The sequence below is a fragment of the Hydra vulgaris genome, chromosome 01 (genome assembly GCF_038396675.1).
Source record: "Hydra vulgaris chromosome 01, alternate assembly HydraT2T_AEP".
In the NCBI taxonomy this organism is placed as follows: domain Eukaryota; kingdom Metazoa; phylum Cnidaria; class Hydrozoa; order Anthoathecata; family Hydridae; genus Hydra; species Hydra vulgaris.
In genome coordinates, this window is record NC_088920.1 from 66,432,501 (window position 1) to 66,555,000 (window position 122,500).

The 122,500-nt window shown below is 27.6% G+C and overlaps 5 protein-coding genes and 1 long non-coding RNA gene across 9 annotated transcripts in view; 4 read left to right on the forward strand and 2 right to left on the reverse strand.

Annotated features, from left to right (window-relative positions):
* LOC105846765 (antistasin-like) overlaps positions 1-3,652 on the forward strand; it is a 6,453-nt gene extending 2,801 nt beyond the window's left edge. Inside the window, exons 2-7 of the mRNA XM_065788973.1 lie at positions 210-356; positions 444-533; positions 604-693; positions 778-921; positions 3,017-3,086; positions 3,460-3,652. Coding sequence (XP_065645045.1) covers positions 210-356; positions 444-533; positions 604-693; positions 778-921; positions 3,017-3,086; positions 3,460-3,514 — 596 coding nt within the window. The 3' untranslated portion in view covers positions 3,515-3,652. The remainder of the gene's footprint in view (positions 1-209; positions 357-443; positions 534-603; positions 694-777; positions 922-3,016; positions 3,087-3,459) is intronic.
* A 13,041-nt stretch (positions 3,653-16,693) lies between these two features.
* On the reverse strand, positions 16,694-20,072 carry LOC100212352 (antistasin-like). Its single transcript, XM_065788974.1, has 7 exons — positions 19,918-20,072; positions 19,488-19,643; positions 19,312-19,407; positions 19,149-19,238; positions 18,920-19,063; positions 16,962-17,031; positions 16,694-16,809 (listed from the first exon to the last, which is right to left on the reverse strand). Exons 1-7 carry the CDS (start codon positions 20,030-20,032, stop codon positions 16,755-16,757), a joined length of 726 nt encoding a protein of 241 aa, XP_065645046.1. The 5' UTR covers positions 20,033-20,072; the 3' UTR covers positions 16,694-16,754.
* Positions 20,073-60,013: 39,941 nt separating this feature from the next.
* On the forward strand, positions 60,014-85,411 carry LOC101239530 (zinc finger protein 184). Of its 3 annotated transcripts, none has more exons than XM_065788976.1 (4): positions 60,014-60,277; positions 82,050-82,161; positions 82,510-83,295; positions 84,190-85,411. In XM_065788976.1, exons 2-4 carry the CDS (start codon positions 82,050-82,052, stop codon positions 84,735-84,737), a joined length of 1,446 nt encoding a protein of 481 aa, XP_065645048.1. In that variant the 5' UTR covers positions 60,014-60,277; the 3' UTR covers positions 84,738-85,411. The 3 variants fall into 3 exon arrangements, with proteins under 3 accessions (XP_065645048.1, XP_065645047.1, XP_065645049.1); XM_065788975.1 differs by having other exon boundaries at positions 60,266-60,424; XM_065788977.1 differs by having other exon boundaries at positions 60,273-60,424; positions 82,029-82,161.
* A 9,600-nt stretch (positions 85,412-95,011) lies between these two features.
* LOC136074648 (general transcription factor II-I repeat domain-containing protein 2-like) lies at positions 95,012-96,862 on the reverse strand. The gene is made up of 5 exons (XM_065786987.1): positions 96,749-96,862; positions 96,267-96,668; positions 96,062-96,212; positions 95,520-95,951; positions 95,012-95,448 (listed from the first exon to the last, which is right to left on the reverse strand). Exons 1-5 carry the CDS (start codon positions 96,860-96,862, stop codon positions 95,012-95,014), a joined length of 1,536 nt encoding a protein of 511 aa, XP_065643059.1.
* Positions 96,863-99,068: 2,206 nt separating this feature from the next.
* Positions 99,069-101,385, forward strand: LOC136074948 (uncharacterized). Its single transcript, XR_010635586.1, has 3 exons — positions 99,069-99,195; positions 100,464-101,060; positions 101,181-101,385. It is a non-coding gene; the product is annotated as an uncharacterized LOC136074948 (long non-coding RNA).
* A 6,072-nt stretch (positions 101,386-107,457) lies between these two features.
* The window catches only part of LOC101236232 (hemicentin-1), a 91,876-nt gene continuing 76,833 nt past the window's right edge, over positions 107,458-122,500 (forward strand). The window contains exons 1-3 of one of the 2 annotated variants that reach the window (XM_065788978.1): positions 107,458-107,610; positions 108,051-108,236; positions 116,550-116,702. In XM_065788978.1, coding sequence (XP_065645050.1) covers positions 107,565-107,610; positions 108,051-108,236; positions 116,550-116,702 — 385 coding nt within the window. In that variant the 5' untranslated portion in view covers positions 107,458-107,564. The remainder of the gene's footprint in view (positions 107,611-108,050; positions 108,237-116,549; positions 116,703-122,500) is intronic. The other variant, XM_065788979.1, reaches the window with a different exon arrangement.

Genomic DNA, 122,500 nt, shown 5'->3' on the forward strand with positions numbered 1-122,500 from the left:
GATTAAAGTTTAAGTAAATAATGTATATTTCATATATCAGTTTAAGTAAATAATGTTTATTTAATATAATATTATGGTATTTAATATAATAACGCTTAACTATAACAATGAGGTCTGTTATAAAGGCAAACTTGTGGAAAAGAATAGACGTATATAAATGTAAATTGGGGATTTTTATAAACATAAAATTTTTTATGTTTTATTATAAGCTGGAACAGTCAAAGACTTTTGTGGTTGTTGTGATATTTGCGCTCAGGCCTCTGGTGAAGAATGTGGAGGAATATTGTTAAATACTAAAAAATGCGGCGACCAATTAGAATGTGTCAAAAAGAATAATACTGACTTAATGGGAATATGTATGAATCGTTTTATGTTTTTTTTTTGAAATGTTTTTTTATAAAAATGTATAATAAAACAGAATGAATAACAATTTTTTTATTAAGGTCGACCCAAATGCGGACCAATTTGTAAAAGGTTTTGCCCATATGGGTTTTTACTTGACGGAAATGGATGTCCAACTTGTCTTTGTAATAGTAAGAAATCTTTTTTTATTTTTATTAAAAAAAAAATAAGAAAAATTGTGAAAAATATTTTTCTCTAAAGGTCAACCAATATGTGGACCAGTATGCAAGATTTACTGTAAAAACGGAAACGTTCTTGATGGAGCAGGATGTCCGACTTGCAGTTGCTACAGTAAAAAAAAAAGAATTTTTTTAATATATGAGCAAATAAGTTTAAGTAGAAAACTTTTATATTTATGCAAAAAATTTTATTTAGAAATACCAAAATGTGTTGCTTTACAATATTCTGTTAAAGATACAACTTTTAAGCCAACATGTCCAAAGAGTATATGTCCATTAATTAAATGTGCTTATGGGGTGGTACTCGATCAATATGGCTGCGGGACATGCAAATGTCGAAGTAAGTAATTTTGAAAAAATAACTGATAATTTAGTTTTTTTAGATCATAGTTACTGAAGCTATAAACTTTTTTTACTCTATATTATTTTATATAAATGCAAGGTTAAATTGAGAATAAGTTTTAATAAAGAAGAAAACTTATTTATAAAGTTATATTGAAAAACGCAAGAAGAGTTTTATATAAAACTTTATATTTAAAAAAAACTATTCCATTAAATCTCGGTCATTCTTTCCTTTTTTTCCTTTTTATTAGTAACTTAATTTTCATTGTTATCCTAAAGCTTTGATTTTTCTAAATAACAAAGTTTTATTGGTAACTTGAACAACAACAACATCAACAACAACAACAACAACATTAACAACGTTTGTTATTGTTGTTATTTTTGTTATTTGATATATTTAGTAGACTAGATCACAAACATGTATACTAGATGAGTGTTTTATACTTTAATGTATAAAATAAGAAAATGTTTTAGTTTTATAAGAAAAAAAAAAAATTATGAAATGTTCCAGCCCATTTTATCAACAAATTTCTTTACGTTCATTGAGCGTTTCGTTACTCTTAGAAAAATCTTAAATTCACCTTCTTTTAAATAAAAGTACAAAGTACAGTATTATTTTATTTCTTGTTAACAAAAAGCTAACGCTTTTAGGCATAAACTTAAGTATTACTCATAAAGGAATAAACTTCAAAGTTTAAACTTTATGAGTATTAAGACTCAACCAAATTATCAAACTTACTCGCACTTGCATAAATATTTTTTAAAACATTTTGTTGCTATACTACTGTAGATAAAGTTAGTACTCTACTGTAGGTACAGTTTTTACACTACAGTTGATACAGTTGCTGCACTACTGAAGATACAGTCACAAAACAACTATAGATACATTTACTGCACTACTCTAGATACAGTCACTACACTATTGTAGATGCAGTTACTGCAATACTGTAAATACAATTACTACACTACTATAGATAGAGATACTACGCTACTGTAGATAAAGATGCTACACTACTCTAGATAGTCTCTACACTTCTGTAGAAACAGTTACTACACTACTTTAGATACAGTTGCTGCAATGCTGTAGATACCGTTACTACACTACAGTACAGTTACTACACTAGATACAACAATAGTTATAAAAAAATAGATTAAGACTAACAAAACAAAATTTAAAAAAAAAGGTTGTTTATTACAAACAAACCATATTTTAACGTTTACTAAAGCTTATAATAATATAAAAATAAATTACATAAAAGCCAATCTGAAGCAGTGTATTACATTGATTTAAAATACCACTGTATTTATAGTATATTATAGTATATGTATATAGTATATTACCATTTAAACACATATACCTTTTAATATTACCCTAATTATAGTTAATAAAATAGATAAGCAATTATATGGAAGCCAAACTTACGCATTGTATTATATAAGTTCAAAATCCCCCTGTATAGATGGTATATTAACATTTAAACACATACATCTTTTGATAATACCCTTTTTATAGAACAAATTATTTATTCTAAAAGGATGATACAACTATGTAAACTGTCAAAGTAATACTATACCAACAATATTTTTTCTGCGTTTCAAAATCAATGACAAAAAACGCATCAACGAGCATTAATAATAATAATGGTATTAATTTTGGAATTGATAAATACATAAAGCATTTGTATTTCCAGTTTTAATTTTTTTTCAATTCCAGTTTACAGTTAAACACATATCTTTTAAGTTTATATTTCCCTATTAGTAATACAAAATTAATCTCAATGTTTAATACAACCTTTTAAAATGCCAAAGAACAAATTAATATAATAGCATAATACAACTTACAATATAACTTAAAAAACTAGCAAAATAAAAAAAATCATCTAAAAAACTTCTACCTAACAAAAAATAAAATTTGCACCGTTAGTTACCAATAGTATTTTTTTTTTTTTTTTGCATTTCAAATTCTCTGTATTAGGGAACGCATAAATGAGCATTATTGATAATAATAATAAGTTCGGTAATAATAATTACATGATGCATCTATAATTATTATACTATTTAATTATTATATAATCTGATAATCTATTATTTAGGTGTTCCTCCGTTGTGCAGTATAGATGGATGTTGTAAAGTACCTACGCGTTTTTGCAACAAAAATAACAAGTAAGTTAAAGTTATTATTTATTTATTTACTTATTTTTTACTATTAAAATTATATATATATATATATATATATATATATATATATATATATATATATATATATATATATATATATATATATATATATATATATATATATATATATATATATATATATATATATATATATAATATATATATATATAATATATATATATATGTATGTATGTATATATACCAAAATTTAGAAAAAACGACTTTTAATGGATCTTAAAATTTCATATATATATATATATATATATATATATATATATATATATATATATTATATATATATATGTATAAAAGCTTCTTTAAGCAGCTTTGGACTGATATTTATATATTTTATTTTTAGTTGTTGTATACACGATTCAACATGCTTTTCAAAACCTGGATGGTACAGAAGTTAATTAATATAAGATTTTTCTCACGCAAAACATTTTTGGAAAATGGAATAAATTTGTATCTAAATATTGTTTTTCTGTTATTTAAAAAAGAATAATTTAAAGAGTAAATGTTAAACGATAAAAAAAATCTTAATACCATAATGTTGAATTTTTTTTAACAACGTAAAACAAAAGTTATTGACCTTATTTAACCAAAATGATGAAGTTTTTAGGGTCAAGACTTGAGACTTGAGAATTGAGACTTGAGTCTTGAGACTTGAGTCTTGAGACTTGAGTCTTGAGACTTGAGTCTTGAGTCTTGAGACTTGAGTCTTGAGACTTGAGACTTGAGTCTTGAGGTTTGAGACTTGAAAAAACCAATGATAATTGTTTCAAACTTTAAAAGCCATTAATTTCAGTGGGCATATGAACGTGTTTTGTAAGTCTTTTTTAAAGGTCCCGTAAAAAAATTTTAACCGTTCTGAAACGGTGACTGGACATTTTCCTAAAATATTCCATTTTTTGAACGTTTTTTAAGGGTCCCACCAAAACGTTTTTTTTATTGTTTTTTATTATGTCCAAATAAAATGTTTTGAAGTTTTTAAAAATCATCTTAAGAGCCTTTTTTATGTAAATAACTTATGTTATACAGAAATAATTTATTTAAGTAAATAACTTACGTTATACAGAAAAATCTTTTGCAAATGAAAATTTAGGTGCAACAGCCTAAATCCAAATAAATTTTGAAAAGTTTTATTATTTTCTGTTTATTTATAATATGAGCATACAAAAGCGTAACAGAATATTTGTTATGCTATTTTATTCAAATGATCCTTAACTTATTGACCAAATCGAATGTTGTTGTATATGACACAAATGTTTCTAAAAAGAAAAATATAAAAATCTTTCATTCCAGTGACATACAATGGTAAATCAAAGCATAAATGTACCACCAATATTCCAGAAGAATCAACACAATTAAAGTTAAAAACTTATCCAAAACGATTAACTAAAGCAATATACACTCATTGGTCTGATGACACTCCAGTAACAAAAACAGAAGAGAACCTACAACTACCAATGGAATCAAAGTCTAGTGCGGTCGGTCTATCAGTACACCCTGATATCGATTTCTAGTAGAAAAGGTAGACATCAAAAACCAAACCTGAGACATTTGACTATAATTATGGACAAGTAAATTTTAACCTTGAAGAATTAGCAGATATTGATGCTTTTTCTGTTTTTGAAAAAATGACTCAATTAGATACCATAGTAACTATAGAACACAGTGAGCTATACATGAAGCAAAATGGCGTTCCATTTCAGTCCGATAAAGCGGAAATAAGTGCTTTCTTTGGATTTTGTCTTATTATGGGCTACCATGTTTTACCCTCTAACAAAGATTATTAGTCTAGTCAGACAGATTTTCAGGTCTCATTTCTATCAAGTACAATGCCTCAAACACAATTTGAGACAATTCGTTCTGCATTGCATTTTGTAAAGTCATCCACAGTGTAATCGGGCTTTCAAAGTCCGCCAATTGATCAATCACTAAAATATTTGTTTCCAATCTGCCAGAAATGCAAGCAAGCAGCAGTCAATAGATAAGCACATGACAAAATTTAAAGGTTAAAACATCATGAAACAAATCATAAAGAATAAACCCATTAAGTGGGGATTTAAGTTACCTTCATCAGTTTGATCTTTATACAGTACGCAAAGTAAGCACATAATATGGCTTTGGTGAGAGTGTTGTTGCCGTGTTGTCAAAAATACTCGAACAGTTGTGTTGCCATGTTTTTATAGATAACTTCTTTAACTCGCCAAGGTTACAAGTTCACATGCTACAAAATAAGATTTATCTATGTGGTATTGTTTGTATTGACAGAAAGTATATGTTAAATATCTTTAAAAATATCTAAATAACAGACCAGACAAGGAAATTAAACGAGGAGACATGGGTGCTATGACAGCTAATGGGATTACTTGTGTCAAATGGATGGATAACAGATCAGTAATTCTGTTGTCTAATTTTATGCTATGTTTAAAAAAAGATGTATCTCTTGTTCTTAAAAGTAATTCAGGATGCGCATAAAATAGGTCAGCTTCAAGATCTCTCTTAATAACAACGAAAACACAACACTGTTTGATTAAGAAAGAACAACACAAACGATATGCTCAATGTGCCAAGCATTGTATTAAAAACCGCACTGATAGTTTCTGTGACACATGTGGTGTGAGCCTGTGCTACACAAAAACACATAATTGTTTTGCGGAATATCACAAACTCATGCATTAAATAGAATGATATCTCCTCAATAGAAATTTGAAAATGTTTAGTTTATTTCAAGAAAACTGCTTACTAAGTAGAACAGTTTTGCAAAGCATTTTGTATTTTATTAGTATTTTATTTATTTTTTTATATAATACTTTTACATTATATTAGATTAAAAAAATGAATTGAAACACACCTGTTATATGTGACTGCCATATGGAAAAAATGTGACCCATAGCAAATGTGACTCATAGTTTACTTGAGGACCACAGGGACATATTTGTTCCATCTTATATTACTACTTGTAATGGTGATGGGAAAATGTTTTTTTCTTAAATTTGCTATTCAAACACATTGTAATATTAAAAATTCATTACTTTTACTAAAATTATTTATGTAACCTTTACGGTCCTAAAAAGGTTAACAGAAATTCTATTGCAGGTGAATGTGAGTTTTATATCTTAGGAGCGGACTGTAATATCAGACATATTCAATATCAGAAGAGACTCTTCCTAGCCACCTCAAAAAAGAAACAGATATCGAACTGATAGATGTTAAACTTAACCGTAAAAATAAATGCGATCATTTATAGTAAAGATAAAAAGTGTTGAAAAAAATATAATCCTAAACCTTAATGTTTTGGAAAATAATATAATCGTTAAACCATTCAGAATGCATCGTGATACCTCAAGAAGCAAAACACCTCAACATGATGCCGTTAATGCGCTGCACTTAGTACAGCCCTCTCAAAAAACATTTTCTACATTTGAAGAACAACCTTTCTTTGCTCGACAACAATTTTACTTAAATTAGATACCAAACTTTAATTTAAAAATGCAATAAGAAGGAACCAAAAAAAAATGAAGAAAACAAAGTTATTACAATCTTTTAAAATATTCCTGTTTATACATGACCATAAGTTTTGTGCATACAACTGCCAAAGTTTTAAATCAAACTTAGTTTATATTTCTGAACTGGTCAAGTTATTTGATATTATATTTATATCGGAACATTGGCTTTTAAATGTTGAATTCTTTTTGCTGAACAACATAGCAATGTCAACACATAAAGTATTTTCTCATGCGGCAGAAAAAAAGGATACTGAAGACCATTTAAAGGAAACGCATTTATTGTTTACAAAGGTTTTCTCACGTTTGCTCACATAATTTTTGAAGTTAAAAATGTCCTTGCTATTAAAGGTAAAAAAAAAAGTGCCTAAATCTAATCTTTATTGGTATTTACCTTACATCATGTCGAAACAATGAAAAAATCCCTTACAAAGTGTATGCAACAATTACGTCAATTATAAAAAACCATGAAGATGTAAGTGAATGTGTTTGTTATGGAGATTTTCAGTCGTATTCCAAAAAGATCTACAATTCTGAGAATCGTAATAACAAATCACGTAATAAGTTATCTAAACCTCTCGCTACTTTTATTTTAAGTCAAATAAACTCTCGCTTATCAATCAGAGATCTCGCTTATTAGTCAGAAGCGATAGTCCAACATACACCTATCAGCATAAAACTCTATCTAACTCATCTTATATTGATCACATCGCAGCAATAAAAGAGTTATTCCTTCTCCTTTTAAAATCTTTAAAAGTTATTCCTTCATCTTTTAAAATCTTTAAAAGTTATTCCTTCATCTTTTAAAATATTTAAAAGTTATTCCTTCTTCTTTTAAAATCTTTAAAAGTTATTCCTTCTTCTTTTAAAATCTTTAAAAGTTATTCCTTCTTCTTTTAAAATATTTAAAAGTTATTCCTTCTTATTTTAAAATCTTTAAAAGTTATTCCTTGTTCTTCTATTACTCATTCTAAATTATCAACCGTATTAAATAGCATAACACAAATATACATTTATATCCAAAAATATGCATGGTTAAACAAAAATTTTATTAAAATATATAATCAATATCTATCCTAAGCTTTCAATAACTAAACCATCAATGAAATAAAAATCGAACAAGAGTTAATGCAAACATGCGTACAAATTACCCAAGAAAAGAAAACCGCCTAATCCTATTAAGTACTTAGAAGTCGTATTGGTTATACTTACTAAGTTTTAGACGAGTACTTACATGGAACTTAGTAGTATAAGCAGGTTTTAATTGGAACTTAGTAAGAATACTCAGGTTTCTATATGGCCAATAGCCGTTTTAGCAAGTTTTAATCAGAACTTAGTAGGAATAATAAGCTTTTTACTCGGCACTTGGTTGGATTAGCCGGTTTTGGTGAGAACTTAGTAGGATTTATTAGTATTACATTCAGAAACTGGGTTTTAGTTAATAGTAGAACTTTATATTTCTATTCGGTATTTAATTGAATTATTTGTGTTTTAAAGATTACAAATTATTTTTTCAAGAAATACATGTTAAAGTAAAAGTTTAAAAATTATTTTTTTAAATTTTTACTTCAGCACAGATAACTAAAAAACAAAATCTTCCTAATTTAACAACTATATTAATTATAGTAGTACACCATGTGTAACTAATTTAACTTGTTGCCCTAGCAACAAAGACGTCTAATAAACAATTATAAAAATAACAAATAAAGAAGTGTTATCTCGTATTACAAGAACATTAAAAAAATACAGTAAATGATAGTCAGTTATTTAGTAATTTTGATGGTGCCAATGGAAAAATTTTACCCATATTTTCCCATTTGTCTTCATCTTTTATTTGATCATAACTGTAACTATAATGAAGTTTACAAAAATAATAATGTAAGTCGACAACCTTTATTATCTTACAATAAAAAAGCTTATTCAACTTACCACAATTTTATAATGGTGAAAAGTTTTTCATTATCATTTTTCTATAGCCATTATAGTCGTAGTTTTTCAGAAAAAAATCTCAAAGTTAAAAATATAAGTGTATGAAAATATGAAAAAAATATCTATAAAATATGAACCGTTATAAAAGTCGTGCTGATTTCTCATGAGTGTTCATCCTATTTCCTAGAAAAAAAGTATATGTATATCATAATTATGGGCGTGTGGAATATACCTGACTTCTACAACTGCATTTATGATACTATAGTATCATTAGCAAACAATGCCGCATTTATTATCCCGTTTGTCTTTTATTCAATTCGATTAATTTTTTATTCGACCATTACTGTATTATGTATATGATCGACCATAACTTTTATTTAATTCGATTAATCTTTTATTTGACTATAATTGTAACTATAATGAAATTTACAAAAATAATAATGTGATTCGACAACTTAACAGCCAATATTATTTTACAATAATCTTATTCAACTTACCATAATTTTGGAATGGTGAAAAGCTTTTTACTTTCATTTTTCCATCGCTATTTTTTTTTTTTTTTTTTTTTGTCAATTTCAAAATGTTTTTTTTATTTTCTCTTTCACTTACATTCATCTTTTTTTTCTCTTTAAAAAACTGTTTTAAAAAAACATCTGCCGTTTGCATTCATACTTTTTGCATTTTTTGCAGTCACAAATTTAATTTTACTATCTTTATTATTTTTTATTCGACTTATATGACGTTTTTTGCTGATCAATGTTTAAAATATTAAAATAACTATGGATGAAATATCATAAAAGTAATTAATTAGCCTTTGCACTCAGTTTATATATAAATTTATGTATAAATATATTAAGAAGGAAATAATTTGAATAGCACAACACTTTTGTATCTATTTTAAAATTATCTCACTCACTGTTTTTGTGTTTAAAATCTCTATACTTCTAAAAATAGGTTTTAAGGAAATAGTTCAAAAAATTTTTAATGTGAAAGCAATAAAGAATAATTATTAAACGTAAACGACGACTATATTATTAATAATGAGTAAATTGATTCTAGGTAACATGTATTGATACAAAAAAAAATTGTTTAGTTGAGGAGAGGCGTTGTTATATTCGGAAAATGACTATAATATGGCTAATTAACGAGGGAAAATTTTAATTAAAAAAAGCATTTTTTTGTAAAAATTTTTATAAACTTAACAATTATTATCAAAAAACTTATAAAACTGTGTAGGTTATTTCTACCAGAATTAGCCACAATTTTGGTATTTTAGACATAAAATACGACGGTTCCTAGTGGGCATGCGCCGTCTTAGGGACGTCCATCTGGACGTCCGTGAAACGTCCGATGGGCGTCCCGCGGACGACGCGTGCCCATTGGGTAGAGTGCATCGTTTTTTTTCCTGTTTGTATTAAAATTTAAAAATAACAGGACCTCAGGGTTGAATTTAAGAAAATAACAGACCATCAGACGACAAAACATTGCATGACTTTGACTTAACATTAAAAGAATTTGAAACGGCTTTCTCCTCCTAAAAAAGAATAAATCACTGGGATTTGATGATATACCCAGTAATATACTTATTGCAAATAAAAAAAGTATTAGTAAACCGTTGTTTTATATAGTAAAACTTTCTTTAGATCAAGGGGTATTTCATGATGTACTAAAATTAGCAAAAGTATTTCCAATTTATAAAAATGATGATCATTCTAATGTTTCCAACTACAGGTCTATATCAATGCATTCTGTATTTTCGAAAATATTTGAACCTATAATTTGGAATGGAATCTTTGATCATTTTACTAAAAAAAAATTTTTTTAGTCAAAACAATTTGGATTTCAGAAAAATCATTCAACTGAACACGCTTGTATTGAATTAGTTGATCAAATAAATAATGGCTTTAACGATAACAAATTTAGGGTAACGCGGGACAAAATGAGACAGCGGGGCAATATGAGGCAGTTCGCGTTTATCATGATGCCAACCCTAAAAATTATTATTTGCAAGATTTTTAAATATGCAGTTGTGTTCAAAAACTATTTTGTGTCAAGAAAAATATATTGAGTCACTTTGAAATAAAAAAGTTGAGTATAAGGGGAATCATTTCATCCCTCGGCTTCGCGAAAATTACGAATTTTTAAGTGTTGCTTTAATATTTTTTCCTAGCCTTTTTTGATCTCACTGAGTGGAAAAGCTTTTCATGTTTAAAGTTTTTTTTATTAGAATCTTCAGGCCTTTTTCTATCATTTCCATTCGATGCCAACATGATGCGGGGCAAAACGAGACATTCTGTTTGTATTTTTTTTGCCGATATCTAATATTATATTTATTTAATGTTTTACATTAAAACAACAAACATAGCAAATATTATTATTTACGTGCTGTAGATATAAATTTATTATACTGTATTTACTTACTTTTTATTTTATTAATTGAAATGTTTAGTTGTTATCCAATATAGAATTATGTTTTATATTTTGTTAACTTATATTTAAGCATAATAGTTATTTAATCAAATTGAAGCAAATAATTGCCTGATGTTATATTTACTATGTTTGTATTTTATAATCTTATTGTATTGTATATGTAATTGTAATGTAATAAAGTAAGTAGTATATAAATAACATAGTGAGTAGATTTAAGCATATAGGTTATTGCAGTAAACCATAAATAAAATACAATGAATTTTATGTGTACTATAAATACATAAGTTCAATATATGCATGTATGGTTTTATTAATTCTAGTAGTTGTTCTATATATATATATATATATATATATATATATATATATATATATATATATATATATATATATATATATATATATATATATATATATATATATATATACATTTATATATATCTTTAATATATATATATATAAATATATATATATATATATATATATATATATATATATATATATATATATATATATATATATATATATATATATATATATATATATATATATATATATATATTAAAGATATATATATATAAAAGATCACTTGGTTCATTCAAAAAAAGTATTGCCAGATGATACTGAAAATCAATTAGTTAGCTACGTTAAAGAAATGGATTCAGTTTATTATGGATTGTTGATGAGTGACATTTAACAAATTGTCTTCCAGTATGTAGAAAAGTATAACATAGTTCATCCATTTAATAAATATAATGGTGTTGCAGGAAGAGGTTTTGTAAGTGGATTTTTGAAGAGACATCCAGACCTTTTAATAAGAAAGCCTCGGGGGTTGTCTTTAAATCGTTTTTATGTTTTAAACCGCAGTTCTGAGAACATTTAATTCAAGAATATAGAAATTGTTATAAAAAAATACAAGTGTAAAGCTCATCAAATTTTTAATTGCGATGAATTACAACAGGCATTACCAACTGTACATAAACCTGTTAAAGTTATAACAAAAAAAGAAAACATTGTATTTTTTCTGTAACAAGTGGTGAACGGGGTGTAACAACAACCGTTGTTTGCGCTATGAATGTAACTGGACTATTTGTTCCACCAATGATGATTTTTAAGAGAAAGCGAATGAAATTAGAACTAATCGACTATGCTCCCACTGGAACAATCGGAGGGTGCTCTAAAATTGGATGGATTACAACTGATCTGTCCATGGAGTATATAAAACACTTTACTAAGTCCACTAGAGCTTCTATAGAAAATAAAGTTCTTTTAATTTTAGATGGGCGCAAAACTCATACAAAAAACATTAACTTGTTGGATTTTGCAAAGGAAAATGGAATAGTTATGGAGTTATTATAACCTTACCACCTTATGATTCTCATAAGTTGCAGCCACTTGATTCAAGCTTTTTTAAACTGTTAAAAACTTTTTATAATATAGAATGTGGATCATGGTTGCGTGAGCATCCTGGAAGAAAAATAACAACTGATCAACTTGGAGGTATGTTCTCCAAAGCCTATAATAAGGCTGCCTCTGTAGAATTTGCCTGTTCTGGCTTTCGTACATCTGGAATTTGTCCTTTTTGTCTGGATATAATTCCAGACACTGAGTTTAATGATGACAAAAGATCTAATGTTATCTTACATAAGCCTGAAAAAGTTGAATCACAAGTTAATTTGAGCACCTTATTACCATTGCCCTCAGGATCTTCAGAAAATATTGATTTTAATATAACACCATGCTTTTCTAATATTGTACCAATTCCAAAGATCATTTTACCACCAAAAAAGGGAGAAGAATCACAGATAATAACAACATCACATTACAGAAAATCACTATTTGAATCCTCTGAAAAATCAAAAAAGTGAAAAGAACGCAAAGTAGAAAATAAAAGTGCATTAGGAAAGGGTAAAGAAAAAGTTAAAAGTTCAAGTGTTGAAGACTGGGAATTTTATGTTTGTAATAGTTTTTGGAGTAAGGCTGCAAAAGGAGAGAAGTGGAGTCAATGTTCAAAATGCACAACCTGGGCTCATTTGGGCTTTTGTTCGTTTCAAAATACTGGTCAAGCAATATGTGATTTATGTGACTAGTGACAGTTTGAATATAGCTGTAATATATTATAAAATGTATTTCTTGCTAATCCTCTTAAAGATCTGTTTTGTTTATCTTTATTTATTTAAATTACTAAAGAAAAAATCTGTCTCATTTTGCCCCGCTATGCGTGGCAAAATGAGACAGGATAGGTGCTGTCAATAAATGATCTCTGGTGACCAAACCACTGCAGATTTGCAACTCATATTTTGTAAGCTTCAAGTAAGATGGTAGAAGATTTGAAAAATATCAAGTTATTTTTAATATACAAATAAAAAAGCAAGACTACATAAAGTTTTTAGGAATACTTGTTGACAATAATTTATTTGTTGACAATAATATATTTATTTTTTGCTTCCCCATATTCAATATTTACAATCAAAAGTTATTAAAACCATTGATCTGATGTACCGAGTTCGTCCATATGTAAACACAGTTTGTCTAAAGTTAATATACTTTTCTTTAATTCATTGTTTCATTAACTATGCTAATATTACATGGGCTTGTACACAACCATCAAAACTTAAATAAATACATAGTTTGCAAAAACATGCGTGTAGAATTATTTACGAGAAAAAAAGAGAAGAGCATACTAAACCCTTAATGAGAAATGTAAAAATGATGAATGTATACGAAGTAAATTTTTATCAGCGCCTAACTTTCATGTATGAATATATTAATAACCTAACTCCAGCTAATTTTATTTTTAGGTTTGAGAAAAATGTAAATGAAAAGTATTTCTTAAGAACAAATCGATCAAATTCCTTTAAAGTGCCAAGGAAATTAAATAAATATACAGAATATTCAATAGCATATCGAGGGCCTAAGTTACGGAATCTTTTCAAAAAACTAATGCAAATATGGTAAAATCATTAAACTCGTTTAAGTTTCAAGCAAAAAAACACGTTTTTAATTTTGCGGAATAATTCTAAAACAATTTTGTGAATTTATTCAAATGAATTTTACGTATTATTCTTAGTAGTTACTAATGATGTTCGTGTCTTTTAATGTATTAATTATTAAATCTTTTTGTATATGTTTGTATTTATTACTTTGAATGTCTAAAATTGCAATATAGCTTTTGCAATATATCTTTGTAATTGTAAAAATAAGTTGCTTTCTTATATTTTTATTTTTTTTATATATATTTTTTATTTTATATTTTTTATATTTTTAATGGATTTTTATAACTCTTTTTGGATATTTTATAATTTGAAATATTAATATTTTATTATATTAAGGGGCTCTAAGATTGAGGTGGTATTGCATCATCCATATATTCTTTGAGTTCCTGTCTGTTTTTAAAATACTTTATTTATTTATATTTACCATGTAAAACTCATCTGTAATTTATTTTAACAGCGAAATAATAAAATGAAATAAAATAATAAAAATTATTTTCTGTGTTTAAATAGCATAGCCGTAATTTTAGTCTAGATATTTGCATTTCATCTTTGCATAGACAATGCTCTGTCAATTGTTAGATGAGATCTTATAACTAAGACTAACTCAGCACACAGTTTGTTATAAATATAAACGGAGGTATCGTAAACATTATTTATACTTAAGTTCGCGAGAAGAGATAGACAATCGATATCTGATATTTAAGGCGACAAAGCAGTGAAGTCACCTTTTCTATAGTTTAAGTTAGAGCTTTCGAATCTATTTACTTAATCGGACAAAAGGTTTTAATTTTGTTGAAGAGGTAGATATTTTGAAAGTTTTAAGGATGTCCTACGGTCTTTTGAAGTCTAATAGACAGACGTGCGTCCTCCGTGAATGTTTTGTATACATAGCCCATAGCCATACAAAATTAATAATGTTACAAATAAATATCAGCACAAATTTAACCAGCTTTAGATAGAAAATAGCAAAAAAAAAGGAAAATTAACTCTAACTTATAGGATTAACGTTTTAATTTTAACAGAAGACATTTAAACATTAACTTCTAACAATCTATACGCAACAAAGGGACACATAATTAAAACCTTAATGTAACTTAAACCAGTTTGAAAAAAAGAAAAAAGAACAAAAAGACAATACTTTTAAATATACAGAAACAAGTTAATTAAAGTTCTGTTGCCTTATTTTAAATGCTAAATAATCCTAAAGCGTATTTTTTTAAATAAGCAATAAATATATTTAAAAAATTTATATATATTATATAATTATATATTATAAATATATGTGTATATATATATATATATATATATATATATATATATATATATATATATATATATATATATATATATATATATATATATATATATATATATATATATATATAAATATATATATCAGGGATTATTTTTTTCAAATATTTTCGAAACTCCGGATATTTTTTTCAACTTTTAGTTTATCCGGATATTCAAAACATTTCAATACATTCAAGTTGAGGTATATATTTTGTAATATATTTGTTTTTTAAGCTTTTTCACTCATCACTCATGGAAAAATTATGAAAAGTGTCCAAAAAAAAAAAAAAACTTAGCTTAAAGCGAAATTAAAAAGAAAATAAGGAAAAACAAATTCCAAATTTTTTGCGTACTTTTTATTGAAACAACAATTCAGATTTTAAACTTATATAATATTTTTTCCCTAATAAAAACATTATATTCAAATAAAGAGAAAAAAGAACCAAACCGTATAATATGAACTTTCCATAGCAACAGAGTTGTAGGATGTCATTTTAAGCACGTGACAATCAAAAAAGTAATTGAAAAGTATTTGTGGAAGTTAGTTTCATTAAGACCTTTGAAAATTTGTCAGATCCTCCCCTCAATGTCAATGTGCTTATCTCAACAACAAACGATCATTCTCTTCACTTCATCTGATACTAGTTTACGACAATTTTTAACATTCGGAAATAGATCTAATTGGTTAGTTGAATAAAATTAAGATAAGAAAGAACTATACTGCAATGGCAACCGAATGCCTTACTACATAAGCTTAAAATGATTTCACTGCAGCCAAGGACGGAAGAGACGTATTTTTTTTTTCTTTTTTAAAACCCAACCAACATTCAATCGAAATTTATTGTCATTATTTAAACTATATTTTTATTTGTCAATACATCTTTACCATAATATTGCTAGTAATAAATAAACTTTTGATTTGCTTTGATACTAATACATTTTTTATTGACTCAAGTCTTGACCCTAACAAGTTAATCATTTAGGCTAAATTAGCTCATAAAATAAACATGTTTAATGTTGTTAAAAATTATTGAACATTAAAATATTTACGAGTGTGTGTTAAAGTTTTTTGTCTCACTCAAAATCACTTTTTCGTCAAATGGTCAGCTTCAAAGTTTTTTGCAAAATTATTATCCATTATTTTGTATATCGATGGGCGCATTTGTATAAATAGTTGTTTGAATAACACATCATGGTCTTTATTGACTTTAAAAAGACACAACGTGTATCATATACAATTTAAAAAGGTCTAGTAACGGGATATAAACCTGTTGTAGACTTTTAAAGTGCTGTCAGAACTGGCAGGTAGAAGGAAAACCCATTTGACTTATTTTGCTACGTAAATTTTGCCTAGTGATGAACTTGCATTACAAAAACAAAAAGTTTAACTTTTACTGTTGAAACTTTTTTTTTTTTACATAACAGAAAAACAACATTTGAATACAATTTTATTTCATTTTCCAAAAATGTTTTGCGTTTGAAAAATGTTATACTAATTAACTTCTGTACCATCCAGGTTTTGAAAAGCAAGTTGAGTCGTGTATACAACAGCTAAAAACAAAAATTATAAATTTCATTTCAAAGCTGCCTAAAGAAGCTTTAAAAAAGTATTATATATATATATATATATATATATATATATATATATATATATAATTTTAATAGTAAAAAAATAATAATAATAAATAATAACTTTAACTTACTTGTTAATTTTATTGCAAAAACGCGTAGGTACCTTACAACATCCATCTATGCTGCACAACGGAGGAACACCTAAATAATGGTCTTGAAACAATTAACTGGAATTACATATGTTTAATCAAGTAACCAAGCTTATTATTATTATTACCACTCATGCTCACTCATGCGTTTTCACGGAGAAAATAAAACGCAAAAAAAAAAAAAAAAGAATATATAGGTAGGAGTTTTTTAGATATTTTTTTGCTAGTTTTTTAAGTATAATATTGTATGTTATATTGTGCTGTATATGTTGTTGTAGTTATCTGTTCTTTGGCATATTAAGAAGTTGTATTAAACATTTAAATTAAAAACTTTATAAAACCATTAGTGTAAAATGATATTAAAAGATATATATTTGTTTAAATGTAAACCAAATAGAAAATTAATGAAAACTGGAAATAAAAATGTTTTATCTGTTTATTAATTCCGAAATTAAAATCATTACTCATTGATGCAATTTTTGTCATTGATTTTGAGATATAGAAGAATTGTTGTTGGTTGCAAAATATGCAGAGTTTACATTAAATAGGGATAAATCCTATCAAAAAGAATTTTTTTTAAAAACTTTTTCAAATTTTTCATTTTAAAAATTTCGTGCTTTGATAGTTTACTTAGTTATCCTTTAAGAATAAAAATTTTGTTTTATAAAAAGAGTAATGTTTAAAAATGTGTTTAAATGTTAATATACCATCTATACAGCGGTATTTTAAACGAATATATTACACTGCGTAAGTTTGGCTTCTATATAAATTCTTATCTATTTTATTAACTATAATTAGGGTAATATTAAAAGGTATACGTGTTTAAATGTTAACATACTATATACATACTGTAATATACTATACATACAGTGATATTTTAAATCAATGTAATACACTGCTTAAGGCTTTTATGTAACTTATTTTTTTATTATTATAAGCTTTAGTGTGTTTTTAAATTAGTTTTAAAATTTAAACAAAAGTTTAAATTTTAAAGTTTATTCTTTTTAAGTAATTATAAAGACTTATATTTTTATGCCTTAAAGCGTTTTTTGTTAACAAGAAGTAAAAGTTTACTGTAATTTGTACTTTTTATTCATAATTAGACGAATTTAAGTATTTTATTACACTCTATTAAACCATTTGCATTTTTTTATGTTGTTAAGATGCTCCAAGATGACCTAACAACCACATAACACCCGAAAGGAGCATGTAAACAGTACTTTATGCCTCCCTCTATACCGATGTTATTTATTGGACTGGAGACAATATCAAATCCCAAACCATTCGGATCTAATCCAGAGCTCTAACCGCTTAGCCACAGCTGCTTTGCGTAATACTTAAATAAAAATGTCATTGTTACACTGTATTCCATTGTAATAAAGTGTATTCTAAAAAACATCGTAAGTAAGTTTAAGAAGTAGTCTTAAAATTAATTTAGGCAAACGATGCATTTTAAAAATTTTTAAATATTTACAACAAAAATTTATTCTTATTGCTGTTGTTGTTGTTGTTGTTGTTGTTGTTGCTGTTGTTGCTGTTGTTGTTGTTGTTGTTGTTGTTGTTGTTGTTGTTGTTGTTGTTGTTGTTGTTGTTGTTGTTGTTGTTGTTGTTGTTGTATTTGTTCAAGTTATTGATAAAACTTTGTTATTTAGAAAAATCAAAACTTTAGAATACAAATAAAAATTAAGTTACCAATAAAACAAAAGAAGGATCAACTGAGTTTGAATGGAAAAATTAAAATATAAAGAAAAAGTTTTATATAAAACTCTTTTGGCGTTTTTCAATATACCTTTATAAATAAATTTCATTCTTTATTAAAATTTATTCTCAATTTAACCTTGCATTTATATAAAATTATTTATAGAATAAATAAGTTTATAGTATCTGTAATTAGGATAAAAAAAAATTAAATTAACGTTTTTTTTTTCAAAATTGCTTACTTCGACATTTGCAGGTCCTGCAGCCATTTTGATCAAGTACCACCCCATAAGCACATTTAATTAATGGACATATACTCTTTGGACATGTTGGATTAAATGTTGTATCTTTAACAGAATATTGTAAAGCCACGCATTTTGGTATTTCTAAATTAAATTTGTTGTATAAATATAAAAGTTTTCTACTTAAACTTTTGCTCATATATTTAAAATAATTCAATTTTTTTTTTACTGTAGCAACTGCAAGTCGGACATCCTGCCCCATCAAGAACGTTTCCGTTTATACAGTAAATCTTGCATACTGGCCCACATATCGGTCGACCTTTAGGAAAAAAATGCTTTTAATAACTTTTCTTATATTATCTTAAACAAAAATAATAAAAAAGATTTCTTACTATTACACTGACAAATTTCACATCCATTTTTGTCAATTACAAACCCATATGGGCAATAGATTTTGCACAAATGGGTTTGATCGCATTTTGGTCGACCTTAATAAAAATTCATTATTATTTATTCTTATTTTTCATAAAAAACATTTAAAAAAAATAAAACAATAAACAACTCATACATATTCCCATCAAGTCTGACTTGATGGTATTATTCTTTTTAACACATTCCAATTGGTCACCACATTTTTTAGTATTTTGCAGTAATCCTCCGCATTCTTCACCAGAAGCCTGAGCACACACATCACAACAACCACAATAGTCTTTGACTGTTCCAGCTTATAATAAAACATATAAACTTTAATAATATCCTTTAAACTTTCCTCTTCGACTTTAAGGGTATAATTGGTTCTAACGTTACTTAATTATCTTGGGATTGGTTCTAACGTTACTTAATTATCTTGGGATTGGTTCTAACGTTACTTAATTATCTTGGGATTGGTTCAACTGCTACTACTTATTTTTATAAAATAAACAAGTTTCGTAATGTTACCTAAATTAGAGCCCTGTTTAAAAATTAATAATTTTTAAAAAGGAGATAATTATATTTACCTTTACATCCTTCTGGAGCTTTGCATTTTACAGTGGCACAATTAATGCATGTAAGTGCTGTTGATGTGTAGCAAATAGAAAAAAAGAAAAACGCAGCCAAAATGAAATGTTTCATTTTCTTTTTTATACTCTTCAAAATATAATAAAAACGATTTTAGTAGAATATAACAATTAAAAAACTTAAGTCTACACTAAAATATTATTATGCAGTTAAAACTACATATAAATAATAGCTTTAATATGAATTAAAACATAAATTTATATATATATATATATATATATATATATATATATATATATATATATATATATATATATATATATATATATATATATATATATATATACATATATATATATATATATATATATATATATATATATATACATATATATATATATATTATATATATATATATATATATATATATATATATATACATATATATATATATATATATATATATATATATATATATATATATATATATATAAATATATATATATATATATATATACACACATAACGTGATCTCAAATCTTCAAACAGTTTTTCTTTTGATTTTGAATTTTGGAATGAAGGTTTATTTATGTGAAATAAAAAACAATAAGCATTGTCTTAATAATTTCAATGTCGGATTTCATTAATGATCATTAATTGTTTTTGTTATTGACAGTCTTTGTCAAGGTTAATCCGTTTGAAATGATTCATCCGAGTTATTTTTATCTTTCATTATCTAATATTGGATATATTTCCTTATAAAATCAAAAAAATATTGTACTTTTTTGAATTATTTAACTTCTGTAAATTTTTAAATATGCAGGTTACTAAGACACGGTCCAGGTTAAGTTAGTTATTAGTAACGGCCAACATAAATAACGAGACAATATTAAACTTATCTTTTTGAAACGATGTTTATCTAGCATTAAGAAAGCTTTTTCCCTAAATCTATTTTTTAGGGTATACATATATATATATATATATATATATATATATATATAATATATATATATATATATATATATATATATATATATATATATATATATGTATAATATATAATATATATAAATTTTTTTTACATATTTATTGCTTATTTAAAAGAACACACTTTAAGATTATTTTGTATTTAAAATAAAGCAACAAAACTTTAATTAACTTGTTTCTGTATATTTAAAAATATTGTCTTTTTGTTCCTTTTTCTTTTTTTCAATGTGGTTTAAGTTACATTAAGGTTTTGATTATGTGTCCCTTTGTTGCGTATAGATTGTTAGAAATAATGTTTAAATGTCGTCTGTTAAATTAAAGCGATAACCCTATAAGTTAGAGTTAATTTTCCTTTTTTTTGCTATTTTCTATCTAAAGCTAGTTAAATTTGTCTAGATATTCATTTGTAACATTATTCATTTTGTATGGCTATGGGCTATGTATACAAAACATTCACGGCGGACGCACGTCTGTCTATTAGACTTATTGGGGACCACTACTCTTCGTGGTTTTTATAAGAGATCTGCCAGATATAATTAGGTTAACTTGTAAAATATTTGACAATGACAGTAAACTGCTTGCCCCATTTTGACTTGGTGAAGAACTGAATGACTGTACTATGTTCCAAAATGATATCGACGTTATAACTGAGTGGATAAGAATATGGGTTATGAGACTTAATATCTCCAAATGCAAAATTCTTCAAATCGGTTGCATGAATAATGATGCTAACAATTTGACTGGGATTAATTTGGAATTGAGCTCATCTGAACATGATTTAGGCATCATAATTAGTAACAACCTTAAAAAAAAACAACCAGGTATGCACTGCTATCTATTAGGCCGACAAGATGCTAGGCATGCTCAAATAGACATTTGTTTTTGTTTGTTTTAAAGCAAGACATCTTTTATAAAAAAGAAATCTTTTATTTTCAGAACCGAATTCCTTATAAAATTCTTCACCAAAATAAGGTCCTGTTATTCTTAAATTTTAATAAAAACAGGAAAAAAACGACGCACTATACCCAATGGGCACGCGTCGTCCGCGGGACGTCCATCGGACGTTTCACTGACGTCCAGACGGATGTCCCCAAGACGACGCATGCCCACTGGATACCGTTGTATTTTATGTTTAAAATACCAAAATTGTGGCTAATTCTGGTAGAAATAACCTGCACAGTTTTATAAGTGTTTTGATAATAATTGTTAAGTTTATAAAAATTTTTGCAATAAAAAAATTGCTTATTAGGAAATAGTCATATTATAGTCATTTTCCGAATAAAACAACGCTGCCCTTCTCAACTAAACAATTTTTTTTGTATCAATACATGTTCCAAGAATCAATTTACTCATTATCAATAATATAGTCATTGTCTACGTTTAATAATTATTCTTTATTGCTTTCACATTAAATAATGTTTTGAACTATTTCCTTAAAACCTATTTTTAGAAGTATAGAGATTTTAAACACAAAAACAGTGAGTGAGATAATTTTAAAATAGATACAAAAGTGTTGTGCTATTCAAATTATTTCCTTCTTGATATATTTATACATAAGTTTATATATAAACTGAGTGCAAAGGCTAATTAATTACGTTTATGATATTTCATCTATAGTCATTTTAATATTTTAAACATTGATCAGCAAAACAACGTCATATAAGTCGATTAAAAAATAATAAATATAGTAAAATTAAATTTGCGCATTAGTTAGGTTGAACTATAATGTTTATTGATAATTGATTAATAATACTTGAAAATAATAAAATGAAATTGAATAACTATGAACAAATTATTCATCAACTTATATTTATTATCGTATGCCTATGCATGCTTACAGACAATACATTCTTTAATGTTTTTATTGCTTAAAAAAGTTTGTTACAGAAAATATTCTACAGAATATAAGTATTAGAAAATAGTATTCGTTATACACATAATAAGTTTTTTTACATTGCTAAAAAAAGCAGCAGGAAAAGCATTTTTTTTGATTAACTTTCTATTAAAAAAAGTTAAGTCTAATTTTTTTTAACTTTTTTTGTTTAGTATTTATTTATTTATAGAACTTATTTTAATAAGCCTTTGGTATACATAAATTATATGTATAATATATATCCACAGTATAACAAAATGTTTTGTTCTGAAAATAGAGTATTAGTATTGTAAAACGTGTGTTAAATATTTTAAGATGGCAAGCACAAGAAAAAGCTTCTTCTTTACTTGCCAGTTTTTATATTTTAATACACAAAAATTGTAAGTTTTATGTTAATGGTTTAAATAAATTTAAAACAAAAATCTTGTTTAAATGCTTATTAAAGTGTTGTACCCTGTCATACATAGCTGGCAATTCTTCTGGCTAAATATTGTTACAATTAGTCGCTAGTTAGAAGCTAGAAATCCGCGTGGCAAATTGCACTCTTAATTGTTACGAGTTATCACTAGTTTAAATGACTAACTACTCGCTAGCTTACATGGCTAGTAATCCTCGTGACCAAATCTCTCTCTTTATCGTTCCAAGATGTCTTTAGCTATTCGTTAGCATATCTTGCTAATTACCCTCTAAAAATATATTTTAAAATAAATAAATACTATACCAAAGTAACCATATCTTATTGCTTCTTTTTTTAAAAAAGAAAGAATAAAAGGCGATGAAACACATTATTTTCACTTTGTTTCAGCTTTTCTCAATTTTCTACTCTTTAATCGCATTAAATTGTGTTCCATGTTCTCCTTCTTCTTTCCATGTTCTTCCCAAAAGTTAAACTTTTTCAGTTGGTTGTCAAGGTATTTTAATAGTTTCTATAGTTACTAACTTTAGTTATTCTTTATTAGTGTCTTTTTTTTGTTTTGTTTACCGTAGGGTAAGTATTTAAACTATTCTGTCAATATGTTAAAAACTTATTGTATAGAAGTACCTTAAAGCAAGACGTAGCACGGGTAAGGTGAACCTCCCCGTGCGGCTTTATTCTTGAATTGGCGTCGCTGTTTATTTCATTGGATTATAACTAAATTTGTTTTGCATTACTTTTGTCGCATCTATTTTCTAAAATCTAAAAATTAGGCATGAAATTTTAAGCCTAATTTACTTAATAATTAGTAAAGTCACCAACAAGAAAGTAAGCCTTAGGAATTTGCGTTTTATCAGTATACTGTCATTTTTACTAAGGTTAGCCCTCTTGTCTACTAGAAAAACATCATATAAGAAATTTTCAAACAAAGTTTAATCGATTATGAAGAAAATCCTAATAATAGAAACTAAATTTTCCAAACTCACGCTAGAGTTCTGCGTTTGAAATTATCAGTTTTTAAGGAAAAAATGTACCTATTCTTAATAATTTTCATTGAAAAAAGAAGCAGATTTTTGCAGTGTTCTGTTTTGTGCTCATAGAAAATGTATAAAATACATGGTTCAAGTAAATTTAACAATGCCTTTTCCACAAGATCAAAATAGACGTAATAAAAACTTATTTACAGAAAATTGTTTTTGGTATTTAAGTTCTTATAAACTTATTACTGATTATTTTTATTTTGTAAATTTTTAGGATTTAGGCTGTTGAAATTAAAATACAAACTCAAGCAAATTATAATTCATTTGGTATTAAAATAATGATAATATTCAGCAACTTTTATAATTTTTTAACTTTTAAATTAAATTTAAAATTTATTTATGAAATGCTAAAATAAAATTCATCCACAAAATAAAGTTTCTTCACAAAAATGAAATTGTTACAAGAGCTCCACTAAATAAAATCTCATCTGTTATAAATTTATTTTGAGTAATATATTAGTAGATATTTGAAATTGTCTTCAACTTACCTAAGATATCATTGCATGATAGTTCACTGATAGTTCATATGATAGTTCACTGATACTGATAGTTGAAACTGATAGTTCACTGATAGTTCACATGATAGTTCACTGGCTTCAAAGTCTGCTGCAATGTATGATGATATGCTTTACTAATTTAGCTGACATTATATTAACTGGTGCCACTGCATGTTTAATGTTTCTATGTCTTTAGAAAACAATTTGAACTCGCAAACTAAATTTCTTGAAAGATATTGTTGCAACTTGCAATGGAGCTTCTGCAAAGCGCAAGTTATTCGAAATGCATTAATGGTGACATAAATCGCATAAATAAGAATCACCTAATGATGACATGAATCTGAATGTTGATGTTACTATAAGATCTTAAGTTAATTTTGTTCAGAAAAACAATTCATATCCTTTTTACCTGATTCACTTGATCCACCACGTTTGGTTAAAACGTTTTTTTTTTTTTTTTTAATTTGTTCTAAACTAAAAAATTTTTCTTTTAAATTTGGTCTTTACGATTTTTATTATTTTTATTTTATCTTATTGTTAAAATCAAGATTTAACACAATATTAAAAGAATTGATTATATCAATATATTGTGCAATTTCTTATTTATTTTTGACTGTTCAACTATGCATAATTTTGGAAAAGTTATTGAGCCCAAAAAAGTCTTTTATTATGGATCGTCCGTTAATGACGCAACGCAAAATATATTTAAGAATTAAAAGTAGAAGATTATTTGCTCTTTTACAATTTTCATTCAACTCAAAGTTTTTAAGTTTGAAGTGTTAAATTTGAACTTTTTATTCAACTCAAAGAGCTATTTTAAGTTTGTATCATAAACAAAATGTTTATGATACAAACTTAAAATAGCTCTTTTAAGCTTGTATCATGAACAAAATGTTCATGATACAAACTTAAAATTGCCCTTACAAACTTAAAAACTTTCAAGTTGAAATGTTAGAACTAAAACTAATTGTTCGATAAAAGGAACCAAAAACGTTTCCACTAAGCCAGAAAAAGTTCTTTTTTTCAGAAATGTGATGGGGTACATATTTAAATGCTAAAATATTATTGGAAAAGGAGGTACCAGTCAGATAAACAATGACAAGATTTGAAACATAAAAACTTGTAAAAAAATAATTCTATGTTAACTAAGATTTTTAAAAAGCATGGTGTTTCAGAAAATATTTTAAAAGAAATTGGTGTTTAGGAAAATATTAAAAAATACAGGTTTGAGGCTGTTGTTTTGAACATGAAATTTGTGTTTTGTCTTTAAGGTGCCAATTACCATATAGTTCAAGGCAAATACTAACTTGCTCCTAAACTGCTCCTCTTACAGTTTTTAGAAACAAAAAGAAAGGATTACCCTAAGCAACTTTCCTTCTCTAGCATTAGAAACTGAACTGCAATTCTGTTTAATTTTACATTTGTATTGACAATTTCTGTTATGAATTTTCCATTCCAGCGCAATAGAAGTGTTATCTGGGTCGAAATATGCTTTTTCGTTTTTAAAATGACGGGTAATGCTGTGAGAAACTGGAATACTGCCTAGAAAATGTTCAAGGGTTTGAGCAACTGCAGCAAAAACAAAAGTAGCTTGTCAACTACAAATAACGCAAATGCAAAGTTCAATATTGTTCCTTGCTCATTTCAGAGCTAAATAAGATAGCCTTTTAGAAACAATGAAACGTTCAAACTCAAATTTAGAAGCTGAAGAACTAGAAGAATGTTTTCATAGTAGAGTTGAAGCGGCCACAACTTAGTTTTTTCTTTAATCATATATTTTTGTTTTTATTGTTTTTATACTCGTTTCATTTTTATAGATTTCGGAGCATTTTTCTCATATATTTATTTAAAACCTTTTTTTACGTAAAACTATAATCTTTTTTTTTATTGTTAGATTAAACAAAGAAAATAAGCAAATAATATAATATAATAATATAATAAAAATATAATAAGAAAATAAGCGGCGAATTGTTATTTTGTAAGCACAGCAAAGATAAGCGACACAAGATTCATAAGCGGCTGAAGAAATGATGAAAAGAAACATGAGTGATACAAAAAACAAGAGCGGCTCAAGATTTGATGAAAATAAACATGAGCAACACAAGAAACCTGAGTGACTCAAGAAATGATGAAAAAAAACATGAGCGAAACATGAAACAAGAGCAGCCATTTTTGTTTAATTGCATTAAAGTTTTCGTCAACACAAAAAATTACATCAACCAAAATTATTAACCTGTTTCTGATCAATGGGATCTTTTCTCGCAAAGCAAACACATAAATATATTTTTACATTAAATATATTAAACACATAAATAATTTTCTTCATTTAGGTTTTTTTTTTTTTTTTGGTTTGGTTATTCAAGCAGGTAATCTAATATTGAAACTAAAATTTCTGTTTCCAACAAACTAAAACAACATCAAGTTCTGCGCCAGAAAAAATCATTTTAAGATTATTTGGTGCACTATCAGTCGACACCTTTTTAAGATATAATTAAAAACCTGAAAGTTGCAATGAAGAAACGCAAGATGTAATTTAGAAGATGAAAGTCGTAATCGAGAAACAATCAATAATTTGATCGTTGAATAATAAATAGTCTATTTAAAAAAAAAATATAAAGATTTAAATTGAATTAAACAATGTCATTGAAATTATTGTAATATTCAGTTCAATCAACTTAGGCATCTTTTATATTTAAAATCGTTGCGTAATGCTTTGTAGTATGTTGAGCAGCACATGCACAATCACATTCTATTATTGTATTTTTTGTCGCAGTACCAATTCTTTCCAAATGCTGTATTCGTTGATCCACAAACCCAGCTCCGAATTCAGAAGGAATGTAAATGCAATTTGAACTTTAATTTTAATTTTAGACCAGATTATTTTTACCGTTATTGTTTTTTTTATTGGCGTTCCTAACATATTCAGCTCTTTTTTGTTTGTTTGCATTACTGTTTTTTGTAGAAAGTACCTTGTGGTAATTCGAGGTAATTGGCAGTTGTTGTTGTGCTGACGCTAATATGTCATAATATTTTTGTTTTGATCCTCGGTCAATTTTTTTGGTTTAAAACCACCTCTTCCGATAAAATTTAAATTTCCGCTGTGAACCCAATTGAAAGCTAACTTATATTTGACACCTAAATTTGGCGCTAGAGTCACCCAATTGTCATTTTGCTCATCACATTTAACTCTTCTTCTGTCATTCGGTGAAGATAAAACATAATGTTTTCTATCAACTTGTTCGGTTGTATGCATTTCATGCCGATAACTTGGAAAAGTTTTTTCTGGTTGTTCCAGATGCGGATGTAAACTAATTTGGTTAAATAAATGCTGACACGGATTCAATTTAATAGCAGATTTTCATGCCATTGTTTATTGACAATAACACAACAACCTTTCAATTTAATAATTATTGCTGGTGCATACAAATGCCTAATTTGATATTATCAACTTAGTTAAATTCATGTTCCATAAAACCTTTTATAATGACCTAAAAGCTTACATTGTAAAATCGCAATTACAAATTATGTATTCTCATTTACACATTACGATTTCTCAGTTACAGTTTATGTATTCTTTATTTATTTTTTTTAAATTTATTTCGTTTTTCATATAAAAAATAAAATAACATAACTACAATGAAACTTTTACGTTACACAAAGAATATATATAAAACAGACAGGGGCTCAAAGAAGGTACGGGTGACTAGTGTCACTACGGATGACTAGCACTCGAGTAACCTACAGCTTTTTTTTTGGACGAAGGAAGCCACTTATTGTTAATTATAATAAAACTGATATCGGACCTCTATTATTTAAAAATGGCAAACGTTATCAAAAGTAAAGTTCACAGATAGCTAACACATGATTTTTGCTAGTAATCGCCATTTAGCTCTTTTAAAGGCAATACCCCTTATTTATATATTACTTATTTTCAACCTTTAATCCATAAGCTAAGAGATAGATAAATCTTAAAAAAACGAGTGCGACACCAATAATGGTTTCAGACTATGTCCCAAAAAATTGCAAAAACTTGGTACTTTACCCAATTATTTTTTTCAACGTTTAGAGAAAAACTGTTTAACCTAAACCAATCGTATACTTTCTTTAATTCAATATTCGTTTGGCAAATAATTGATTTATATTGTTATCAGATATAAAAAAAGGGTTTCACCGTCTGCATACATGATAGCAGTTATACTGATGCATTAATAAAATCATTAACATAAATTAAAAAAAAAAAGCATAAACTAGATTCTTGAATACTTCAATCCACCTGAATATAGACTATATTCAGGTGGATTGAATTATTCAAGAATCTAATTCAGAGGCGAAGAAAGAATTTTTTGGTGTTTGAGATAGGTAACTTCCAGACATGGAGCAAACTCCAAACACTTATATGTTTATACTTATGTCAAATAATGAGAGTTTGCAAAAAATTGCGATGATTGGAGGCTGGGAACAAAAAAGCCCCAAACGTGAGAGCAACAAGTTGATAAAGTATTTTTTGTACTATTCTTAACTAGACTTCTATTCATCGATAAATTATAAGTTTCATAGTATTATCTATTAGCGTTTAAAAATTATTACCATATAAAATTTGCAACCCCCTCAAATTGAGGGGGATTAAACTTTATATGGTTATAATTTTTGGACGCTAAAATATTTTAAAATGAAATCTAAAATTTATCAATGAATTTAAGGATGATAAGGAGCACTTCAAAATAACCCCATTAGATAAATTCTGGTTGAAAATGAGTAATTCATATCCATTGTGTTAATCAATTGCACTTACAGCCTTTATTTCCTTTTCAACATCACATTTGTGTGAAGCCGAGTATTCAGCTATGCTATCTCTTAAAACGAAAAAAAGAAATAGACTCGATATCAATCCAGAGATTAGATGTGCTCTATCAAAAACTAAACTGAATTTTCAGATATTAATTGCTGGTAAACATTGCCAGATTTTTTTTTGACTAGCTTTTGCATCATATATTAACTGAAATAAAATACTTTTGTGTCATTGATAGACTGGCATATTTTTGACAGTCTAATTAAAAATACCTTAAACAAAATATTATCTTGATGAATAATAATTCGATTATTAAAATGTGTAATAATTATTTAGGGCAAAAGGGTCCATTTAATAATTATTACAAGGTTAATAATTCGATTATTAACCTTGTAATAATTATTAAAAGCAAAAGGGTCCATGAAGATTTTATGATATATAATTTAGAGAACTAGTAAGAAAAGGTTGGGAACCACTGGTATAAAATATCAATTTAAAAATAAATTAGCATACTAGTTTCTTTCTCTTTTCTACAAATACTATAATGGGCACTGCTCTAAAGAGCTAGCGTCTCTTGTGCCATCTACTAAAATTCATTCTCGTGTTACTCGTCATTCAATTAAGTGTCATCCTTTTTCTGTGACTGTTCCTAAGTGCTCCAAAAACGCTTATTCTTCTAGTTTTTTTCCTCGAACATCAGTTCTTTGGAATTCGCTTCCTTCATCTTGCTTTCCTGATTCGTATAATTTGCAATCTTTTAAATCGTCCGTCAATCGTTATCTTGCTCTACAATCTTCATCTTTTCTCTTACAGTAACTTCCAACTTTAATTAGTGGCTGCTTGCAGCCTTGTTGGAAGCGAAGATGTTTAAAAAAAAAAAAAAAAAAAAAAGTTATTTTGATAAAAAAAATTTTTTTACCGTACAGCTGTTTTGTATTAAATTACATACTCATATTTTTAAATGGACATGTCACATTATTAATTACATTTAACTATGCTATTTATGCAATCAGTGGCGAACCATGACAAGCGAAGGCCCTTAGCGTCTAAGGCCCTAGACCTAAGAGTCTGGAAGTCCTAAGTGAAGGCCCTAAGTCGCATTCTGTTTTAATTTATAAATTTTATTTTTAAAATTTAATACAAATGTTACCAATGTTTAAGAAACTGCATAACATGATCGACCCTTTTTGAAGTCGCTCAATTTCTCGGGCCATTCACTTGCTCGACCTCCCTCGCCCCTTGTCGTCTCTTAGTCCGCTTACATTATAATATACCATATAAATTAAAATTTTTAAAAAAAATTCTAACCATATAAATAGATATTTAAATTTTTACATTATGTGAAGAGTTTTGACAAGTAAATAGTTAGCAAAAGCAATTACTCAGAGATTACTGAAACAGAAGATTAAGGTTTGAGACTTGAAAAAATGGAATTGAAGAAAAAGGGCTTTTGCTTCAATTCCATCTTTCCAAGAAAAGATTAACATAAATAAGACAAAATTTATGCATTGTAAAGTTAAGAAGGAACAAGCAGAACATATTGGGAAGTGGTGGAGTATGTAGAAAGAGAGTTAGAGCTAACTCTATAGTTTCTATAGTACAGTTTTAATGCAATGGTTTCATAAAAGATGTAGATATTAAAGAGATGTTGTCTAAAGATTGTTGGTTTGTACTTTTTGAGAGTATAGAGAAGAAATTAAAATAGAGATTGAAATAAAAAGTGGAGAAAAGATAGAGTGTGTTAGTAAATTTTGTTATCTTGGAGATACAATCGAATCAGCTGGTGGAGCAGACGAAGCATCTAGGGCATGAGTAAGGTCTGCTTGGGCCAAGTTCTGAGAATTATTTCTACTTTTAATAGCAAGAGGTGCTTGATTAATGATTAAAGGAAAATCCTATAGCACATATGTCCAGAGTGTTATCATGAATGACAGTGAAACATAGACAACGAAGGTTGATGATGTCCAGCTTTTAGAAAGAACAGAAAAATGATGACATGCGATATGACTTTAAAAGACAATAAAACCAGTAATGATTTAAGAAAAAGATTAGGCGTTATGAGTATCTGATTGGGTGCGTCAGGGAAGGTTTAGATGGGTTAGACATGTAAAGCGTAAAGATGCAAATGACTAGTTATCAGCATGTAGAGAATTGGAAGTTTCAGAAAAAAAGCTAGTGGTAGAAGCAGAAAAACTTAAAAAGAATGTGTCTTAGATGATTTGAAAAAGCTACATTTAAAAAAAAAAGATGTTCAAAACCGTGTATGTAAGAGAAACGACATTATGAGAAAAGTCCAACCCGTGCAAGCACGGAAACAAAGAAGCTAAAATGATGATGATGGTAGATGATGATGATAGATGATGATGATAGATGTTGATGATGATGATGATGATGATGATGATGATGATGGTGATGATGATGATGATAATGATGATGATGATGATTACTGATTTAGCAAAGGCTGTAATAAGATTAATGATGATGCTACAGCTGCATCTACAGCTATAGATGCTATAGCAACAGTTACTTTAGTTGACAATGGAGTAGTAACTAAGAACAAAAAATCTCAGAATAGCAGAATATAAGGTGTTCTGTTAAAAAAAAAGCGGCCAGTTCATTTGAAACTAAGCATTGTCCATAGGTTTTGCTGCTAAAATTAATTGGTGTGGATGGCAAGAATGACAAAAATGCGTTAGTCTATGCGATTAAATAGATCAACTCAACATAAACATTACATCAATTCTACTTATTAAAGTAGACTTCTTTCTGAAAAATATCTGACTCATGTTGAAGTAGAAAATGGTTCCGTAAACAATATGGTTTCAGCAAACCTAAATGTTCTTACTGAATATGATACTAATGATAATACAAGTTTTAACACTGGTGTTAACAATGGTTTAGTTGTTCAATTAGAAAAGATTTTTAAACGTAGCTTTCATATAGAGGATAAGAAATGTAGTCAACGATGAGAAAGTTGTAAAAGCCCGTGCTCTCGATTAAATTCTTCAAATTATGCTATTCAAGAAAATTACTCGAGATTTCAAACAAAATATCAAAGCTATACCATTGAGCTTCAAAGCCGAAGTTTGAAGCAACTATTTTAGAGAAATCTATCTGGATTTCAAGCCAAAAATTAAATTTGAGGCAGTTATACCCATGAACTTCAAAGTTGAAGTTTGGAATTCGTTGATGTTGATGTTGCTTGATGTTGATGTTGATTATTACAATTTGAGCATCCTATTTCATTTTTTATTACCTCATGTAAGTTACAACAAACTATTCAAACCACTAGAAAAATTTCTCTCATTGATTAACTGAACAACTTGCAATCGTTGGAAAGAACTGTAAAACTTTCAACTGAAGCTTTAAAAAAAGGTTATGGAAGGGTGAAGAGGCGTAACTGCACGCTAGTTAAAAACCAGAGCAGAATGGAAACCAAGAGAAATGCGACCATTGCATACTTTCTTTAAATTAGTGTTATTATCTTTTATGTTACAAATATATATTTAAAATGACAAACATTTCTTTAAAATACAGTGTGTTGTTTCTTTCAATATATGAAAAACAAAAAGTTTTTTGTATTTCAGTAATAAATGTTAAAAATTACATAAACCATAAGCAGAGCGCAAAGGCGTGAGAAAAAAATTCTAGTTTCAATTGAACTAACCAAAATTAAATCAAAATCAGAACTCTGTGAACACTCTCAAATAAATTAATATTCCACGAAAAAAAAAACGGATATAGTTTTTTGAGAAAACAGACAAATAGTTAAAAACTTTGAAGTGATTTCTAGAAATTACCAAGAAAGTCCAAATTAGCTAATTTTTTCGGAACCGTGATTATATATCTTTATCACGTCAATCCCTAAGTGAGCCAATGTGTTCAGAAAAAAAAGTATGTTTAAACAGTGGCTTAATACACTTAAACACACACACATATAGAAACATACTCACATATATATATATCAAAAATTAAGAAGACGCAATTTCATTTGTCGTTTAAAGGAGAAAGTGCTTTTCAAATTTTTTCAAATCGTTATTTTTCAATTGATTCCATAATGGCGGGCCTAGGCTAATAATGGAGAATTTTGAAACTTGTGAATTTACTCTGCTCAATTAATAGTTATGGTTGTTATTTGACCGAAAATTGTATATTTGTGAAAAAGCCAATGTAAAAATATCAGTAAATACTTTTGGCAGAAAGTTATTCTTATATTTATACATAAATATTAAGCTTTGATATATTATATTTATATATAAATATTAAATTTTGATATGTTTAGGACATTCGTGAATTTTATTACAGGGGAAAGGGTTTTCTAATCTCTTTAAATGGTTAACTGCTTTACATGTTAACTATTTAAAGAGATTAGAAAACCCTAATGTGGTTGTAGGCTCTGTAATCTTATTAATTTAGTTTTGTGTGTGTTAGCCTAAATATTATTAGCGTAAAAGAGATGACAATAAACAAGATTGAAGTAAAGCATTTTGCGTGATTTATAATCAAGAAATGCCTTAGATTTACATAATACACTTATAGTGGAAGATATTTTTGCTTCAATAAGACTAATATGTTTTTTCCATGATAGTTCTCATCAAATACTATTCCTAAAAACTTTTTATGATTTACTCGATTTATTTCATTTTTATTGATTGACAGTTTTGACAACTTTAACGGAAGATTTATTGATTGTCTTATTTCATGGAAGAGAGTAAAACTTGTTTTTTCATAATTTAATGATAACTATAAACCATTGGTTAAAGTTTTCTAGCTCAGTGTTCATTGTTCCGAACAATATTTTTACATCGGAGTTGTTGTAGAATAAATTTGTATGTCTGCATACATAATTGACAATATTTTATGAGAAGCTTTTTCATATCATTAATATATATTAAAAATAATAAAGGTCTTAAGATTGATCCATGTGGGACTCCCCAAGCAATATCAAGAACTCCTGACTCCTCCAGGACAACAAACTGTTTTCTGTTAAAATGATTACTTTTAACCCACTTATATATTCGGCCTTTAATGCCGTAATGCTTTAACTTTGAAAGTAAAATTCCGTAATCAACAGTATCGAATGCCTTAGAGAGATCGATAAAAACTCCTAGTACTTGTTACCCTTTATCAAAGAACATGGATATTTTATTGGAAAGTTCAATAATAGCATGTTTAGTAGAACAGTATCTGTGAAATCCATATTGATTTTTGTATAAAAGCGTGTTTAAAGTCATGTAATCATAAATTCTGTTACAAATTACCTTTTCAAATACTTTTGATGGTTTACTTATACTATCCATAACATAGATAGCTGCATTAAATGTAATCTCGTTATATCCACATGACTTGTTACGCTTTAGTTCAAATAGTGCTTTGTTAAATTCGTGTTTTTTTATTTTTTTCATTAGATATGCTAATCGTGGGTTTCTCTCCCAAGTGTTCATCAAACACTTTAGTTGATTGAACAATGTTAGATGCAAAAGAGGCGCCTACATTAACAAAATATTTGTTAAACTCTTAACATATATTTTTTTCACTTGTTATAGTTTTTTTGTTAATAATTACTTTTTTTGGTAAACAAGATTTTTTTTTTCTTCCTGTTACTTCATTTATAATAGACCAAGTTTTTTTGATATCAAGCTTGTTTTTATCTAGTTGGTTAGAATAGTACTAGTAATAGTTGGCTTGTTTCATGTTATTTTGATAAAACTTTTTATATGATTTGTACGCACTTTCGTCATTTTTCTTTTAGAAGTTTTATTTAAAGCTTTTGTTTTCTTTTTGATGATTTTATCAAATTCTTTGTCATCTATGGGTTTTTAAGTTGTTTGTTTTTTATTTCCGTGGTTAATTTTGGGCAGACATTGTCATAAACATTTTGAAAAGTAGTCGAAAAATTGTCAAACGCGTTATTGGGTACAGCAGAGAAGTAGACATTTTCTTATCGCTCTTCGTACAGCTTCTTTTTAAGTTTACATTGGCTTTTAAAACAAAGATTTCTTTTAGTAACAAATATTTTTTTATTGCCGTCGTTAGATGAAACTCCGTGCGCAATATGATAGATAGAAAAAAATTATCCAAGAAACCGGTAACAAAAATACCCGATTCAAAATGATCTAAAAAATACTCATTTGCGATATAATGGTTTTAAGGCTATTATGAAAGTTAATTTGCTTACCGCTCGACGCAAAAAAGCGAGGAGATTAAAAAAAGGCTGACCAGTTTTATTTAGAATTTTAATACAAATTACAATATGTTTACTTTACATAAAGTCTTTTTTGTTTTAAATACAAACTTGTTAAGAATATAGATTGCAACGCCGCCGCCCAAGCTTCCAACACACGGTTGACTTATGAGGTCGGGTGAATAAAAAAAAGCAATTGCTTTTACTCAGTAATTTTTCAACTTTACGTGAATAAAAATTTCAGCAATTTTGCTTAAGTTTTTATTCACCTAAAGCTGAGAAATTACTTAGTAAACTGCTTAACTTTACGTGAATAAAAGTTTGTGCAAAATTGCTGAAGTTTTTATTCACATAAAACTGACCAATAACTGAGTAAAAGTAACTGCTTTTTTTATTCACCCGGCCTATTATTTTATAAGATGATAAATTGTGCAAAGAATTTTCTAACAAAAGGTAATTTTGCATCTTCCTAAGTTTCTGAGATACGTATAACATCAAAAAGATAGTTTATAGAGTAATTAAATTGTTTAAAAGCTTCAAAGTTTTTATTAATTGATCTTATGTTTATACTTAAGATACTAAAATCTTTATTGTTTTTTTCTCTGTTAAACTCGTCAGGTTTGTATTATATTGTATGAGTTGTCGAGGCAACTTATATTTATTTCAGTCAAAAAAAACTATATTCATTTTTTATTAGTTCTCAAAAAGTTTAAAATTGGAGACTCTAAGTTTTCAATAATAATTGTTATATTATTAATTACATATTACTATTTCTTATTTACATGTTGTGTTTCTTAATTACAACTTTCATGTTCTCAGTTATAACTTGAAAAGGTGTAGTCACTCCAAAAAGTTATTTTACGAAGACTATAAGTAACGGCCTGCAAATTTTAAAATGCTATACAGGCTCAGAATAGGCAGAAATATGAGCAATCTTATTCGCTAATTTTAAACCTTATTTTAGTTTAAGTAAGCACAAAGCATCAAATAATTCTCTTTTTGTTAGCATATATCTAATGTCCATTATATTATTATCAGAGTTTAGGTATGATTCAAAGCAATTTTTAGCAAACTTGGGCCTGTGCTAACAAATGCATGGTCAGACGAACAAGCAATTATAGAACCCTTAATAGTTTCACAGTCATTAAAATCAGCATTTTTGGTAAACAAATGACATTCATTTATTTTCATTCTATAATCTCTTTCATTATGCTCCAAGTTTTTTGTATGTCATTTTTGTATTTTAGTAACTAGCAACTATAATAAAACATTTTGAGTGCTTCGCAAGAAAGACAATTTTGATTTTTAAAATTTGTTTTATTTCAAAAGTTTTTTATTTAATGAGCTTTTTATATAAATGCTGCTTTTTTAGAAGATTTTATGGTTCTCGGTGTTATCCCTGAACATTGTAAATTTCTATTTAAATAAACTTAGCTGTTATTGGAAATGCTTTATTTACGTTGAAATTTATAATCAAAGTTATCACATGCAATATTTAAAAATGTAGCAAAGCCATATAGGGGCTAATCAAGTAATACGTGACATTCTTATATAGGGTGGAGGTGTTTGAAAATGTCACCAAATATCACATGGGTTGAGGAGGTGGTTAGCCACAGTGTGACAAGATAAAATTTTTAAAATTTAAATTCTTATCATAGCGGAATAGTAAGCCTTTAGCATAAAAGTACAAACTCAAAAATATATTTGTTTAAAAATAATGTCACATCACAAATAGGGCGGGGAGAGATTGTTTATAATGTTACATATACAAAGAAGAGAGTCTAAAAACAGCAAAAAAGTGTTTCGTATTATTTGAATAGCCCCATATAGCATATACGTGCAATTATTTTTAAAAGTATCTTGAGTATCTATTAGCAAAATAATCAAAATAATTAATAATTGGATTCAAAATGGGACAAATAAGAGTCGGTTGGTTTTTTTAATGAGATATCGATTATTAACAAAATGCTACACATCTATCATTTTAAGTATAAACATTACAAGCACTTATTAAGAAATAATTCGGGCATATTTATTCAAATCCAAATGGGTAATATAAATTGTATTATCCTGGGCTATATAAGATAATTATTCGGCTTCCTATATGATGCAATCAGTGAATGCCCATTGGTTTTATTAAACCCTAACTCTAAACCTGCCGCAAACCTTATTTGTAAACATTACTGGCTAAATAAACTAGCTAAAATATACAGAAAACTAGCATTTGAAAGAACTTTTTTTTCTATTTTTAATATAAAAAGACAAAGAAAAACAACATGAAATTAATATTTTGAGGCATTTTTTGGCCCCCATACTGGTCCTATAGTACCAAAAAAGGTCTGGGTTCACCCCTGATCAGATCATGCAACTTGTCTTGAATTGCTTCAGGAAGTTAAAACAAAATACTTTAGTTTAGCATAAAATTTCACGTTCATAAAATAATGGAAGTGCTAAACTAAAGTGTTTTTTTTTAACTTCTTGTTTTCATCCTTACTTCTCATACCCTAGGGTATAAGAAAACATCATGATAATTGTTAAATTTTCTTTTCAGTGGTCTTGTTTTATCATATAATTGACTTGAATCAAAAACACTTTTATTTGCAATAGGGAATGACAGTTTCATTAAATAAAGAAATTGCTTCAATAAATTCAAGAAATACATTTGATTGGATTCTAATATATTTGAAACTATTTATAAACAAAATTTCTATAGTCAGAAATTTAAGGAACTTTTTGAAAACATAAGCAAAAGTTCAACAACTTTTCCATAATATATTACAAAAAATACATTGTATTTTTCATAATATGTTATGAAAAATATTTCAATTGTATTAATTAATAAAAGTTAAGTTTGAATTAAAACCCACTTGTTTTTTGTAAGTTTTTTTTCAGTGATATTTCAGATTGAGAATTTATGGTACCATATTTGCACGAATAAAAACATGGTTCTTATATTTGATGGATAGAGCAAAGTTAATTCTGTGAATCAGGTACGTGCAGTATAAAAAAGTTTGACTCTTTGACAGAGCAAGTATTTATTAAATCACAACAACAAGTATTGTAGTAGGTTTTCAAGACACCAAATACAGTACAATCTAATAGCTACAACCAGTGGGAACAGTCATTTCAAGAGTTGTGATACTATTTTCAACAGCAACAGGTAGTAATTCTACTGAATTGTGAAAAGCGCTGTCACTCCATTTGGATTAACTGGTGAATTAAGGAACTTTTTATGGAATTTCTGCTCTTTGCAATAACAAACTACAACGATGAGATTTCATATAGAAATACAAAAAAAAAAAAAGATCTACCAAAACAATTTAAACTATTACAGAATATGTTTATTATTTGCAAATAACAATATTATTTACCAAGAAATTAGGCTGTAAAAAACAATGCTCTTTTTTTTAATAATTTAAATTATCCATAGATACTAATAATATCTCCTGATAATTGAAATAATTAAAAATAGCATTATTATTCAAAAAAATCTTAATTTTGTTAATACCTTTGAATAATTGAAATTATCGAAAAACATAGCATCATTATTCAAAGTAAGTTTAATATTTAGGTTATAATACTTTTTCACTTCAATAGCCTGATTACTCAGAGGTAATTTTAGCATTATTGTATTTTGAAATAGTCTTGTTCTCATTTATAAATAAAAAAAATATATATTTGAAAAACTAACGAATTGACAGCGCTACTGCAGTTTCTCCCCCCCCCCCCCCTTTTTTTTTTATTTTATTGCAGAATATGATAGAGAATTTTATGCTGATTAAGAATCGTATAAAAACATAGGTCTGAAAATCAACAAAAAGTGCTCTAATTCGCTGTTGAAGTTTAAAAAATTACACTAAAAAACGCTAATATTCGCCATTTTTTTAAAACGTTTTACATCAAAGTTTACATTTTGAAATCAATCGCTTAGAAAATCTTTTTTTAATTATGCAACCCGGTTTTTATTGTTGTCAAAATTAAATTATATTTAAATTAAATGTTTTTTATAATATATTTTATATATTTTTTATTAATTTTTTAAAAATTAATTTAAGATTTTGCTTTTTAAATGTACATAAATCGACTGACAAATAGGGATTGGCACAACTAAATGCACATATATTGACTGACAAATAGGGATTGGCGCGATTACTAGTACATGATTTGAGACAGGGTTAGGGTTTGGGTCAGAGATAAACCAAAAAATGATGCGCTCAGCATATTTTAACAGTTTTGCTTTACATTTTTGATAGAAACCAGGCTTTTTTAAATTCATCCTTGAAAAGAATATTATTTATAACTGAGTATGAAAAAATGGCGAATATTAGCGTTTTTTAGTATGATTTTTTAAACTTCAACAGCAATTTAGAGCACTTTTTGTTGGTTTTCAGACCTATGTTTTTATACGATTCTTAATCAGCATAAAATTCTCTATCATATTCTGCAATAAAAAAAAGGGGAGAGAAACTGCAGTAGCGCCTGAATTGACTACATATTTTTGTGAATATTGTATATTAGCACAAATATTTTCTCTCACACACAAAGAGAGTGAGAGAGAGTCTCCCTCTCTCTTTATTGCTAGTTATGCATGTTAAAGTATATACTTCATAATATTATTGTATATATTTTTGTATAGTATAGTATAGATAGTATAGTATAGAAACAGCCATAAGTTAATACAGTATGGATACATCATATAGTTTTGAAGTATGACAATAACTAGTTATTAAGTTAACTTATTTAATAAGTTATTGGCATACTACAAAACTATATGATATATCCGTACTATGGTCGCTCTCCTTGTTTTAGCTAGGCTATGAGAGAGTGAACCATCCATTATATAGATTGCGTGTATATTTTTTTAACCTTAAATTTAAGGTGAAAACAAACTTTATAAAACAAGTTTATGTAGTACAACTAAATTTTTGGTAAATATATTGCTATTGTTGTTGTTCTTAAAAAAAAAACTAAATTTATATTATTTAAATAAATAACTAACGTATAGCAGTATAAAATTAAGATCAAATTTTATTTTATTGCCAATAACAAACAATACTGAAATCTTTTATAATAATAAAAACGCCATTTTTAAATATTATTAGATGATTTAAAGTTACGCCAAACTTAAGTCAGAAAATAGCAGACGTAACTTTTCTTGCTTAAAGTTTGCTGAGCACTTTTTAGGAATATGTTGTAAATAACCGTTTTTTAGACTTTTACGCAAAAACTTAGGAATTTCGTAAGTTTTTGTTTACGCTAGGTTTGTGAATACCATTTTGCGTGGCTTTGAACTTATGCAAACTTTACGCAAATTTTGGACTTACGAAAGTGTTGTGAATCCGCATAATAAATATATTTAATTACGTTTTATGAATCAAATACGTATAATTAACTAGGTAATTAAAATACTAATTTTTTATATGATATTGATAAGTCTCAGTTTTAAACTTTTATAAAATAATCAAGACTTTCATAAAATATACTTTTTAGAATGTCATTTAATGAACAAGAATTAAATAAAGAAGATAACTTGAACATACAAATGCAATTGCGTAATCGGGAAACAATGCCTATGTTGAAATCAAAAAAAGACCTTATGTAAATAATGAATGCTAAAACTTAATTATGTAATAAAATGCTTAAAAATAGCTCTCACTTGCTTTCAAATAGAATAATTTTATGTTTAGTCAGTTTCATTTTTTTTTATTTTTGAGGTGCTCTGTAATATGCGCTTTTATTACCTCAATAACAACAAGTAAATTTAAAAAAAATTTAAAGACATTCTTTTCAATGATTTTTCTAAAATGTTTTTCTTTATATATATAAAAAAATAGTCAGGGTGGGAAGGGTATTTGTTGCCCCTTGTGTTGTTGGCCCTGATAATGTTTTAATTTTCAACATCCCAACGTTATTGGGACTATACAACTGCTGAAAGTTTCAAAGCTCTAGCTAATTCGGAGAGCAGTAAAAATTTAGTTGCAAGGTTTTGCAGTAAAAAAGCGGGCACGTACAATGCAACCCTTTCCCGGGTCTTTGTCCCTAGAAACAATTTTAACATAGAAGCTCACCAGGACTATACAAGCGCTGAAAGTTTCAGAGCTGTAGTTAGTCTGAAAGGTAGTGATAAATCAATTGCAAGATTCAGTAAGAAATGACAACGGCCAAACAACACTTAAAGTTCAATTAAACTTTGTAATAGAACCAAATATTTTACTAAGTTTTAATATATGAGAAGATAAATAGTAAACCTCCATTTCTGCTTTGCCAAAGGCAATAAACAACCGATAGTCGGAAGTAAACCAAAGTCGGTATTTGATAAACATAAATATATATAAACACTGGCATAGAGACATGTTGCGGAGGGAGCGTTTTCCTTTCCCTCAAAACTAACTCAAAGTTTCAGTTTTTTCTATTTAAATTTTAGCTGCGTGAGGCCCCCTTAACTTCTGTTTCAGCACCACTCCTCCCCTCCTCCACCCCACCCCCGTCCTCACTTTCTTAACCTTTCTAGGTCACTGTATATATATGTACATATATAAAATTATCTATATATATATATATATATATATATATATATATATATATATATATATATATATATATATATATATATATATATATATATATATATATATATATATATATATATATATATATATATATATATATATATATAGATATATAGATATATATATATAGATATAGATATATAGATATATATATAGATATAGATATGTAAAAGCTATTGAAGAATTGTTTAGCAACATTATTTTATTTAAATAATAAATAATAACATTTTTTTTGTATGACAATTTAATGAATGTTTTCGAGTCTATTCCGTTAGCGCACATTCCGAAACGCTCCTTCCGTTAGGAACTGTTTCGCAAGTATTCTTTCGAAATGATTTGCTTCGTAGGATTCTTTTTGTAAAGGGTTATTACGGAATAATAATTTTTTTTTTCTTCGTATAATGCATTGCGGAAGATGAATTTGCGCTAGTACAACTTCCACAATACCAACTTGAAATACAGAAGAAAAAATGCGAAATTTTCGTAAGTTTTTGTTTACGGCGAACAACCCTAGTGTAGACACAAACGTTGGAACAACGTTAAATAACGCTCTTATTTATGTTGTAATAACTTTAGAAATGGAAAGGATGGATGAAATTAAATTTTCCAACATTAGATTTTACAACCAATGTTAGATTTTACAACCTTAATTAACGTTGTAATTTCGATGTAAAATCAACTTCTTTTTTAGCATTAATCAGCATTCGAACCCCGATCGCACTCTGAACAGTATTTCGTATTTTCCACTAGACTTCACAAACAAGCTGCATAAAGAAATATTTACTAATATATAGTAATATTTTATAAAAAATTAAATATAATAAAATCCACTCTGTTTTGGTAGAAAGTTAAAAAGTTTAATATTCAAAAAAATTTGATACTTCAAGAAGAAATATTTACTTACATATATTTTTTAATCACATAAATATTTACCTTGTCGAATTATAGACAAATCCTCGTAAAAAAAAAGTGGAATGTTCATTAAAGATGATGTAAGTATATCTATTATAACGTTGTTACTCAGATAACAAATAACGTTAGTGTAGCCAACGTTATTAAAACGTTGAAATTTCGATGAAAAATAACGTTAGTGTAACTAGGGTTATTATAAAGTTAATAACTAAATATTAGGTTTTAATTTACTAAATTTGGCATGAGTACTAATATGAGGTCTGTGTTTGAAATTTTTATATTTGGTTGAAATACATACCTAATTTTGCTTAGCATCAATTTTGCTTAGCATAATTTTGTTTAGCAGTATTTGATAGTTGCAGTTGTTGTATGTGTGCTATACAAACAATAATTAGTTTGTGCATTAATATGAGGTTTGCTCTTCTAATGAGGGGGATGTTTTTTATTTACTTGATATGGATACTTAATTATATGGACACCTAATTTGCATAACAATAACCTATTTTGTTAGTTGCAGATTTTTTAAAATTGCTATATTCACTAAATATGGCATGAGTACCAATACGAGGTCGCATTTTATATAAAAGTCATAATTTTTTTATAACTCAGTCGCTATGGTTGTTAAACAACCAGATACTCTCCTTAGTTACACACAGATAGGGGAAGACGTGGCAAGATGGCGGACGTTTTGAATGCCCTGAGTTAATTAAAAACCTTCAGCCATGAAGCAGTATTACTATATCAGTATGATTATGTAATCATAATGATTCATTGCCTGCATAAACTTTTAGTTTGCAAGTAGAAAAATTTGAAATAGAAATTTAAACTAAAAGTTCATAAATTTGTCATCGGGTCACGTGACCGGGGCAAGATGACTTATGCAAATTCTGCCTACTTTTTGTTTTTACTACTAAAGATCTAAATCTTTTCCTAAAATTATTTACCTAAATAACTGATATTTAATAATTATTCAAAATAGGACGGTTGAAAATCCGATAGATATATATTCAAAAATCAAACTAGAGAAAAACGGGGCGAGATAGCAAATGGAACAAGATGTTTTTTCATATAACAACTCAACAAAAAAAACTTTAAAATGGGTGAAAACAAAACTGTATTTACAACATGTATTTTAAAGCGCCAATTAGTTTTTTAAACATTATTAACGCACTTTTATAGGCATAAGTTTACTTTTTGCGCCCAAAAAAAATACCTAGATTTTGGTTATTCATAATGAATGATATTCTTGGACTGAAATTTTTTTTAAAATATTTTTTGCAACATGTGTTTATTTTGTGTTACTTTAGTTAAAGTACTTGGTAATTTTATTTTAAAAACTTAAAAAATTGGAGTGCAACAAAACATTGGCAATTTGAAATACATCAACAATTTATAAAATACACATACATGCATTAAATAAGAAATCACAAGATGAGCACAATCTGATAATCAATCTGATGAGCACCTAAGGTCGAAATAATAAGTTTAACTTTGCAATACAAATACAAGTTTTATTTCAATTATTAATTTATTTATGTTTCTATTTATTTATTCATTAATTCACTTATTAAATACTTAAAAGCGTTAAAAAATATCTGCACAGAGTATGTACAATGTGTTTTGATTTTTATGTAATTTTTTTTTAATTTAATTGAATTTATTAGTAGTAGTAATAGAATTTAATGAAGTTAGTCACTTTTTTAATGAAAAATATTTTCCTGATATTAATAATGTCATTAAAAAACAACTATATATTCACCTTAAAATATAAAACAAGAAAAAAAGGAATGCAACCATTTCTCTAAGATTGGAAAACGGTAATAATGGTGTGGCGATCACTGTCTTTTTCTAAGTTACTTATCTCACTGCGTAGGCGAAGGCGTTGTTAATGTCCTTTTCTACTTTTAATATTCTTTATAATGCTTCTAGGCATCGATTATAATTAAAATTGTATAAATGTAGCTTATAATTAAATAACTTTACTTTCATTTTTAAAGACGTCTCAATAACGACATTTTACAACTGTCATATAAAACATGGCTCAAAAGTGGAGTTGGTATAAGTAGGTGAATTTAAATGTTAAGCTACAAAAATAATACTATATGCGTGCAAACGCGGTGTAAATGAAAGTGGAATGTCGTGGAATTCGTAACTTATCTTTATTTTCAAAGCAAATTTTACAATTTTATAAATATTTTTTCTAAGGTAATTAGAAAAAACATTTATATTTAATGACTTATTAATTATAATTTTGTTTTTTAATTTATACATACCTCGTGGAACGACATCCATATTGAATATATTTGTTTCACGTACACTCAACAAAAATACTTATCTTTAAAGAAAAGATTTTTTAGCTTTAACGGTTTCAAACACAATAGACAAAGGACTGACGCGTTCGACCTGCAATATAGCGCATTAAATGAACAGCTGATCTTCTGCACATCCGGCATTAAGTAGTCCCAAAAGGACTACTTAATGCCAGATGAAGCCAACCTGATAGTCCAAAATAACCGTGTCGTAACTTTTTTGAGATCTGACCCACTGTGCATTCGTTGGATTACTCTGCATGATACAATTAGTGGCAAAACCCCAATTACCAAAAAAACGGGTTCAAAAACATTCTTGACTGATGCAAAAGAACAAGTGCTGGTAAATTAGCACTGGGCAAAAATATTTTATCCTTTGTTGATATCTGGTGAAAGGAATCTTCTTGAAATAAACCGATATTATTTATTTAAATTAGGACGATCAGAAAAAAAATTTGATTAATCAGCAAATAATATCAAAAAATACAATTTTTATAGTTATTTATCTTTTTTTATAATTTTTATATTATATTTTTTATAATTTTTATAGTTTCTAGTTTACACTAGAAATTATAAAAATTAGTAAACACTGGTCTAGTATATATAACTAATCATATATATGTTCAATAGCGTGGCTTAAAAAAATAAATTTTCAAATTGTTTTGCTCCATAAGGCTGCCAATTTTACATATGATTTTATAAGTATCCATTAAAAAAATTGTGAAAATTGGACAATGTTCAGAGGTCCCTACCAAAATTACCCTACCACCTTTTTAGGGAAATTGCTAAAAAATAAAAAAGTCTCTCAATTTTTTACCATCATCAATTTTTATCACAAATAATGTTCACTGAATCACCATGTATTATAACTATTTTTAAAAACTGTAATCACACGAACTAGAGCGGCAAGAAATTTTGTTCGTAAAAAAATATGATTATAATCAAGCCTTCAATAACCACCAATTGGTACTAATGTCCAGTATCTACAAGAAGTTATTTATTGCTATTCATCACCGCTCACATAGTTTGAGCAGAAGCCTTGTTTTAGTCTTGAGTCTTGTTCTTCGTCAGTGCACTGTTGTAGCTTTGAATGACACAGTACTTGGGATACTCGCCAAGCAGCTTTATCAGTTTAAGATCATTTAGTGATGCTTTCTTAGAGAGTGGTGCTTCATACCAGAATCGGGCATAAATGAGGGAAATAAACAGAGAAACTTTAATTGAGATCTGCAACTCGTGTGTTGTAAATTGGATCTAATCTCTAAAAAAGCATATCTTTATAGAGCAGATGGCCTTAGCCATGCATCTTGTTTTTACCATACTTGGAGACATTAAAAAGCGATTATACTGCGTTTCTTCCAAGTGTGTTGAGTCTTTTTATTTGCACATAGTTCTAGACTGTGGGTTAGCATCAAATCTACTAATGATTTATGCAATTGGATAATAGACCTTGGATGTGCAAACCGAATTCCAGATTGAATCAGAGTTTGCACCATTGCCTGGAAATTTGGTACTCTACTGTCATTATTCATTCTATTAAATGAAGCAAAAATTGATTTTTTGCATCCAAAGTGAAGCCGAGATGATTAAGTTTCTCATGAGGAATAATTTGATGGTCGTCTAGGGATATTGTGCAGTTCGTTATTTGTCTTTTTCCGGAGAGTAAAGTTCCGTTTTCACAGCATTAAGCTTTATGTCGTTAAAATTGTTGTACATTTTACACGTTGTAATTAGTTTTTTTAGGCCCGAGAGAGTAGAACTGAGAAGAATGATGTCCTCAGCATGAGCTACAACACCAATCAAGTTTCCATATATAGTAGTACTGACAATGTCATCATTTTTTATAGTTTTGAGTAGCTTTTTAGTGTCATATGTTATATAAATAGGGTAACTGAATCAATTCTTGTCTGACTCCTTGCTTAAGATCAAATGAGACTGATTGGGAACCTAGGTATGAGACAGTTGCACTGCTGTTACGGTATAAAGAAGATATAGTGTTAACTATTTAGAGAGGTAGATTTTTATCAAAGTTTATGAAGTTTGTTAAAAAGAATATCCCAAATGCAGCTGTCAAAATCTTTTTCAGCATCTAGTGAGCATAAATATATAGGCAAATTGTTGCGGTTATAATGCCTAATTGTTTCGTTTACAACAAATTCAGCATGAAAGGTTGAGCTCTTATTATTAAAACCAAATTGAAGTTTGAAGAATGAGTTTCTTTTATTTCCGGGCACATGAGCAGGATAAGGTATTCTAAAAGTTTAGTAATTATTGGAATAATGCTGATACGCTGTAATTGTTTGGATCGGTAAGTGATTTTTTTATAGGATTTAACTAGAGCCATAATAGTTGACTTTGACATTGATGTAGGGGTCCATCGGTGAATAATTAAAAAGTGAAATAATTTTTTTAACCATTATGTTAGTGCGTCACACTGGGCATGTATTTTTAAAATGTTCTGCAGAAATATTGTTATGATCCTTGCATTTATTTAATTTTAGACAAGAAATCTGTTTTAATATTTTCATCAGTAATTAATATCTCCTCAGGATTTTTGCAAAGGTGGAATTTGAAGATTAGTAAATTCATCAGTTGTTCTCTAAGTGTTTAACCCGTTTTTCAAAAATAGTAGCAAACTTTGCGGTGATGGATTCTTTATCTTTTTCATTGTTTATAGTAAAAAGTTTTGAATTTGAATCTTTTTTTATACACCTAAAAGTATTCCAGAAGTTTATTGGGTTAAAGTTTTTAGGTTTTTTAATTTTTATGTATTGTTAATTTAGTATATTGTTTTGGACTGCTTCGACGGCTTTGCGGAAATTCTTCCGAGCAAATAGGTAGCGAATAAAGATAGAAGAAGTAGAGTCTTTTGCAAACCCCACTTCACTCCATTTTTAAAAATGAAATGAAATAATTTTTTTACTTCGAGTTAGTACAGGAGTCCACCAGAATTTTGAATGTATAGATTGTTTCTTTAGTTTAGATGTTCTCTAAAAGCCGATGTTGAACTGTTAGTTATGGTTGTATAGATTTGGGTAAATTTATTTTCAAAATTACCAATAAGGTTAAGATTAATGAAACTAGAATTTAACTGATCATTATATAGATTTATAAATTCATAATTATTCCAGACATATCTAGTTCTCTGTTATATTATTTACATTTTATTGATGATGCTGACCTTCAAGTCCAATTGAAATCAATTCTGGTAAATTATCACTAACACTTTGAAAGAAAGGAGGAATAACAATGCATTTATAAAAGAAAAGAGATTTATATTTTGATATAGCTATTTGATCAATGTAAAAAGAGTTTGGCAATGTGAGATACCAATATATGATTGCAGGACCAAAAACGTTTGTTATGTCGACTAATTCTAATTCATTTGAATCAATAAATTTCGATAAAGCTTTAGACAAATTGTTTTTCTTGGGGCTAGATCTTTCTAGTAGATTGTATGTTCCGTGATATATTCCGTAATATATTCCGTAAGGAAATGATTTGAAATCTCCAAGTAAATTTATCTCACCAATACCCTCATTACTATTCTTAATTCCTTTTAGTATGTCTAATTAACATGTGTATTTTTTCAATAACGACTGATTGTTTTGTGATGAGGTTAGATATATGCCAATTACAATAATATTAGTATCATTTTTTTGTAGTTTTTTTGGAGTTGAATTTTTGGAGTAAAACATTATATTTATATCACTGAATTGTTCTGTGCCAAATATATCCAAGATTTCAGTAAAGAAGCGTTCGCAAAGATTTCGAACCAAGCCTACTGAACTTTGAACAATTGAATCCTTCGGGTAAGAGCATATTTCATCTAAGTTTTTCAATCAATGACGCTTTTGTATTATACCTATAATGCGAGTTGTTTTAACTAATTGAATAAAAGAGCTTTGAATAAAAAATGATCTTTAATATGCCTCCAATACTTTAATTTTAACACGATTGATTACCTGAGGTGTAGTTTATTAAATCATAATGTGAATTTTGTTAATGCTAAAATGCTAAAATCATATGATTTTACGGATAAAATTAAATAAGCATGTTTAAATTCCGAGAAAAACTTCAAATTAAAATTTTTTATGGTTTTTAAAATGTTGTGTTGATTGGTCAACTGGGTATTTACTCTCGAAATTTGATTTATTGAAGCAATTTGTTTTACCTTAATGTTAAGTATACTTATTAACACAAATACAATCAAAGTTAAGATGTTCCTTTTGCCGTAGCCGTACTAACAGTAGCCTGCTTTTAAATGTCTCTATATAATTGGTATTAATCTTTCATTGTCTTAGGGTCTTGGTGGAATTATTTCCTTGCTCTTCCCCTACTTTTCCATAATTTTCAGAAAAGATGGGTATTTATAAAGTTTTATACTCATTTTGCATCAAAGATCACAAAAAATTTCTTCTTATTTTTCTAGAAAGTTAAACCCCAACAACCACAAGCAATAACTAAAATTTTAAGAAATTTACCAGATAGCAAGTTTGCATTCCATCATGATCATGCTGCTTTTTTTTCTCAATTATAATCGATATCTACAAATTTCTCGATTATAATCGATATCCACAAGTTTCTCGATCATAATTGATGTCGACAAATTTGGCAATCCTTAAACTATGTACTTAAAAAAAAAAAAGAACAAAAAACACTTTTATTGCTTTGAAGTTAAAATTTGAATGGTAGAAGAAAATTTTTTTTTTTTTGCAAAGGATAGGTTTTTTACAATATTTAGCATGCGCACTGCATAAGTATCGCAAGCAACCTATTTTATTTTTTTAATCTAGTGTCAACTTCTTATCTGACTGCTCTCCATACAGAAATAACAAAGAAATTTAGTGAAATTTTTCTGCGACTAAGGAGAAAGTTAACTCTTTTTATATCTGTTAAAAAGATTCCAATTTCGACCAGATATTTAATTAAGTAATCAAGTTAAAATCACTTTTATCTTCATGGTAAGTCTGTTGCAAATAGACAAATAAACAAATTCGGTAAAACCCAGAATATTGGGTTTATATATAAATTCATAAGAACGCATTTAAGGAATTGCTATGAACTATTGTCAAAAAGTTTTTAACTTAATTTTTTATTTATTTATTTATATTTCGTTATTTTCACAATAACTATTTACAATATTTTATACAGTTAAGATATAAGTGAAAGTATTGGCAGAGATGAGATATTAGCGGAGCAGATAAAAGTCAAATCTTGCTATTTTTATTTCTTTTTTTTTTCTTTTTTTTTTTAGGTGCCCCAAGAAGTTCTAACGGTCATGTCACAGTGCACCGCGGAAGTGCATTTAACCACAAAGTTCACACCTCCTTTCTTACCGTGACGCGAATATATGTCCAGAGCTCGTTTCGAGCCTGAATCTACTGCTTATGAAGCAAGCGCTCTAACCACTGCGCCACGGCCGCACATATTTTTCGCCATTAATGCCAATTATAAACTAAAAATAATCAATCCAATACACAGTGATCAGGAATAACTTAAAATTAGACCAAAAGTTTTTTTTTTTGAAAATACTTATTCAAAATTTTGTTCACATACGTGTATATGCATAAAAACAGCGCTATCTAGTACTTCAATATGTTTAATATGATGTAATAATTGGTACACAAATAATTCCCATAGGACATTATTAAAGATTGGCATTATTCCCTAAGAACATTGTTAGCGATTGATATGATTCCCTCTGAACAATATTATTAGTTGGTATAATTTCCATGGATTGGTTCACAAATAATTCCATAAGAAAATTTTTTTTTGAAGGAAAAAATTTCTAAATGGAACTATTTGTGCACAAAGAAAATCTAATTTGTGCACGAAGGAATTCTCGTGTCAGCAGTTATAAAAGCCGTAACGGTAAGCTACGATAAAATACGACACGAGAGGAATAACAGTTTTTTAACTAGATTTATACTATATTTTATAAAAATATAGTATAAATCTAGTTAAAAATCTGATTATTTCTAAACAAAAAATGGGTAGAACAGCTCAAAAAAAGATTTTAAAAGGACATAATAAGAAAAAGCAGAAAAATACAGAAAGGTTGAGGTATATTTATCTATTGAAGTACCCACTGAGGGATTTACCTCTGAGATAGCTTCCATCTAATTGTGATATTCTAAGATACCTTCAATTTATCCTTCGCGAGTCACAGGTTTAATACAAACCCACTTCTACTTATGTTGGTTGCAAATTGAAATCGAAATCCAAAGATCTTATTTGCGAAAATAGTTTTTGTACAGATCCTGATAATTCTTGCTTGGTAACTAAAATTAAAATTTTTTTGAATAATGCTGGGTTTGGCAAAAAATTTGTAATTTCTGGGTACAATGTAAAGACTGAAATCATTCAACTTAATTTAAACACAAGAAATTGATTAAATTGTCTTCTCTAAATTGGGACAGCAGTCTTGATAAGCAATCAAAGTAAGAGAAAGATTTTCTCACAGAATCCTATCTTTTGACATCTCGACTAAGAATTTTGAAAAAGATATTCTTGCTGATCGATTGAGAACAGATTATGCCAAGCTGGAAGATATAAAATAAGTTCATTAAATAACACTTTTTTGAGTAGTAAGATTTTCTTTCCGATTTAAAGTAACTTACGTAATATTTACGTTAATCAAATATTTACGTTAAACTCTTTTATGGTTTGATCATGTTCCAAGAAAAACTAAAACAATTATTAATTTATTTATAAATGTCTTAACAGATATAAATATTTTTTAGTTTTTATGAAGACCAGAAGTTGGATAGGAAAGAATATATGGGAACAAAAGTCGATGGAGACTACCGTTGGAGAGTACTGGATGCAAATAGGAGAAAGTACAAGCTGGATAAGTTGAGAGATAAAGAATTAAAGAGACAGAAAAACTTAAGATATCAATGATGTTTTGTTGCCACATGACTCCATGGCAGAAGAGATTCAGCAGCGAAGAACAAAAGTCAAACGAGTCAAAATCTGAAATCAGCGAGGAAGAAGATTTCTTGGATAACTGTCGGAAACGCAGGTATAATATTATTTTAATAACATAGTTGTAATTTTCACAAACTAAAGCTGTTTTATTGAAAAGTATATAACTATAAATAGGTAGAAAAATATTATAAAATGATACCTAGGTACAATTCTGGAGATAGAATAAATCTTGCAGCGAATGTTGAAAAGCTCATTAAATGTACTGATATTTCAGCAACAATGATCAATGTTGGTGTACGACTTAATCTGCCAATTTTAAGTGAATTATTTAAAGCCGGAGCTTTAATAATTCACTTAAAAATTAATGGTATACCGCTTTTTACGGAGCACACTTTATAGAAAAAAATTCAAACATGTAGAACTTGAAAGAGACTTGGAATGGATTTCAATAACGAATCATCTTAAAAACCGACGACTCATTTTTCATTTTGATACCAAACTGCTGGTACAAATTACCACTGGGCTTAACATTATTCAAAAAATTAAGCAACTTGCAATCTCAGTGAGCTCCCCGGATGACAATACCATGAAAGACCATCTTTTAGGTGTTGCTAAATGTCCCTCTTCAAAGGAAGTTGACCAAACAGAATAACCCTTTAGAATACTACGGATATAAAGAGCAGATCATTGGTATATGCTGTGATACAACTGCAATCAATACAGGCGGAGTCAATGGAGTAGTCTAAATTCAGATATTTTGAAATTATCAATGTTGTAGATAATTTGTAGGACACACATATATGAACTACATGTATCTCACTATATGGCTGCTCTTACTGGTGAGAAAACTAAAGATCCAAGAAGAGCACTTTATGTCAAGCTAAAGAACAAGTGACCTGAAATCTGCGAGAAAGTTAATGAAGTGAAAAATTTATGTAAATTGGACTGGCAAAGAGTTGATCTAAAGATTGGCTCTGTTCTTTGCACTGTTGCAGAAAAAGCTAAGACATTTTTGACTAATGCAACTACTGATATGGTGTTTTCAAGGAATGATTATGGTATAGTTTGTATGCTTGCCTCCTTCTTCCTTTTAGCGGAAGTAGAAGATTTTAAGTTCCATCAACCTGGTGCCTACCATGAGGCAAGGTTTTTAGCAGTTGCAATCTAAATCCTGGCTCTTTATATGACCAAAGGTATCAGTAATATCTTGACAAAAAAAAAGTGCTGCAGTTGAAGGATGAACGTTTGTTCATTGCAATTTGCTATGTTCCATGGTTTTTGAAATTTTTTTTAGGATTTCTGACTCCCTACAATGATTTGAAAGCTATCCAGACAACCTATGCATTGAGAAAAGTTAGTGAGAAGATTGGAAATGCTTTGCTTTTCAGCATGGGACGTCATACGTGGTACTTAGCTCCGCAACTCTGTGTTTTGTCCCTTGGGTATAAAGAATTTTCTTCTGAAACGAAGCTAAAAATGCTGGTAGCTCTGATTGAGTTTCAAGAGCAAAATAAATTTCAGCGTTGTGAACTATCAAATGTGCAAATTGGAAAGACCACAGAGCTAGCTTAGCTAATTTCCGAGCAAAGCTACCTTCTTTTCAAACATTTTAAAATATTAGGAGCAAGTATAAAAGAATGGTTCAATAATAGTCTTAATACAGTAGATGTTTTTAACCATCCTCAGTTGCTAGATTATTTTGTATGGATTAAAAGCATATCTGTTGTAAATGATGGTGCAGAAAGAAACATTAAGCTCATTAAAGATTTTATTTCAGCTACTAGGAATGAAGATCATTTCAAAATGTACTTTTTGTAGTCTAGAAAAAAAAATTGATTAAGAGTATGATCAAAAAGGAGCTTGGGAACTGTTCAAATTATTGTTTTTTTTTTGAGAAATGTTTCACCGCAATAAAATCTTAAATTTGCTAATAAATATTAGTTTTTATGCATTTTTTTTGTATTTTCATATTTATAAATATAAATTATCAAGTTAATTAATAGCAAAAACAATTTAAAATGATTTATACGCATCTAATTGCTTTGTTTTCATTTTCTAAAATGTAAAAAAATTGTGTTTTTTATTAATGTTAAGTCATTGTTTTGGGACACCCTACTTCTCAACAACCGCACTAGATGGAGCAGCGTTTCTCAGATGACAAAAAGATTTTTGGATTGCTTAAGAAAAATGCAGTTAAAAAAACACTCTGGGAGCTGACTTGTAGACCGCAAAATAGACACTTTTTATGAAAGATTTTTTTTTTAATATTAAAAGTTTTTTCACTAAGAGAAAAAAAACTTTTTGAAAAAATAATTTTTAAAAACTTTACCAAAAAAATGCTTTGCTCTTGTGTTTTCAAAACACGTTGTTTGACTTAAGAACCACGAATATAACTTAGCATATCTTTTGATGACCTTTTCTTACTCCATTTGACAGGTAGATTTTTGATTAGTCTTTTTATAAGTAAATATTTGTTTTTTTTTTATAATAAGTTAAAATTTATATTATTTACAAGCAAGTTAAAACTAAAAATAGTAAACATTATAAATAGATAAATAAAATTCATCTTTCAAATGATTATTTGCACATGTTGTTTGCAATATGTCTTTAATAAAATATAAAAACTCAACTTACAGAAAATGTAAAACAATTACAAAATAAAGAAAAATAACTTTTTTTTATATTTTTCAATTTTCTTAAAAGTAGAATAGACAATTAACAAATTAAAAGTATAGTAGACAAAATACAAAGACATACTAGCTTGCCATTTTATTATTATTACTATTATTTTATGTTTAATAAAAATTTTATATTTTTATTAAACATAAAAATATAAAATTTTTAAAAATTTAGTGAACTACAATATTAAAATTAAAAAAAAAAAAAAATACAAGAACAATGTTTAATCATTAATTCTATAGTTATATTTTTTATTATAAGACAAAACATTATCAAGACCCCGGTTTTTCTCGACTCTTACCGAGTTTTTTCTCGGATTTTCTCGACTTCATTTTTCTTGAGTCTAAATCAACTGAGTCTGGACTACTTAAAAATAAGTAGAAACTCAATTATGATATTATTAATATAAATGTCTTTTCTTGTTGTAAAAGGTTTACAAAAAATTTACTGATTTTTTAATTTTTACAAACAGTTCAATAACGAAAGTTATAAATGCTATTTTAAATACGAAAAGTTTATATTCTTTTTAAAGTAAATTTAAAAGTAATACAGGCAATTTAGTAGAATTTTTATTCGTCGATATTATTTGAGAATAATTTAAATAGAAAAAATACACTATTTAAGGAGCTTCAAGTTTTGTGCTGTTTGCCGACTATTCATTTACTTTGTTTAAAAACAACCAAAAATTAAAAACATTACAAAAATACAAATTTTAAATAAAAAGTTAATACATGCCAAAGGTACGTTCACCAAGTATGCTTACACTGACTGAAGGTTTTAGTTTAAGCTGGCAGTCTTTTAATAAAAGTAACTTTTTTTGTGGTAATTGCTAGGAAGATTGTATATGCATTTATTTTTAGAAACAGGCGCGTTAGAGTGTATTATATAAGTCAACTGATAATTGTAGGGATTGGCGCTGAGTTCATGCAACGACTATTGGTTTGGTCTAGTAGTCTATAAACTTTAATAAACTTTTATAAACTGTAACCTGGTTTTTATAACACTATTGTGCATATTGTGATAATTTGACAAATCGAAAGTATTTAGAATTTTCTTACAGACTAAAATGGGAAAAACAAAGATATATTCAGAGCATGACGATAACACAAATTGTGTCTTCTTGCCCCTGTCATTTGAAATTTGTCATTTGTATTTATATTTGAAATTGTATTTATAGATTTATACGGCAAAACAGGCAATTAAAAAAAACATATAAATCAGATTATGAAAAACAACAGCCAAAGTAATTCTACTCAATGCCTACATCAAGACTTAAAAACACATTTCAACGTTATCACAGAGTTTGATTTTAAAGTATTTTAAACCACATCCATGCTAGTTTTAACAACTCACCGATTACTTTAGAACAATTACCAACCTTTATCAAAGATTATCATCTTAAAACAAAATAATTCTTCATAACTCCGCTACTTTTCCAAAAAACTTTTGACGAAATCTGGTTTTAATACTAATTTTAACACTAATAGTTGTTTTAAAAATAATCTTAATGTTTTTAGCAGCAAATGAAGCGGCTAAAAGTGTTAACATTAGTATTTAAAACTTTGTCACTATAATAATACCAAATAATACCAAAATAATCCCAAAACAGACACCTTTTTTTAATTGGATTAAACATACTTGTCTTACATTTTCCATTCGATCTCAACCATCGCAAGATTTTCAACACAAAATTACTTACAGTTGTATGCCAAATATTAGAACTGTTATTAATTAATACAACAATTTTTTCGGAACAAAAAATACTGCTAATGTTACTGCCATAAAGAAAACTGCATGTCCTTTAAAAAAAGACAATGTTTTAATAAAAAATATTGATTATAACAATATAGTCATTCTAACATTACCCAGCGATATTTTTAAAGAAAAATCATACGTGAGTATTAGTAAAAACTCCTTTGAGCTCAATAATCAAAAAAACGTTAATCTCTAATTAAATGGTAATTCCATCCACAAAAGACTCAATAAATAACATTTATTTTTGGCTCAAAAAGAAAATATTGGATTATGATGTCATCCTAAAGAGCAAAATGGGTTAATCATGCATACATAGAATGACAGGAGTGGATAAAGATTTTTTTTTTTTTGTATTATAGTTAAATAAATTCAGTCGTACGACAATACTTATGTCGTACGACAATGCTTATGTCGTACGACAATGCTTATGTCGTACGACAATACTTATGTCGAACGACAATACTTATGTCGAACGACAATACTTATGTCGTACGACAATATGTTGCCAAAAATTGCGCTGAAATGAAAATGTCCTAAAATATAGGCATTATCTCTCTAAATGTGGAGGAAAGTGGTTTTTTAAAAATATAAATTTTGATATCTTAAACTAATTAAAATTTATTCACGGATTTAAAATTTCATGGAAAAATAGTATTAATATTTTAAGAAATTATATTCATAAAAAAGTCCTTCCTTTTTTGAGGAGATTTAACATTTCATGCAATAACTTGCAAACGCTTTTTGATGAAACTTTCTCTATGTTTAAAAGTTTTTAAATTGGTACCAAACAATTGTACCATTGATTAGTAAAATGATTTTGAGAAAGCGATTTTACTAACCACTGGTTGTTCAGACCTGATTTTACTAATCACATTGGTTGTTCTGACCTGATAACTAAAGATCTTGTTGCAACGCTTAGTTTTATCTTTATATTGGTTTTGTTTTTGTGTTTCTTTAATAATGGTTTAATGATTGCCAAATGCACTGTGGAAAATCAAGCATAATGTCTGATAATGAATTTTTCCAATTTATAAGATTTTAAAAATATTTTAGTGTGACTAAAGAATAGCGTTGCAGTGAAGAATAGCGTTGCAGTGAAGGCAGCCTTGAAAAACTAGAGAAACGCAGAAATTTCCGGTTTGTCAACTCTTTGTTTATATTCTAATGTCAACTCTTTGTATAACAGTCTCTACAATTTTGCATAACAACAACATTAATTAACAAAAACATTCCAATAACAATAATATAACAATAACATTCCAATAACATTAATTAACAATAACGTTATTCCACTTTTTATACCTTAGTATCAGTGAATTGAAATTGAAATTTTCTACTGATACTTAAAATCACGTAACTAAATTGTGGTGAATAGTTGTGATCATAAATCAGTTGGTAATATTCAAAAACCATTTAAACTGAAACCATAAAAATTCCGTGTCAGATAGTTAGATTTACAAAAATATCGACCTACTAAGTTGTTCTATAAAAAGAACATCAACGAAAAAGTGGAACAAATTTTCAGATAACCAACTGAAGCTTAAATTTTTTTTCAACCGATTATAGTCTTTTTTATTTTCAACCGATTTATGACGTTTTCGTTTTCGACCAATTTTATAGATTTTCATTTTCAGCCTGTTTGAGATAAATTAATTTTTAACCGATTATCTGGTCTGTGTTTTTAACGTTGTTTTTTTTAAATTACGATTATTTTTTTTTAATTAACAACTAATAAGTTTTCCAAACATTCATCAAACCTTATAACTCCACATTCTAAAGTCAGCGCTGTAACCACTGCGCAAAGGATGGTCAAACTTGGCTCGTATTCAAATCAACAACAAAATATACAAAATACATACCGGAAAGACGTCGTTATAAAATTGAAAATACAATAGGTTGAATATTCAGTAGGTTGAAAATTTAGTAGGTCAAAAATACAGTAGGTCAACAATTTAGTAGGTTGGAAAATTAGTAGTACATATTATAACTAGGTGTAAATATTAAAATCGAAAGTTGTCGTTTAAAAATCAAAAACGTCATAATCTACAAAATTTCAAAATTAGGTTGAGTCATATTATAGGCCTCCGAAAATTCTCTTTTAATCATCAATTCAATTACTCAATTCATCATAGACGAATAATCAGGGGCGACTCTAGGAATAAAATGAGGGGAAGGAAGGGAGGAGAAAGTGAATTTTTAAAAACTGTCAGATGCTTTCTAAAAAAAAGGTTACGATGGAGAGTTTAAGATTTTCATTGAGGATATGTCGTATACTGGTGATGGAAAGCCATATAAAAAGTACATACCAAAGTTCGAATACATCAAAAATAATCATCGCTGCGCTTTCGCTCTATTTAAATGATAAATTTAGAAAATCAATTAAGTTTGTTTTAAATTTTTTAAGCAGTTGTTGCCTAGGTACCTTGCAACATTGTTTCGAAAAGTAGTTATGAATTGCAGCATAAATGTTTCTTAAAAAGAGGTTTTTTTAAATAAAACAAATTCAAGTTTAAAACCAATTTTTCTTTCAAGTAATTTTGTTTTTAGTTAACAGAAAAAATGTAAAATAGTATCAAAGTAACAAAAATAGTTTAAAAATTTTAAAAATAACGAAAACATTTTAATAAAAAAAAGAAAATTGAAAATCGACTACTTTAAAATTTCCTAAATAAATTTCGTAGTTTTATCACTTTAATCGGAATAAATTGGAAGTTTTGTGGTTTGTGGTTACAGAAAGTAAATTTTTCAATTTTTTTTATTTTATACAATTAAATGTCAAACTTTCAAAATGCAGGAAACCTAAAGGCTCGGTGTTTTCTTGCTCCTTTTCCGGCCAAGGACTTATACCGTTCACCTTTAGTACTTCGTTATCTCGGATTGGTCATGCAGAAAGTTAATTTTTTAGTATTTATTTTATTATTAAATAATGTTTTTTCTAAACTTCGTTTCAGCTAATAGGTGGCTTATGTAATTAGAACCTCATTCACTAGGTTGTTGTCTGTCATATAATAATATCTTGTGTATAAATAGGATATATAATCCAAACCAACCCTTTCCTAAAGATAAGCATCTGTTAACGACCGTTTTATAGATATCAATGTCCGCAACAAATTGTTTACAAATTTATTAAGATTTATTAAGGGAGATATTCCAAAATCAGCTTTGCTTATCTAGACGCTACATCGTGTTTCTATAGTCTCGACATATAAGGAGTATTTATTTAAAGTTCGAGATACTCTCAACGCTTGTCAAACTTCGTTAAATTAACTTGTTTTTAAATTATTTTAAATGTAAAAGATAAAGTGAAAAAAAAGGGTAATAACGGAAAGTTATTTTTAATGCAGAAGTGATCGTTTGAGAACACCTGCCAATTTTCATTGATACAAATCGCATACCAAAAAAAAAGTTTGTTATTAGGTAATATTTCATTAAAAAAGGGCTTTGTCTTTTAATCGTTATTTTTTAGAAAAAAGAAATGAAAAAAAAAAAGTAATTTAAAAATAAATAGGGAGGAGTGGAATCCACAAAAGTTGTAGTTCACTCATAGACTTTTTTTTACAAGAAGTAAGTTATTTCTTGTTATTAGACATTATAATGTAGTTTTTTTTTAATTTGTTATTGTTTTTAATTAAATTATTATACAAATAAATAGGGTCTTATTTGTTTTTTTATGTTTATCATCTCATATATAGTTTATATAAGTATCTTTGATACATTTTAGTTCAAAATAAAAGATAATCTTTCCATAAATTTGTTTATAAACAAAAATTTGTTTTATATTTATACACTATAAAACTGTGAAGTCATATTTATATGTTTTTACAATTTTATATTGCATGAATATAAAACAGTTATTTTTATTATATATATATATATATATATATATATATATATATATATATATATATATATATATATATATATATATATATATATATATATACACTTATAATGTAAATTTAGATCAGCATTTGCTGACATTTTTTGCTGACATTTAGTTTATTCCTTATGACTTTTTAAAAAATTAAAAAAAAAAAAGGAATAATAAAAGAAAATATTGCTGCCCAAACCCTTTGTCAATGTAGTGGCACTCCTCATATGTTCTACTTATTTTGTCAGTCAATATACAAACTGAAACCCCCATTAGCTGGCAATTTCATTATGACATCAGACTGCTTAACATCCAATTTAAGTTGGATATATATATATATAAATATGATTATTCATAAGAATTATTATTTTTTAGAAAAAAAAGAAATCCTACGATATTTTTTATGGTATTTAAGTGAAAATAAATCAAAGACTGATAATTATAATGACAATACAATTGTCATTATACTTATCAGTCTTTAATTTATTTTCTTTTAAATGCTATCTATGTAGATATTTAGTAAATGTAGAATAGTGTATTTTAGTTATGTCATCCACAAATAAGTTCATATTAATGTATAATCATGTGCAAAAAAAATTAAAGGTCTTTGTTACTATATAAATAAACTCTGTTCCCTCTAGAAGTATAAGTTTTAATCATATTTTGATATTCTATTTGGTATAATCTAATGTTTATTATGTTGGTAAAGATTATTAAATTTTTTTTAAATGCTCTGTGTCATAGATTCATAACAGTTGTTTAAATGCAAATCATGCACGCACACACACACACACACACACACACACACACACACACACACACACACACACACACACACACACAAAATAAGCCCCAAACAGAAGTTTTAAGAAAATAGATTTGTTTATTAGTATTTTGAACAAAAATTCAGAAATGCTAACAAACATTTCAACTTATAATTAATATATATTCAATGAGAAATTGCAATTGTCAAATATTTTTAGCTGGGTTTATTATTTAAAGAATCACTACGTAACTTAAAAATTAATATTACAGTAGCGCAAGAAAAGTAACAAATATATACTGCATTAAAGCAATCTTTAAACATCAATGTGATTTTTGGTGTAACTTTTTTGTGGGTTGTCATAAATTTCTGCTAGACTAAGTTAGCAGTTTTTATTAAAAGTGACCAATGCAAATGATAAAAAAAAAATTGAGGCTTTTTTGCTGTTTTTACACTTAATCTTGTAAAAGATTTATGCTTTTTGGAAATTTATATTTAAGCTTTGAGTTGTAACAACAAAATAGTTTTGCTAGGTAAAAAAAATTTCAGTCAACTGTCGATCAATATTTATGGACACTTTATGTTAAAAGATTAATATAATAATGGTGAAAAAGTTGTTATGAAAGAAGTTATTTTTAAAATAATAAATGTTATACTTTTAAATTCTAGTTAAACATAAATATAATAACAAAAAAGTATGAAATACAAAAGAAATAAAAAGTTTTAATTATAGTTAATTTATTATAGTTTGTATAATTGCATTATTTTATTAATTATAAAAAATAAATAATTTATAAATTAAAATCAGAAATGATAATTTGTAAAACTCTTTTACTAAAAATTAGTTTGTGAAAATGCTTTTGAGCATGTGGGTTTGTATAGGTTGTGCGAAGTAGTTTCATTCATAAATCTTACCAAACTCAAATTTTTATTTAGTAGTCACCTTATTTTTTAAGTTTTTATTAAACAGTGAATAAAATTTTAATGTTGTTTGATAACTTTGTTTGTCGGCAATTGGATAGGAAAGTTACTGATAAATAAATTCAGGAACAAAGAAATAGCTAATTTTAATTGTAATAGCATGGACCTTACTAAAATCATGGAAACCATGCAGAGCAAAGAAGTAATGAATATAGAAATAGTATGAGTTAAAAAATAAAAAAGATATTGGTTTAATAATGAAAAAAAAAGCTTCAAAAAATGTATATTAGTGTAGAACAGACCAATACAATACAACAACACAAAATTTAAATGAACAGTTGAATAGAGTCAATAAAAATGATGAGGTAAAATACATTTTTAGGGTAAATTAAGGTTGCTAAATTCAGTTTCGACTTTATATTTGAGCTAACACATCAGGATTTTGCAAATGTGTATACTTGACTATGTGCAAGCTGTGCTGGAAGCAACAGGTTGACATACAAAATGTTAATCTTATAGTTTGTAAAAATAGTCTAAAGAGTATATTTTTATAATTATTTATTTATACATCCATTTTTACATAAATTGTTTATAATTATAAGTAATAAAACAATAAAATTATACATTTTGTTAATTTTTTTTTTTTTTTTAACATTTTCAACAAGGCTCTAAGTAACCACTGTTAGATCTGGAAGCTACTGGAAGAGAAAAGATAAAGTTTATAGACAAGATAATGGTTTGACAGATGTCTTAAAAGATTGCAAATTATATGAATAAGGAAAGCAAGGTGAAGGAAGTGAATTCTAAAGAACTGATGTTAGAGGAAAAAAACTAGATGAATAAGAATTTTTGGAGCGCTTAGAAATAGTTACAGTACAAGGATGAGACTTAATTGAATGACTAAAACACTAGAATGAATTTTAGTTAATGGCACAAGAGATGCTAGCTCTTCAGAGCACCATTATTTATAGAAAAGAGAAAGAGAAGCAACATTACGACAATAATATTGGAATATAACATTGGATATTGGTCCAACTACGTTTACAATGCGCTTTTGCACCTTGTCTAAAAGAGAAAGGGCATCATTGGAAGATCTTCCCCAGATATGGCAACAGTATTCCATTCAAGGATGGATTTGAGATTTATAGAGATAAAGAATAGAATTGGGAGTAAGAAAGTGGCGAGCACAATAAAAGGATGCAACATAAGCAGATGCTAATTTTGCAATCGATTTGATATATGGTTTCTAAGAAATTTCGGAAGTAAGAGTTAGTTCTAGAAGATGAAGAGTAAATGACTCATTGAGTATATTACCATTCATAAATATAGGAAGATCTAGATTATTACAATAACAATTAGCTGAAAAAAATTGAGTTTTATCAGAGTTAAAGCTCATCAGCCACCGAGAGCCCCATGCTGTAGCTCAAATGCTCCCTCTAAATAAAAGCTCAAATGCCCCCTCCAAGCAATCAGAGAATGGTGGCTTCTCATGAAGACAAGAATAAATGGTATTATCATCAGCGAACAATGCCATTGATGTGAGAATTTCTAGAAGATCGTTGATGTAAATTAAAAAGAGTATAGGGCAAAGGATAGAACCTTGAGGAACCCCTGAAGTTACAGGGTTTGAAGAAGTATGCTGTCCATCAAGGACATTTTTTACACTTTGAGTGGTAAGGAAAGATTCAATACTCTTAAAGATGTTACCTGATACACCGTAAGAAGAGAGCTTATGGAGAGGATCAGCATACCAAACTTATCAGTAAATAATAGATTTAGAGAACTTGGTGGTGGCAATGGTTTTTTGTGTTTTATGGTTTTTGATACTTTAGTCATTTTTAAATTTGTTAAAGAACTTGACTCAAAGCACAGATTGTTCTCAGTACACTATTTAATAGTACAAGCAATTGTCTCATTACTATTAATAAACCCTATGTCATAAAAGGAGCCAAATGTGGCCTTAACAATTCACACCAAAAGTACGACCAGGGACACTATGCGCAATATGGCACTGTTAGTTGGTATTTTTTTTTACCTTGATATTTTACAGCTGTTGATGGAATCAGCCTTTCTGAAAGCTACCACAGAGTTTAAGAAATCTGACTACCAGATTGCCTCAGAGCTATAAAACTAAGTTTTAGAGCTCTACCTTCATTAGGAGATAATAGCATGATTTGCCTAGTCATAAAAACAGAGGCACAAGCAAAACCCATACATTGAGTCAAGAAGATCCATCATTCAACATCCTAAACTGGAAACAATGTATTATAAATACATCTACGCCAGACCAACAGATGAAGAAGGGGTGTGTGGCTGGTCAACATATAGAATCTGTTTACCCCTTAAGTTTTTTCCTAGGAGGCTTTTACAAGATAGTAATCGGATGTATTTAATGTCTGCCCAAGATGAGTATTTTTATTGAGATAACGTCTCTAGTCTTAACTCAACCAAGAACCAAGGCGGGGTAAGTCAGAGTTATCTTCTCCTAGCATTTGCTTGAAAAAAGTGTTGTACCAGTCAACACAACATGTTGACTTACACAACACATTGTGTAACAGGTGAACTATTAAAATGTGGAATTTGTTTACATTTTTTCAATTATTTTTTTAAATTAATTTACACTTTTTTAATTAATATTAATTAATTTACATGTTTCAAATAACGTTTTTTAAATAATGTTAATTAACTTACATTTTTAAATGAAAACTTGCTGCAAGAACTATTTGACACATAAATTTCTTAATTACTTTTTGTTTATTTTTTAGCAATATAATTTATTTATATCAGGCCTTATAGTTATATAGGCCAATTTAGTTATTTATATCAGGCCTTGTTAAGAATCATTGCGATATTTGAATTTTATGTAGGGTAAAAATATATGAAATCATCCAAAAAAAATAATTTTCGACACCCTTACGTCTCAGAATTTGTTTATTTTTACACCACTTGCAGTCCATATCAAAAAAATAATAACTGCAAAAATTTTAGTTAAAAATACCAATGGATTCCAGAGATATCGTCACTTGAAATAATGCTGACTCGGCATTTTAGTGATTTTCTGAAGCGACTACAAAGCAACTTTGACATACAGTATCTTCATAATGGCTTGGGGAAGTTTCCTAAAATTTGGTACTCTAATAGATTTTAACTTGAGGAATCCAAAAAAAGCACCCTCAAGACTCGATTATCTCAAGAAATGCCTCATTTGTCCAATTTTGTTCAAAATTATTGACTTGTAAACTAGTGATTTTTGGAGGTAAAATGAAGACTGTGGCCCAAAATCCAGAGTAAAAAGTTTAATTGTATATCATTATTTCATCTTAGGTCTACTGAAAAAAATTAGGTTCATCAATTGTCTCTCTAATACATGATCAAAATTTGCATTTAAAAATGGTGTTTTTTTAGAAAAATTTAAATTTTGTAACAAAAGCAATTAAAATATTTTGTAAAACTTTTATTTGAATAAAACATCAAATAGTGTTATTTATTGACTAGTTTAGGATATTTATAGTCATGGGCCAAGGAAGACGCCCTCCCCTCCCACGGGAGGCCCCCACGCCGACCCCCATCTCCCTAGATTTTTTTTTATTTATTTTTTTTAAATAAAATAAATAAATAATAGTTGATTGTTAAAATACATTTTAAAAACATATTTTTTCAGTTTAAGTTTGAGAAACAGTTTATTTGCGTTACTTCAAATCGATAAATACTTACCTCTTATTTCAAAGATCTTTTTACGATTTTAAGTCATAAATTTTAAAACCAAAGATATTAAAACGTTTTTAAAACATTTTGTCAATCAATATCTTTATGTAGTTTTAGACTAATATAGTCATTGACATAATAAGATGGGAGTGATTTGTGATTTATTTAAACCCCTACCCCTCCTTCTCAGCCTACAATTCATGAATTTGAAAAAAATAAAAGACATTTTAAATGCAAAATAGGTAAATAAAATAAAAACAAAATTATTTTAAACATAATTAATTTTTTTTTGTAACCAACAGTTTATATTCTTTAAATCTAAATCAGATATGTTGTATGTACGACCTGATATTGTTCGCGGTGTAGAAATTAGGCATATAACTTCAGAAAGCACCCAACACTCATCAGTTCTCATTGGCCAAAAGAAGTTTTTACCTGGTTCATGTGGATGCATGAATCTGACTTTTATATCAAGCTCACTTACATCTTCAGCAATCCCTACCCACCAAAATCCATCATAAAAACATGCAGTATAATCCATTTTTTTATTATTTAATGAAATATCTACATAATGTTTGCTTTTTGGAATGATATCAAATATTTCAGTGCATGCATCAGTACTTATTTTTTTATAACTTATAGTGTTTGGAGCAATTGGAATAAAATGATAATACATCCTTGTGCCAGGAACTGTTCTTCCACCTAAATATCTTTTTTCTAATTGTGCTCGTGTTTGATCAATTTCTTCTTTTGAAAATAACTTAAAATAAATTCCATTTATCTTGGCTTTACAAAAGGAGTACATTTAAATTAACATCTAAAATCTGCCCAGTAGTTATTTGTTTTAGACTTTCTTGACATACTACTCTTTTAACAGTCCCACCAATACCATCACAGGGGGATTTACCATGACTGGTAGCAAAAAGTACCCATTCAGCATTTAAATCAAAGTCTTTACTGTGATGACAAAGATTGATAAAATTTTTGAAATTTTTAAATTGTGCCGCACAACCATCGGAAAAGTATTTCACACTTGATACATCAGGTAGATTTTCTTTGTTATATCTAGTTATATCTTCCTGAGTCTTGTAAATCCTGTGTCATGATCAACATCTTCTGAAAGGTAACAAAAAGATTTATGTTTGAGAAGTTTGTTCTCTATAAAATAAAGTACAATTATAAAGTTATAAATTATAAAGTGAGCATTGACTTTTGCTCCAGTGATAACTTTGAACCTCATCCTGAACAACATATTGATAGTTTTCAGCAAAATCTCCTAAAATTAAGCATTCGTTTTGGTTAAGATTTTCTTTACAGTTTTTTAAGTATCTACTTTGTGTTTTTGCAATATATGAATGAGTGGTAAGGTTGTCAATGCTGTCACATAATAAATCATTAAATTCATCTAGTGGCAATGACTGTGAAATCGTAGTGTTGTACGATCAGTACTCTGCCATTGCTTAAATACTAGATCTTCTTCATGCTCATGGTCCATAAACTCCTGCACTAAAAAACTTTTTAACACTTCAATACCAGGGCATTGGTTACATCGATGCAACATACATTCTGCATTTTCAAGAGAGCAAACAATCAATGCCATAAAATCTTTATAACTTTTATTCCACCTAATGGCATCAATGAGAAATTTTGTATTTTGGCGATGTACGCATACACATGCATTGTGGGTACCTGACGCATTAGTTGTAATACACCATTAGGTTTAAGAGTACAAAATTTTGACAAACTGACTTTGATGTTAGGGTAGTCTTTTTTAAATGCAACATGTAATTCATTAAGATTGAGTAGCAATAATCTTTTTTGAACATGTTGGTTTTTCTTAATACTTACATAATCTTTTTTTCCTGGCATCATTCTTGAAAATTCATCACTTTGATAAAAGTTAATCACTAAATTAACTGTTTCTGGTGAAAGTGGGTTTCCAGTTTTTTTTCCAGGCAATGATAGAATTCCATTCTCATTTTTAACTTTTCTCGCTGTTCGAACGAGATACTCAGACACTTCAAAGTAGCTTGATAGCTTTTTACGTGTCCATGATTTTGGTGCGAGTGTTAAAATTTGCACCTTATGGCAATAAGAGTCAGTCTCAGAAATTTAATTTTTTATTTCATACAATAAAATGTCTAGATCATGGTCATTGTTAATGTTGTTGTTTAAAATGGGCCTTTTTATTTCTGTTGTTAAAAAAGTTTCTTTAATATTATATGCTAATGAGACCATTTTTGCAACTCTGTCAATAGTGTTCTCAAACTTTTGTTTTGCTACAGGCAATTTGCTGTGTTTTGAAAGACTTTTTAGTTTGACTGGTGAAATTCCAAGCAATTCTATAGTGGTATCTAACTTAATTTTTTTCTCACTTTTGGATTCCCATTCCTCCTGTGAATTTAAATCTTCATCAGTTTCTATTGCTTTTTTGTAACATTTACTGCAGAATTTCCAACCTGGGGTTACATAAACATTATTTTTTTGCAAATGGTTTGCCATGTCTATGGAAATCTTTATATTACCTAAAAAACAAATTTAGTTTTACGTGGTTAAAATAACTGAAATTATCAAACATTTTATAAATAATAAATTGTTTTCTTTTAATTTCCATATCAATTCTGTTGTAAATAAGGTAAGATTACCTTTTATAGCAATTTTTTTACTTTCCTTGTGTGTTCCAAGAGGATTGCAACACTTTGTAATTTTTCTCTCAAAATATTTTCCATAGAATTGCTCATGATAACAACATATAATTCTTATTGAACTATATTTTTCCTTTAAATTTGCTCGCCATATTATTTCTTCTTGTTTTTCACAAGGAAGATCTTTAAATTGAACAAAACCTTGTTTTCTTGAAAATCCAGTTTTGTGGCAATGAATGTTAAGACTTTTTCCAATGTCACATTTCTCCATATTAATTATTTTTATTATTTATTACCTAACAATCTAATATAAAAACTATAAAATTAAAAGTAATTCTTTAAGAAAATACAAGCAAGTAAATACCTTTAAAAAGAACAAAACAAAACTAATGTTTGTTTTTTATATAAAAGGAGGTTTTAAGGTCACCAATTTGAAATAATGAAAATTTTTTTTTTTCAAAATTAAAATTAAATTGTATGTTTTTGCATTATTTATTCAATTTATGCAAAAAAAAAATCTAGGGAGATTGGGGGAGGGGCGTAGGGGCCTCCCATGGGAGGGGAGGGTATCTCCCTTGGCCTATGACTATAAATGTCCTAAACTAGTCAATAAATGACACTGTTTGATGTTTTATTCAAATAAATGTTTTAAAAATATTTTATCACAAAATCTTTTGTTACAAAATTTAAATTTTTCTAAAAAGACACCATTTTTAAATGCAAATTTTGATCACGTATAAGAGAGACAATTGCAAGTGGTGTATAAATAAACAAATTCTGAGACGTAAGGGTGTCATGGTCTGGATGATTTCATAAATTTTTACCCTGTACGAAATGGCAATTTTATCAACACATGAAACGTAGACATTTTTGCGTAATGTAAATGGCGTTAATGCCATTTATGTTACGCCAAAACCTTTTTAAATTAGTTATTTAAACAGTCTTTTAAAATATGCAGAAAACATTAAGTAGTAATTAATTGTAAAAAATATATTTTTTTTTTTATTAGATTAAAAAACAGATAATTAAATAAATTTTCTGTTTTTTAAAATGTTTTTAATTTTAATATACTTTATAATATTTAAATTAAATTTATTGATAAATATATTGATAACTATAAATTTATTTTATTAAATTTAATTTAAATTTTTTTCAAAGTTTTAAAACCCTCTATTTTACTGTTTTTTTTTACTACTAAAATTTCCAAACTATGTTAAAGAAAAAAAAAAGTTTTTAAAAAAATTTAATTCAAGTTACTTTAATATGTTCGTTTTACATTTAACTATTTTGTTTAATTATTTAAGTTTCAAATCAATAATTTTTTTTCATCTCATTACGAAAGTGCTAATATATACAAAAGTGCTTAATGCACTTATAACTGTATATAAATGAATTGCCAGATAAACCATAATCAAGCCTGTTGGCAAAATTTTTAGGTTTATTAAAAATATTTTTAATAGTAATATTTTTATATGTAGTTGTAACTAAATGAGAACGTTCTAAGAAAATATTAGTTGTAGGTTGTATAAAAAGTTGTAGGTTATATAAAAAAGAAAAACATGAAGATGGGTAAGAGTTTTAAAGGTTTTTCGATGTGCAAGGAAAAAGCCAGTCTTTTTTAATGAAACTTTTTTATTAAAAAAGACTGTCTTTTTCCTTTAATAAAACCCTTCATGCTATAATAACTTTTTTAATAAAAGTTATTATAGCATGAAGGAACAGATGCAGTAAAAAGATGCAACTTAATGAATAAGCCAAACCAACTTGTTGAAGAAGCCAAGCAAGAATGAGTTTTGGTTTATCATAATAGAGATGAGAGCTTGTTTGAGCATTGACCATTATTAGAGAAACAGCATAAAAGAGGAAGGGTAAAGTCTGATCATCATCATCATGGTCAATTAGGTTCAGCTTTATCAGTAAAGAATTAAAACAATACTCATTAGAGAAAGGTATTGCAACAAGTCATACTACCTGATACATGTAGATCCTCTAGAGTTAGTCAATGACCATTAAGGTTAGTAGAAGAAGATACAAAAAGAATCTTGTTTAATTAACTCAGATATTTTATGGCTGCAGAGAATAAGCATTCTAGTTTGATTATTTTCTTTGTTTATTGAAAAAACTTATAGGAATATAAATTGTTGTCATTCTTACTACAAGTATTTTGATTAGGAACTTCAAATTACTGTTTTCAACATTTCTATCTTTATTAGCACAGCAAAAAAGTTTTGATGAATAATGTCATTTGGAAAATGTAAGATTACTTGATTATCTTATAATCTACATTTAATATAAGAGTTGTTTTACAAAAGAAAAAGTCTAAAGTTTGATTTAAGTTTTGTAGAAACTAAAACATGTATACCAAGTACACATGCATATGTACTTGGTATACCACAAGTAGTACTTAAATGGTACATAAGTAGTAAAAATGGTTGAAGAAAGAACATCAATATGCATTTGAATTGCTAATAAAGAATCTTTGTGAAGACCCTATGGCAAAAGTTAATGACATAAATCAAGGTTTAGAATAAATAACTGATGGCAGTACAAAAGCCATAACTAGAATACTATCACAAAATAGTCATTCTGTACTGTCTCTCATGATCTTTGTCAAATGCTGAAACAAGATATACTAAAAAGAAAGAAGCGTTGGCTATTGTATGGTCTACTCACAGAGTTAGGCATTTTTTTGTTGGGTAGGAAATTGAAATTGGTATCAGATCAAAGACAATTAGAGTTTATAGTTGATTGTAATAAAGAACTGGCAGAAGTTCATTAAATCAATCTATAATGATATACATAGTGAGACAATCCAAATTTGATGTAGATTAAAGTTGAAATCTTGGTGGCCATTATGTTTTTAATGTTTTAAACATTTTTCATTATACTAAGAATTGTTTTTTTTTTTTTTTTCAGAAAAAAATAGTTTATATGTGCATTCTAATAATGATTTTTCACGTACATCTTAATGTTTTATATTTTGTAAACATTGTTTGAAAAAGTTAAAATAAAAATTTATTTTACTAATGAAAAACAAAGGAGATTCAGTGTTATTAATGAATTAACTTCCCATTCACATGATTCAAACTGCAATTATAAGGTATTAAAAATGGTATTTTTTATCCAAATAAGCATTTGGAATTACAAGAAAATGTAATTTTAAAACTCATTTTAAATTGAGAAGAAATGTGCTTCATAATGCAACAACAATGTTTAAAAAAACAGTTCAGTGGCACTTCGAAATATTTAATCACGTGTTGGCTACTTTTTATTAAATTTAGTAAAATATATTTAAATAAAATATAACGCTACATAGTGTACTCATTATTAAACGAAGTGTAAACTACTATTAAACTACTTTAAATGCTTTTTAAAGTTTTCTTATAAATAATCGCAAGGAATAAAATCTTCATAGATCAAAATATGGTTTTATTAATAAACACACTTTTGTCAGTAACAAATTGTCTGGTCATCCTGCCGGGCTACTGACTGGTATTTTTTTAAAATTTCAGTTACCCTTGGAAAAAACGAGTTTTCCCATGCTACCAGACAACCATGATGGTATGGCAGAATGATAATAAACCTTAATGCAGAGTGCATATGGTTCATACCTATGTACAGGTTGTTAGATTATTTTTGATATAAGATAATGCTGCAAAATTTCATGATACCAGTTTATACCTTGGCTGAAGGAAATAAGTTGCTTACCTTTTAAGACCCTACCTTACCTTCCTTAATCTAATGGCGCAGCTAAAGAATGGTAGTGACAGTCAAGATGGGTTTGAAAGCTTATTTACTGAATAAAGGACTATTATGTGGATATTTGAGAAGAATGCTTTTAATTTACAGGACAATACCTCATGCATGAAGATCTAGGGGTTCTTCCAATATGGTAGGAAGGCACTTAAGATCTCCTCTGTATTGTGTTAATTTGTATTGATGTTAATTTGCTGATCAGGTTAAGATCTTTGAATACCAGAAGAAAAAAAAATGCCTGTTATATTAACATCTTCACTTGTTTGTTTAAAGCTAATAGTATCAATAGATTCTGGGTTAAATTGATGATAGCTGCTAGTTCAAGGAATTGTTCTACTTAGCTGAAAACGTATTTTCAAAGTGGTGCACAATTCTGTCAGTCTTTCTTTTATAATCTTGAAAAAAAAAATTCCTTTAATATTGTTTGTTCAGTAGTCAAAAATTTTATTTCAATTCAATATCTGGTCATTTATGGGCCTTTGTTGACTTGCATTTGCAGTTAATCGTTTTACAGTGCTACCAATACCATCACATGGTGACTTGACATGACTTGTACCAAAAATGTCCACTCTGCATCAGTGTCAAAATCATCTTTATGTAGGCAGATATTGTAAAGGTTTTTGGTGGTTTTTATACTGTGCAGCACAACCCTCTGAAAAATAAAGAATCTTTGAAATGTTAGGATGATATTCTTTTAAATAATTAACTATTTGTATCTGAACTTCAAACACAAAACCAGTGTCATGCTCATTGTCTTATGACATGAAGCAAAACAATTTTTCTATAAGTTGGTCATTTTTGTTTAATCCATAAAGGGCAACTGGGTGTAATGTGCATTGAGTTTTGCACTAATGATAATATTGGATTACATCTTGAATCACAAACATGTAGTTTTCTGCAAAGTTACCTAAGACAATACAGCAGTCTTTTGTCAACTTCTCCTTTTGTTGCCTTGGGTATCTTGCTTGACATTTTGCAATTTAGGTATAAGTTGTTAACTTGTTTATTTCCTCTGATAACATAAATTTGTATTTTTCAATTGTTGTTGTCTGACAGATCAATCTTGTTCTGTCTGTTTTCTGCCACTGATTAAATGACACCTCCTCGTCGTTGTCATTGTCAATTGGCTATGCGTCCAGAAACTTGTTTAAAGAAACTGTACCCGGACAGTTTGGACATTGATGGATCATGCACTCATTACGTGTCATATCACAAACAACTTTCATCATCAGATCTTTGTAAGTGCAATTTAATTGTATAGCATTGGTCAAGAGTATTGCATTTTGATGGTTGGTACATACAAAAACAGAGTGAGTCCCTGATGCTCCAACAGTTATACACCATTTTGGTCTTAAACTGCAAAACCTAGAAGACCCAATAACTTCTTGAGGCTATTTAGTTTTAAAAGAAACATACAGTTCTTTATGATTACATAAAATCAGGCGCTTTTGCATGTGTTGTTTTTATCAATACTTGTGTATTCTTTTTTACCAGACATTTGTCTAGTAAATTCTTCATCATGGTATATATTGTTGACATTTCATGTTATTTCAGAAAATATTTTACCTTTCTTAGTGTCTGGAACTGCAAATATCCCATTTATTTCTTTTAGTTTGTGCGCTTTTCTAATTTGGTATTCAGGGACGTTGAAATATCGCACAGCATAATTTCTTGACCAAGACTCAGGTGTAAAAGTTAACATCTGAATTTGAATTTTACAGTCAGAAATAACTAACTTTTCTTTTATTTCTGCTGTCTAGATCATCGCATTTACTTTTGTCAATACTTTTGGTATGAGGAATTTTATGTTTCAGTTCTGCTTTGCTAACATTATATACTTTCAAAATATGATCTTCATACTTTGACATATGTTTTTTTTTAACTTTACTTTTAGCAATAGATAACCATTGATGCTTTGGAATGCCATGAAGTTTTATGGGGGATACACCTATTATTTCAAGACTAACATTTAATGCCTCTTGTGATTCTTTTCTGAAGTTGCACTTGAAAAAGAGTGTTCAAACACACAAATATCTTGTTCAATAAATTTACTTATGATAGCATCATAGCAACTTCAACAAAGTTGATATCCAGGCAATTTTTGCTATGTCAAATGTTATTACATGACTATCTGAAATGAAAAGTACAATTTGTTTTTAGTGATTACCTATGAACATGAAAACTATCTGTTCTTATTTCAATTATATAATACATAACCAAACCAGCTTATTTTCAAGCTTTTATAAACTAGTAGATTTTAATTTTATTATTTAAAACAGATTTTACAATGATTCTTTATCAACAATTATTTACCTTTGATTGTTTTTCTTTTCGATTTATGCTTGTTTAATAAATTACAACATTTTGTGTGCTTCTTTTCAAAGTTTGTACCAAAAGTTTTTCATGGTAAAGGCAGGCTGTTTCAATTTTACCATCTGTTATTCCAGATCTCCAAACTAATTCTTCTCTGGCATCTTCTCTGTAACAATCAAATCTCTTTAAATAAATCTTTCTACAGTAAATCAGTTTATGAAAAGTATCATTTAACAGTTTTCCAAAATCACATGAATCCATTATAACCGTAAAACTAATCTTGATAAAAGTAGCAAAAAAACATTAAAAATTGTGGAATTAGCAAATATTAATTAAAATAATAATTTTAAAAAGTGATGATTTTTTTTTATTGATCTAGTGGTATGACAGGATGTTTTTTTTACTGTTGGATTTTATTTAAATCAACAACTTGCAGTTAACATTTTAGCATTAAAGTATATAAACTTTTTTCAATTTAAAAAGTTTTAAGTTAGACAATGTAAAATTCTGTTAAAATCATTATTTTAGATTGATGATTGTTTTTAATCCATATACTTGCAAATCAAAAATCTGAAAAACATGAACTTTCTTCAGATATTATAAGAAAGATCATTGAATATATATAAAATGATCAAAGACCAAATGGAACAAGTATAAATCAAAGAAAAATTTGAAGACAATGTTTTCAAAGTTCTTTACTTTGTTAAAATTTTTTAAGAAAATAAGTGGGGCATGGCCCCTGGTGTCCCAGCCCCGTGGCCCTCTGGCTGTCTGCTCTGAAAACAATTTTAACACATGTTTATCAGGACTACACAAGTGGTGAAAGTTTCAGAGCTCCAGCTTGTCTGGAAGGTAGTGAAAAATCCATCTCAAGATTCCACTCAAAAAAGTGGGGAACATGCCCCAGCCCCTTCCCCTAGTGCTTGGGCCCTAGAAACAATTTTAAAATGCACATTTATCGGCACTACAAAAATGCCGAAAGTTTCAGAGCTCCAGCTAGTCTGGAAGGTAGTGAAAAATGTATTGCAAGATTCCGCTACAAAAAAGTGGGGACTGTGCCCTGTTATCCATTTATGGAAATCCATATACTTACAGATCAAATTCCTGTTTTCTGAAAGATTATTGAATATAGAATGATGTATAATTTTTTTTTTATATCATCAAGGCCAAATGGGTTTCTTCAGCATCAAAATCAGGTATACAAAAAATTGACTAAATTTATTTAAATTGATTATTACAGGTACTTAATAATAATTTTTTACATTTCTGATTATTTTATTGGATTCTTCACATCTAAAAATAGCCAGGTACACAATTTTAAGTAAAAAGATCAAATATTTTTAAAACTATGTGACTTGGAAGCTTTAAACAAAGGTCACAATTCTGAGGGGACAAGAGGGGCCTGGCCAAGATCTGTTAAAAGTAAAATGATCATATTTTAGGATCTCCTTGGAGCCAGAAACTAAAATTTTCAAGGAATTCTTATTTTACTAAGTAGTCTCAACTGTATAATAATCAATAAAATTTGAGACATATGGTGACATGACCTGGATGAATTGAGATGGAATTACTCCTAAGAGAGTTGATGAATTGTAAGCTCCGTATTTAGCCAAGGGGGCGACTGCCAACCCCACAGGTTGGCCAGTGGTCATATAAATCATAAAAATGTCATAAGGGGCTATTCTAGACCATTTTTGACAGTGTCGAACATATTTGGGCACTGCCCTAATTAAAAATTGAGAACCTTATTTATTTTTATTTCCTTTTTTTTTTTTTTTTGCAACAAATATATTTTAACGGAAATATTGCCAATATTCGGCAATATTTCTGCTAAATTTTACCGGGATGGGGGGTTCTGCTGCCTAAATTTTTTTTACTAGAATAGCCCCTGGTCATTAAAGTTTCATTTGCTCATTGAAAAAGTCATGGTAAATTCATTAAACCTTTTAAAATGTTTTTTTGTTTTTTCTACAGTAGCAGATGTTTTTGATATATTTACAAAAAAAAGTACTAGTGAAACCTTTTTAAAAAAAATATGAAGATATTTTTTTAGACATTTTTTTAGAACTTTTCTAGCAATAAGTTTTTGGTCAGCATGTAATTTAGTGACCAAATGGCAATGGCTAAGCGCATGACAAGCACTGGATATTTTAGCCTTGTAAATTCTGACTGACTTGCTAACTGCTGTGACTGAAAGATTCTATTGTGCATTAGATGGAGGCAGTGCAACAAGGACTGTTACCCTTGACATATCTAAGCTTTTGTTATCATTTGGCATGCTTTTACTTAACTCTTACTTCCGAGCTTTCTTGGAAACCATATATCAAATTTGTTGCAAAATTAGTATCTGCTAAGGGTGCATCTCTTTATCAAGCTTGACTCTCTTTATCAAGCTTGACACTTCCTTACTCTGGATTCTATTCTCTATCTCTATAAATCTCAAATCCGGCCTAATATGGAATACTGTTGCCATATCTAAGGCGGATCTTCTAGTGATGTCCTTTCTTTTTTTCTACATGGTGCAAAAACACATTGTAAACATAGTTGTACCTGCTCTAGCAACCAACCTCCAACCATTATCACATTGTAATGTTGCTTCTCTTTGTTTTTTCCACAAATACTATAATAGGCTTTGCTCTAACGAGCTAGCGTCTCTTATGCCATCTACTAAAATTCATTCTCGCGTTATTCGTCATTCAATTAAGTCTCATTCTTTTTCTGTGACTCTTCCTAAATGCTCCAAAAACTCTTATTCCTCTAGTTTTTTTCCTCGAACATCAGCTCTTTAGAGTTCGCTCCTTTTATCTTGCTTTCCTGATTTATATAATTTGCAATCTTTCAAGTTGTCTGTCAATTGTTATCTTGCTCTATAATCTTCATCTTTTCTTTTCCAGTAACTTCCAACTCTAATAGTGGTTGCTTGCAGCCTTGTTGGAAGTGAAGATATTAAAAAAGAAAAAAAAAAATGCTGGTCTTCTTTAAAAGCTTGCTTCATATTGTATATCTGGGAAAACTTTTGAGATTATCAAATCATTTCTTTCTAAGCGCTTTATTATAGTCATTCTCCGACGATAATATTCTTCTTTATTTCCAGTAACTACTTGAGTACCTTAAGGTTTTATCCTTGGTCCTGTATTGTTTCTTATCTACATTAATGATCTTCTTGATTATCTTAGATCTAAAGTAGCTCTTTAATGCTGGTGACTCAACTTTATACTCCTGTCTTGACAAAAAATCTTTTCTTTTCGATTGATTAGATTGATTAGATCTCTTTTCGATCGATTAGAATCTTGAATTTGATCTCACTTCTGTAACAGCTTGGGGCTTGCAGTGGCTTGTGAATTTTAACTCCAACAAAACTCAGTTATTTACTGCAAACAACTACTGCAATACTGTCAACATTCCTATACCTAGTAGTACCAATTGAAGTGCGAAATTTTAATTCAGTAAAAAAATTTAAGAGAACATGTTTTTAATGCAAGAACAAATGTAATATATACATATTATATGCATGTTATGTTTTAGTTAAAATGCTAAAGTACACATTAATAAAGAGAGTCCTCGATTGAGTCCTTTTGCCCGTATGCGCGCCTCCAGTCTTGGACGCCATTCCTCGATTGATTTACGCACGGTATCTATGGATAAAGCATCCCATTCTCTGAGAAGTGATCACTTGAGGGCATCAACGGAAGTGTGAGGTTTGCGAAGATGTGCCAACACAGAGGTTGTCTTCGCTTGTGCCCCTTCGCACAAGCGAAGACAACCTCTGTGTTGTCTTCGCTTTGTGCGAAGGGGCACTGTCTTGTTGGAATGACCATTGTTCCCCATTGAATAACGAGTCATCTAGAATCTATTCAAACAATACAAATAAATGCGGGAACTATATGAAAAGCACATGCCTGTTAACATGACAAGTTTAAACAAACTTCACACTTCAATTGGTACTACAGGGTATTAATAAATGGCAACCCTCTCAGTGAGACATCTTAGATAATCCTACATTACTGGCCTTCATAGAAACCATATATACAAAGTTAGCATCTGATAAGGTTGCTTCTTTCTATTGTGCTTGCCTATATCTTATATCTGATTTCATTCTGTACCTTTTGCAAGTCTCTCATTTGTCCCTGTATCCAATACTGTCTTATTTAATTGGCTGGTTCTTCTAAATGGTCTAGAAGAAGGCCTTATCTAGACCTTTTTTTTTCTTCTAGATAAGGTCCCAAAATCCATTGTAAATATAGTTTGACCTGCTTTATCTTCCAAACTTGAGCCTTTCTCTCGTTGTTCTTAAAATGCATTTCTTACTGCTTTTTTCAAATACTATCATGGTCACTGCTAAATGGAGCTATCATATCTAATTCCGTTGACTGAAACCCATTCTCACTTGACTTGTTGTTCAGCAAAGTTGCACCCTTTTACTGTATCTGCTTTAAAAACTTTTATTTTTTGTCTTGTTTTTTTTTATTGAAACTCTCTCCGATCTTCATGTTTTCCTGGCTCATACAACCTACAACATTTCAAGCCTTCTGTCAACCATTTTCTTGCTCTTTAACTTTATTTTTTTTAACTTCAATTTTTTCTAACTCTAATTTTTTATTCCACACAAATAAAAATATATACTTAGTACTCTCGACTCCTTAATAAAAGGAATGGGAGATATTTATTGATTTTTGGAAAATTTTTTCACCCACCCCAAGCTTATCAAGACCCCAAACCCCTCCTCTCTTCCTTTTTTCCCCGTTCATTAATTTTTATTTGTTATCAACAACAACGACAAAAAATCAGTGAAAATCAGTGAAAATCCTTAAAAATAATTATTTCAGTGACTGATAAAAACAAAAACTTTCAATGTAACAGGCTTTAAAAATCGCTGACCAAATAAATCTTGATTTGTCAAAAACAAGCTTTTGTTTATTTCTCACCAAAGTGTAAAACTTATTAAGGTATATCCTATTTAATTATTATAAAACAGCTGTTAGAAAATGTGCATTTAACTGCAAGCAATGCTAGAATTAAATAGTTTTATGCATGTTTTGTAAAAAAATATTAGTTTGTATTTATAAACTAAAATTTTTATAAAAAATACTTGTTATAACATTAAAAATTTCCCCCCCCTCCCTTTTATAACCCCCCCCCCCCTCTCTCCTCTTTGATAATTAGATCTGGATTAAAATGAGGCCGATAAAGAACTTTTAAAAAAATAAAAATTTAAGGGGTAATAAAGTAATAGGTCTTTGTCGCATATTAATCCAACATTTATAGATATAAATCTCTATATAGTTATCCAACAATTGTGAAATTAAAATGAAAAAATAAAAGAATGGTGCACTTTACCCTGCTCTAAAGCAAATTATGAGTTTGATGCAACTTACCTCATAGGCATCATAACTTACCTCATAGGCATCATAGATCTATCTAATTAATGTGTATAATTCTGTATCTTAATTATTTAATAATTAATTAATAAACTTAATAATAATTAATTTAAATTATATTTTTTTAAATTTTGTTTCTACAATTTATTTTTTGAGCTGACATGTTATCCTTAAAGCAATATAAAATAAAAATATTTTGAAACAGTAACTTAAAAAACATCCTTTGAGTGGTGCTGTTGCAACTTAGCTGTTGCAACTAGCCTCAGTTTTCCAATATTTAAGTTTTTGATTTATAGTATAATACAATTCATATAAAATTGCAATAACAATTAATGCATTTTAAAATAATTTTTTTGCTCTAAAATTAAATTTAAAACATTCAGGATCACAGATTTAAACATTCAGGATCCCAGATTTCATTATAGTTTGAATTATGAAACTTAGTATCTCAACCTTAAGATGAAGAATAACAAAAAGCTCTTAAATAGTATTTTTTAAAAAAGAAGTGTTTCAACATTCTTTGTTGTAAGTTAAATGCCTGTGCTTGAAAGTGAACATAAATTACTTAACAAAAGTATTCTATTATACATAATACTTTTGCTAAGCATTCTAGCTTTGCCAACTCGCTTTTCATCAAATTACAATATGATAATGGATCTCCTGCAAAATCTATTTGTTTCATTTTTAAAAAACTTCTGAAGCTCAATTTTAGCAGATTTGGTTGCATTGTGATAAAATCCATCACTTTCTTTATTATCTGATTCATCGTCTACTAAAATTGTGTCCCATATCTGATGATATTTTTTTTTTTTTAATTTGTTTTCTAAACTTAAAATTAAATTTATTTTACATTTATTTGTTTTTAATTAATCAACATAGTTTAGTATAAATTTTTTTGACTTAACCTGTTCAGTAATTGATTTTGTAGATTCTGCTTGAATATTAGTTTTACCATAACTCAGCTGACTAATCATAAGGTAAAAAAACCTCTCATTTGCTTTTTCAGAATAAAATTTATTTTGAAAACCTGCAGTCTTGTATTAAGGATCAAGTAATATGGCTACTGTCAACAGTTTATTTTCTTCAATATTTGGATAATCTGGACAATTTTGCTCAAATCATATTACTTGCATTTTTTCTACATTCACAGTTTGAATGTTATTTAAGCCTCAATTTATACAGGTGTTTTTTAAAGCTTCTGAATATTTGGTATGAGATTTTTTAGTTGGGATCTAAATAGTGCAATATTTATTTTAAAGTCCTCATTACTAGGTAATGTTTATGTCAATATCAATAGTGATAACATATTATCTGTCATTTAGTAATAATTTTATTGCTAATTAGGTTCTTTTGTTGATGTTTGAAATCAGCTTTGTTTGAACATTTTTTTCTAATGGTATTTAAAAAATTTTTGAAAGATGGTTTATGAATTTAACATTCAAACATTTTGTTTTTTAATTTATATTAATTTTTATAGCAATTTTTATATATTTTCTGAAAATGTTAATCCTGTATAAATATTTTAAAATAAATTTGTTATTGTTATTAAGTTGTTGTTTGTTTGTTTTAAAACAAACGACAACTCTTAACATTATGTCATTATTACATAATTACAGTTGAGCAAAACTGTAATTATGTAACAATGACATAATGTTTAGAGATGATGTAACAATTATGTAATGTTTAGAGATGATGTAACAATGGGAGATTTAGTGGAGCATGACAAGCTCTTAATATTCTTGTTATTTTTAGCAATATTTAAAATTTTATAAAATAATTTATGTTTTAATAATTTATGTTTAAATAATTTGTTTAGTGGCTAAAAATTAATTTCTAGATGGTAGGGGCTGCGCGTAGAAAGTCAAAATTACCACGCAAGATATTACGTGTTTTGCTGGATGATGGCAGTTTTAAGCTTCAGCCCCAAAATGCTTTTGAAGAGACCGGAGGTTACTTTCTTTGTTCTTTATTTGTTGTCTCTTTATTTTGTTTGGTTTAGTAAAATAATTTTATATTATATTAGGTATCAAATATAAATAATGAGGATTATGATGATGAAAATCATACAAAAATATTGAGGATGATATGTTGATCATAATCATGATAATGATGATCTTCATTATCATGATCAATAATATGATCTGCATCATCATGATCATGATTATCATTATGATGTTGATCATGATTATAATGGCAGTGATGATGATTAACATGATAATAATCATGATGATCATCATTATCATGATTTTGTTACGGTTATGATCATGGTAAGTATGATGATAATGATGTTTTTTTAGATGAAGAATCAGATAGCCAATTAAGCAACGATATACAATGTTCTGATGAGGAAGAAAAAAATCCTGTTATAAACAACGAAAATGAAGAAGGGAATGAAAATTTTGTAGATAATAACTCTGAAAAATCTATTTCGGATGAAATACATTTGAAGCCATTAGATTTGGAAGAAGAAGAAAAATTTGATGTAGAAAAGAAAAACTCAAAGAAGGCAAACAAACATCAGCATCCTGAACCCAACTCTGAATATCCATACCAATGTGATGTTTGTGATTTGCTATTTAAAACACTAGAGCTCTTATCTGACCATCAACATACAGTTCATGACAGTAATCAACAGTTTGTATGTCGATACTGTTCAAAGAAGTTTAATGATAAGTATAACATGCGTAAACACGTTTTAATACATGTTGGTGAAAAACGACACAAATGTTCTTTTTGTGATAAAGCATTCTTGCGCAAAGACCATCTAAGAAGTCATTTGCACACTCATTATAATCGTAAATATGGTTGCAAAATTTGTGGGAAAGGGTTCAGAACTATGGATATGTATGAAAGACATTCAAAAACACACAAAGATCAAAGTGCTTGTAAAGACAATTTGCAAGTTTTTACTCTCAATAAAAAAGATATAATATTACAAAGTGAAAATCACCTTGATGAGAGAAATGATGTCTCAGTTACTATTCTAGACGATAATTTTGATTTGTGGGTAAAAGATGAAAGTCCCAGTAATGAAACAGAAAGTAATATGGTTTCTATGCCATCTGCTGTTAATGGTAATGCAGGTAATGAAATATTAAATCCTCAATTACTAATTTATTTGCTTTCACTCTTTGTATAGATATTTACTTGTCGTAAGGCCTTTTTCTTAAGGTTGTTCTTATGCTTTGTTTTTTGTTTTTGTTTTTAAAGTTTTTTTTTGTTTATTTTTTTTATTATTGTATTATGATGTTTTTTAAAATTGTTCATTTGTGTTCATTTACTTTATGATTGTATGTTTTCATTTTCTTTATGGTTATTTGAGTTCATTTTCTTTATGATTATTTGGGTTTATTTTTTTCATGATTATTTGTGTTCATTTTCCTCAAGGTTATTGTAATTTTTTTCTGTATTCATTGGCTTCAATATAGTAAAATAGTCGGATTTAAGTTTATGTTTTTCATCCAAAAAAATGTATTATGTAAAAAATTATTAAAATTTGATATCATTTAACATGTTATCATTTTAAAGCATTTTCTAATTCCACTGGTGTTCGGATTGTTTCACACAATTTTATACTGGTGTGATGAATGTTTCATAAAAATCGATTAGAGCCTGGAAGCATAAAACCCTATAAGCATAAAAGTTGAATTCTCAAAGACATCCTTAAACATCCTTATTTCCTACCAGTGCAAACATATAAAAGTTTGGAAGTAATATTGTTTTTGAAAGTTACCTATCTTCACCTGTGTAAAGCACTTATTTAGGTCAAAATAGACTTATTTTACCCAGATAGTATAATTACCTTTATTATATACTTTACTTAGCACTGTTTTCAGCACTTTTCTTTTATTATTTTATATACTGCGTCGTTTTTAGTTTTTTTTTTCTTTTTTTTTTTTAGTTTTTTTTTTTTTTTACATTGAACTCTGGTAGCGATTACTAGCGTTATTTAGGTTGTATTGTTTTTATGATTATAGATTCTATTTTACAATGTGTTTCGTGCAAGTCATCTTTTCGAGACGAACTCACGTTGCAGATACACGAGAAAGAATGCACTGGAGATTCTCAGAAATGGCATTGTTTAAAATGCGACATAATATTTGATGAAGCCGCTATTTTGCGTCAACACTACGAAAAAGTCCACAGCTTAGAAAGCGCTGCCTCAACTCCTACTCGCTGGAAATGCAAAATGTGTGATATTGATTTTTCAAATTCTAAAGATTTGAGTAGGCACTATACTCAATCACACAAAGATTCTCAACTTTTTCCATGCAGCGAGTGTACCAAAACTTTTACAGTTTGGCACAACCTTAAAAAACACATGTTAATTCACCTCGGAGACAAGAAGCATAAATGCAATGTATGTCATAAAGGCTTTGTCAGGAAAGATCACCTTAATAGTCATATGAAAGTGCATTCTGGCGATAACTCGCCTAAATTTACTTGTCCTGAATGCTCTAAAGTATTTCGTGTTAAGCATTTATACTCTAAACATATAAGTACACATAACCGTTCCCGGAGGTAAATAAATACAGATAATTGTTTCCGGGGGTTAATACTACAAGCATTGCACACTGGATTGAGTAAGAAAGTAAGAATAATGTGTTAGAAAACAGAAAGTAGTTTTTCAAAAAGTTTGCTGTTTTTTATTTAAATATTAGCGCTGTTTGTAGCAACTTCGTCAGACTACTATAGTGAGCTTTTATACAAGTACTACTTTATATTGTTTTTTATCATCAAATACTTGGGCATTACTTAATCATATTTAATGTTTGAAATTACATATTTATTTTAAAAGAATTACAATGATCGCTTCGTTTCTATTTTGAAATGAAATAGAATGAGCGTATTTTAACATTCACGAATTTGTGACATTTTTAAAGATTTTTTTAACTAACCTGAATGGACTATAATTTATATGCTTTGTCGTTTCATATCGTACTAATTTCATATTTTTTACTGTGGTTAGTGTTTTTCGAAAATGCTTTGTTGGTACTAAATGAAATTTGGGCGTAGTGTATTTTTCAACCATATTATATAGTTTCTTTTGTTTGTATTTCTTTATGGTATTTTAACAAGTGTAATATAATTTATTTATAGCTTTTTTGCGCATGTTTATAATGTGCATTATTTATTTCTAACAAGATTTTAGTGTATTTTTCATATTGAGTATGAATATGTCATATTTTTTTTTTTTTTTTTTTCGTTTGGTTTTGATTTGTTTTGTTTTTTTATATTATGTGTTAATCGGCTGAGAGTAACGCATAAAACGTTTGAGTTACGCAATAGGATGTTTTAGTTTTATATGTAACTTATTTATCTAAATCTGGCCAAAATAAATAGTTAAAGTCTCCATGATACTTGTGAATAAACGGAAGAAGTCGTTTTTTTAAACATTCATTAATATGGATTGATGAATTGATCGCTACAGCCTTGGAAGTGCGAAACAATGGCTCGGACATACCACGGTCAGATATGGCTATTCACATTAATAATTTTTTTGGAAACTTCTCTTTTCCTTTAAAACGAACACTTTCTGGGCATGTCTTTTTGTTGCTTGTGTAGTATCCAGAATTTCCAGGCATTTTGTCCCCTGCAAAACAAAAGTATTTTTCGTCATCGATAACTAGAAGCGATTTTGTGTTATAGAGTTGGTTAACTAGTTTCCTGCTTCTTTTCTTTGCCTTTATTTGTTGTTCTATAGTGTATTTTGGAGTCTTTTCACGTTTTCTATATTTAATATTCATTTTTTTTAACTGACGACCGATTGTCGATTGATTTACACCGAATTTAATACCTATTTTTCTCTGACTGACCCCTTTTCGATTGTTAACAAGTCTCGTTAATTCGGCTTTCTTTTCTCTAGACCAGGATGTCGGACGACCAGGGTGCTTTCTATCAGAAAACGATTGAACAGTTTCAAGTCTTTTTAGGTTATCATATATTGTACTTCGAGCAAATCCTTCCTTTTCAAAATGATTTACAATTTTTTTTTTTTTATATTAGGCTTATTTACAAAAAACATTTTTAGTCGCTTTCGAAAAGATTCTCGTTCAGCTGCATTTAACCTCATTTTAAATAATTGTGTTTCAAATAATAAAGTTTATATTTTATAGAACGTTTATGCCTACGCATAAAACCTCAAAAACTAATTATTATGCTCAAATAATGATATTAGGATTTGTCCGATAACTTCCGCATCACCCGTGAGCACCATTTTTTTAATAACGGTATGTGGATGACATAATTGCTATTTTTAATTCTGAATATGAAGCTCAAGAATTTTTCCAACACCTCAATAAATAACATAGAAATTGAAATTTACTATGTAAAAAGAACAAGATAACCAGATTGCTTTTTTAGATGTACTTATTAAAAAAATCCAATTCGTTTTAGACTTTAGTTTATCACAAAAAAACGTATACAGGTCTTTTACAAAAAAATTTTAGTTTTATTCCCTCTTGCTACAAATTTGGACTTGTAAGTTGTTTGATTGATCGTACATCTAAAATTAATAATTCTTGGGTTGGTTTTGATAAAGATATTAAGAATCTATCATTAGTTTTACAAAATAATAAATTTCCACAAAAAATTATTGACTATAAAATTAAATCATATATTGATAAGAAAATGAACCCATCTGTTTCTAACATTGTTAATAGCTTAAATATAAGATACTTTAAGCTTCCATACATTGGAATGTACACTAATTACACTAAAATGAAAATTTCAAAAAATTTTCATAAATATTACAAGGGTGTTCTAATAAAATTAATTTTCACTACTAATAAAATACAAGATTGTTTTTGCTTAAAAGAGTCACTTCCTAAACTGCTTAAATCTCATGTTGTTTATACATTTTTTTGCGTTGGCTATAATGTCAGTTATGTTTGAGAAACCTCCAGACACTTGGCAAGTAGAATAAATGAGCACTTTAAAAGGGATAAACAATCTCATATATTTAAACACTTAAATGTATCTCTTAATTGCAAAAATTTCGCTAACTGTAATTTTTTTGAGATTTTGGATAATGCCCCAACCAAACACAAGTTAAAGATAAAAAAAAGCCCTCCACATTAAATGGAAAAGTCCCTCACTTAATACATTATGCTATAAACTTATTTAATTTTACTGTCAGTTTATTTTTTTTAAATTTTTTTTTTTTTGACAGTTGGTTATTTTAATTGGTTATTTACCGAGTTATTTTGTAATAAATATTATGGTTTATTATGTATAATTTTTTGTCCGTTAATATTTCTCTGTAAAGACTTCTATTCTTTAATATTTGTTTTAAAGTTTTTTATTATTGTAAAATAATCTTTTGAAAATGCAAACAAATTTTACGAAACATGTCAAGAATAAAAAACATTGTGTTATTTTTAAAAATAAGATAAGATAGTTAAAAAAATTATTCAAAGAAATTAGATAAATAATTATATAATCATAAAATGAGTTGCATAAAAGTTTAATCAAGTTAAGGTTTAAAACTTAAATAATTTTAAAAAAAATACAAACTTAATTTTAAAAAGTGTCTTCCTTTGGCTCGATAGCAAAGAAAAACTCGTCCCTGCATTGATTCGACCAATTTATGCACATCTCATATGACACTTAACCAATACAAGTTCAGAAGTTGCTTCAAATGCTTAGTTAATTTAATTTGATGGTTTACCAATTAAGTGTCGATCCATGACCAAAGATTTTCTATTGATTTTATATCTGGTAATATAGGACAACAAGGCAACAAATTGATTATATTTGTATTAAACCACTATGAGCCCCGTCTTGCTGGAAATTGTTTTGCTTGATTTTGCAATACAATTGTCTTATCGATGGAGTCGAACGTGTTTCAAGTGTGTTTTTGTAGGTATATTGTTTGATTCGGCCATTATAAAGCTCACAAATACCAAGACCTTTGTGGCGAAAACATCCTCATATGCTTACTGAGCCTCCACCATGTCGTCTTGCTTATAAATAGCGCTCGCAATATTTCTCTGTTGCAATTCTTTTAACATATATTCTTCCTTTGTGGTTCACAACTTGAATATTCGACTCATGGCTCCAAATCACTTTTGCTCAATCTTCAACTGCCCAATGCAAACGAACTTTGCACCATTTTTGTCTTTTGGGTTGATCCGCGATTGACAAGATAGGCTTTCTTATTGCAATTAAGACCCAATACCCTTTTTTGCTAACGTTCTTCTAGCAAGCTCTCTGGTTACATTTCGATTAAAAAAGGATTGATTAAAGAGCTAGCTTTTTTTTTGTCGAGCTTAGGATTTTCTCCACTGGTTCCTAATATGCTACTTTTATCGCGGTTAATAAGCTTCGGTGGTCTTACAGAACTAGGCATGTTAACAACATTACCTGTCAGCTCCCAGATTTTTACTGTTTTTTGCACACAAAATTCAGAAACGCATATAAGTTTACTAATTTTAACGTTGTTATTATTCTTTGATTTGACCAATCCATTTCTATTTGATGCTCTCTGACACTGCTTTTCTACCCCTTTTCAAGCGTATTAAAATTTGAAATATTGCAGTTACTCTTGATATAATTCTTAGCAGTTAAAATATTTTTTTGTAATTTTAAGATTATTTTTTTATTTAAGAATCACGAGTAGGGTAGGGCGGGGCTAGTTGGGCAATTTTTACTAAATCTAACAGATCTCTTGAACGATACATCGGATTAATATAACTTTTTTACTATTAGAAAGATAATTTGATCTGCCAAAAAATGGTTGAGACAAAAAAACTTTTTTTGATTTGTTTTAGAAAATATTGACTAAAGTTTATTAGGCTGCTCAACCTACCCCAGCGGGGTAAGTTGAGCAATTGTATGGGGTAAGTTGAGCAATAAAAAAAAGAATGTATTTCTGTGACAACTATTAACTCTGTTATAAAACCAAAACATAACTTACTTATAAATTAAATATATACTTTCAATTTTACCAAATTATTTAAGATATAAAAAACTAATAATTTTGAAACTAAAATAGAGAATTATTTTGAGACTAAAATAAAAACAAAACAAAACTTTTCAATCTTAAAACTAAACACAACTTTTTAAACACATTTTAAACAAAACTTGTTAATATTATGATAAAATAATAACTTAACACTTAATGTTAGTCTTCAATTTTCATTTTGCAGTTAATACAAATATAGTTTTGATCACATTTTGAATGAGACCATGGATTGCAACCCTGACACTGGTCCATTTTTCTTCTGGTAGACTTTCAGAATAAGTTTTCAACATACAAGACAAGCATAATCGTGTTCTGCACTTTTCTTTAATTATTTTGTCATCTTAGTTTTTTTGTTTGATTTTTTTTTAATTTTTTTCAATATACTAAGCAGCAGAGTCTCCTTATTACCATAATATTATTACTTGAAAGAGATTGACAGGTATATCATTTTTTTTTTCAACTTTTCTTCAACTTTTTCTCAACTTTTCTCAACTTTTTCTCAACTTTTTTCTCAACTTCTCAAAGTTTCTTAGTTTGCTGCTGTTTCAATATAATTCTTTCTGGAGTATATGTTAAAATAGCAGCTTTCCTTTTCTTCATCTTATCAAATGTATCTTTCTTAGATCTGCTTTTGGGTAAGGTCACACAGTTTTTGGAGAAAATGCTTTAGGAGTTTCAGGAAAAAATAACGTTGTCTCTTTATTAATACTATTTTTGACAGAATTAACCTGAAGATAATGTTAAATGTACTTCAGAATGAGCTCCGTGTGATAGCTCAGATACGAGATTTACTGGTTCTATACGGTCTGTAACAATTGATAGTAAAAAAAAATCAGCAAAAATGTTTGCATTGTATAGGTATATACCTGTCTTTTGAAAACCCTTTGTAATGTTAGTACATGTTAAAGCTAATGGCAATGAATCAGATACAATTTTCGGTATATCATAAATTGTTATGACTTTTCCAGGATTGTTTTTCCGCCATGCATCTTGTGCAACTGATAAGTACTTTTTCAAAGGTCTAAACACTGATACATCTAGTGGCTGCAGTGTGGGGGTAAAGACAACAAGACTATTCCATTCTCCTTTGCTAAGTTTAGTGTTTCAAAATGTAAGTGAGAAGAGTGATTGTCCAAAAACAACAGAATTTTATATTCATTTGAAGGCTTCACATGTCTAATGAAATGTTGCATAAAATTTTTGAATTCAATATCTGTAATTCAGTCACTTCCATTACCTACCCTAATACGGTCTGGTGGACCATTATTAACTAAATAATATTTGTAATTTTTGCGAGATTAAGTTTTAAAATGTATCTTGTTATTGTCATTCTCTTGATGTCAAACTCTTTAGCAGCTGCAGTAACACTTTTTTTCCCTTCCAATACAGAACTTGCTGCATCACTAAGCTGCTGGCTTGTGAAAGCACCATTTGAAGTTTTTCTTTTATAATTACGCATCCTATAATATATATATATATAAATATATATATATATATATATATATATATATATATATATATATATATATATATATATATATATATATATATATATATATATATATATATATATATATATATATATATATATATATATATATATATATATATATATATATATATATATATATATATATATATATATATATATATATGTATATATATAGGTTGAATCGTATTTTATGTACGTAAACTAAAACAGTAATACGCGCAACTTTTTCGTTGCGTAATAAAAAGTAATTAAAAAGTTTTTTTGTTTTTGGAACATTTTTAAACAAAAGAGTCTGCATAATTAAGAATTTCACTAAATTTTGAATTTTCTTAAAAAATTTTTAAACTGAAAATATTTGTAAAGTATAAAAAAATTATTTTTTTAAAAACTATAAAATGCCAAGACCGCAAACATCTCGCTTTATTGTTCCAGATAATGAATTGGTACAACCGAATGACATTTTAACTTCAAGATACAATCTTACCACATTAGCTCGTATATTATCAGATGAAAATGCTGTAATAAATTGGTGTGTCCGTAATCGGCTTATACCTAACTCATTTCTGTGCACTTTTTGTCAAAATCAATGTGGAATTATAAATCGAAAAGGAGTAGTCGACGGAAAAACTTGGTATTGTCTACAATGTAAAAAAAAGTTTAGCATCAGAACTGATAGTTTTTTTGCCAGATGTCACCTTTCCATCTATCAAATTATACTGATAATGTACGGATTTGCTGTTGATTTCCCACAAAAAGACATTGCACGCGAAACAGAAGTAGATCCCAAACAAACTGTAGTTGATTGGTCAAACTTTTGTAGAGAGCTTTGTGAACAGTGGCTCGAAGAAAATTCATGTGAAATTAGAGGTATAGACGTTACAGGCCAACCAATTGTGGTAGAAATAGACGAATCAAAGTTCTATCACAGGAAATACCATCGTGGCCTATGGCGTCAAGGTCACTGGGTATTCCTTAAACTAGTCATATTAGCTTATCGAGTTTGAATAAATTTAAAAAAAAAGAAAGAAAGATTAAACTAGAAAAATGATAATAACAAACTTTTAACTTACAAGTATTCAAAGAAATTTAAAACATATTTTACAAGTTAACAATGGTTGCATAATTATGCAATAATTATGCGCTTTTCTTTTAAATACGCAAAGTTGCGCTTTTTACTGTTTTAGTTTACGTACATAAAATACGATTCAACCATATATAAAATAAATAATCAAAATATAAATGAAATATCATATTGTTTTGATCATATATATATATACTTTGAATTGGTTATATATATTTTAAATACGCACACTATCATAATATTATTATCATATTAAAAATAGTAAACAAGATTAATTTTAAAAATTTATTCCAGAACTTTTCAACTTAAAGATTTTATTGACCAAGTAATATTAAAGTAAAAATATTTTAAAAATATTAAAAAATCAAATAATTTTAAACCATAATAATAAATTTAAAAAAAAATGTTTAAGATATTATTTTATAATTGTTATGAGCATTTTATAATAATTAATTTAAAAGTGTAAATGGACATTAAAATGTTTACCAAACGAAATTTTATCTTCTAATTATTTAACTCAAATAAACTTTTATATCATCAGTAAAATACATCGTCTAATTAGACGATTAGAACGTTAACGTTCAATTAGTTTTGCGGTAACGTAGTGCGTGTAATTTTTTTTTCTCGTCTATTTAATCAATACAAGCATAAATAACAAAAAAAGAAAAGATAAACTTAAAATCTATAACCGATTTTTATTAAAGAATTTTAATGTTAGAAAAAGTAGCTCGTTGTTACGAAAAACTCTCGATTAAACTAGCTATATATGTGTGTTTATATATATATATACATATATATATATATATATATATATATATATATATATATATATATATATATATATATATATATATATATATATATATATATATATATATATATATATATTTAGGTGCCCCAAGAAGTCCTTACGGTCTTACCACAGAGCACCGCGGATGAGCATTTAATTGGAAGTTCACGCCTCCTTACTAACCGAAGTGGAAAACTTGCCCAGATGTGGGGTTTGAACCACAGATCCTTAGTTTCTGAGGCAAGTGCGCAACCACAGCGCCACAGCTGCTGTATATATATATATATATATATATATATATATATATATATATATATATATATATATATATATATATATATATATATATATATATATAAATTAACATTTTAACTTAATAACATTTGTTTAATACCGAACATTTGAAAACTTTTATAACATAATTTTTAGCTAAATAACAAAAAAATTAAAATAAGTTTAAAAAAAGTTTACCGCACCATAAGAAGACAAAAGCTTTTTTAGCATTTACCTCAATTACAAATAAGTATTTAAATTTTTGGTGAACGGTAATTACTAATCACAAATAGTGATTACTAATTAATCACTAAACAGTGAGTACTAATAAACAGTAGTTACTAATCACTAAATAGTGATTACTAATTACTATTTTGGTTGACCATAACTATGAAACATGTTAGCCAAAGCAGAAGCTACGTTAAAACAGACTTATATGACAATGCTCTAGCAACAATCGGTTCGGTAAAAAAAATTTTTCAGAGTTAAAACACATTTTTATTGTCATTTAATATTTCTGTTAACAGACCAATTAAGTTAACTCTAAAAACAACCCATTATTCAGTTACCTGAATTGCGTTTAGTTGCGGTACAACAGTTTTTATTTTTTTGTAAGACTAACATTTTTTACATATCTAGATCTATAATATAAATTATATATAACTTAATTAAAATATTACAATTTATACAATTTAAAAATAGGTTAATAAGCATGCCATGTTGAAGCATTCGCCGACAAGCGGATATGACGCAATGGTTAGAGTTCTAGCTCAGAATCAAGAGGAATACCAAACGAAGTTTAATGCCGACTCTAGTCTGATAAATGGCATTGGTAAGGAAGGAGACGTTAAATTCCTGGTTATTTGTTCTTCCGCGGTGATCTGTGATAAGACCGTAATATCCTTTAAGAACACTCTTGATAACTAAAAAAAACAGAATATAAATACAACTCACATCTAATAGTACAAATCCCTAATTTTAATTTCTGTTTTAACTGTATTTGTGTGTCTCCAAACAGCATTATTATGACATTGTTTAATAACCCTCAATTAATTTACTTAACTATATAAAAAAGGTATCGGTTCATCTCTACCTACAACCATCAGAAAATTTAACTATTATCTTTAACAGAATTCAAACAAACATTAAAAGCATTAATTTTATAATTGAATAACTAAATATTTAAAATTGAATAAAAAGTTACTAAAGTTTATAAATATGTTTTAGATAAGTTTTTAAAACTGATTTTTCTATTTCTTTAAAATTCTTTGCAGCTATAATTAGTCATGGATTTTCACTCTATTGGAGAGAACTTTACCTCTATTAAATATTGCCTTACCTTTTCAAGAATGGAGCTTTAGAAATAGTTTTAGGGTTGAAACTTTTTTTCAGCAAATCCATAATAAGTGCTTAATAATCAAGTTCATTTTTAATAGTGTAATTTAATAGTGTAATAACAATTTTTATTATAATTTATAAAAAATGTTGCCTAATCTATCACAAATTATTATTAGAAAATGAGAATAAATGGTTTAAAGAAATGTGAATAAATCGGGTCTTGATTTTATAAAAAACGCGAAACCAAAACTTCCCGTGTCTTACAAGTTTCATAATAAAATAAATAAAATTACTTACACAACTTCATAGATAGAATAGAAGTGTTTTTAAATAATGTAAATGTAAATTAATTATAATGTAAAACAAAAAAACAAAAAAACTTGGAGAAAATTTTAAGAATAAACATTTTAAAGGTAAGTGCGATAACGACACTTATTATTAATATCATGATTGATTTTCTACTTATCGCTACATAGCACAGTGGGCCAGGTGGTGGACAAAACCTCAAAAATGAAAATTTGTTATTTTAAAAACCATATAATAAATCATAGTTGTAATACTCTATTGCAGGCATGTCAAACTCAATTTGGTATGGGGGCCTCTTTAGCCTAAGGAAATATTGTAAGAGCCGCTCAAGCTAATACTTATTTTTCTGTTGAATGAAGTGTAACTCTTCAACCCAAACTGTCCTTTTGCCAACGTTTGATGTGAAGTAAACAAGATAATAATTATATTTAAAATCTACAAATCACTGCAATATTATTAAAAAGTACAGAAGTTTAATTTTGCATTATTTATTTCACCCAATAAGAACACAATAAAAATGAATAAGGAGTATTTTGCAATAATAATAACAAACATTATAAAATTTTGGATTTTTCAGAAATTTGACATCTCTTATTCGCTGAAAGCTTAATAAGTTCTGATTTTATGTTTTGGCTAGCTACCACTTTCATTATGGAAGACAAATGTTCATCATTAAGCCTGGACCTCTCAGGGGTTTTATTTCGTTTCATGCGCGAAAAAAGTTGCTCACAAAGATAAGTACTGCCAAACACTGCACATATTTGACAAGCAAATTGAATCATCTTCGGAAATTGATGTGGTGGTAAAAATGAACAAAACTTGGGTACACCAACATCAGTAAATTGTTGTTTGAGAACAGAATCACACTGAAATTCAATTAATTCCATTTGCAGATCTTCTTCCACTTTTTCAATATCAAAGTTGAATGATGAGGTAAACAAAGCAAACTTTGGTTCACATTTTTTGAAATCTTGAAACCTTACTTCAAAATCTTGTTTTATATTGTTTAAATTTTTTTAGTAGCTGCTGAACATAAAATTTGGGTCTTGCAGTTTCATAAACTTGCACGTCTCAAAATGTACGAAGTTTTCTTGTTCAATTTGGCGTTCCCAGAGTAAAAGTTTGGTTTGAAAAGCTCTGACATTATCAACATTGTGGTGACCAATTTGTTCTTTCCTTGCAAAATAATGTTCAGATCATTCAGGTGTTTTGTGATATCAACTAGAAAAGCTAAATCTTGAAGAAACTTGGTATTTTTTATATCTGAAATATCTTGCCCTTTTGTTTCCGAAAATTGAAATATTTCAGTTTTCAGATGATTGAATGCTTTGAGTACTTTGTGACATGATAACCATCGAACTTCAGTGTAATCCTCGTATTCACTGTCATTTTCATTCAACAACGAAGCAAACTGGCGATGGTTTAGTCCTCTTGCTCTTATAAAGTTGACAACAGATGTTATTCTTGTAATCACTGTTTTTCCGTATAATACTTCTTGACAACAGATGTTATTCTTGTAATCATTGTTTTTCCGTATAATACTTCTTGGTGAATGATACAATGAAAATTGTTTATCTTTTTGCCAATTTTCTCATTTAATTTACCAACAAGACCCTTCTTCGAACCAATCATAGCAGGTGCTCCATCAATAACCATAGACACAAGTTTAGTAATTGGAAGTTTATACTTGTCCAGTATTTTTTCAATCTCCAAAATAATTTCTGCACCTGTTGTTGTACCATGTATTGGAATCAACTATAGAAGTTCCTCTGTAATTTCATATTTGAAATTGCAACCTCTGATAAAAACAGACAACTGAGCAACATCTTTGACATCTGTACTTTCATCAACAGCAATTGAAAAGGCCTGAACATTCTTGCAGATTTTTGTTAACTGACTTCTCAAATCTGTTGCTATGTCATTAACACGCTCAGCAACTGTATTTCTTGAAAGGCTTATGTTGTTAAAATCTTTTATTTTTTCAGGGCAAAGAATCTTTGCAGTTTCAATTAGGCAGTTTTTGATAAATTCACCGTCAATGAAAGGTCTGGAATGAAATGCAATTAAATGTGCCAGATTATAACTTCCTTTGACTACGAGTTCATTTGATTTGTTCACAAAATGAAAAATATTTTGTTGCTTTTTTAGTTTGGCTTTTAGTTCATTTAATTTGTCTGTCTTTTTATCTTTTTGATAAATTTCAAATTTTTCCTGATGAGTTTTATAGTGCCTCTTGATATTGAATTCTTTCGGCACACTAACTTTTTGTTGACAAATCAGACAAATAATACTTTCATTAATGCTTGTAAAAAAAGTATAGCACTTTGATTGAACTTTGATTGAAAAACTCTTTTTTCATCGTCAATTTTACGTTTTGTGCTTGCACTTGGTTTTGAATGAGACATTTTGATTTTAGTGACAATAACCAAAAAACAAAAATAGCTAAATGGTAAACAACAATAACAACACGATAACAGCTAATTAGCCGGGTGAATAAAAAAAAGCAATTGCTCTTTCTCAGCGTTTTTCGAGTAACTGTTCAGCTTTACGATAACAAAAATATAAGGAATTTTCTTCTAATTTTTGTTCACGTAAAGCTGAGCAATTACTCAGCGTTTTTGAAGTGAATTGCTCAGCTTTACGTAAATAAAAGTTTGAATTATTTTTATTAAATCATTATTCACGTAAAGCTGAACAATTATTCCAAAAACGCTGAGTAAAAGCAATTACTTTTTTATATTCACCCGCCTTATTTTCTCATATCGATTGTTAAAAATAAAATATATCGTCATAATTTTTTAATAGTTTTTTATGGTTTTAATTTCAGAGTTTCAATTTTAATTAAAAGTTAGAAAATTTATTTAGTATTCATGTACTTTTTAATGAAGGAGTTCAGAAAAATATTAGTGATTTTTTAATTGTTGTTTTCAGAGTTGTTACGACATAATATGTCTGGCAGATCTGTCGACATATTTTCAGACATATTTTCTGCCGACATAAAATATGTCCCACATATTTTCGATTGACATATTTTGACATAGTTTTATGTCTGAATTATTTTCTGCTGACATAAAATATGTCAGACATATTTTCCATTGACATATTTTGACATAATTTTATGTCTGAATTATTTTCTGCTGACATAAAAGATGTCAGACATATTTTCTATCGACATATTTTGACATAATTTTATGTCTGAATTATTTTCTGCTGACATAAAATATGTCAGACATATTTTCTGTCGACATATTTTGAAATAATTTTATGCCTGAATTATTTTCTGCTGACATAAAATATGTCAGACATATTTTCTGTCGACATATTTTGACATAATTTTATGTCTGAATTATTTTCTGCTGACATAAAATATGTAAGATATATTTCCCAGTGGACACACGACGTAATTTCAACGTTGATTTACGGTTGATTTTTAGTCGCGACGTCATATAACCAAAAATCAACATTTTATCAACGTTGAAAATTCGTTGAAAACGATCAACTTAACGCGACGTTGAATCAACGTTAATTCAACGTCTATATTATAAGTTTCACCGTTCGATTTGCATTTTGAGAACTCAAATACGCATGCGTGACTTTACGAGTCATTGATTAGGCCATCTTTTGCCATTTCATAAGGTTTTGAGTTTGTCAATTTAATGATACCTCATTGCTTAATTTGCGATGCATTAGCGATAAATATTAAATAGATCATTTTTTTTATTTCATCAGTGTGTATTGCATAAAGAATTTGCTTGAATTTGTTTTAGAGTTTGTTTAAGTAAGTAGTTTTTTAGAGTTTGATTAAATGTTTTACTATGTATGTTAGTATATTTGACTATACTAATTTTTATATTATAAAAATATAAAATATATATTATCAATGTTATATATATATATATATATATATATATATATATATATATATATATATATATATATATATATAACATATATATATATATATATATATATATATTTTCGATTGACATATTTTGACATAGTTTTATGTCTGAATTATTTTCTGCTGACATAAAATATGTCAGACATATTTTCCATTGACATATTTTGACATAATTTTATGTCTGAATTATTTTCTGCTGACATAAAAGATGTCAGACATATTTTCTATCGACATATTTTGACATAATTTTATGTCTGAATTATTTTCTGCTGACATAAAATATGTCAGACATATTTTCTGTCGACATATTTTGAAATAATTTTATGCCTGAATTATTTTCTGCTGACATAAAATATGTCAGACATATTTTCTGTCGACATATTTTGACATAATTTTATGTCTGAATTATTTTCTGCTGACATAAAATATGTAAGATATATTTCCCAGTGGACACACGACGTAATTTCAACGTTGATTTACGGTTGATTTTTAGTCGCGACGTCATATAACCAAAAATCAACATTTTATCAACGTTGAAAATTCGTTGAAAACGATCAACTTAACGCGACGTTGAATCAACGTTAATTCAACGTCTATATTATAAGTTTCACCGTTCGATTTGCATTTTGAGAACTCAAATACGCATGCGTGACTTTACGAGTCATTGATTAGGCCATCTTTTGCCATTTCATAAGGTTTTGAGTTTGTCAATTTAATGATACCTCATTGCTTAATTTGCGATGCATTAGCGATAAATATTAAATAGATCATTTTTTTTATTTCATCAGTGTGTATTGCATAAAGAATTTGCTTGAATTTGTTTTAGAGTTTGTTTAAGTAAGTAGTTTTTTAGAGTTTGATTAAATGTTTTACTATGTATGTTAGTATATTTGACTATACTAATTTTTATATTATAAAAATATAAAATATATATTATCAATGTTATATATATATATATATATATATATATATATATATATATATATATATATATATATATATATATATATATATATATATATATATATATATATATATATATATATATATATATAGTCAGATATATATATATAGTCAGATATATATATATAGTCAGAAAGTCCATATTTTGTTGACAAAAAGTTAAAATTAAAATTTTTTTTTATTACATTTATTTTTTTTATTAATTGATAGACTGCCTGCCCCAACCAAACCCTCAGTCGATGTAGCAACACTCCCTTGCGGGTCGGGCTAAAAGATAGTAGATGTAGCAGCACTCCGTTGCGAGTCACGCTATTTGTCAGTCGATATAGCAGCATTCCCTTGCGAGTCAGGCTATTTGTCAGTTGATGTAGCAGCACTCCCTAGCGAGGCAGGCTATAAGATAGTCGATGCAGCAACACTCCGCGCATGATTTACAGTAAAAAATATAAAAGAAAAAAACATTTTATTAAAAAAATTAAAAATAAAAACATTTTATTAAAAAAAATTAAAATAAAAACATTGTTTATATTGTTAAAAACATTCAGAATGTTTTTAAAAACATTCTGGTCAATTAAATTTGCGTTTTTGTGGTTTTTTTAAAAAACGATCAGTTTGTTATTAAATTAATGGTTTTAACTTTCTGACAACTCGCAAATGTTGGACCAAAGTCAAAAGAAATTAAAAGTGACGTATGTGTTGGCGTAAGAATCACTTTTTTCCTTCCGCTCTTCCCAAATATAAAAAAAATTTAAAAATAATAATAACAATAATAAAAATACTATAATATAGTATTATGATTATTATAGTCTATATGATATATTATTAACATATCATATATTTTATGTATATATCATATGTTATATATAATAATATCATATATATATATATAAATATATCATACATTATATGTATATATAAATATATAAATAAATATACATATACAATATATACCGTGCAAATGAGCATCGACGCCATGTTTACTAAATGGTGAAGAATCACGCACTATATAACTAAATAGTGTGTTTTATGTTATTTTAATTTAGCTATTTTATTCTAAAAACTTCCACTTGTATATATATATATATATATATATATATATATATATATATATACATACTATAAAAGTGCCTTCTGTTGTTTAGGGAAATGGCTACCCGGTTAAAGCGATGGAGACGGAATAATGTTTTGGTTAATGAGCTTCTTAGTAGTGACATTGGTATTGATTGCTCAGCTTCATTAAATGAAGATGTCTGTAGCAACAGCAATTGTGAGGCTACTGCAATAGTAGATTCTGAATATAATTCAGACTCTATCTTACAGGATGAAATTTAAAACTAAAAATAAAAGCAACTCAGATAAAAGCAAATTAAGAGGAAAAATAAGGGGGGAGGGGGGGGGAATATTCCGGACTTTTTCCGCAAACAATTTTTCGGACTTTTCAAATTTGACCTGGATGATCTATTATATATATATGTATAGTTTTTATTGAAATTGACCTATTTCTAAAAAAAAAAAAAGTCATTGAATTTTTGAAATTTTAAAACCATTCGGAATTCCGCGGTATACGCGGTGCCATTAGGCTACCTAACCTGATATTGTATCAAAGTTTAATGTATTTATAAAAATAATAACTTTTTGTTGTAGGTTGATGACCAATGGTCTACAATCAAAGTTCAACATGGCTGGCGGCAAGGGTAAAGAGAAATTTGAAGGCAAAAACATTTGTAAGGTTGTTGTTGGTAAGTCATGAGTAATGTTATCTGTTATTGAAAAACACAATTTGATGATTTGGTGCTACTTTAATTTCAAGTTCTTGCTGTACTTGTTGCAAATTACTCAGGCAATACCTTTTATTATAGAGAGCGTCATGCTTAGTAAAGCGACTGCTACGGTTGCTGAAGTCAGAACAGATATCATGAGTTTGTTGAAATATGCACCCGACAGATCCAATGGTGGCGGTCGGTGCGTAAATGACGATTTGAATATGTTAATATAAAATGTATATATAAAATGTTAACATTCTATCTATTTCTTATATAAACTCCCTTAAAATAATTTTTTGAACATGAAATACTTTTAGCGCAAAATATTGCTTTTTTATTGTCTTTTTTTATCGCAAGTCGAGACAATTTAACATGTTAACGATGACAATTTAACATGGCTGCAGCCTATTGGATATAAGTTATATCCAATAGGCTGTATAATTTTTATCAAATGACCAAAATTTATCGTTGAAATTAGGTTGTTTGAACGTTGTTCTAACGTCTTATCGACAATATATCAACCATATATGGTTGATATATTGTCGATAAGACGCTAAAACGACGTAATTTCAACGTTGAACTTTTAATTTTCAGTTTATCGAAGTTGAAATATGGATGATATGAAGTCGATAAGACGTTATAACAACGTTGAAACAACGTTTTCATCGACGTTGTTTCAACATCGTGGTTTTCAACGTCGGATTTTGTTTCCAATTCCACCAAATTTCAACGTTGTTTCAACATTGCATTTCGTCGGTTTGCGACGTTGTTTCAACGTTATTTCAACGTCATTGTGCCCACTGGGTTTCTATGGACATATTTTGACATAATTTTATATCTGAATTATTTGCTGTTTGATATTCTTGAAGAAAAAATCAATCTAACAAATTTATTGCGCATTTCAACTTAATTTACAGAGTTAAGTAAAAATAGTTTAACAAATTTGTTGCTAATTAATACTATCAAATACTATCAAATACTATTAAAATTAGGGGTATTTGGGGTAAAGTCCCTAATATTGTCGAAAAAAAAGTTGTTCAAAAGTATGTCAACTTGGGTCTCAAAAAAAGCGTATTTTAGAAGATAGTATAGAGATTTTAGAAAATATAAAAATTTTTCCTTAAAATTTTTTGGCAAATAAATTATTTGAAAAAATGCTAAAGACTCTTAAAAAAATGTCAACAAAATGTTTTTCAGCAATAATACAAAAAATACTTATTTTTATTACAAACGAATAACATCTTTAAAATCTCTATGAAAATACGCTTCTTTTGAGACTCAGGTTGACATACTTTTGAACAACTTTTTTTTCGACAATATTAGGGACTTTACCCCAAATACCCCTAATTTTAATAGTATTTGATAGTATTTGATAGTATTAATTAGTATGGATTAGTATTGGCGATTTCCCTTATTAGAATGTAAAAACCATCTCAAGTTGAGTTTTTATTACTGAAAATGGTTTTTATTAATATGACTAAACTTAAAATTATTCTCTTGATTAAAATAATATTTAAAAAAAAACATTTTTAGTTATTTTTAACTAATAGTTGATTCATTCAATAAATTATTCGCCATTTTTGACTTTAAATCGTAAGGAAAACGAAAAAAAATAATTATTCCAATATGTTTCACTCAAAACATTTTATGCAAGTTTATGACAGTTAATTATGCTGTTATAATGCAATTGTCAATTATTTTTTTGTTAAATAAATCATAACTATTATAACTAAAAGTATATTATTCGTAATTAGTTATAAATTATTACCGGTTAGTCTTCTTAATATGAATTTAATGAGCTGAATATAACTTATGTGAAACATTTCAAATTCTTCAGCTTAAATGAATTTAATTTGGCACGAATTTTTTGAAATTCTGTGAACCATTTTTTTGAAATCTTTTGAATTCAGTTTTTCATAATGAAATCTATTTCAGGATCAACTAATTATTAAAAATAACTGTAAAAGTTTTTTCAAAGAAATATTTTAAGTTTAGTCATACTAATTAAAACCACTTTCAGTAATAAAAACTCAGCTTGAGATGGTTTTTACATTCTAATAAGGGAAAGCGCCAATACTAATCAATACTATCAAATACTATCAAATGATGCCTCAATACTAGTCAATATTAGTCAATACTATCAATGTCAATATTAGTCATAATCAATAAATAAGTCATAATCAATAAATAAGTCAATAAATGCCAATATTAGTCAATGCTATCAAATGATACATCGCTAAAAAGGGCAGAAAAAGACCTTTATGAAACATCGGATGTTTGCTTATAGGGTTTAAAGTAATAGTTTTATGAAGCATAATTGATTGCAAAGACATAAAATTATGTCAAAATATGTCGACAGAAAATATGTCTGACATATTTTATGTCAGCAGAAAATAATTCAGACATAAAATTATGTCAAAATATGTCGACAGAAAATATGTCTGACATATTTCATGTCAGCAGAAAATAATTCAGACATAAAATTATGTCAAAATATGTCGATAGAAAATATGTCTGACATATTTTATGTCAGCAGAAAATAATTCAGACATAAAATTATGTCAAAATATGTCGATAGAAAATATGTCTGACATATTTTATGTCAGCAGAAAATAATTCAGACATAAAATTATGTTAAAATATGTTGACAGAAAATATGTCTGACATCTTTTATGTCAGCAGAAAATAATTCAGACATAAAATTATGTCAAAATATGTCGACAGAAAATATGTCTGACATATTTTATGTCAGCATAAAATAATTCAGACATAAAATTATGTCAAATTATGTCGACAGAAAATATGTCTGACATATTTTATGTCAGCAGAAAATAATTCAGACATAAAATTATGTCAAAATATGTCAATAGAAAATATGTCTGACATATTTTATGTCAGCAGAAAATAATTCAGACATAAAATTATGTCAAAATATGTTGATAGAAAATATGTGGGACATATTTTATGTCGGCAGAAAATATGTCTCAGACATATTTGACAGATAACAACCCTGGTTGTTTTTAATAAAACATTTTTTAAATGCATGTCTGCGGGCCGCCATATGTAATAAAATGATAAAAATGTTGGGGGCCGCCATAAAAGGTCTTGCGGGCTGCCACTTTGACATGCCTGCTCTATTGTTTCATTAAAAAATTGATTTGAGTATAATAGTCATCTTTCAAAACCACAAAAATCAATTGCGGTTAAAACTTTTATAAATTACTTTATTTTTACAAAAAAGCGTAACTTTTTTTTATTTTTATGCTTAACTTTAGTACACAGTAACTTTAAAAAAAATTCGTTTTATGCGCATTTAGTTTTTGTATTTTAGTTATTTAATAATATAACTTAACGAAAATAATATAAAGGAAAGATCAACATTTATAACACATTTATAAAATGGCTTTATAACAACAAGGTAAGTTTACAACATTTAATACTTTTATTTTGTACAAAAAGTGTCAGATAAGTAAGAGAACCTTTGAGAACCTATATCGAGTGCTTGACCTAGTAAATGCAACATGTCTATGACCTATTAGAACTATAAACATATTCCTTAATTTCCCCCCTTTTGAGTTTATTTGACATTTTAAAAGTACAAGTTTCAAGTCATATTATTCGCTTGAAATCGAAATACTTATTTAAAACGTTATGTTTTTTATTCACCCAAACAAAAATACATGTTACTATTTCACCAATACAATTCAATGCACATTGTACTGTTTAAACGCTTCTGACATTTAGATGTAAAGCTGGGTTTGATGGTGCTACAGGGCAAAGTGTTTACAAGCAGGTAAGCCATAATGAAAACATTGAAAGAAATCTAAAGAATAAAGAGTGTTTATTTATTACTTGCATAGTTCCATTAGAACTAAGTGGATTTTATAATAATAAAAACGTAGTAGTGTGGAAAAACAAAAAGCCATCATCGACTGCATTTTGTCGACCAGTAAGATTCGCTTCAGAAACCATGTTGACAAGTAAGATTCGTTAAAAAAGGAAACCAAGAATGTTGTAGAAGAAGAAAAAAAAAACTATCGATTCCGAAATTGAGAAATGTGATATTATTAACATTATTTTTGCAGGGAAAGAAATAACTGTAAAATGTTTTATTGAGCTGACTGTGATAGATGGTAAAATTCAATCAGTTTTATCAACAATGACAAACTCGACTCAGTATAGTCCAGTTTGTGGTATATCTCCTAAAAAAATGAACAACTTGGAGAAAGTGTTAAATTTAGACTTCGATAATTTAGAATTTAAATATGGTTTATCCAGCCTACACGCTTGCTAAACTTTTTTGAGCTAATACTGCATACTGGATATAAAAAGGAAACTGAAAAATGGCAGGCTAAAACCGTAGCTGATAAAATAGCGGTACAGCAAGTAAAGTGCCGAATTCAGACCAATTTTACGAACCAATTGGGGTTGGTAGTGAATTTGCCTAAAAGTGGAGGATCGGGTAAATCAAATCTTATGTTATATAAAATGTATATTATTTATACATATAATATTTCAAAATATGACATAATTGCAAGACAATTTCTACCAATCGGAATAATGTCAGAAGATGCCCTAAAGGTGCGAAATAAAGACTTTAGGAACTTTCGGGAACATTTTAGCAGAAAGACCTTAAGAAAAGATACAAATCAAGAATTGATTAATAATATAACATCTAGTGATCCGGTAATAACATCTAGTGATCCGGTAATAACATCTAGTGATCCGGAACATCTCTTAGAAAAGTTAAAAACAATCAAAGCATAAATTTCCCAGTGAAGTTCTAGAACTGGTGAGAGAATCTCCGTAACTTGATGATTTGTAATATATATAAATTAGAACTTTGTTTTTAAATCATAATTATTTCTGGTATAAAAAAACTAAAAATGGTGTCATTCGTAATGTGTGTGTGTGTGTGTGTGTGGGGGGGGGGGGGGTAAATGGTTTTAAAAATAAAAAAATATAATACTTTAGAATAGATCGTAATTAATCTTTAGACTTAACATTTCATCATAAAAAATCTTTATTTTTAAAACGTCATGAGCGTTTTATGAGAGTTTGAACAACTCAAATATTAAAAATTATAAATCCGCGTTTTTAAAGTTTTTTCAGTTATTTTCTGTTTATGACTTATTTTATTATGACTTATTTTTATTATTTATATTTAACTAAAACTTATAATAAAAGTAAAAAGTAAAACTTGAAATAATTATTTGGAAATTTAAATATCTTTATTAAAAAAAAAAAAAATGAAAATAATTTTGTCCACCATAAGTCTAATATCCGGCCCACTGTGCATTGCTAGATAGTATAAGATTCTAATTTGGTTTAGTAATTACTAAAAGAGACAGACAAAATCTACTATGATAAAATTCGTAAGTACCAAGTAATCCCTTAATATCACTTTAAATTGGGAAAGTATTTATTCTTTAATATTAAAATTCGCTAAAAATGTTTCCACACAGTATATAAATAAATATTGAATAGAGTTAGAATATAACTTTAGGTTATATTAAATTGTAACAAAAAAATTTTTCTGAAAATCTGGTGGGGTATTTATGATTATTTCACTAAAATAAGGTTTAAATATCATTGGAGATAAAATATCACTGGAACTTTAAACTTTAACTTAGTTTAATTTGTACTATATAAAGGTAAAATACACATTTTTTAACCTTAAAGTATGATTGCCAAAGTTTTAAAAAGACCTTATTAATAAATTTTCTTGTACTTTTACATTATATTTTTATTATATATTTCTATATTTTTACCTTTTTTTTCTTTAATAAGTTTTATTACATATATTAAGGAGATTCAGAGGATAGAATTATTATATTTATAAATATTGAACATTATATTAATACATATTGATAATCCTGTATATTAATTTTTTATAAATAATCCTTCATTGATATTATTAAATAAATACCACATTAAATTTTATCATTCTATAAATTTATAAATTTTATATTATATTTAGTTTAATGTGAGATTAATTTTGTTATAAAGATAAATATCACTTTAAATTGTATCATTCTATAAATTCATAAATTATATATTATATTTAGTTTGGTGTGATGGTTAACTTTGTTATAAAAATAAATAAAGTTGACTTTAATAGACTTTTTTGAAGAATATTATTCTTTTCGATAGCTGTATAAAAAAAACTCTTACGAAAAATTTATAGCGTATGTTATATTTTAGAACGACAGTAATTCACGAGTAGTTTTGCAGGTTCTTAAGTCTACTTTCTAATGTCCTTTTAAAAATTTTTTATCATTTTTAAAAAATTGATTAAATTTTAATTCTTTGATGAAGCATTAACATGAATCTATATTTATATATTTATATGCATCTATGCTCAATAATTTATTTTCGTTCATAAATCCAATATATATATATATATTTAAAAAAGTTTTGTTTTATTTGTAGTCACATTATCTTTTTCTAATTTACAAAAAAATATCATTTACTACAACTATGCAAAAATTATGGATGTGTTTATTGAATTTTTTATTTATAAGCGGTAATTTATTTTAATTTTTATTTATAAGCGGTAGTTGTTATTTTTTTATATAAGAGGTAATATTGTTTTTATTTATTAGCAGTTATATTATTTTTATTTATAAGCGGTTGTTTATTTAATATTTAAATCATTAAAAGACTTTTTTAAAAAGAAATCAAAGTAATTTTTTTTTTAATTTTGATTTTGATTTTTTTATTTTGAGTTTATTTTTTTGTTGTAAGTTTTTTTTAAGTTATTTTGCTATATAAAGTGGTGTATTGTTATTATACAGAGTGTTATATATAACACTCTATAATATATAGCAATATATACTGTTATATAGAGTTTTTCTTGAGAATATGATTATAAAACATATTCATATCACAAAAAAATATTATTAAAAAAAGAAAAAACTTTTTTCAACTTTTAATAAAATTTTTATCTTATTTTTTTAATTCTAGTGCACTCTTCAAGTTTTAACAACACGCCACAAGATTTAACTTTAGGGGAACTTGGTGGTTCCGTAACTTTGCTTTGGCAGGTTACTACTACTCAGATAGATTTTATAAGGTGGTTTAAAACCAATAAAAATAATAATATTCTTTTAAACATTATGTACAAGTCTGGTAATCAAATTGAACCTATTGGTAAGTGGCAAAAATCTTTGCGCAGACTTTTATCTAAATACACATTTTGGCGGAAGTGTATTTGATTTAGGGGTTCAAAAAGAGCTGTAAATGAACAATAATATTTTTGAAAAGTATTTTTCAACCAATGTTATTTAACAAAACAACTAACATTCTGTTTTAAATTTTGGTACGGGAAGATTTTGAATCGAATACATTTCCGTCCGTCTTTTAAGCTTATTTGTAAATTTTTCTATTATATATGTATATAAACCTGTAGAAAAATTTTGATGTTAAAACAATTATTTTCTATGTTAAAACTTTTACTAAACGTTTGGTAAAACGTTTAGTAAAAGGTTAACGTTTGGTTAATGTTTGGTAAACGTTTGCCAAACGTTTACCAAACGTTAACCATATGTTTAGCACATATTCACAATTGTGTTAAAATGCTTACCACACCTACCTCATAGTAAAACACTTGTCACATGTTAAAATAAAAAAAAAGCACCAAACAGATGCGGATTAGCATTTTTATTTAAATTTCACCGACACCTTGACATTATGGGTTCACAGCATTATTATAGACAGAAAAAAGTTATCAATATTTTAGTGAGTTTATCAAGTTCGCTATATTAGGGTGACTGGAGAATAACTGAGTCATGATTATAATTGGTATTTTGTAAGAAGTACAGTATAAGCATATGCTGGTTCAATCATCACCCAGGGAGCAGTAATCCCAGAACGTGTAAAGTGACCTAGATTAAAAACTATAAACAATTTTATTATAAAAGAAGTTCGAAATATCTTACAAAGAATAAGTTAACATAAACTTGTACTAAGCCTAGCAACTTGTTCCAAAGACTAGCATTCAAGAAAATTGGTGAAAAAATCTGGCTTTAGCGGTTTGAAAATAAATCTACTTGTGAAAAGTTGTTTTCATTAGGAGTATGGAAAAACAGCTCTTGTGAAACAACATCACTGAGATCTTTTTAATTATGTTTGTAACTGTACTTCGTGTCTCGTTTGGGCTCTTCAAGGGGTGAACATATCCCCTAGGCCCAATTATTCTTACTCTCCTCTAAAATAAAAATGCTATAATGATCTATTTTTTTTAAATGACCATATTTTTTGATTAAAAAAACAGCCCGAATTTCATTAAACTTACGAAACTCGTAGTTTAGTTTAGGAAAAGAAAACATTTGTTTTTGTTAACAGTTATGATCTTCACAACCATTTTACATATGGTTTTCTTTATAGAAGGTTCCTATACCTTGCTGAAATTTTTTCGACTGAAGGCCGAGTTTAAAAAAGTAGTGAATTTGTTGATGCAAAAATGTTGTATTTATTGATGATAAGAATAAATATAAAATTAGTAAATATTCTGATTAAAAAACTTCTTGAATTATTATATAAAATGATTTGCTTGAGGTTAATTAAGAATTTTTTAATAAACTTAAATTGCTTATAAAGTTAAATAAAAATATTTTTTTTATGGAAACTTTTGATATAAGAGAAAAAATATTAATGAGGAATAAACAATAATGAGAAAAATAACTATGAAGAATAACACATCAACTTTTTTTTCACTAAATATAAACTAAAGTATTAAAAAAATATCCAAAAATGTTAACATAAACATAATTTCTTTGAGTTAAGTTTCTTTATCACATTTGGCAGGGTGAAGTAATGCAAAGTTCTTTAAAAGATGTTTGCTAGTGTTTGGCATTGTTTTTTAAAAATCTGTACACATTTTCAACTAACTGTTGAAGTAAACTGTTGAATCGGAAATGTTCTGCAAACTCCTTTAACTAATAAAATATATGTATATATATTGTAAAAAAAAGATCACTGAAATAATATGTCAGATGGAATGTCAGATAATAATGTGGATGGAGTGTCATATAACCAATGTCAAATGGAATAGTCCTCTTCTATTTTAAGTTTTTCATAAAAGTTGAATTATTTGCAATTTCTTCATTCAAACAGTTTTAAACGCAATGAAGAATAAAAACAGTAACTGTTTCTAATGAACTTCAAGACCTTCGTTGTCATAAAATATAAGAACCATTTTGACATAAAAAATAAGGGGTCAAAAAATAACTTTTTTTAGATTTTGTGTAGTTAGCCACTTTTTCTTAAATAATTTTTATGCTGATTTGGAATTTTTCCTAATTAATATTTAATCTTTTACTTTAATTTTAATAAAAGTTATTATTTTGACAAAACAATCAATTGTTAAATGAAATGAAATCGTTATTGTTAATAAAGTAGAACCCATGGTAATAATTTTTCGTTTCATTTTATCAAGAAAATATGTAAAAATTATATGTTGTTTATAAATACAACAAAAAATTAACGATTACAAATGAAAATGCGAAATAACTTCATAGCAGCCGTGGTGCAGTGGTTGGAGTTTTTGCTCGAAATCAAGAGGTATAAGGTTCGATGTTGGCTCTGGCTAGATGAATGACAGTGGTAAGAAAGGAGACATGAGTCTCCTGGTTAAATTGCTCTTCAGAAGTGCTCTGGGATAAGATCCTTAATACTTTTTGGAGCACCTTAAAAAAAAAAAAAAAAAGTCATTGTTTTTGTTTTTTTCGTGCCTTCATAGCAGCAAATTGGTTTATTACATCTTTTAAATCTAATAGAGCTGTTTTTTCTGCTTCAATAGCGAATAGACTTAACGCAGACAAACGGTCTTGTGCCATCGTTGTCCTTAAATGCGTTTTTATTCATTTTAGTGTGCTGTAAGATCTAATTGCAGTTGCCATGCTAATTAGCATAGGTGCATAGCATAGGTGCACAGCATAGGTGCTGCGATTGTTTTAGTAAAAGAGCAACTTATATGTTACTGTTGTTTGAGCAAACACAAAAATCCACATCTTCAATCTCCATTTTGAAAGTTTTTTTAAACAAAATCATTTGATTCGGAAAGGCATCGGATATATCTTTCGGATATTTATTGTGCAAATTTGCGGCATGTTTAAATATTTCGTCAGAATCTAATAATATTATTTTTTTGGGATTTAAAAATAAAAAATAGTTATTTACTGTTTTCAGAGACGTTAAACGAGAACCTATCTTATTTATGACTATATGACTATATGACTGTGTTAAATACATCAATTTCAAAATGATGTTGAGCTGTTTCAAAACGAAAATCTTCACGACTGTCATCAAATTTTTTTGTTCGTTTTATTAGTGTTTGTTTAAACGTTAGAACTATAACCCACTTTATAGCAAGAGCTTTGGTTTTGCAAGAATATTGTCAAAATTTTTACGCAGTAATTTTGTTTATTTTATTCCAGTTTCTAATAATGAACAAACTATATCCAAATCTATACTTTTAGATTGAAATAATTTTGAAACGATATTTAATGGTGCTAATATTTCAATAATTGACACAAAATGCAAAGAAAATCTTAAACCGGGCGCTTGTGCTATTTCTGCTTTTTTATTGCTTTCCAAAATAATTTTAGATTAGATCTACATATCTATGTTTTATGTCTACACAAGATGATAAAAAAGACGCCCAGCGTGTAAGATTAGTTTTTTTAACGCTTTTGATTTTGCTGTTATTTTTGATAATATGTCTCACCTATTTTTGCTAATACCAAAAAATATATATATTTCTTGTATACTATAAAAAAAAATTGCTAATATCTGGCACTCCATTCATAGCATAATTTATAACTATATTTAAATTGTGGGCTGCACAATGCATAAATGTTGAGTTTTTTTCTATATCTTTTATTTTTGTTTGTACCCAAGAGTAAATGCCATTCCTTTTGCTTGCTCCATCATAACCTTTTCCCCTACATTTTTTCTAAACAAGACCAAATGCTTTTAGTATAACAGTAATTTGATTTGATATTGCACTTGCCGATTAATTGTTAACTTTGAAAAACCCTATAAATTTTTCTTCAATTTTTATTAGGAGAGGAGATCCATTTATGTCATAACAAATTTTAACAAATCGAAAGATAATCCTTAATTGGCCTGTTTTAGATAAATCTTGAGTAGTATCGACAATCATTGAAAATAAGGAGGTAAATTGATATCATTGATAACTTTCCTTTCTAAATTTTTTAACAAAAGACAAATAATTTCATTCTTAATTTGAGGCGATAAATAATTAACACTAAAGTGAGGGAAGAAGGCGAAGTAAGGGAAGGCGGAGGGGATGAGGGAAGGAGGGGGGGGGGAGAAAGGGCAGGGCGGAGAGAACGGGCCTGCGTGACACCAAAATGAAAAATGCAAATATAATAATAGTTTTTTTGGAGAAATTCGAAACTCGTGTTCACCCTTCTGGGTGACACCAACCCAAGCGATGCCATTGATCAACATTGTAATATTTGATGCTAACTCGAGTTAACTATTTTTGTTGTTTTATAATTTTTACATTATTATTTTTATTTAACAATTATACCATTATTAATTATTTTTTCATCACTACATCACTGTACAGTCGTCCCCCGGTTAACGAACCCCCCTGTTAGCGAACTTTCGGTTAACGAACCGAAAGTTTGCCCAAAATCCTCCCCCGGTTAACGAACCGGAACTCGGTTAACGAACCGGGACCGCCAAATGGCGTGCACACGCGCGTGAAGGTCGGGCGCGCCGTCCAGCATTTCCCCCTCAGTTTTGTGAGTGTCATGGAAGCCTGGGAGGTGAATGGTTGTGCTGGGTGTGCTTTTGTTGTTTCATTTTTTTCTTTTCTTGTTTCACTAATATTTTTCATGCATTTTTGTGCTTTTTTCTAGGTTTTTTTCCCACTTGCGATTTTTTCGATTTTGCGATTTTTCAAAATGTCGAACCCTGCGAAAAAAAGCAGAAAAGTTTTCACTCTTGAAGAGAAAAAGACAATCATTCAAAGAGTGCAAAAAGGTGAAAAGCAAAGTGACCTGGCTAAGGAGTTTAGTGTGAATAAATCAACCACTGGCACCATCATCAGCTCGAAGGAAAAAATCTTGGCTGCTGCTCAAACTGCTACAAAAGGATCCACAAAAATTGTCAGCAAAAAGCAAAGGCACCCAGTCATGGATGAAATGGAGCAGCTCCTGATCCTCTGGATTGAGGACATGCAGATGAGAGGGGATCCTGTGTCTGGTGAGCACATTTGCATGAAAGCAAGGAAGATCTTTATTTCATTATTTCGGCAAAATCCACCAATTAAAAATTTTTTAATGGCGGCCTATGGGAAAACGCGTTTCGGTTAACGAACTTTTCGGATAACGAACTAGTTCGTACTCCGAATTAAGTTCGTTAACCGGGGGACGACTGTATATCATTGCGGGTTTTTTTATTCAACACTCCGTAAAATGTGGCTGTGCTCGTAAACAAAACGTAAACAAACCCACGTTTTTTAAAAGTAGCGGGAGTTAAATCAAAATCAAATAACAACAACAAAAAGAGGTTTTTAATTTATCTTTGATATTTATTTATATCAATTATAAAAACCACAATAATAATTTTATTAATAACAAAATTAATAATAGATAATAAATTATAAAAATACAAATAAAATTAAATCAGTTTAATAAAGGTTAAAATATTAACGTTAACAGAAGGTATTTAAATTTAAATACTTTTTTTCAGTTGTTTTATGATACTAGTTTATAAACTAGTATTATTAAACAACTGAAGAAAAAGACAGTATCTGATAATAATATTAGCTAGAACGGAATGTGTTACCTACTAATATTTTTCATATAGCTCTGATTTTGTAGTGGAGTTAGAGTTCCAACAAATATCTTTTTTTTACCTGAAAAAAAAAAAAAAAAAAAAAATTTAATACAAAAACTCAACAAAGCAACAGCAAAGCAACAACAACAAACAAAAAAACATAAAACTGCAGAGATAAATTTTTTGATGTAATTTAACAACCATGAGACATATTTTTCTGTCATTACATTAAAAAAAAAAAATATAATAAAAATAATATTAATAATATTAAAATAAATGATCATGTAATTAATGTAATTTGGAAATGACTATTATTAACAGTCGTTTTCGAATTACAGTGTTGAGGATGATATCAGTTAAACAATTGATATTTTCAAAAAAAATTCTTTTATATTCTAACTAAGGTTTTTAACAATTATTTTTTGAAGTTTTTAATAAAAGATAGTAATAAAAATGCTACATAAAATATAACATTGCATACAACATCAAGTTATTAAAATCTACTCAAAGTAAATCAAGTGAAAATCTTTTCTTATGATTAAAAGAGTACCTGTCCTAAAACATAAACCTTTAGTTAATGTACACTCGACTGTGGCTATTCCAGTTTAACATAAATTGAATAGCTGCAGTGGAGTGTACATCAACTAAGGTTTTAGTTTTAAGATCGGCACTTGTTTGTCTTAATTTTTTGGGATTTGGTGTAATTTGAGTAACCTTGAATGAGACTAAGAAAATTCCAGATTTGAATGAGAGATTAGCGAGGTGAGCTATGATTGGTCTAAATAATTCTGAAAATGATTTTAAAATGTTTATTAGGATAATATTGAGTGGTGATGTCTTGAGTTTGAGAGTTTTGATTACATGAAAAACATCAGTGGAAGTGACTGTACCAAATGTTGTAAAAATATCTACAGGGGGAGATCGCTCCATAATGAAATCAGATTTTAGGATTGTAGCAAGTCTTTCTTAGATATTTTTTTTATACTTACAAGTTTGCTTGCAAAATATTGACTTATTGTGCTACATTTTGCTTCTGGTATTGTGTTATTTGTTTTAGGATTATTCAATAGAAGTATTTCTTTGGCAACATTCCATGTTTCTTTTTGATTATTACGTGCTAGTTAAGTTTTTCCTCATAATAATAATTACATCTGGATATTAATATCTAGAAATTTTAAAATAAAGTGCATTTTTTTAGAAAGTGCATTTGGCCTTGAAATATACTCTTTTCGGGCAGAGTCCAGTTTATAACCCTATATATATATATATATATATATATATATATATATATATATATATATATATATATATATATATATATATATATATATATATATATATGTATATATGTATATATATATATATATATATATATATATATATATATACACGCATATATATATATATATATATATATATATATATATATATATATATATATATATATATATATATATATATATATATATATATATATATATATATATATATATATATATATATATATATATATATAAATTAGTAGAAAATCACTTAACAAACATTTTTCTTATTTAACACTGTGTTTCATGAATAAAGACTCATCAGAAAGATTTAAAATAAAAGATTTCTGATGAGTCTTTATTGATGAAATACAGTGTTAAATGAGAAAAATGTTTGCTAAGTGATTTTCTACTAATTTATAATTGCTCTGTTCTTTTAAGAACAGCGAGTACTCTTTTTTGTAGAATACATTTTAAAGTTGTTTAAATATATATATATATATATATATATATATATATATATATATATATATATATATATATATAAATATATATATATATATATATATATATATATATATATATATATATATATATATATATATGTATATATATATATGTGTATATATGTATATATATATATATATATATATATATATATATATTTATATATATTTATTTATAAAATATATATAAAGGAGGGCATAGAAAGCCAAAAGGAGGACATGCATAAATATTTTAATAATACCTTATGCCAGTGACGGATCCAGCATTTTTTGGTGTTTGAGATAGCTAACTTCCAAACATAGAGCAAACTCTAAAAATTTGTATGTTTATACTCATGTCAAATAATGATACTTTCCATAGTGATGGTTGGAGGCTGGGAACAAAAAAGCTCTAAAATTTCATTCCTCCCCTCCCCTACCTAAAACCTGAGGGCAATAAATTGATAAATATTCATTAATAAATTTTAAGTTTCATAGTATTATCTCTCAGCGTTCAAAAATTATGACCATTTAAAATTTGTGACCCCCTAAAAATGAGGGGGTTTAAACTTTAAATATATATATATATATATATATATATATACATATATATATATGTATAAATATATCTATATATATATATCTATGTATAAATATATATATATATATATATATATATATATATATATATATATATATATATATATATAAATTTTTTCATTCAAAACTGTGCTTCATCAATAAAGACTAATCAGAAATCTTTAATACTCAAAAATCTTAAGAGTTTTTAAACTTATTTGTTATATTATAATTTTAACATTGTTTGATGGAATTAAATAACAACATTTGCAATATACAAATGTTGAATTTAGGTTTCTATTAACTCTATGATTTAAATTTAGTTGGAACCAACTATATTGGTCGCGTTTCTACTCCTGGGAGTGCTATCTTGACAATTAATAAATTGACAGCTTCAGATGAGGGATTGATTGGGTGTAATGTTGATTTTACTGGAGGTCAAACAGTTTTAAGTAAAATTTACCTGGAAGTAGGAGGTAAAAAGCTATTTTGAATATTTATGAATAATTAGTTTGTTTATTTGTTAGTATTGACACTATATATCCTATTGGTTTTTGATTTTATTTAGCACTCCTTAAACTTGTTTGTTTTATTAATATTTATATTATTAATAAATGCCATATATGTATATATATATATATATATATATATATATATATATATATATATATATATATATATATATATATATATATATATATATATATATATATATATATATACATACATATATATACAGGGCGTTAGCCAGAAATAAATTTTATACCATGTTTTTGCCGTATTGAGAATTTTTATTGTTGTTGTTCTAGAAAATGTTGGGAATTTTCTAGAAAAAATATATAATATATATATTCTAGAAAAAAAAAATATATATATATATATATATATATATTTTAGGACCTTTTCTAGAAAATTCCCAACATTTTCTAGAACAACAACAATAAAAATTCTCAATACGGCAAAAATATGGTATAAAATTTATTTCTGGCTAACGCCCTGTATATATATGTATGTATATATATATATATATATGTATATATATATATATATATATTTATATATATATATATATATATATATATATATATGTATATATTTATATATATATATATATATATATATATATATATATATATATATATATATATATATATATATATATATATATATATATATATATATATATATATATATATATATATATACAGTTTCTGATCAAATTATTAGCCCACGCTGATATTTTTTGTATTTTTTATCTTCTTAGAGGCAAACCTTATGTTTTTATAAAAATAAAAATAAAATCTTTATATATTAACAAAGTAAAACTGTTTTCTATCATAAAATACACTAAATAACAATTAGAATATGTTTATTAACATGAATTATTAATATTTTGTTGATCCTCCCTTATTTTTTATAACTGCACGATAACAATTCGGCATACTAAAAATGCAACTTAAAGCCATTTCTTTTAAATGCGCACCATGGTTCCATTGCCTAATAATTTTTTCAATTAATTGGGTCCTAGATATGACCTTTTTTAGCAAAATTTGTCTCTTTAATAGCTCCCATACAATTTCTATAGGGTTTAGATCTGGGGAGTTCCCTGGCCAATTCGAAAGTGGAATTCTTCGAGATAGGGGGGTTGGGGGCCCTCTGCGATAGCCGCATTAGAGGGTTCGCCAGTGCTGCCCCTGGATCTGAGAAGGAGGGAGTATGATCCTCTTTTAGAGGAGAAGAAAACTGAAGAGTTATTTTTATTTCCTATTTTTTTAATGAGCTGAATGATTTATAAAAGGTAATTCGTTAAAAGTATGATGACTAGGAGGACAGTTTAATGATCATTTTAGAGTATTTGTATTTTTAACATTTGAATTGTTTCAAAAAAATAATTTTTTTTCTGAATAAAAAGCATCAAAACTTACATAAATAACTCATACTACTCCTTTGATGAAGTAATTGAACCTAAAAAACTAATAATATTTCAAGTGGATAAGCTATCTGGAAAATCTGCATATCTTCTAGGCATTCCTGCTAATCCTAAGAAATGTTGTGGAAAAAAAGTTAAATTTACTCCTATAATAGTAATTCAAAAGTGAATTTTACCAAAGGTTTCATTAATAGCAAATCTGGAAATTTTTCCAAATCAAAAATAAAATCCCTCAAACATAGCAAATACTGCACCTAATGATAAAATATAATGAAAATGAGCTACTACATAATATGTATCATGTAGTAAAATTTCTAATGAGCCATTAACTAAAATTACACCAGTTAAACTTTTAAAGTAAATAAAAATATAAAACCAGTAGCTCATAACATAGGTAAATAAATTTTTAAACATAAAAAATTTTCACATAGGTGTAGATAAATTAATATTTCCTCGGTACATGTTGCTAATCAGCTAAAACATTTTAATTCCCGTAGGAACAGCAATAATTATAATGGCTGCTGTAAAGTAGGCTCTAGTATCAATATCCATTCCTACAGTAAACATATGATTACTTTTTGAAAAAGTAAATAATTTTCTAATTTTCCTATTATTAGAATTATATATAAAAAATAAAAAAATTAAAACAAACTAGAAATTATACTAATTAATATATAAGGGTTTTCTATGGGTTTAGAGCCTAATTTAGTTTGGGTTTAGAGCCTAAGTTAGTAAAATAAAGTTTGCTATAAACACTCAATATAATAATTTTCCAAAAGGTCTAAAAATTAACGAAAAAAGCTTATTGTTGTGTAAAAATGGGATAACGAGAAAGATTATTATACTTAAAATTAAAGCTAACTAACTCCTCCTAATTTATTAGGAATTAATCTTAATATGGCATAAGCAAATGAAAAATCACTCTGGCATTATGTGGACAGGAGTTTCTCATGAGTTAGCGTTACTAAAATTTTCTGGATCACTCAAAGTATTAGTATAAAAAAATACTATAAATAATAGAATAAATATTAATGAAAAAAAATCCATAAACATCTTTAATACAAAATACCAATGAAATAGGACCTTATCAAAATTACTATTAATTCCTAAAAGATTACTAGATCCAACACTATGAATTAATACTATATGAATTAAGATTAGAGATGGTAACACAAATGGAGATAAATAATGTAAACTAAAAAATCTACCTAAAGTAGCATTATTCACACTAAATCCACCTCAGATTCATTGAACTATATCATCTCCTATATAAGGAATTGCAGATAAGAAATTTGTGATAACAGTGGCCCCTCAAAAAGACATTTGTCCTTAAGGTAACACATAACCTATAAAAGCGGTAATCATCATTACTATTAATATGATTATTCTTGAAAATCAAATGGTTTTTTTTTGATAACACCCATAATATAAACTTTTGCCTATATGAATAAAAACGCAAATAAAATTAAAAAAGCCCCATAAGCATGAATTGATTTTAATAAAAATCCATAATTTCCATATCTCTACATATATGAACTATTGATTTAAAAGATAAAATTATATCTCCACAATAATGCATAGCTAATAAAATTCCAGTAACTAATTAAATTGGAAAATGCAATCCTAATAAGGATCCAAAATTTCATAAATAATTTATATTTGGTGGGGAGGGGAGATCAATTAAAGTAGAATTAATATGTTTTATAAGATGATTATTTTTTCTAATTCTCATTATGTAGAAATGTTAATATAAGAACTAAATGTTATAGAATCAATTATTATATTAGGACAAATTCCTAATATAATAAATATTAACAATGGTAATACACTTTGAAATTCAAAATCTATTGTCTATTTTAAATGGGATAAATTAGAACCAAAAAACATTCTATTATAAATTCATAAAGAATAAATTAAATTTATGAAAAGTCCTAATAAAACTAATAAAATTATAAATAAAGAAAATCTAAAAGCTGAAATTGTTAAAAATAATTCAGCTATAAAATTTAATGTTAAAGGAAATGAAATATTAGCTAAAATTAAGATGAACATAATTATGCTTAAAATAGACATAGTAATTGTTAAACCTCTAAAGTATTTTATAAATCTTGAATGAAATCTAAAATATACAGTTAAAGTTATAATAAATAAGCCTGAACTAGATACACCATGAGCAATCATCATTAATATTGATCCAATCAGCCCTTCGATAGAATGTGAAAAAATACCTATAGTTACTAAACCCATATGAGATACTGAAGAATAAGCAATTAAACGTTTTATGTCTGTTTGACAACATGTAGGTAAAGCACCATAAATAAATAAAAAGCACCATAGCTATTGTACTCATTGTAATAATTAATGGATAATAAAATTGAGAAGCTAATGGAAAAATTGGATAGCAAAATCTAATTAAACCATAACCCCCTAATTTCGAAAGTATTCCTGCTAATAAAATTGAACCTGCTATAGGTGCTTCTACATGAGCGAAATATGAATCGATATCATTGGTATCTTTACAGCCAAACCTACAAAAAATACTATAAATAATCAAAATTGAATATTATATGGGATTTTTATAATTAATAAATTTTCATAATTAGTTGTTCCAGTTAATGAATATATTTTAAATATACTTATCAGGATTAATAAAGATTCTATTAAGGTATATAAAAAAATTAAAAGCAGTTTTAAATTTTTTTTCTCGATACCCTCATATACCAATCATAATAAGTCCAGGTATCAATATATTTGCAAATGAAATATATAATCATAAAATATCTAAAATAGAAAATACTCCGATTAATAAAATAACTGATATAAATAATAATAAATTAAATTCTTTTTTAAAATATTTTATTGATCTTAAACTTTTTAATACAGGCATTAATAAAATACTTAAACCTATAAAAATATGGATAAACCATCAATAGAAAGAATAAAATTATTTCAATTAACAAGAATTGAATTGATTAATAATCAATTAAAATTTAAGCTAAATTTAAAATTTAAAATTTTATGATTTATAGTAAAAAATGATACAAAGTAAAATAATAATATTAGAGATCAAAATAAAGAAATATTAAAAATATTTTTATTATTTCTTTTAATAAAATATTTATTAAGCTTAAAAATTGGAATTAATAAAAGAAAAGTTATATACATCATTTATTGGATAAACCTCAAAAAGCTCGTAGTAAAGAATTTGCAATAATAGTAAATGATAAACTTGTAAATAGGGTAAATAAGGTTTGTAATAGACTTTGTAATAAACTTGTAAATAGAGGTAAATAAAGTTTTCATAATAAACCCATTAATTGATCATATCTTAGTCTAGGAAAAGAAGTTTTTAGTGAAATAAAATTGCAAATACAATCATTTAAAAAAAAAAAAATTATTAATAAAAAAATAATTGTTTCAGTTTCCTAAAAACAAAATTACAAAAAAAGTACTAGTATTATGTGAGAGTATTCTGCTAAGAAAAAAATAAAGCAAAAGACATTGAAGAGTATTCTACATTATAACCAGAAACTAATTCTGACTCACCCTCAGTTAAATTAAAAGGAGCTCTGTTAGTTTCTGCTAATGAACATATAAAAAACATTATAGCTATTGGTCACAAAGAAAAAATATAAGAACTTTGATTTTGTGAATTTATGAAAGAATAAACATTCAAAGTTCCAGCACATAAAATGCAAGAAAAAACAACTAAACTAATACAAACTTCAAAACTTATCATTTGAGCAGCAGCTCTCAATGAACTTAAAAAAGCATATTTAGAATTACTTAACCACCCAGATAAAAGAATAGAATATATGTTTACTTGACCACCCAGATAAAAGGATAGATTATATGTTTATTGAAGAGATAGCAAAAATAATCATTATTCCTAAGTTAAAATTAAAAATCAAATTATTTACTCCTAATGGAATTATTATTCAAATAAGTAATGATAAGGTTAAAGCTAAAATAGGAGAAAACAAATAGAGAAATATATTAACATGATTAGGGATAATTACTTTTTTTTTTGTTTTTTGTTTTTTTGTTATTCACCTCTTCAAGGCCAAGAAGGGCACTACAGATGAGGAGGCTACTTAATAGTGGTTATAACCCTCTCTCAACTCTATAACTCCGAAACACGAACCTCATCGAACAAGGCCGCTGCGCAGAGAAACAAGTTGAGCGCGGTACTACCAGGGACGTGGTGGGGATCGAACTCCGAACCTCTCGCTTATGAAGCGAGCGCTTTACCACAACACCACTACCGCACTACAGCATACCGCCACTACTTCTTTTGAAAATAATTTTACACCATCAGCCAAAGGTTGTAATAATCCATATATT

Coding starts and splice junctions, on each gene's coding strand:
- LOC100212352 (XM_065788974.1), bottom strand. CDS start 20,032: ATGAAACATTTCATTTTGGCTGCGTTTTTCTTTTTTTCTATTTGCTAC. Junction 19,408..19,487: donor GTCAGACTTGATGGGAATAT/GTATGAGTTGTT, acceptor ATTTTTATTAAG/GTCGACCAAAATGCGATCAA. Junction 19,239..19,311: donor TGAAATTTGTCAGTGTAATA/GTAAGAAATCTT, acceptor TTTTTCCTAAAG/GTCGACCGATATGTGGGCCA.
- LOC101239530 (XM_065788976.1), top strand. CDS start 82,050: ATGGTAGGGGCTGCGCGTAGAAAGTCAAAATTACCACGCAAGATATTA. Junction 82,162..82,509: donor TGCTTTTGAAGAGACCGGAG/GTTACTTTCTTT, acceptor ATGTTTTTTTAG/ATGAAGAATCAGATAGCCAA. Junction 83,296..84,189: donor TGCTGTTAATGGTAATGCAG/GTAATGAAATAT, acceptor TTATGATTATAG/ATTCTATTTTACAATGTGTT.
- LOC136074648 (XM_065786987.1), bottom strand. CDS start 96,862: ATGTCTCATTCAAAACCAAGTGCAAGCACAAAACGTAAAATTGACGAT. Junction 96,213..96,266: donor AAGATGTTGCTCAGTTGTCT/GTTTTTATCAGA, acceptor GAACTTCTATAG/TTGATTCCAATACATGGTAC. Junction 95,952..96,061: donor TTCGAAGAAGGGTCTTGTTG/GTAAATTAAATG, acceptor TCTGTTGTCAAG/AAGTATTATACGGAAAAACA.